The sequence below is a fragment of the Coptis chinensis genome, chromosome 5 (assembly GCF_015680905.1).
Source record: "Coptis chinensis isolate HL-2020 chromosome 5, ASM1568090v1, whole genome shotgun sequence".
NCBI classification, from domain to species: Eukaryota; Viridiplantae; Streptophyta; class Magnoliopsida; order Ranunculales; family Ranunculaceae; genus Coptis; species Coptis chinensis.
The window spans coordinates 88,538,416-88,653,435 of NC_141460.1; the positions used below are offsets into that span (position 1 = coordinate 88,538,416).

A 115,020-nucleotide genomic window follows, 5' to 3' on the forward strand; every position below is an offset into this window, starting at 1 on the left:
CGTTTGGGGGTGCTTTAAACCTATAGCAAAAATTAGGCATCTTGTAGCCTATATATAGTTTTTATTTTCATATTAATAATTGTACTTAGTGACAAAGTCTTGTTTCCTTTTCAATGATGAAAATTGTCTAGAAATCTCACATTAGTATCCGAATTAGGATTTGTTTTAAGAAACTTTAGATAATCGTCTGCTGATAGTTTATACATCTTTTCATGAATATTCATATCTTGAGTATCATTGATTGTACATAGCGGTAAGTTTAAAACAACGGTTAGTTACTTAAACTATAAACCACTGTGAGAAATCTAACCAAAAGCCTTGATATGAGTGATTTGTGTGTGATGACCGCGGAGGAGTAGTTTTTCGATTAGAGGAAATTATGCATCTACTTACTTGATCACCACCGAACCCTAGAAATTTAGGCCTTCTTTGGATCGACATAGCTAAAATTCTTACATTTACAAATTTTACCGCTAGTCACTCCATTGAACCTTTCATCAAACCTTTCACTTTCACCAAAAATTCCTTACCCATTTATTAAACCAAATAAAAGAACCTACCTAAGTGATGAGTATGAAATAGGATGAAATGTGGAAAGAATAAAGAGAAAGACTTGTCCCAAATATAAGTCGGGTTACTTGCTTGAGAAAAGGAAAATAGAATCATGTTCTTAAGCTTTATAAAAAAAAAAAAAAAAAAAAAAAATTAGTATCCGGAGGCTTAAGAACAAGGTTGGAAAAACTTCGGTTAGAAGAAGGAAAGGAAACAAGGATTTCTCTAGTGTAAATATATGAAGACCCTATTCTCTCATACTCGTAAATTTTGATTATCCATTTCCATTTTCTTGTACACTATCACCTAAGCCCCCATGATACCTAATAAAGACCTCTAGCTCGATTAGGAGTAGGGTGGTGTGATAATAAGTAGTAGGCGTGATTGATCGACATCGGCTCCTCATTTGTCATTGAGATGTAAAGAAGAAGCGTGTGCCTTTGCTGCCTTTGGAGTTAACAAAACCTGAGTGGAAAAATTTTGAGTGAATATGTGTTTGAACACATACACAGAGAACCCGTTTAGGTATGCTCTCCAAGGATCGAAACAACCACTGCTAGTATATTTCAATGAAAAGTTCACTGCATGAATAATCATATGTAGATGTTTTAATTATTGAATACATATTAACTTGAGTTTCAAAGAAATAAATCCTCGTTCCTGCTAAGGAGATGTATGGATATCCGAGATTAATTTAGGAAACAAGTTTACATCATTTGAGTCGTTGTAGTATAAATGAAGTTTGTGAGTATCTTTTCTGGAAAACTCTCCGCGAGGCTATAACTTCGTCCACTAGGGAATTCCTAGTGGTTTAAAGGCCTTGTTGCATATAATTGATGCAATCGCTCTGCTGAAAGCGAGAATTAGTTTAGGACTACACATTTTTGGCCACTTATCTATTTTAGTGTCTCTTCTTTGCTTGAGGACAAGCAAAGTCTTTGTTTAGGGGTAGTGTGATAAGCACCCAAAAGTGTATTATGAAACCCCATTGAGACATATAAATTTGGTTCATTATGTGTTTAATAATCATGAAATAAATATGTTTTCAAACTTTTGCGGTATTTGCGATAAACATGGAAATATTGGTTAAACCTATGATAAAGCCGCGAGGAGCAGTATATATGAATTCTCCCAAATCCACGTAGAAGCATCAAACTTCCAAAGCTCCTACCTCTCGAACCCGGGACTCGAATCGACAAGAGAGCTGCTTTCGGACAATCGGGCGAACTCTACGCATAAGCGGGAAGTTGTAAAAGCGCCCAAAATACGGGTTGCCAACTGGACTGCACATGGACCCACTATCTTGGGGCCACAAGATTGGATGAGTCATCAATCATGGAGCATGTCAAGACAAAGATAACAAATTATTGGTGCAAAGTTGACACCTTGCATGTAATAAATTAGATTAGGTGTTAATAGTGAAAAAAAAGCAAAGTGTCACTTTGTTTTAATGTGGTAGATAAAAATGAATCAATGTGGTTTGATAATTCACGTGGGGAGGAAATGAGATTTCTCTCAAATGGAGAAGAAATTAGACAAATGTGGGGACACTCCAATTACTCCCTTGACTTATTTTCCTCACATGACATTATTTTAGTTCCTTAGTGAAAATGAGTTTTTTAGTTTTGGATTTTATTGAAAAAACTTGTAATAGTTTTAATGGAGGAACACTTGTTCTTCTAAGAAATAATAGAAGTGAGTTTGGTTGTGGATTTTCTTCTCTCTCTCTCTCTCTCTTTCTCTTTTGAGTTTTTATTAGTTCATAAGTCCTTGTCCCAAGGATCATGAGCTAACTTCCCTTTTGGGGAGTTAGTCTAACTTCATGTGAGGGTAAACCAATTGTTGGTTTGGTAGGTTTAGGAAGAACAACTAACTCTACATCCTACCCCAAAATGGTAGTTGGTGTAGAGTTTAGTTAGAAATCAAGCAATGAGCTTAGAGATAAGTCATTGTTTGGTTTCACTTGCTAGCATGTATGAGCTCTTTAGTGAGCCATGCATGCTAGGGATCAAATCTATTTTTCCGTTAGGGACTTGTCTATGAGTTTAGGAAGAATCAAAACCTATTTCAAATCAACACTAATGGTAGTTCACATGAGGAGGATTAACTCTCCAACTTCTCTTTCAAATTTCTATTTTATTAAGTGCATGTTTTCATTTTAATGTTTTTTTATTAATGTTTGTGTAGGAAGGAAAAAATCTAGCATTAATAATTACTCCTTACTCTTTAGTTCCCTTTTGTAAATTCCAATTTGTAGTTGTTCTAAGCTTTAGTTTAGTTCGAATCTTTATTCCAACTCTACGAAACGAAGATCGTGAGTAAGGAACCTTGATTGCTTTTTTCACCAATTTAGAGAGTTCAAAACTCTAAGTAGTGTTCTCCAAGCATATATCAGATGCAAATCCTTGAAAAATATTTAATGGAAAATTGGAAACGATATGCAACTACATCAAAGAAACCTCAAATAATAATTAATGGGAAACCAGAAATTGGATGCAAATGCATTGAACTTAACTCAAAAAATAATTAACAGAAAATCAAAAACTGAATGCAGCAGCATTGAACTAACCTCATAAAATAATTGGTGGGAAATCGGAAACTAAATGCAAATGCATTGAAATAACCTCAAAGAATAGTTAACGGAAAATCAGAAACCGGATATAATTGTATCGAACTAACCTAAAAGCATAAATAATAAAAAAAACTAGATGCAGATGTATTGAACTAACCTTAAAGAGTTATTAATGGGAAATCGAAAACTGAATCCAAATACAATAAACTAATCTCAAAGACTAATTAACGAAACATTAAAAAATGGATGAAACTGCACTGAACTAACCTAAATGAATAATTAACGGGAAATTATAATTTGATGTAACTGTATTGAACTAACCTTAAAAAATAATTAACGGGAAATCGGAAACTTGATGCAAATGCATTGAACTAACCTCAAAGAACAATTAACATAAAATCGAAAATTGGATGCAACTACATTGAACTAACCTCAAAGAATAATTAACAGAAAACCAACAATTGGATACAACTGCATTAAACTAAGGTAAGAGATTAACTAACGGGAAATCCGAAATTGGATGCAAATGCATTGAAATAACCTCAAAAAATAGTTAACTAGAAATCGGAAGTCGGATATAACTGCATCACATTAACCTCAAAGCATAAATGTCCACTTTTTTAGCCTCCTCACATGTGTAATTACGAGTAATTATGAACTCAAAACAAAAGTGAGTTTATAAAAACAGACTCTTACATATATACAAACTGTATAGAAATTATAAACTATCGAACTAACCTAGAAAAACAATTAATGAGAAATTAGAAACTGGATACAGATGTATTGAACTAATATCAAATAGTAATTAACGAGAGATTGGAACCTAGATGCAAATGCAATGAACTAATCTCAAACACTAATTAACGAAACATCGAAAACTAGTTGCAACTATACTGAATTAACCTTTTAATGAATAACTAACGATAAATTATAAAGTGGATGTAATTGCACTGAATTAACCTCAAATAATAATTAATAGAAAATCAAAACTTGATGAAACTGCATTGAACTAACCTCAAAGAATAATTAATGAGAAATTGGAAATTGGATGTGACGAACTACATTAAACTAACCTCAAAGAATAATTAATGGAAAATCAAAAACTTGATGCAAATGCATTGAACTAATAACCCTAAAACATATTTTGTATTATATGTAAGGAGAATAAATGTCTCGACAAATATAGTTTTGCATTTTAAGTAGTGTTTATCATAATTCTTTTATTGTGATTGAAAATGTCTTGTTATTCAAGTAGTTTCAATATTATATTCGCCACATTGGGCATTATCACAAAACTTCAATCAAACTTCTATTGTTAAACCTAACAATAAAAATAAATCGATGAGTTTTATCAAAGTTTGATGCTTTATTTTTATAGAGAGTGGTGCAATAAATTTAAATAAGTAATTAATATAATTTTCATAGCTCATAGCTATGCATAATTGCTAATATTTTTTAGAATAATTTAATATAACGGCACCCGTTCGTAAGACACGTTCATGTGATAAATCTTTTCAAGTAAGAGTAGTGTATTATTTGAGGATATAGAAACAAGGGGTTTTTAGGTTTTAGTCCTACTTATAATAATGATATTAGGCTTTGATACATTTATACTTGAAAATTATACTTTAGTCCAACTTTTGCCTTGTATTTTGCTTAATACCTAGAATACCTTTACACGTGCGTCTCACATATTTGATGAATTTTAGGACCAAAGTCTAATATCGCTATTATAAATAGGATCAAAGCCTAAATACCTTTAATTTCAGACAAACAAAAGGGATTAATACAAAAGGAATTAATTCTGATTCTTCCCTTTCGATTGCCCTTTTCTTGCATGAGAATTTATCATTAGCGATATTAGGCTCTCAAGTGTAATATTTGTTGGAGTTCGTTTGGACCAAGAGTTTGGGTCATGTGAGTTGCTTATCATTTTCCGAAACAAAGGAATACTTGGCCAAAATTCTTATATGGCTGTGGTTGATGCTTACAGTTTCTTATTTCTTTACAAAATGTCTCACACAAATTTTTCAAATCAAAATATATTTTTATTGAAAATAAATCGAAATACGTTAATGAGCAGCAATTATAGTGCATAAGTACTTGGAAACTAATGGATCAAATTCAGATAGCCTTATTCACTTTGTGGTTTAAGATATTAATCCATAATTTTCAAATAGAATTATCTTAAACTCGATCTAGCTTGTATAATAGTTTTCTTAGATTTATAGTGATTTAGCGGCAAATTTTCAAATCAGAATATATTTTTATTGAAAATAAACCGAAATACATTAATATGCAGCGATTATGGTGCATAAGTACTTGAAAACTAAGGGATCAAATTAAAATAGCATCTTCACTTTGTAGTTTAGGATATTAATCCGTAATTTTCAAATTAAATTATCAAAAGTATGTTAGAAGTGAAGGAGAGGCTATTGGTGATACATGTGTTCGCTAATTTTCGATATACATTAAAATAAGTACTTTCATCTAGAAATTTTTACCAACTAAAATTTTAAATCCACACTGACACTTATTGAATTGTAGTAAAGGAAATTAAGATAGCAAAATCCGTGTAGGAATAAATCTTAACAATTTATATATAACATAACCAACAAACGACATAGTAAAGCGAAAATAAACGTACAAACATAGTAAAGCGAAAATAAACATGATCTTACCTTTGTTCCAAACTTCTCTAATTCTCGGTGGTTCGCTCTAATATACAAACAACAAAAGAAATTATTTATTGATTCTTAATGCATCTCACCCCAACCCGTTGAGGTATTATTTCGATCACCAAGAGAGATGGTCTTCACAAAGAACAAAGTAACCTAGATATTCTCTCAATGTCTTTTTGAGAGAGGGTGGTAAAAAAGTGTCAAAGGGTTTAATTGAGTTTTATTCGAGATTTGAGAAAGGGTACGTGAAGCCTTTTAATTGAGTTTATATTAAAATGCAACCTATCATTCATTGGACAATTAAAATCATTGCAAAAGGATACTTAAATGGTAACAGTCCATCCGTAAGCAATTCAACAATTAAACCCAACAACAAAATAAAAACTCCTTGCATGAACAAAGACCCTGCTAATTAATAGTTCACACAAAATAATACATAGTTTCTCGCATACAATTTGGCGCAACTTGACTTCTAAGAAGTACTTTACGACGAAAGTGTCAGAAGCCAATCTAAAGAGAAAAGTAAGCAGAATTGAGTTCCCAAATTAATTGAGTTCAACTGTGTATCTCAATGTCTTCTTAGAATAAATTGTTCAACAATCAAGTATAGCTATCAGAATTTAGTATGTAGATTAGAAGTTTGCGGTCACATCAGTATACATTATCAAGTGCTAATTAAAGGATGGTACTAAATGGTTTGAACACAAGAAAAATGCACAACACACATCATATTTATCTGTCAAAATATAACTCAATCCTGCAGGTTTGGATGTATCAGCCTCTTTAGCAATCTGATCCGATCAAGAGTTTTTTGCACTGACCGGGCCATGCCCAACAATCCAACCTAAGAAAAAAAAACAATTCCAAAGCCAGAAAAAAAAAATCACATTGCGCTCATTTAATTGCATTTGCAACAAAAGTCGTTTCAATAGTTTCAACAATCATATTGATTGATCAATATATAAAACTATAATAAAAATTCATCAAACATGTAGCTTGACAACACTTGTTTTATGTGAATCAAATTGACCAGTTGTGTCCATATACCACCCTCAATATAAAATAGGCCCGTTGAGGTATAGCTCATTAAAGTTGTTCTATTTCGTTGGGAAAGAGATCATTTTCATAATAAATAGAGTAACCCAGAGATTCTATCGGTGTTCCTGAGAAGTTAGTGCGAAGGGTTTAATTGAGTTTTATTTGAGAGAGGGCCACCGAAAGAAACAAAATGTCCCATCCATGTGGCTTCACTCTCTTTTGGGCCCAAAAGAAACAAAGTCATCTACATGGCTTTACTCTCTATTGGGAGAAGTGCCACCTAGGAGAGAGACTGTCCATGTAGGATATATTCTACTTTAATATACATTAGATTTTAAACCCAGGCATACGCCTGGGATCTATTAAATATTTTCGTGTGCTAAAAAGGCTTTACAGAATGTCTCACACAAATTTTCGAATCAGAATATATTTTGATTGAAAATAAACCAAAATACGTTAATGAGCAGCGAATATTATGGTGCATAAGTACTTGGGAACTAATAAGGGATCAAATTGATATAGCCTCTTCACTTTGTGGTTTAGGATATTAATCCATAATTTTCAAATAGAATTATCTTAAACTCGATCTAGCTTGTATAATAGTTTTCTTAGATTTATGGTGATTTAGCTGCAAATTTTTGAATCAGAATATATTTTTATTGAAAATAAATCGAAATACGTTAATGAGCAGCGATTATGGTGCATAAGTACTTGAAAACTAAGGAATCAAATTGAGATAGTCTATTATCTTTGTGGTTTAGGATATTAATCTATAATTTTCAAATAGAATTATCTTAAACTCGATCTAGCTTGTATAATAGTTTTCTTATATTTATGGTGATTTAGTGGCAAATTTTCGAATTAGAATATATTTTTATTGAAAATAAACCAAAATACATTAATGAACAGCAATTATAGTGCATAAGTACTTGGAAACTAAGAGATCAAATGGAAATAACATCTTCACTTTGTGGTTTAGGATATTAATCCGTAATTTTCAAATGGAATTATCTTAAACTCAATCTAGTTTGTATAATAGTTTTATTAGATTTAAGATGATTTAGCGGTAAATCATCATCGTTCGGGTTACGTACTAATGTGTACAAATCACTAAAATAGATTGATTGTTTCCATATCCTCAAATAATACACTACTCCCACTTGAAAAATTTATCACATGAACGTGTCCTACGAACGGGTGTCATTATATTAAATTATTCTAAAAAATTTTTTAGCAACTATGCATAGCTATGAGATATTAAAATTATATTAATTACTGATTTAAATTTCTTGCACCACTCTCTATAAAAATGAATCAACAAATCTTGATAAAACTTATCGACTTCTTTTTATTGTTAGGTTTAACAATAAAAGTTTGATTGAAGTTTTGTGAGAATGACCAATATGGCGAAGATAATATTGAAACTATTTGAATAGCAAGACATTCCCAATCACAATAAATGAATTATGACTAACACTAGTTAAAATGCAAAACTATATTTGTCGAGACATTTATTCCCTCCACATATAATACAAATATATTTTAGGGTTATTAGTTCAATACATTTACATCAAGTTTCTGATTTTCTATTAATTATTTTTTTAGGTTAGTTTAATGTAGTACGTTGCATCCAGTTTCCAATTTTTCATTAATTATTCTTTGAGGTTAGTTCAATGCAGTTGTATCAAGTTTTCGATTTCCTGTTAATTATTATTTGAGGTTAGTTCAGTGCAATAATTGCATCCACTTTATGATTTCCCGTTAGTTATTCATTAAGGTTAATTCAATACAATTGCATCCGGCTAGTTTTTGATGTTTTATTAATTAGTATTTGATATTAGTTCATTGCATTTGCAACTAGGTTCCAATCTCCTGTTAATTACTCTTTGAGGTTAGTTCAATACATCTGCATCTAGTTTATGATTTTCCTTTAATTATTTTTATATGTTAGTTCGATAGTTTATAATTTCTATACAGTTTGCATACATGTAAGAGTCTGTTTTTATAAACTCACTTTCATTTTGGGTTCCTAATTACTCGTAATTACTCATGTGAGAATGCTAAAAAAGCGGACACATTTATGCTTTGAGATCAGTACGATGCAGTTACATCCGACTTCCAATTTCCAGTTAACTATTTTTTGAAGTTATTTTAATCCATTTGCATCCAATTTCTGATTTCCCGTTAGTTAATCTCTGATTTTAGTTTAATGCAGTTGCATCCAGTTTTTGGGTTTCCGTTAATTATTCTTTAAGGTTAGTTCAATGCAGTTGCATCCAATTTCTGATTTTATGTTAATTGTTCTTTGAGGTTAGTTCAATGCAGTTGCATCCAATTTTTGATTTTATGTTAATTGTTCTTTGAGGTTAGTTCAATGTATTTGCATCAAGTTTTCAATTTTCCATTAATTATTTTTTTCGGTTAGTTCAATTCAGTTACATCAAATTTATAATTTTCTGTTAATTATTCATTTAGGTTAGTTCAGTGTAGTTTCATCCATTTTTCAATGTTTCGTTAATTAGTCTTTGAGATTAGTTCATTGCATTTGAATCCAGTTTCCGATTTCCTGTGAATAAGTCTTTAAGGATAGTTCAATGCATATGCATCTAGTTTCTGATTATTTATGTTTTGAAGTTACTTCGATACAATTATATCCGGTTTCTGATTTTTCGTTAATTATTCTTTGAGATTATTTCAATGCATTTGCATTTAGTTTCCGATTTCCCACCAATTATTCTATAAGGTTAGTTTAATGCAGTTGCATTTGGTTTTTGATTTTCTGTTAATTATTTTTTGAGTTTAGTTCAATGCATTTGCATCCAGTTTTCGGTTTCTCATTAATTATTATCTGAGGTTTGTTTGATGTATTTGCATACCGTTTCCGATTTCCCGTTAGATATTTTTCAAGAATTTGCATCCAATTTCTAATTTCTCGTTAATTATTATCTGGGGTTAGTTTAATGTAATCGCATCCAGTTTCCAATTTCTAGTTAATTACTTTTTAAGTTTAGTTTATTGCATTTGCATAAAGTTTCCTATTTCCCGTTAATTGCTCTTTGAGCTCAGTTATGTATTTGAATCCAGTTTCCGATTTCCTTTTAATTATCCAATGTGGTGTGTAATACTAACTTCTACTGATTCATCTGTAGTGTCATTGCAAATATGACATAAAAAGTAAATTATGCTCGATTTACTATGTGGGATCATCGAAGATTATCCACTTCCCGATTTCTTATTAATTATTCTTTAAATTATGGATGACTCACAATGTGAATTCTTCAAAGATTATCTACGAACGGGTGCTGTTATATTAATTATTTTGAAAAATATTTGCAAATATGCATAACTATTATATATTAATATTATATTGATCACTCAACCAAATTTCTTATAACGTAAAAACCTCACTTTCCATTAAAAAAAAAAAGTTCACCTTTGATAAAACCCTTCAACTTCATTTTGTTGTTTAATAAAATAAGTTTGATTGAAATTTTGTGAGATTGCCTAATAAGGTGAAGTTCATATATATTGAAACTACTTGAATAGTAAGGAGTTTCCAATCATACGGAAAAAGTATAAGATAAACACCATTTTAAATGTAAAAGTATACTTATCGAGACATTCCCACAACATATAACCCAACTATGTTTTGAGATTAGTTCAATGCATTTGCATCCAGTTTATGATTTTCCGTTATATTTTGAGGTTAGTTCAATGCAGTTGCATCAGATTTTCAATTCCCGTTATTTATTTTTTGAGATCAATTCAATACAGTTGCATCCAGTTTCTGATTTCTCGTTAATTATTATGTGAGATTAATTTAATGCATTTGCATCCAGTTTTCGATTTCTCGTTTATTATTTGATAAAGTTGTATTTGCATTTAGTTTTAGATTTTCCCGTTAATTATTGTTTGAGGATAGTTCAATGAATTCGCATCCAGTTTCCGATTTCCGTTAATTATTTCTTGAGGTTAGTTCAGTGCATTTGCATCCAGTTTATTTTTTGAGATTAGTTCAGTGCAGTTGCATCCGGTTTTCGATTTCCCATTAATTATTTTTTAAGATTAGTTCCACGCATTTGCATCATGTTTCCAATTTATAATTTTTTTTTTAGGTTAGTTCAATGCAGTTGCATCCAGTTTCTGATTTCCCGTTAATTTAATCTTTGAGGGTTAGCTCAATGCATTTGCATCCAGTTTCCGATTTTTCGATAACATTTTTTTTTTTTTTATGTTAGTTCAATGCATTTGCATCAAGTTTCCGGTTTTCCATTAATTATTATATGAGGTTTGTTTGATGTATTTGCATACCGTTTCCAATTTCCGTTAAATATTTTTCAAGGATTTGCATCTAATTTTTAATTTCCCGTTAGTTATTATCTGACATTAGTTTAATGCAATTGCACCCAGTTTCTGATTTATAGTTAATTACTTTTTGAGTTTAGTTTATTGCATTTGCATAAAGTTTCTGATTTTCCGTTAATTACTTTTTGAGCTCAGTTATGTATTTGAATCCAATTTCCGATTTCCTTATAATTATCTAATATGGTGTATAATACCAACTTCTACTGATCCATCTGTAGTGTCCTTGCAAACATGACATAAAAAGTAAATTATGCTTAATTTACTATGTGCATGGGATCATCGAAGATTATCCAGTTCCAGATTTCCGTTAATTATTATTTAAATTATGCATGACTCACTATGTGGAATCTTCAAAAATTATCTATGAATGGGTGTTGTTATATTAATTATTCTGAAAAATATTTACAAATATGCATAACTATTATATATTAATATTATATTTATCACTCAACCAAATTTCTTATAACGTGAAAACCTCACTCTCCATTAAAAAAAAAAAACTCACCTTTGATAAAACCCTTCAACTTCATTTTGTTGTTTAATAATAGAAGTTTGATTGAAGTTTTGTAAAATTGCTTAATAAGGTGAGGTTCATATATATTAAAGCAACTTGAATAGCAAGGAGTTCTCAATCATACGGAAAGAGATAAGATAAACAACATTTTAAATGCAAAATTATACTTATCGAGACATTCCCATAACATATAACCCAACAATATTTTGAGGTTAGTTCAATACATTTGCATCAAGTTTCTGATTTTCCGTTATTTATATTTTGGAGGTTAGTTCAATGCAGTTGCATCCAATTTCCAATTTCCGTTATTTATTTTTTGAGATCAGTTCAATGCAGTTGCATCCAGTTTCTGATTTCTTGTTAATTATTATTTTCGATTAGTTCAATACATTTGCATCCAATTTCCTGTTAATTGTTCTTTGAGGTCAGTTCAATGCATTTGCATCCAGTTTTTGATTTCCCGTTAATTATTATGTGAGATTAGTTTAATGCATTTGCATCCAGTTTCTGATTTCTCATTTATTATTTGATAAAGTTGCATTTGCATCTAGCTTCTGATTTTTCGTTAATTATTGTTTGAGGTTAGTTCAATGAATTTGCATCCAGTTTCCGATTTTCGCATTAATTATTTCTTGAGGTTAGTTCAATGTATTTGCATCCAGTTTATTTTTTGAGATTAGTTCAGTGCAGTTGCATCTATTTCCGATTTTCCGTTAATTATTTGTTAAGATTAGTTCCATGCATTTGCATCATGTTTCAAATTTATAATTAATTTTTCTTTGAAGTTAGTTTAATGCAGTTTCATCCAGTTTTCGATTTCTCGTTAATTAAATCTTTGAGGATTAGCTCAATGCATTTGCATCCAGTTTCGATTTTTCGACAGTGATTTTTTTTATGTTAGTTTGATGTATTTGCATCCAAGTTTTGATTTTCCATTAATTATTCTTTGAAGTTAGTTTAATACAATTGTGTCAATATTCCAATTTTCTATTAATTACTTTTTAATATTAGTTTAATGCTTATATTTGCATCAAGTTTATGATTTCCCGTTAAATATTTTTTTAGATTAGTTCGATGCATTTGAATCCAGTTTTCGGTTCCCCATTAATTGTTTTTTGACGTTAGTTTCATTCAGTATTATATATTTTTTAAAATATCTGTCATTATTGCTTTGCCGTTATTTTTTTTTTTTCATTTTTTATAATATATATTTTGTGATGTTATTTTTTGTATAATTGTTTTTAACTATGTTTTGAGGTTGTGTTAAGGATATATTCGAAATAAGTCGGTGTTTTATCATAGACACTAAAATTGTATGATTTGTAATAGGGAATTAGTTTTATACAAATCACCTATTTTTTAGTATTTTTATTTTTTATTTGATCAAATATATAAATTAGAAATGCACTCAAACTCTCCAAAGAGGTTTCCATGTATCTGGGATTGTAGGTTATTAGAAAATATTATCTTTCATATTAGAGTGCCACATATGAGAGTTAGTTTTTTTTTTTCTCATATGTGTCACTCTAATATGAAAGACAGTATTTTCTAATAGCCTACAATCCCACGTACATGGAACCTCTTTGGAGAGTTTGAATGTATTTCCAATTCTTATATATTTGATCAAATAAAAAAATTGTTAAAAAATAGGGGATTTGTAAAAGGTAATTTCCTATTACAAATCAAACACTTTTAGTTTTCCAATTATTATATATTTGATCAAATAAAAAAATTACTAAAAAATAGGTGATTTATAGAAACTAATTCTCTATTACAAATCATATAATTTTAGTGTTTATGATAAAGCACCGACTTATTTTGAATATATTCTTAACACGACCTCAAAATATAGTTAAAAATAATTATACAAAAAATAACATCACAAAATATATAATAGAAAATTAAAACAAAAATAACTACAAAACAATAATGACAAATATTACAAAAAGTGTATAATATTGAATGAAACTAACTTCAAAAAACAAATAATAGGGAACCGAAAACTGAATGCAAATGCATCGAACTAATCTCATATAATATTTAATGGGAAATCAGAAACTGGATGTAAATGCAAGCATTAAACTAATCTTAAAAAGTAATTAATATAAAATTGGAATATGGATACAACTGCAATAAATTACCCTCAAATAATAATTAACGGAAAATCAAAACTTGGATGCAAATACATCAAACTAACATAAAAAAAAATATTTTGTCATAAAATCGGAAACTGGATGCAAATACATTGAGCTAACTCTCAAAAATTAAATTAACATGAAATCAAAAACTGGATGCAACTGCATTGAACTAACCTCAAAGAAAAATTAATTATAAATTGAAAACATGATGCAAATGCGTGGAATTAATCTTAAAAAATAATTAACGTGAAATCGGAAATCGGATGCAACTGTACTGAACTAATCTAAAAAATAAACTGGATGCAAATGCATTGAACTAACCTCAAAAAATAATTAACGGGAATTGGAAATTGGATGCAAATTCATTAAACTAATCTCAAACAATAATTAATGGAAAATCAAAAACTAGATTCAAATGCAACTTTATCAAATAATAAACGAGAAATAGGAAACTTGATGCAAATGCATTAATCTAATCTCACATAATAATTAACAGAAAATCAGAAACTGTATACAAATGCATTGAACTGACCTCAAAGAACAGTTAACAGGAAATTGGATGCAAATGTATTGAACTAACTGAAAAGAATAATTAACGAGAAATCAGAAACTGGATGCAACTGCATTGAACTGATCTCAAAAAATAAATAACGGAAATTGAAAATTGGATGCAACTGTATTGAACTAACCTCAAAATATAACTAACGAAAAATCATAAACTGGATGCAAATGCAATGAACTAACCTAAAAAATAGTTGCATGGGTTATATACTATGGGAATGTCTCGATAACTATAGTTTTACACTTAAAATTGTGTTTATCTTATCTATTTCCTATGATTGGGAACTTTTTGCCATTCAAGTAGCTTCAATATAAATGAAGTTCACCTTATTAGGCAATCTCACAAACTTCAATCATACTTCTTTTATTAAACAACAAAATGAAGTTGAAGGGTTTTATCAAAGACGAGTTATTTTTTTATAATGGAGAGTGAGGTTTTTACGTTATAAGAAATTTGGTTGAGTGATCAATATAATATTAATATATAATAGTTATGCATATTTAAAGATAATATTTAAAGATAATATTAATATATAATAGTTATGCATATCAAAATAATTAATACAGCAACATCCGTTCGTAGATAATATTTAAAGATTCCACATAGTGAGTCATGCATAATATAAAGAATAATTAATGGGGAATCAGAAACTGGATAATCTTCCATGATCCCACATAGTAAATCAAGCATAACTTACTTTTTATGTCATGTTTGCAATGACACTACAGATGGATCAATAGAAGTTGGTATTACACACCACATTGGATAATTAAAATGAAATCGAAAACTGGATTCAAATACATAACTGAGCTCAAAGAGTAATTAACGGAAAATCGAAAACTTTATGCAAATGCAATAAACTAAACTCAAAAAGTAATTAACTAGAAATCGGAAACTGGATACAATTGCATTAAATTAACATCAGATAATAACTAACAGAAAATTATAAATTGGATACAAATACTTGAAAAATATTTAACGGGAAATCAGAAACAGTATGCAAATACATTAAACAAACATCATATAATAATTAATGAGAAACCGGAAACTGGATGCAAATGAATTTAACTAAACTCAACAAATAATTAATAGAAAATAAAAAATCGAATGCAACTGCATTGAACTAACCTCATAAAATAATTGGTAGGAAATCGAAACTAAATGTAAATGCATTGAAATAATCTCAAAGAATAATTAGCGGGAAATAAAAACTGGATATAATTGCGTCGAACTAACCTCAAAACATTAATAATCAGAAACTAGATGCAGATGTATTGAACTAACCTTAAAGAGTTATTAACGAGAAATCAGAAATTAGATCCAAATGCAATGAACTAATATGAAAGACTAATTAACGAAACATTGAAAAATGGATGAAACTGCACTGACCTAACCTAACTGAATAATTAACAAGAAATTATAAATTTGATGTAACTGCATTGAACTAACCTCAAAAAATAATTAACGGAAAATCATAAACTTGATGCAAATGCATTGAACTAACCTCAAAGAACAATTAACATAAAATTGAAAAATTGGATGAAATTGCATTAAACTAACTTCAAATAATAATTAAGGGAAAACCAAAAACTGGATGCAACTGCATTAAACTAAAATAAGAGATTAACTAACATGAAATTAGAAATTGGATGCAAATGCATTGAAATAACCTCAAAAAATAGTTAATTGGAAATCGGAAGTCGGATGTTACTGCATCACACTGACCTTAAAGCATAAATGTCCGCTTTTTTAGCCTTCTCACATGAGTAATTACGAGTAATTAGGATCCAAAATGAAAGCGAGTTTATTAAAACAAACTCTTACATGTATGCAAACTGTATAGAAATTGTAAACTATCAAACTAACTTAGAAAAACAATTAACGAAATCAAAACTAGATGTAGATGTATTGAACTAACCTCAAAGAGTAATTAACGAGAGATTGGAACCTAGATGCAAATGCAATGAACTAATCTCAAATACTAATTAACGAAACATCGGAAACTGGATGCAACTGTACTGAATTAACCTTAATGAATAACTAACGGTAAATCATAAAGTGGATGCAATTGTATTAAACTAACTTCAAATAATAATTAATAATAATTGGAAACTCGATACAACTGCATTGAAATAACCTCAAAAAATAATTAATGAGAAATTGAAAACTGGATACAACATATTGTACTACATTAAACTAACCTCAAAGAATAATTAATGGAAAATCAAAAACTTGATACAAATGTATTGAACTAATAACCCTAAAATATATTTGTATTATATGGAGGGGGAATAAATGTCTCGACAAATATAGTTTTGCATTTTAAGTAGTGTTTATCATAATTCTTTTATTGTGATTGTGAATGTTTTGTTATTCAAGTAGCTTCAATATTATCTTCGTCACATTAGGCATTCTCACAAAACTTCAATCAAACTTCTATTGTTAAACCTAATAATAAAAAGAAGTCGATAAGTTTTTATGATGGTTTGATGCTTCCTTTTTATAGAGAGTGGTTCAAGAAATTTAAATGAGTAATTAATATAATTTTCATATCTCATAGATATGCATAGTTGCTAATATTTTTTAGAATAATTTAATATAACGACACCCGTTCGTAGCACATGTTCTTGTGATAAATCTTTTCAAGTGGAAGTAGTATATTCTTTGAGGATATGGAAAATAATCAATCTATTTTAATGATTTGTACACATTAGTATGTAAGCCGAGCAGTAATAATTTACCGCTAAATCATCATAAATCTAATAAAACTACTATACAACCTAGATCGAGTTTAAGATAATTCCATTTGAAAATTACAGATTAATATCCTAAACCACAGAGTGAAGAGGCTATCTCAATTTGATCATTTAGTTTCCAAGTATTTATGCACCATAATCGCTGCTCATTAACGTATTTTGGTTTATTTTCAATAAAAATATATTCTGATTCAAAATTTGCCGCTAAATCACCATAAATCTAAAAAAAAAAAATTATACAAGCTAGATTGAGTTTAAGATAATTCTATTTGAAAATTATGGATTAATATCCTAAACCACAAAGTGAATAAGCTATCTCAATTTGATCATTTAGTTTCCAAGTATTTATGCACCATAATTGCTGCTCATTAACATATTTCGGTTTATTTTCAATAAAAATATATTCTGATTTGAAAATTTGCCGCTAAATCACCATAAATCTAAGAAAACTATTATACAAACTAGATCGGCTTTAAGATAATTATATTTGAAAATTATAGATTAATATCCTAAACCAGAAAGTTAAAAGGCTATCTCAATTTGATCCCTTAGTTCCCAAGTCCTTATGCACCATAATCGCTGCTCATTAATGTGTTTCGATTTATTTTCAATAAAATATATTCTAATTCAAAAATTTGTGTGAGACATTTTGTAAAGCCTTTTCAGCACACAAAATATTTAATAGATCCACAAATATTTTAATAAACACCATTTTAAATGCAAAACTATACTTATCGAGATATTGCCACAATATAACCCAACTATGTTTTGAGGTTAGTTCAATGCATTTGCATATAGTTTCTGATTTGTTATTATTTATATTTTCAGGTTAGTTCAATGCAGTTGCATCCAATTTCCAATTCCCGTTATTTTTTTTTTTTTGAGATCAGTTCAATGTAGTTGCATCCAGTTTCTGATTTCTCGTTAATTATTCTTTTCGGTTAGTTCAATACATTTGCATCCAATTTCCAATTTCCTGTTAATTGTTCTTTGAGGTCAGTTCAATGCATTTGCATCCAGTTTATGATTTCCCATTAATTATTTCGTGAGATTAGTTTAATGCATTTTCATCCAGTTTCTGATTTCTCGTTTATTATTTGATAAAATTGCATTTGTATCTAGTTTCTGATTTCCCGTTAATTATTGTTTGAGGTTAATTCAATGAATTTGCATCCAGTTTTCGATTTCTTGTTAATTATTTCTTGAGGTTAGTTCAATGCATTTGCAGCCAGTACGTTTATTTTTTTGAGATTAATTAGTTCAGTGCAGTTGCATCCGGTTTTCGATTTCCCGTTAATTAGTTTTTAAGATTAGTTCCACGCATTTGCATCATATTTCTAATTTATAATTAATTTTTCTTCGAGGTTAGTTCAATACAGTTACATCCAGTTTCCGATTTCCCGTTAATTTAATCTTTGAGGGTTAGCTTAATACATTTGCATCCAGTTTCCGATTTTCCGACAATTTTTTTTTATGTTAGTTTGATATATTTGTATCAAAGTTTTGATTTTCCGTTAATTATTATTTGATGTTAGTTTAATGCAGTTGTATCCATATTCCAATTTTCTATTAATTAATTTTTAAAATTAGTTTAATACTTGTCTTTGCATCCAGTTTCCGATTTTCTATTAAATATTATTTGAGGTTATACTTTGATGCATTTGCATTCAGTTTTCGGTTCCCCATTAATTGTTTTTTTACGTTAGTTTCATTCAGTATTATATAATTTTTAAAATATTTGTCATTATTGCTTTGCCGTTATTATTATTATTTTTATTTTTTATTATATATTTTGTGATGTTATTTTTTGTATAATTGTTTTTAACTATGTTTTGAGGCCGTGTTAAGGATATATTCGAAATAAGTCGGTACTTTATTAAAATTATATGATTTGCATCATAGTGTATTCTTTGAGGATATAGAAACAATCAATCTGTTTTAATGATTTGGTAGATATTTTAGTTATTTGTACACATTAGTACGTAAGCCGAGCGGTGATGATTTACCCATTAAATCACTATAAATCTAATAAAACTATTATATAAGCTACATCGAGTTTAAGATAATTCCATTTGAAAATTACGGATTAATATCCTAAACCACAAAGCGAATAGACTATCTCAATTTGATCCCTTAGTTTTCAAGTACTTATGCACCATAATCGCTGCTCATTAACGTATGTCGGTTTATTTTTAATAAAAATATATTCTGATTCAAAAATTTGTATGAGACTAGGGCAGGGATCGGGTCGAATATGGCTATATTCGAATCCAATCCTAATAGTTTCATAATATCTGAATCGAATCGAACCCGAACCCGATTATATTCGAAATTTAATATCCGAATCCGACCCGAACCCGACTAACCCGATCGGATAACACTAAAAATTAAAAAAAGCCCAAAAATCATATCCGAACTTGAACCCGAACCCGACATACCCGAACCCGAATTTGACTCGATTATATAAACGGATATAAAAATCACACTCAAACCTAAAAAATCTAATCGCCTAAATGCCCTATCCCCCAACACAACTCCTCAAATAGTTTACCAAACCCGATATATTTCGGTGTCGGGTTGGGTCAATTCGGTCTACCGACCGATTCCGCCCCTATATATGAGACATTTTGTAAAGTCTTTTCAGCACACAAAATATTTAATAGATCCCGGCGTATGCCCCGTCCAAAATCTAGTAACAACCTAAAACAAAATAAAGTCAAAAAACTACAAGCGTGAGTGGTGGAGTGGTAGTTGGCCTAAGAGTTTTCTTTGATGGTTTTTCACTTTTCACGGTTTTGATTATTTTTCCTCGGTGAAGTGAAATGTCTTTAATATATAGATTTGTGAGCTTTTCTTTTTTGTGCTTTTTTGTAGGCTTAAATTTTGTTTTTTTTAAAAAAAAAAACCTATAAACCTATTAATCGGCGTTTTTTTTTTATACCAATTTTCCGATTAATCGCCGATTAAGCGGAAGAAATTACCTGTTTTATGGCACCTGCTCAGACCTCTAAATTTTTTCTTGATCGGATCGGTCGAGGGGCGCATAGCTCTTATGCGCCGATTAAGCGACAATTAATAGGCACTTAAATTGTTCAGTACAAAAATATTGCGGTATGTGTAGACTGGAGAGACATATGAGACTGCAAATATCAGTAATATTTCATCAATTTTAACGATATTTATAATATTTTGTATAGATAATAAATTTATTTAATATTTACTATTATATTTCAAATAATTACAAAAGATATATCATAAAATATCTATGATATTTATTGATATTTTGAATATATTCACGATATTTGTATGTGAAACAATGTAAAATATCTCTGAAGAGATATATCCACGATAAATATCAAAAAAATTATTAGGACTGAAAGTACATATGGGTTGGCTTTTAAATCGACGTGGACTGATGGGCTTTTAAATCGACGTGGACTGATGGGCTTAGAGCAACAAACTTTCACTTAAATATTTGTACTCCCCTATAAAACACAGTTGAGCAAGCAAATTAAAGTTTTTCATTCTGCATCATCATCTCGCCATGTCTACCGAATCCTCGAGCGCAATTTACAGAAACCAAGTAAGTATATAGTAAACCCTAACTATATTTCAATTCACTCACTCAATATTAATGCTTAACTAACACAAAACAATTTATGTATTGTTTGACCAGGTTGACTTACTTGATTTTATTGACTGGACTGGAGTTGAATGTCTGAACCAAAAACCTAACCATTCAATTGTCAATGCTTTGAAACAGGTTAAAAAAAATTTATTATTATGGTAACTATTTGGATTTATAAAAAAAATTTATATATGAAGTTTTGTTTTTAGGGTTATAGAGAAGATGAAGGTTTGATTTTGGAGAGTGATGCTGATGAGCAGCTTTTGGTTTATATTCCTTTTACTCAAGTTATTAAGCTTCATTCTGTTAGTATTAAAGGACCTGAAGATGAAGGTCAGCTAATTATGATTTACTATTCAAACATGCAACTTGTGTTTTTCTATGAGGTTTTAATCGCAGCTCCTTAGAATAATTTTGTTTATCTAAGCACATTTATCTCTATGTGATTTTAGAATAATCTCGTTAGATATTGAGTGGTATGAAGAAATTCTAGGGCTTAATGGGTGCTGTATAAGCTGAAACGTTTGCTTCGAGTATTCTAATTGCTTGTGTTTGCGCAGGTGCTATGACTGTGAAACTTTTCGCAAACAAAGAGCACATGGGATTCAGGTATATTTGCATATGTTATTAGGAGCTTTACTGTCTATAAACAAACCTTCCCTGGAAAGCCTGCTTTGTTGCTCAGCAGTACTTACATTTATTGTGATGATCCTTTCTGCAGTAATGTCAACGACTTCCCACCCAGCGACACCGTTGTATTTTCGCCAGATAATCTGAAGGTAATTGTCTCGCTCTAGTATGGTTGTTCTTTTTTGCTAACATATTGTTTGATTTTCTGAATGATGATTAATTTTGTTGATCTGTAGGGTAAGCCAGTTCTACTGAAGTATGTTAAATTTCAGAATGTCCGAAGGTATGAATTTTCTTCTCTCTCCCTTCTAGGGCAGGGAATCGGGTCGGGTTTTACCCGACTCCGAATAGTCCGGGTTCGGGTCGATTTTCATATCCGTTTATTTATTCGGGTTCGAATTCGGATATAATTTTTGGGCTTTTTTTGAATTTTTAGTGTTATCCGTTCGAGTCGGTCGGGTTCGGATATTAAATTTCGGTTTTATTCGAATTTGGGTTCGGATATTGTCAAACTATTCGGATTCGGATTCGGATATAGCCATATCCAACCCGATCCCTGCCCTACTCCCTTCTCCTCTATGTGTGCCTGTTTTATTATTAAGGATTTGAGATATATCAAGGAATAACACCTTATTAATATGAATTTGTACCAGCCTTACCCTCTTTATTGAGGACAACCAAAGTGGTGCGGACATCACGAAAGTTCAAAAGATCGTCTTCTATGGAAGCACGTAAGTACATTTATTTAGTCCCATATAGTGTTTAATATTGCGTGGTATGCCTTTGTTCATTATTTCCTTTGCTTATATACAATACCTTGTTGTTTTCATCTATTCTTTTCAGTCATTATTTTTTATTTCCCTATATGTCCCACAAGCAATCTGGGGGTGAAAAGATCCCTATAAGAACTTATTTTTTCACTCCTCCAACATAATGTTTAAGAAGCATTCAGGACTAATTACACTATAAGTCATTTATTTGATTTTATATGATATGGTCTAGAGTACTACAGAATAGAGTAGAACACCATTATCGATGTTGATGCTCATTCTCGGGATGTTATCTGTAATGTTTTGAGCTAGTGTCTGGTTTAGAATCGAGTGGCCTCAAAGATCTAGGAAGATGGTAAGCTGAGAAAAGAAAATATCCTTTTGTTGTCTAATTGGAGACCTTGTTAAGTCTTCCTATTATCTATCGTTGTTTCAAACTCGAGGATCTAGTGCGACATACTGGCATAGATTTGTTCCATGAATTTAAAATGTAAGAAACTCACATCATGGTCTAACAGACTGCATCGAGTTGCTTCATATATGCAATTTTTATGAAACCCACTTTGTCTTGTTTTACTCGGTTGGTTTAATATATATATATATATATATATATTCTCTAAAAGTAGCTACTTAAGTTAACTTAAAATAAGTACGTAGATAAAATTTCACCTATAAAAGGAATTTAACCCCAATGTTTTGTGGATATGATATACTCACTGTAAAGATCATCTCCATAAAATTTCAGCTCATTTGGAAACTTCCAACATTAGCAAAATATTATTGTAAAAAGTCGACATTTCTAGATCGTTAGATTTCTTTTTAAAGATAACAATTTTTATCTATGTTAGAGGTTTTCAAATGAGTTGAAATTTTGTAGGGATGATCTTTATAGTGAGTGTTTCACAACCATAAAAAATTAGCTTTGAATTCATTTTATAGGTGAAGTTTTATTTACGTACTTATTTTATTTTAAGTTAACTTATGTAGCTATTTTTTAGAGAAAGACTATATATATATATATATATATATATATATATATATATATATATATATACTTTTTGAGGTTCAAGTGTTATCTCGATACCAATTAGGGGCTTTGTTGGAGATGGTTTTTTATTTTTAATTCGCAAACTTGTTTTAAATGAGATTAGTAACTTAGTAATGCTGGTGGGGTTCAAGCCCTAGACCTCTAGTATCATCATTTAAAAGTTTTACCAATTTTGCTAGTTGGTACCTACAGTTGGAGATGGTTTTTGGTAAAAGTGTTTGGGTTTTAGTGAAATACAGGTGGGTTGGACATTGCAACAAAAAAAATTGGAAAATATTTACCAAAAAAAACATCCAGGGAGGCGACAAAACAACATAATGGCATCCCAAAACCCCAAAGCACTATAATCTGCCGCATGTATCCAGCATGAATGGTGTACTAGTCGTTGCCAATAAGTAGTGTGGGATCATGTACTTGTTCTATCCTCCTCGATTGACCAAAATTAAGATGTGTTTAATAGTTTTTCATCTTTACCAATAAAACCTTAACAAAGATGGCATATTACATGTTATCTTAACAAAAACTACTTTGTGTAGACAAGGGTACAATAGCCTCAATATACAAGTGAAAAATGAGATGATATAAGTTAGGACCCTTAAACAATACAAAAGTTAAATAGAAATGGGAGTGTGGGACCTCTCATGAGAACCTATGCAAATTGTGAGGGTTTTAATGCTAAGCCTCAAAAGTGTGTCTACAATAATGGAGTTTTGAGGATTTGGCAACAAAACCGTTGGTCATGCTTAGGGGTGTCTCTTTTTTCCGAAAACCCAATTTTTCCGAATTTGGCAATGATATTTGTGTTCCAATATCCGAAATTTCGATATCCAATTTTTTCGAAAATTTATTGGATTGGAATTGGATATGTTTTCAAAATCCGATCCGATTTCCGATTAATTTTCGAATTTTTAATATATCTGGTTTATTTCATATAGTTACTAAATTAAAACTGCATATAGTTTACAAACCAAATAAAAACCCCCAGAGAAGTAGAACATTGTCTCTCTCACAACTTCAAGAAATTAATTTTTTCATTCTAGTATATGTCTTAATTTATCCCATATTCTTATTTGTTGAATTAATGCATTAATATGAAGAAAAAGTTTGTTGAATAAACGAGTTAAAAGGTCTAAGTTGTTTTTTAGAATTAATACATTTTAAAATGATTGCTAAATGAATGTATTAACTGGATAAAAAATGGTTATTCTAAGAGAATCTGATTATATAATTCAAATTTTCAATTTATTTCAATATTTTGTAGATTCTGAAATTTTCGAAAATTTTCCGTTTTTCCTAATTTTCCGAATTCGGAAAAAAAATTGTCATATGAAAAATAATTGGATCGGATTTAGAAAGGATATTGTCATCCGAAAAAAATTGGAATTTTTTCCGAAAGCCCTTTATCTTATCCAAAGTCACCCCTAGTCGTGCTCTTATATGGATTTCCTGTAGTCCGTTTCCTCAAGCATTTTCTAACTCAATTTGCTGCCTAGGAAAACGCGGTTTGAGGTTATAATTTATAACTTCCACACAAGTCCTAATTTGGATAAACTAGAGAATTCTCATTCTACCAATCTTCAATCTTCTAGTCGTTCACTTTCACTTATAGATTTATGCAGCTACTTCAAACTCCTTGGCATACCTCAGTAATTTGATACGTAAACCAAGTAGTATCTCAGCAAGACTATGTTTACATCAAGAAAATGCATCATTTTCTCTATGTATAGTTAATTTAGACAATGAATCTATTGGACTTAATTGCAAGTAGTTTCCAACATTAAAGAAAACATAAATCTGATTTGACCTAAACACCAAGGCTTCAGATGAAGTTGTCAGTCATAGTAGTGAAAAGTATTCTATGTTGTGTTAACAAACCCTTACTAGTGCTTTAGGAAAAACATTTGAGGCGTTTTAAGCTACTTTGAAGTTTTTGAAGAGTGGGTTTTTTGAATGAGCACCTAGACCGGTGCATAGGCTAATTTGGTTTTTGAGCTCCTTTTGACTTTTAGTTGTGTATGTGTATTCGTTGATGACATTGTTTGTTATCTCTTAGACTGGCCTTTACTTAGGCTATTTTGATTTTTTAGGTTTTTTTTTTTTAATTTTAGATGTGTATATTCTTTGATGGCATTGTTTCTTATCTTGGTATGTTGTTCTATTGGCAATAAACAAACATTTGACAAATTTGACAAACATTGTTTCTTATCTTGGGTGTTTGGTAACTATGTTTCATATGTGAAGTGATACTGTCACTGCCTCCAACGCCCTTGGGGAACAGTGTTTTTTTGAAGAAAACAAATTGTACTGAGGGATAGTATGCTTTTCTTCTTCCTTTTGTCTTTTTTCTTCTTTTTCGTTTTCCAACTTATTCTCCCTTCTTCCTTGGGTTTCTGTCTTTTACTTTCACAGTTTTCTTCTTTCGAATCAAATTAAAATTTTGATCTGACTATGCACATGGCACTCATACGCCAGCAACCGCCTATCCTTAGTGCACATTGCAGATGTGCACATATAAATGTGTTGTTGTGCCATGCATGTATCCGACATTGCCAGCAAAAAGAAGGGCACGGACAGTGAACTATTAATTAGTTTTTAGAATTGTTATTCTAGTTTTTTATTTATGGGATTTTATTCTATCTGAAGAGTGGATTTTACTTGTCGGTCTCCAAAACTGTTGTTTACAATAAAATATTATTATTAGGCTATAAAGCTATGCCAGCTCGCAATAAGCATTGGTCATGTCTTCTAGGATTGGAATTTTTACCCCAAATATCTAGAGCTAGATAGAAAGCAAGGGAATCTAGTGATGTAATGCAGTGTCTTCCAAAAGTAGAACAAGTTTTACTAATAAGAATAGAGAAATTGTGGGATTCATGATTCTGCAAATTATAGAAGCAAGACACGGGTTTTTGTATTAGTCACGCCGTAAAAATCTTAAAGTCAGCCTTTCAATGAAAAAATTAATTAAGACTGTCTCTTGTAAACACATTTCAAAATTTGTCTACATAAGTAAAGTTCGAGATTTTTAGCATGCACTATATATATAGAAGTAGGATGAGGTATCCTACATCAACAAGGGAAAAGAAGGAAATAACCATTCCTATTGTAATACAATTGTTCCAAAAATAGAAAAACACTTGAAAGTATTCATCCAGATCAATAGTTTAATTTATCCTAGCTTGAATTGATATAGGTGATTATTGTTTCAACTGACTGCCCTTGATGAAATAGGCACAGAGTGTGAGGGTATTTTAGTATTTTCATTGTTTTTATATTTCAAGCCAAGTCCAAATCCAATCCATTCGGCTTAGGTTGGAATGATGTAATAGGCATATAGAGTGAGAGTATTTTAGTATTTTCATTGTTTTTATGTTTCAGGTCGTGTTTGCCCAAGTCCATGTCCAGCTCATTCCTTTTAGGTTAGGTTTGAGGAGGTTTAGGTTTAGCATAAATAGAATAGGGTGCCTCAATTAGTTTTACTAGGTTGGTTTTTTGTTTTTTGTTTTTTTTATAAGTGATCTTTATTAAGAGGGTAGTGTATGGCACAAAAGTTACAAAAGAAAACAAAAGCATAAAAGGGTAGTATTTTCATTGTTTTTATGTTTCAGGTCGTGTTTGCCCAAGTCCATGTCCAGCTCATTCCTTCTAGGTTAGGTTTGAGGAGGTTTAGGTTTAACATAAATAGAATAGGGTGTCTCAATTAGTTTTACTAGGTTGGTTTTTTGTTTTTTGTTTTTTTTATAAGTGATCTTTATTAAGAGGGTAGTGTATGGCACAAAAGTTACAAAAGAAAACAAAAGCGTAAAAGGGTTGTATTTTCATTGTTTTTATGTTTCAGTCGTGTTTGCCCAAGTCCATGTCCAGCTCATTCCTTCTATGTTAGGTTTGAGGAGGTTTAGGTTTAGCATAAATAGAATAGGGTGCCTCAATTAGTTTTACTAGGTTGGTTTTTTGTTTTTTTATAATTTTTTACAAGTGATCTTTATTAAGAGGGTAGTGTATGGCACAAAAGTTACAAAAGAAAACAAAAGCGTAAAACAGTAAGGACGTCACTTGTTTACAAATAAAATAAAACAAAACAGACTAATTACCCACCAAAGACCCCGCCCCCCCCTGGTTCACTCTCCTGTTAAGACATGCGACTAGTTGAAAACAAGGTCTTTGAACCTATAATGCCACAATAGCTCTTTAACCCTTCTAGCACAGTACTTCGAATTGCTAACACTTTACCCCAGAATGTATGATTGTTTCTTGTTTTTGTTTTCCACAACACCCAAATAATAGCATACGGTAATAGACGCCATATCTTGTCACCAAAGCATCCGTATCTTATAGAAAATCTTGTAAAGACTCAGCTTGGCCAAGAAGTGGGAAAGCTATTACCCTTGGTTGTGTCAACTCTTCCCACACCTCTAAAGCAAAAGATTGGTTTTTGGTTAAGTTATGTGATTTATGAAAGAATGTTTCACGAGTGATTTTTAATGAAATTATATTATTTGAGTGAATTGTTAATTGATGAAAGTTTTCGTTGAATGGGTTTGGACTTGACTGGGACCAACATGGCCTGAAACATAAAAACAGTGAAATTACCAAACTATCCTAATACGACTATTACAGCAATGGGTCATGCTGCAGTTTGTTATTTCTTAATTGTATTTTGAGCTTCTTTCTAGATGCTTCCAATATCTAGGTCTCGCATGATTTAGCTCGCTCTATTAGATTTAAGAGATTTTATTTGTTGTAGACTTCTAACTGAAATCTAGTATGAATATAAGTGGCAAGGACGTGCTGCTGTTTGTATATGGTTTTTCCTTCAGTAAACGGATTGAATATGTAAGGGGTCAAACTTGGCTCTCATTGGACTATCTATTGGAACCCCCATTTTGGTACCTTGTGGTCAGCCAGAGATTGAATTCTGGCACAAACCAAAGGAGGGCAAGTCCAATTTGCATGCTGTGACATTTTTCATAATCTTTCGATTATTAATCATGTGAAGAGTTTGTGATATAAACAGTGAGCTTTGATCAGATATTGTGTACAAACTGTGGGTTTTGCGGGGTCTTTGAATATACTCATAATCTCAGGGATCCAATGGTATATTATTTCTCCCAGTTTCTGGCTCAATTAGGATATAAAATTTGTATTTTTATTTGCTAATTGAGCAGATTGTATTGATATGTTGAAATGCACATGAGTACATTACACATCAGGTTAGTTGAAGGGGAGGACTGCATCATTGTAAGTTTCTTGCTCAATTGGGATATAAAATTTCATATAAGTTGTTAAAAATGAGGCAGAGTCCACTGTCACCAGACACTCATAAGTCACGACTGTGTATAAGTTTGTCATTTTTCTATAACATCCCAACGATTGTACGTACCCATTTGTTATATTGAACAGTATGCATCAATGCAGGTATAAAATTGCGTACCCTGTAGTGACATTTTTATGGTTCTGAATGCAGAGTAGAGACAACCGACATGAAAGGGTTGAAGAAGATAGAGGACCACAACCACTAAAGAACTGACCCTACTACCAAATCCTTGAAGAAAAGAAGAGAAAGTAAAAGAGAGGGAAATGTTAGATCTTATTTGAATGAATTTGAGTACTTGGGATCATTTCTCCTTTCTACATTGACAGTGTGATTTAACTCAAACCAATCATCATTTATGAATGGAGATGTTGTAGCAGCTTTTTATTTCTTTTGCAGTCTTGTCTAGTTTCGTTGTAGATTTGTAGTATCTTAGCAATGCAGATAACCCTAATTATTAGTACGTCACCGGTTACCGACGGCGCACTGTTATTTACTGGAAAAAGATTCGGGTCGCTGTGGGCTATGTATGTGTGCATTATTGCCTACTTTGAAAATTTTGGGTGTATTTTCACTTTTGCATTTCTTGGTTTCTGTTTTAGCTTTCTCGATTTTTGGAACTGAGACTTCGCTAGATGGCTAGATAGGTCAGCTGACGACCTATAGGAGCCTGTCTCCTGCCTTTTTCTTGATTAAATTTATTTATTTCGCCCTTTGTCCTTTGAGTCTTTTCCTCTTTTTTAAGCCGCTACTTGTTTGAAACTTTGAATGGGACATTTTGCTGTAGTTTTGCATCACTATAACAACTTTTCTTATTATTTTTCTCTTTGGAACTTGAAATCTCTGATGAAGATAGAGATATCAGATAAGAGTGAGTGAAGAGGAGTTGATGTTAACAGTGATATTTCAAAGAGAATCCATTGCTATTCAATTCTAAGTGGGCGTCACTGCATCAGGTGATGAGCGGTGAGTTCTGTTAGAAATTGATATTACGGGTGCATTTATAACTAGACTAGATGAGAGGGTGTTATGTTGTTGGCTAGTTTCACACACTGTCTGATTATTGCTGATCGTCTCATCGGTAGCAACATCATCATCATGATTGAACCTTGGTCTTGGACCATTTTTTTATGTGGGTGCAGTGAACTGACTGTCTTATCACCAATTAATGAATGATGTCATGGTTAACCTTCTAGCCTATTTGAATCGTGAATGTCAAAATTTAGTTAAAGATCTAGTTTTAAACTTTGTGAGATAGCATTGGAACTCTGGAATTATTTAGTTGACCTCCACCTGTTTGATCAATGTAAAGTCATGTTGGCTACATGTACAATTTGGCGTACTTCAATCGTATTTACTGTCTGCTTAGAACCTTGAATTGGAGTAGCTGACAAAATAATTGAATTTGGATTGGGTCGTAAAAGCACTGGTCTTTGATGTATGATTCAGTACCAGTATAATTTTCTTGTCTGATAAGATTAAGCACTAGACATATCACATAAGCCAACTGGTGAACAATGTCATCATATATATGAACCAGAAGTGGTGTTGAACCACTAGTTAGTCCCTGTCACGAGTGGTTTGATGTTAGAATTGAACCGATATGGGTCGTAGATGTATGATTCAGTACCAGTATAATTTTCTTATCTTGAAAAGATTTAGGACTAGACAGATGAACAATTTCATCATAAATATGAACCAGAAGTGGTGTGTTCAGGTCATGAGTGGTTTGATGTTAGAACTGAACTGGTAAAAGAATATGGAGCGAATTGAAAACGTACTAGGCATATAGGCCGAATTTGTTCCAAGTCCAAACAATTTGACATAGAACATAGAAGTCTCCAGCGATGAATTTCAGTTGTGCTCTTTGGCAAGGATGATCTAGACGTAATAGCAGTTCGATTCAAATCTTTAACCTTTCCGGATCTTCCTCTCAATTTTCAGTGATTTTTTATTGTTTTTAGGTGTTGAATTTGCATAGAAAATCTTGTGTCTTTATACATTTTCAACTATATAAAGAAATTCATCCAAGTTAGTGTCATAGACTCATAGTGTGCTTTTTTGAGTAGAAAATAATATTGAAATACTGAACAGACTGCATGTTAAGAGAATACCGTTCAGTTGAGTACGATTTTTTTTTTTCGATATTATTTTGTTGAGTACGATTTAAGAAATATGGGGTTGCCTTATTGGTGGTAGTTGATCTTATTGTCACATGTTTTAGTGGTGACACTATTCTAGAAATTCCATTGCATATATTGCACCAGCTTTTACGTAGGTTTGCTGCTCTCAAATCAGATTAGCTTCCCTCTGAAAGGAACTACAGTGTAATTCATTAGTGAAGATTGACTGCTAATGTTACACTAAGTGCTCAGTGCTCAAAAGGATTAGTCCTGAGGATAATGAAAGATACTTTGAAAGTTGACACAAATGGAGATCTATCAGTGCACACAAAGATCATGTATTGCTTGCAGTTCCCCACAGCAGTGAATGTGGATATAACGTTTCAACTTCATTGTGAACTAGAATCTCTATCATCCATACATTATAGGAAGTCATGGAAGTACAACTCTTTCCCATTATATGAGGCTTATGAGCTGGTATATTTATTATCACAGTACAACTCTTTCCATTATCCAAGTATATGCATCACTTCCAGTCTTCCACTGCCCATCTCAATGTCTATCATTCTCAACTTTTCCCATTGCATGAGCTGTGTTCCTTGGCCCATGGCCCCATAACGAAAAGTTGAATGAAATTGTACAGAATCCATGTACCCTCCGTAATTCTGTATTAAAATAGATGATGAAATGGGGTGGGTCATCAGCTTGGAAATTGAAATTTAAGGCCCATCTGTGCACGCTCAGGAGCGTGATATTTACACGTGTGTATGAATCAACGTTATGTAAAAGAAAATATAAAATCAATTTAATTAAAAGTAAAATAAATAAAAGAGAATGGAAGGGAATATTACCTTAGGGCATGCTTGATAACTTGTTTTCTTGCTGGGCAAATGTATCCCACTTAAAATGGTATTTGCCATTGTTTGAATGCAATTTAGGACAATATTTTTTGACATTTGTCAAATTTTCTCACTTAGAGTGGAAAAAACTTATCCATCTCTCTTGGATAAATATTCCCATAGAAAAGGTCCCTTATTTTCTCATTTCCAAATTTGCCTGCCCAATTAAGTGGTAATTTTTATCAAGCACGCCCTTAGTAAGTGGGACTTCGAAGATGAATACGAATCGAAGGCGAGAAGTGGTGTTGAGTAGAGACAAGAGAGAGAGGGGAGAGAAGTGGTGTTGACTGTTGAGTTTATTTTGCCAGTGGAATGAACGGAGAGAAAATTGGAAATAAAAATCTTTAATATATAGAAAAATGAGGGGGTCGAGTGAATAGTGGATGTGTGTGGATGTAGAGGCATTTTGGTCATTTCACTTTTTTTTTAAAACTTTTGAAGGGTAAAATAGTAATTTAACGTTTATAAGCTTTAAAAATAAAGTCCATGGATCCCACGTGGGTACCATGTGCACAGTAGCTAGTAATAATAAATGAGAATGGTTTGGGGCATTATTGTAATTTTAAAGAGCAATATGAAATCTTGTTAGCAATTATCCGAAATAATTCACGAATAATACACAAATCGAATTTTTGAAGACCTAAACGTTTAATAGTTCCGCACTTTTCAATAACTCGGACTAATTCACATTTTTTTTCACTATAAACGTATAAAACACGAATTTCTGAATTATTCAAAAATTCATTTAAAAAATACTTCATGTGATAAAAAATAAAATATATGTATATATTGCAATGATGAGTAGCATGAAAATACATAAATAAGAACAAAAGAATAAGTTGTGAAGGACATTCTTAAAAGCTTTTATATATACCTATAAAGACATTCTTTTTTGCAAATCAAAACAATAAACTATTATAGAAATATAGATGTGTTGCTTCTAATTCTTATTTTCCCATACAATATAATCTGTAATTACATTCTCAAATAGATGTGAGTATATAAGAGAGAGAGAGAGAGAGAGAGAGAGAGAGAGAAAAGTGTTGGAGAAGAAAATGATTAATGTTTATGCGAGTCAAATATTATACTCTAGCTAACCCACCTAATTAAAAAGTTTAATTTATAATAAACCCACTAGACAACATGGTGAGATTTTTGAAAAACAGTTAAGACAAATGTTTGTGAATTGTGAGTGACAATTATGTAATTGTTGCATATTGATTATATGGATTATTAAAGTTTATGTAGAATAAAATTAGTAGAACATTTTAATTTTAGGGTTGCTAAATACACATTACAGATTCTCTTTAAATATATCAAATTTTTTATTTCAAAACATTTAATATTTGTATAAAACATAATACATATTATTAACCTATTGTAAATTTTTGACTGAATTGTAGGCCCGAATTTTTCTAACATATAAAAGGAATGAAACTCAAATTATTCTCATTTTCCGAATTTGCTAAGAATGGTAAATAGGTACTATTGATTCTTTCATCTTCTCAGTTTCAATTGATCGTCATAAAGGAGACATATCCTGTTTGATACTTTGATGTAAAGGGCATACAACTTCAAGAAGAAAAATATGCATGTACTGACTACTGACTTACTGAGTACTCCTATAACTGCATTGCAGTTATTACACTTTTCATATTGAAGTGTGTAATGCATTTGATTCCTTGTGGTGACTTCAAATCAATCTTGTTGAATCATCTTACTGGATGGGCTCCTTTAGTTGGAAAGGGCTTAGTTTTTGTGATGTTAATTGTAATTTACTATTTACTGGTGAACACTCTTAACGGATTTGACTGCATATCAATCAAGGAAGGAAAAGCTGAAATATATTTTCTAACTAACAAACAGTAGTACTTATATACATTAAAAAGTGTGATACTAAGCTTGTTAGTCACTCTTAAAAAAAAATAAAGGAAGTATGTGAACAACATCCATCGAAAAATGAAATGATATCCAAAAATAAAAGCAAAAAAAAAGAAAAGAAATAAGATAGAAGGTAAAGTTGTGATCAAAATGAAGGATCTTGAATGATACCAAACTTTTGATTCAAAAAAGATTCATTAGTCAAGGGTTACTTTTGTCATATTCGTAAATATATTAGTTTTAATGGTACTTTGGGACTTTGGGTTAGTAGGGAGGCAAAAGGAAGATAATAAATTGGAGAAAGGGTCTTGAGTAGGTCCGATATTCAGAAGAAACGAGCTGTGGATCTGTCATCTGTGTGTGCTGGGTGCTTTAACTCTTTAAGTCTGGTATTATTCCTGATCATATCAGAGATTAATGATGATTTTGATTTTTGAGATTCTTTGTCCCACCATCCCTTCCCCTCTCTTCTTTTTCCCTTCCCCTGTCTCCTTAATCTTACTTCATTTGTTGTTATTAAACAATGTATAATGGAGTTTTAAGTACTATAAAAAGTATAAAAGACATGGGTTTCAATCATGGAACTTATCATGTGTGGCTTGGGGCTCTAAAATTTAGAAAGAGAATGAGCAACCTTGTCGATCATTTATCTCTTTCTCTTTGAGGCGAAAAAAATAACTATTTTAGAGAATCTCTCTCATTTTGAGCGACCATCCAACGACGAAACGCTTATTATGTAGATCCAACTTGCTAAATGGATTCCATAATGTGAAATCATCAACATGCATCATCAACGCGCTGCTAAAATAAATTGTGACACGTTAGTTTTTTTCATTAATTAAAACTATTATAATCGTGTCAGATACCAATGCATTTTTTTAAAATGTTAGGTTTTTATTTTGGACATGAATACTTGTCCCGTTCCAATTTAATTTTGCTTTAAATGGCGTCTAGTCGTCCCTGTCGAAACAATTTCTTTTTAAAAAAACACTCACATTCAAACTTCCAGTAACCATTCCACATATGAACAGGCGAGAAAAACTCAAGCCCCCTCACTTCAATCACCTAATCAAATATTATTTTTCTACCAAATTTTATTCTGTTTTTTGCAATGGATCACCATCGTCAAGCTGGACGTAAAATGAGTCTTTTGCGTAGGTTGGGGAGTTCAAATCCTCGAGAAAACGATGGTGAACTTATACCAAAAAATAATTTCCAATTTTTCTACCGAGAATGAGTACAACCATGTCTCATGTTTATATAGTAATGAAAGAGTAAGTATAAATTTACAAACGTTGTTCGATTGATTTTTATTTAAAATCGTATTTAGAATATATCGTATACTAATTGTTTGATTAAATATCTTAATGTGTAGAAAATGAATAGTGTTGGGGTTTATATCAATACCAATCGATTCCCCCACTACATAGATAATTTGTATTTGAACACAATTCAACTCTAGACAAATTCTAAATATCAACTACAATCGATACTAACATGCCCAACTCACTAAACAACTATTAACAATATATAATAATATAAAGCAGAATTAAATGCATACCACAACACAAAGATATACCGTGGTTCGGCCAATGGTGCCTACTTCCACAAAAGCTAGTTCTTTATAAAGTGGAAAGAAATATTACAATATCTCCTTTCAGTCTCTCACCTTACTAGATCACTCCTCTCTCTTTACAGGGTTGTTTCTCTATAAAAGTTATATCTCAATCTTGATAGCTTTCAAGATTGGGTTTTCTTTGACTTTTGTGCTGCCTCTCATGTGTTTGGTTTTGCCAAAAACCCAAACATATAGTGCCAAACTCGCGGTTTCGGAAAAATAGAATCCTGCCAAAATAGGCATGGGCACGGGTCGCGCTAGCAGTAAGGCTAAGTTGAGTGCAGGGTGCGCTCACTCGTCAGTAGGTTCATCAAGGCATGAGCTCGGGTCGCGCTCCGAGCAAGACAAAATTGAGCGCGGGGTGCGCTCAAGCTTTCCCACGCAGGCTGAAATCATTTCCTCCTCATGTGAGTGATAAGTGCTCAAAAAGTGCAATTTAACTCTCGAGTATGCCTCTTGTTTAGCCATCTTAGTGGACTAATAGTGTTTGTAAGTTATGTTTTATGATTCTACAGATGAAAGAGAGAATTTTGTGAAATATTAGAGAAAAAGGGGTAAAACGGAGCAATTCGGAGCATTAAGGATCACATGGGAAGCCCATAGACAATCATGCAGAATGCCAAGGAATTGGAGCTATTAAAGATGCGACTTGGACCTATTTTAAAGCCTATTTAGAAGTCCAAGGCCAAAGGATTTGTTGCTTGGACCAAAGCCCGCAAAAGAGGATAGAAGGATATAGCAGAAGAGACAAAATCGGCTAACGCATCTGGGACGCATGGATCGAGTGTCCAGACGCATTGCTTGCGTCTGAGATGCATGAATAGTGCGTCCAGACGCATGAATCGACACTGTAGGCAATTCCTTCTCAGTTTTGGAGACGAAGTTGGACTTTGAAAGAAGTCTATTTGTATTAGGAAATAAATGACGATTTGGAATGCTTCTAGAGCTCATTGTAATCTTTATAAATAGAGGACCTAAGTGCTTCATGTAATTTTCTAATTCACTTACACTCTTGTCTCCAGAACTTGAGGCAGAGAGAGATTAATAATAAAAGATCGGTTTTAACTAGCTGAGTTTTAATAAATTAGTCTTTCTAGTCTTATGTTCTTCGACTCTTCTTCTTCTCGTTCTTCGTGTTCTTCATTCTTTATTGAAGGCTAATCTTCTCCTTCAAGGGAGAAGATGAAGTCGGTGCTTAAGGTTTAATGATTCTTCTGGTTTATGGTGTTCTTCAATCAGGTTAGTTTTTTATGTTTTTAGTTATTAGTTCCATTGCCTAGACTAGGGGATGGAAGTATAGATTAAATTTTTATTTATTGCAATTGAATATCATGTTAGTTTAGGGTTTTATTTATTGCAATTGAATATTTGCTAGTGACATGCTTTTATTTATTGCAATTGAATTTATTGCTAGAATAAGGTTTTATTTATTGTAATTGAATATTATACTATTATTCTCTACTTTTCTTCTACTTGTGTAGTGTTTTAGAGTAAAAGAAGTATTCTTTGTGTTTGCTTTAGATAGTGATTCATTGAATAGCTGCCCAATCTCACATAAAAGGAAATAAGATACTAGTAATATGAACATAGAAATAACCTGAAGTAGAGTTATTTGTTAACAATGTTTTGTCCAAGAGGGCATCGGCACTCGCTCGGTTGCCTAATTGTAGTCTACTTGTGAGAACAACAATGAAGCAAAAGGTCATTGAATCAAAAGTATTGGTAGATTCTAATATCTTGAATTCCCCTTCTTATAAATTCTCAATAGTTTAGTTTAGTTTAGTTTAGCATTAGAATCTATAATATCTATAATAATAGTTTTTAATCCCTCAAACCCCCTTTCCAGTCCTGTCCTCCATATAAACATACACTTAAAAGTGGAATGATACCCTACTTATCTTTTACTTATTAAGGGATAATTAGGTTTTGATACGTTTTTATTTTGTTCAACGACCATACACCATCTACACACACAAAAAGAAGCTTGTCAGTGAGGGATAACACCAACAAATACCACCAAATGGAGATGCGCAATGCCAAACATTAAAGACTTTTGAATACACCTAGAGGAAAGGCAAGACGATATTGCACACGTTAGATAACGAATATTGCAAACACATTTTGGTCATTTGATATCGTGTTTGAACATTCGGACTAATCGTCCAATCATATTTGCATTGGCGGAGCGATGGTGGCACACCATACACACTTTTCACCTTCCATGTGCTGAGTTTGGTATCACGCCACTTGATTTTTCAATGTTGATGGGTTTAAGTGTGGGTGAGAAGAAACCCATTTTGTTTAATTCAAGTATTGAAGAGGATATGGGAAGGTTGAAAACTCTACTGCCTTCGTGTTTGATTTTGATGGTGAGTTTGTACCAGGGAATATTGGTAGTAGATACATTTTGAACCCGCCCTTTAGAGAAATATATATGTACCGATTAGTTAAGAATTGCATCAAATTGACGCCATATATTTGGAGCCAAACTCAGAGGCGGAGGATGAGTTTGTCATGGTTTTTTTGTTATATTTTTTTAGCCAAGTGGGTTTCACGACTGAAAATTTTGGAGTTTGAGCTAGTTGGTTAGCGTCTTTGGTAGACTTTGACAACTTGGATGATTTTGACTGGGGCAGTGCTTTCATGACACGTCTGTATACTGGGCTTGATTTGTTTGTCCATACAAATGAAATGAAAAAGTAATGCAATGGGATTACGTGGATACTATAGATAAGAGGATTTAAGTTTTAAGATATAATATTTTATTTTGTTAGTTAAATATTATATAATTTAAGTTAAAATACACTTTTATTTGATTAATTAAGTACTGGTAGTACGAGTATTTCACTATTGTTTAAACCATATACTGAAAAGTGATTGGGATAAGGACTGAGAAGTGTGATGTTGATGATTGTCCCTCAAATATCATCATCTATCCTACAAAAATATACACTTAAACGATAAAAACGTATTACAAAATAAAACTTAAATAAATTGCAACGCTAAAACATCTACTAATACCACTCAACTACATCTCTTATAATTTTCAACAACGTTCATGAACAAATTTTATTCTTTTAGTTTTTAGAAACATACGTTTTGTCGCAGTTTTTCGCTCTTCATCGCTACTGAAAGCACCAACAATCTTATGTGCACACTTCAATTTAAAAGATTTATTACAATTCTTACAAATCCTTAAAAATCCGTCCAATAAGGCTTTACGCGTTCTATCTCCACAACTGTCGTTGTATCTGAATATTTCACAAATTCTATCCCAAAGAACTCGTCTTGGTCTATAATTTGACAATACAACATCACACTCAATTCCAGCAATTGTAAGCATATGTGCTCGACACAATAATTCATTTTCAGCATGGATGAAATGCAAACTATGTATCGGATGAGGATGACTCTCCATATTTTGTGAAGACATTTTGTTGAATAATGAAAGAAGAAATATGAGTGAATTGGATAGTAGTTTGCATTAAATATATCCGTTGGGCCCAAAAAAATCCAACCGTTTTTATTTTTTATTAAAAATAAATTGAAAAAGTTATTGACGGCAAAACTTGACCCATCCAACATCTTGGGCCCAATAGTACAAAATCCAACATTTTTTATTTTTTATTAAAACAAAATGAAAAACTTATGGACGGCAAAACTTGACCAACACCTGGACGGCTAAAGTTGTCCCATGCAAGTGGCTGCAAAATTTATGAGTATTTTGGTCGAGAATTTAACAATTATTGAGATAAAAATGGGTGTTTAGCAGCACGTTGGTGAATGAAATTGTCAAAAAAAATTCTATCTGTCACATTATAAATGGTTTTTAGCATTGCATTGATGATGCTCTAAAAGACAAATGTTCTTATAAATGTCGTAATTGTCTAGGCACTGTAAGTCTGTAACGCATAGTTCAAGATTCCAGAATTTCGACAAATCCAAAAACTAGAATTCCGGCTCTTATTATGTTATATTTCGAGTACATTCCAAAATTCATATTTTTCGACTCTTGATCTGGAATTTATAACCGAAATATTGGGTGGAATTCCAAAAATTCCATGGAAATCACGAACTATGCTGTAACGTCAATGCAAATATGAAATATCTAATTTTTTAAATTTTTTCTCGATAACCAAATATCTAAATATCTAATGCTTTCTGCAGGGTATGTAGTTTTGAGTTTTTGACCAAAGTTCAAATCAAATAAAACAGACAATATCAACATCCTAACATACAAACAAATAGGATATTGCTCAAAAAAGGCAACAAGAACATGTCCAGTGTTTCAGTGTTCAAAGTTCAAAGCCTTGGTCCAAATGTCGTCACGGACGTCAAACTCATGAAAAATGTGAGGCTAATTTGGTCAAGCTCATATACAATGGTAGTAGAAGGCTAGAAGCGTAGAACTATTATATGTATGTTTGCACTTCGCAGTAGTAATTAGAAAGAAACAAAAGATTAAAACAAGTGATCAAAAGTAAACTGAGTCCTCGTTAGAAAAAGCTGGTTTTGTCTAAAACTTTTGTTCAGAATGAGAGTGAGAGAGCTTTGGCATGGGAAAGAAGGTGAGATCAAAAGAGGGAGATGATGACGTCTATAGGGCACGCCTCCATGCGTATATTTTGTGCAACCATACCATTAATCTAAAGCTGTTACATCTACCAGACACAGTTCTGTCAAAAGAGAAGAAGTGCAACTAAACAACAGATCAAAAACAAATCAAAACAAAAAAATCTGGAAATTTGTCAGGATTAATTAGACCTCTATCTTCCACATGTGTCGGTCGGGCTATGAAGTTGCAAAGACCACAATGACGTAGAAACATAATCACTGTGGTCACTATCTCAAATACTGTGATGGGTCCACTAGCTGTACTGGGCTCAGATCAAGAGGATATGGGCTTGGACTTTTCAATCTTTGGATAGCTCTCTCTACTTTATTTTGTTTCCTTTTTTTTTTTTTAAAACTTAATAAATGTTTATTGCCAAGGAAATTTCATGTTGGTAACATCATTTACACGGAATTGGATGCTCCGGTAGTCCGGTCCAAGGTTGTAAATTTGTCATCGTATATTATTATACGCTCCATGTATAATATCGGTTAATCCATCTTGAAAATGTAAAGACATTCAAACTTTCTGTTTCACTTGTTTTACTCTAATCATACCAACATCTCGATCAAAATACAACTAGTATGACGGAATCTCAAAACTCCGTGGAATATTCCAGTTTTTAACAAAATCGAAAATAACAAAATAAAGTTAAAAAAAATGTTAAATTTGAAATTTAATATATTTTTTGTTTTTGGGACTATTGGAATTCTACAAATTCCGATAATTCCGATATTCTTAACTACGACAGTACCTTTTTTTATGCTATATATTTTTGTTACCTGCCAAATATTTTTTTTTTTGAAAAACTTAGGCTTATGCTTTTTTCAACTTCCACAAAGATGTTATAACAATCAATCCTATGCTCTTTGCTAAAATACAAAAATTGCATAAGAAAAAATAAATCTATATTTATATATTATACAAAAATACAAAATCACATTTTAAATATAGGAGGGGTTTTCGAGACATATATTATAAAATTAGTTTGTAGGTCCGCATACGATACATACCGCTATTTTGAAAACATATATATATATATATATATATATATATATATATATATATATATATATATATATATATATATATATGTTAAAAATTGGGACTACCGTTTTAATCGCTAACCCGTTTTAATTTTCTAACAAATTGTTTTAAACGAAGTTTTAATTCAATTTTAAAAAACCCGCTTTTTCAACCCGTTTTAATTTTCTAACAAATTGTTTTAAATGAAGTTTTAATTAAATTTTAAAAACATGTTTTTTCAATTGGGAGAGAGATTCTGTTTCAATAGGAAAATAATTTATATTTTAATTAGATATGCTATATTTTATTTTTTCAATAGAGGAGGAATTCCGAGAATGATTCCTACTTTAATTAGAAGTATTAGAATTTGTTTTAATAGGAGAGGAATTCCCGTTATAATGGGAGAGGAATTCCCGTTATACTAGGAGATGAATTTCCGTTGTAAAAAAAAAAAAATTTGTTTTCAAATAGGAGAGAAATTCCCATTTTAATAGGAAATGACGTGAAATTTTAATACAACTAAAAAAACACCCCTTATGGGGAGCTTTAATATTAAGACTAGCTTGTAGGCCCGTGCATACGCACAAGCTATTTTGAAAATATTTATATTTTTTTTAAAATTGGGACTACCGTTTTAGTCGTTAACCCATTTTAATTTTCTAACAAATTATTTTAAATTAAGTTTTAAAAACCTGTTTTTTCAATTGGGAGAAAATATTTTATTTTAATAGGAGAATGATTCCCATCGAGATGATGTGAAATTTTAATAGAGCTAAAAAAAAACCCCTTGTGGGAGCTTTAATATTAAGACTATCTTGTAGGCCACGGGCATACGCACCGGTACTTTTGAAAACATTTAGATATTTTTTAGAAAAATGGGATTATTGTTTTAGTCGCTAACCCGTTTTAATTTTATAACAAATTGTTTTTAATTAATTTTTAAAAACCCATTTTTTCAATTGAGAAAGAGATTCTGTTTTAATATAAAAATGATTTCCAGTTTAATTAGAAGTGCTATAATTTATTTTAATAGGAGAATAATTCCCGTTATAATATGAGATGAATTCCCGTTGTAAAAAAAGATTTTTGTTTTTCAAATAGGAGAGAAATTTATGTTTTAATAGGAAATGACATGGAATTTTAATAGAGTTCGAAAAATACCATTGTGTGAGCTTTATATATATATATATATATTATATATTAAGATATATATATATATATATATATATATATATATACAAACTTTTAAAATATTTATAATTTTTAGATTAAGTTAATTGTTTGTAGATACGATGATCTCCTAACTATTATAAACATTGTCACAAATAATTGAAAAAATTAAAAATTTCTAAACTTGCCAAACATAGTATAAAACTAGTGAAAATGAACGGTCCATAATTAGCCAAAATTTTAATTTGCTAACTACATTTGACAAATTTATAAAGTTTTGATTATTTATAACAATGTTTAGAATATATAGGATATCATATCTACGAAAAAAATAGTCCAATGTAAAACTTATAAATGTCATAACGATTTTGAATTTGTTTATGTGTGTGTTTATAAGATATGTCCCTAGAACCCATCTCTTTAAATATATGTAGCATTTTAGGCCTAATTAAAAAAAAAAAAACAACAACAACAACACGATGAGGATAGTCAAACCTAACCCATAAACTAGTTAAACCAAGTTTTGGTTGTAATGAGTAATAACTATAAACTTAATTCCAATGGAACTAAATTTGTAATTAGAAGATAAACTTGCATAGACTTTATTAAACAAACAGAAATTGGTGTGACAAAATCGAACCATGATTCAACCTAGTTAGACCATTTGAACAAAAAAACGGTTCAATTATTGGTTCAGTTTTAAAAACATTGTATCAAAACATACATAAGATTATAGATTATACAAAATCTAGATCAAGTCAAATTAAATTCATACATATTTTACGCTTAAAACTCAATACGTTTTGGTAGTTGTCGTACTTTTTGAAATGTGTAAATAATATAATTAGCAATTCTAACATGCGCTGGCTGTACCGGTAAGCAGGGCTAGGAGAGCCTCCATTCAATACCTTGTCATGCAATACACCCTCACCTGGTGGAGGGCCCAGATGACATGCGTACCTATAAACCGGCCTATTCTAGATTTTACAATAATATAATTTTCAAAGAAATTCGAGCTCTCCAACAAAATTTTGTAACATCTAGGTACCCTCTAAAATAAGGCTAAATCTATAATGCGTAGGTCGTATGGTATGCTATTAAATCTGGGCCACTCATACCAAGAAATACGTGTGTATTGCATGGCAAAAGTATTGATCCAAAGGTCCACCACATACATCTGGCGCCCTAAAGACATGCTCCTAAAATAAGTCCAATGGATTTTGTTGCAAAACAAATTACTGTAGTATATCTGTAGAAGTTGGTGCATTTAACATTTGAGTAGGAGACAATAGTACCTGGTCGTATCACTCATTTTTTTTATATGTAAACTCCTTACACTGACATTCCGGCTTCTTTGTCTCTCACTCTCTTCATTCTCTCTCTCACTCTATAAAACCAACACCCTTCTCTTCATTTACTTTCCCAACACACCCCCCATTTTTTTTTTCCTACTTACACCCACTATGGAAGCAGCAGCAGATATAGCCACTGCCGACTCATGGAGACCGGAATCCGTTCATATCACCGGATTCCGACCACCTGAAACACCAAGAGAACCAATGGAGTTCCTCTCACGTTCATGGAGTGCTTCAGCATTTGAAGTCTCAAAAGCTTTAACTACTACTAATAATCCTCATTTGATGAGAAGTAGTACTCCTCCATTAAGTGGTTGTGGAACTCCTGTTATTCTAGAAGATATTGCTGGTGAAGCTGAAGCTGCTAATGCTGCTTTGGTTTCTGGAAATCCTTTTTCTTTTGCTTCTTCTGCTACTTCTCAGCTTGTTATGGAACGCATTCTATCTCAATCTGTAAGTTTAAGTTTACTACATTTTCTTACCTCTATTGTTGAAGAAGGAAGTAAATGGTGTTTTTTAATTTTCAGCTCTGGGCTTTCTGGAAAAAAAAAACTCTGTTTTTGGGTTCTTTTGGATTTAAACTTCAGCTAGTTTTTTTACTTATCGTTTATTTTATATGAATTAAAACTGTTTTTATATCTTCTTTTCATTATATTTAGAAGAAGAAGAAGTGAAGAACAGAAACTGAAAATAAAAACAAAAGTGTATCTCAAGCAATCCAGATTCTGTCTAAACTCTCAAATCTGTTTTTTTTTCATAAAACAAAGCGTGAAAAACAAGAAATGGTATTGTTCTAAAAACTAGAGTTTCTCATTCCTTATCTTTGGTTTCTAGTCCAACACTCCAAGCTACATATTCGGATATTCCTTTAACATAGCTTCAAAATCAATTCAACATATCTAAGATGGTACTTCGGTTAACACATATTTCAATCTAAAATTTTGTAAATTTCGATATGGTTTTTTTCTCTATGCAGCAAGATGTATCACCAAGAACTTCAGGTAGACTTTCACATAGCAGTGGACCATTAACAGCTGGTGGTTCATTAACAGATAGTCCACCAATCTCTCCAAATGAAATGGATGACATGAAGGTCTGTTTGTTATATATTCCTTGTTTTAGCTTTGCTATTAAAATGTTAAGTAAAGCAGTATTTGGTTTTAGCTAGTTTTGTGTTGTGGTTTCTTGATAGTAAAGTAAACCCAAACAACTAAGCTTTACCTGCAACTAATCTCTCTGTGTTCTTTGCACTTACTGTTTCAGAAATTCACAGAGATTCTCTGTTTCCCAGAAAAAGCATCTATTCTCCAGGCTTTTGAAGTTATTTCAATAACTCCCATTTACCCCTGTAAATATTGTTAAATTTCCCACTTGTAAAACATGCAAGGTTCTTGTAAACAAGGCTTTTTTGGTAAATAACTTTTTTTTCGACTTTGTTCCCTGTTAAGTCTTTTTGAGTGGGGACGTGGGGTTGTTGATATTGTACGGTTTAAGTGAAATTTGTCTTGCATGTTCTGTACATTTACTTGTTTTTGGTATAACGAAGCGACTAGCTTTGATTCGTTTAGCTCTGAAATCTTTTACATTTACTTTTTTTCCAACTTCCAAGAACAACAACAACAACAACACGAAACCTTTCTTTTGATTCTGTCGAGTATGGACTGCATGCCCCCTTGTGACTTTGTCTGCTCTGTGTTGTTTCAGTTCGGTTTCCATAATTAACCTTAAGTTGACTAATAAATGCATCTTTTATTGATGGGTAGTTTTGTCTTTTTAGACCATGGTGATTGACCTTCTGGTACCATTAGTTGTGACTTGAGGATTGTGACTGTCTGGTTCATAACTTCATAGGCTGTGCAGTGCTTTTAATTTGTCACACTGATACTTTAATAATACCTTTGATTGATTTCTAGCTTTCTACAAATCTATTATACTCGAGTGAGAATCTGGAAATGTTAATTTTTGTTTCCAGAAATTATATTTTTGGTAGAAATTTTGTAACCATTTTTTTGCCTTGATAATGTAGTTCTGCCGTATGACCAATTCAGTAGCATCCCAATATAGAAGTGGGGGTGGTGGTGGAGGTGGTGCTGGTGGGGGTGGAAGTAAGACAGTTGGGAGGTGGTTAAAAGATAGAAGAGAGAAGAAAAAGGAAGAAACACGTGCACAAACTGCCCAACTCCACGCGGCCGTATCAGTTGCTGCAGTTGCTGCTGCAGTGGCGGCAATCGCAGCAGCCACAGCAGCATCATCTGGGTCAGGGAAAGATGAGCAAATGGCAAAGACAGATATGGCGGTTGCTTCTGCAGCTACATTAGTTGCAGCACAATGTGTAGAGGCGGCAGAAGCATTGGGTGCTGAGCGCGAGCACTTGGCATCTGTTGTTAGCTCTGCTGTTAATGTGCGCTCAGCTGGCGATATAACAACTTTAACTGCAGCAGCTGCGACTGGTAAGTAAATCAGGTAGTGCTATAGTGCTATTCGATTTTTGAAATTGAGACGTTGGGGAGAACAATTCATTTAGGGATGGAGTTTATTGATTTGTGGTTGTAGCTTTACGTGGGGCAGCAACATTGAAGGCAAGAGCTTTGAAAGAAGTATGGAACATTGCTGCAGTTATACCGGTTGAGAGGGGGATGGCTGGGACTAACAATGGTCATTCTAATGGTAGCTATAGTGGAGAGCTTGTACCTGAAGAAAATTTCCTGGGCATTTGCAGTCAAGAGCTTCTGGCCAGGGGTTGCGAGCTCCTCAAACGAACCCGTCAAGGTATACTATTTTTTTTTTCCGCTAGAAGTCGAGGTAAACTATATTAAATTATTAATACTAAGTTACGTACAAAGTATTTATAACTATCAGATTTCTATTGTGGTGGTACTTTTGATGCTTGTAAATGTGTTTTAGCATAAAATGAAGCTATTTAAAATTTGTACCTTAATTGGTGTATCAATGCATTGGTTTAGTTAAATTCTGATATATGTGTTTTTGTGAGATCTGCAGGAGAGCTTCATTGGAAGGTTGTCTCTGTTTATATCAATCGGTTGGGTCAGGTGAGCTATTGTCTAATTAAGATTAGGATGTATATATTTATGTTTTGTGAGTTGCGAGTACTTTACACTATGTGGTCTACTCTGACTACACATTTATGTCCTCCACCAAATTTAAAAAAAAACTCATCCTAGTGAACTACATTCCATGTTCTTGTTGACTGGTTCTTGCCTAATATCCTGTGCGAGTCCTAGTTGTTGGGAGACATGGCTTGTAATTTTCTGTAGGATGGCACCAAGTATCTAAATCTTGATTAATGTAGGGCCCTTTTTCATCCTTCCTACCAAAGTGCAAATAGAGGAGTTAGAGGAGTTTGGCAAGACAAATGCTGTATTAGCTTTTGTTTCGTCTGTTATCAGTTCATGAGTCAAATGCTTCCACTATTGATAGTTTTGACTTGCATTAGTAGACAGCCTTTTGATATCTATGATTTACTGGTGTAAACCACATAATTGTGCACTGTGCTTAGGCTGCCATTTTCACAAATACCAACACATGCCTCTGTTGGGAGTTACCTTATTCTGGTAGCAGTAGATGTGAGTGAATCATACTGTATATGGATAACTTGTAATTAGTTACTGAATGTGGTGGTTTTGCAACTTATTCTGCAGGTGATGCTAAAGATGAAAAGCAGACATGTTGCAGGGACAATCACCAAAAAGAAAAAGAGTAAGTTGTTATCCTATTTTCTTAGTCTCTCCAATGTGAATGGAATCAGGGAAGGCTCTTCTTGGGATTAGAGAAAGTACTAATTGCAGTAAAGCAAATAAAGATAAAAGATTTAAAAGTTAAAGTTTTATGATCTTGGATTCTCTCTTGAATTTGTGCAGATATTGTGTTAGAAGTATGCAAAGACATGCCTGCATGGCCAGGCAGGCACTTGCTTGACGGGGGTCACCACCGTCGTTACTTTGGGTTGAAGACTGAATTGCGTGGGTTGGTCGAGTTTGAGTGTAGGGACCAAAGGGAGTATGATATCTGGACTCAGGGTGTCTCTAGGCTCCTCTCGATAGCTGCTGATAAGAAGAATAGGCATCGACGATCCTGAGCTACTACTGTCAAACACCAAATCAACCCTGTCAAGAGAGGAAATGTTTACAGGCTAACCATTAGGGCCCATGAGGATTAACAGATCTTTTGAACTTTATTTCGGGTCCTCTGTCTGTCATGTAGTGTAAAAAGGGAGGGAAAGTATAAGATAAACTAAATGTAGGAGTATCTTTTACCGTTGGAATATTTTGGATTTTTGGGCTTTAGTTTGAACTTAGATAAAAGTGTTCCCAATCAGGCAAGGAAGGCCAGGCCATGTGATTAGCTACACACTTTCATTCCTTTGTACCTAAAGGGCGAATCTTGGACTACTCGACTATGGTCAAAAAGATGGAACAAGAAACCAGCTTCAGTTATAAAAACAACGTGTGTACTATCTATGTGATTTGTAAATTCCGTATGTGGAGTTAACTATTGTCTCTTTTGGGAATGTTGATTGGGTTAGTGGAACAATCTTTTTTTAATGTCATGAAAGTAGATATTACGTGGTGACCCTTTTCGATCGTATGTTTGATGCCTTAGGCCTCATGTTAGTTTGATAGAGCCTCTTCCGACAATTGTTGGTTTGGGCCTTTCATTGAGGACCGGGAAATGCAAAGAATGATTGGAAGTTGTTCGGGCGTCTCCAATCAGTTGCATTTGATGTAGACGGGTAAGCCTCTGCAAAGCCATGATAAGATTTGTAATAAGCTACCCAGAAATTGAATTAGAGAAGCTGAAGATGAAGCTCAAATTTACATGTAAAATTGAGTTGCCTGTTCCTCGCATCAGTCTCTTATTTCAATTTAATATGTCCACGGATGACATTCCCACGTTTGATACTCTGTTCCAAGTTACAACTAAGTTTTGCTGGTGTGCTGCATAATATTCAAGGCTCTCATATGTTTATGGAAAATTTAAAAGAGAACTGATTTCATGAATTAGTTAGTACCCCGGATGTTGCAAAAATTGACAGTGTTAAAAATAAAAATCAAGTACATGTTTATCTGAGATGAGGCTGTTCTTGAGTTGTAAATGAAATGGGCTTGCAATACCTTTCTATATTTTGAGCCGTATTATAAGCCGGTTGTGCCTTGATGACAAGACCACATTTCATAGTCTTTACTTTTAGTCTTTTACTACATAAATATGAAGCATAAACCGTCTTGTAACTGCAAGGGATCAGACTCCGGTAGTAATTCTAGTTCTCCATTCTTCTGTTGTATATGGAGTTAAATAGTCAAGATGCAACTGAAGAAAAACGATGCCAGTGTTACTAGAGTACAAAACCACAAGCGATCAAATTTCAAGAAATATGAGATCATAAATTCTAAGTTTTCACAGTTTTGCATCTGAACTTGTAAACATATCAGTTTATCAATATTATACCAACATATAAATCAAAATTATGCACCGAACGTTCAGGCATGAACCGTGATATAATCCCATAAAATCTAGCATGAACAACTTACTAATCAAAGACAGCCACTCAGGCCAAAAGCTACAGACATGAAACAGCAATTAGTTCTATTGTTTGTTTATATCAATGTAGGGACTGTTAGAATTCAGCTGTACATAATACTACGCTATATCTCCATCTACTATTTAGCTAGAAGCGAAAACAAAGTCCTCAATCAGAGCCACTGTAGCCAAGTATGGCAAGAAAGAGGTTAATGATGTCAAGATAGAGCGAAACTGCAGCCACAACATATTCATCATAGGAGAAGCGCTTGATTAGATTATATGTGTCAAAAATGATAAATCCTGAGAATACGATGGCGCCCAGAGCTCCCCAGATCATATGTGAGACTTTCCCTAGGGGGAACCAGATCTGCAAGGAACCAAACAGATAACAGTTAGAACACAGGAGTAAAACACGATCTGAATTCTCGTTATATCAGGGAAATTAGATAATAGAGAGGTCAACAAATTTGAATGTTCCGAAGTACCTGAATGATGCCAAAGACAATAAGCACCATGAGAGAACAGAACAAAATCGGACCAAGGAAACTAAAATCACGCTCCTTCTTTGCAGCCCAGAAAGTGTAAAGAGTTAGGCTTATGACTACCACCGTTGTCAGAATCACAGATTCCAAAACTATCCTCCCTGTATGTTATGAAGACATAAAAAGTTATTACAGCAGAAAAATTAACAATGAGAAGGAAAACACATAGAAAAGAGAAGAGGTAATCATTTGTGGATCCAAAATTCTCATAACAAAGAATCTTCAATACAGAAATGTGGTAGTATGCAACTCATTTACCAGTCTTCAGAAGAGAAGCACTCGTCTTTTTAGATGAAACTTAACCTAGACCTCTGCTTCACTAATCAATAGTCATTATAAAACTAAATGACAGCATAGTTATCACTGTAAAGGTAGAAAAATCATCCCAAGACAAGAACCATATGCAATTCCAATCAACCTAATACCTAACGCTGACTTGGATTGTACATTTGTACGCTATAATTGGAAGACAAAGTTGCTCTAAAAAGAAAACGCCTCACCACGAAAATTAGAGAAAAGGTTGGATATTTTCCTGGTAATGGTTTGTGAATGTTAAGGGATACAAAAGAAGGGGGGGAAATTTGCATTACAAATTGGTCATGTATGCACATATAAACAGTGCCTATACAAGAGTTCTTTTATACTCACCATTGTTGTTCTACAATCATTTGGTAACCAGGAAATACATTTGAAACGGCTAAAAGAGTCTACCATAAAGCTTGATATTGCAATTATCGATCCCTTCTTACAACATCATTACAGACATTCTTCATTCTTGAATAAGGGGGTAAACGGTCTAGTTTTTAATAATTAATTGCATCCAATGGATTCCTTTGGCTAAAGTTTTTACTAAAACATCTAATTCTTACTCTATACTGTGGCTCGTAGTATAAAAACTCAGAAGCATAAACAATAGAATATGTCGACATCCTAACTCTCAAGAGTCACGACACTGTGTTCTACTTCACTGTCCAAATTTAACATTGCCATTTTCTTTAAAATACACGTACAATCCCTATCATTCTCTTAAGAGGCAATCACACACTTTCGACTCCATTCTTAACCATACTTCAATTAGCTTCAATCTTTTTGTTAAAGAGAACACGTACGACCAAAATTCCTTCCATGTAAAAACAGAAATATAGGCAACATATAAAGAATTACAAATATATATATCTAACACAGTATATAAAGAATTCTATAAATTTAACCTTTGGAAAAGGCACAAGACACCCCAACAGAACAAGATATCGCAACAGTAAACAGTGCAAGAAGAATGAAGTTCCATGGATGCTTATTCTTAAAATGGTGCAATGGCCACAACACTGCAAAACAAATAAAATAATATTAAGAACAAGACATGAGTCTAATTGTCTAAACATACTATTAACATTAAAAATGTACTAGTACTACTTACGGATAAATGGGACAATAAGGATAGCAATGTAAACACCAAAACCAGCCCAACTAGACACCAAGAAATTTGGAATAGGACGAACAAACACAACAGCAGCAGCCACAGCAACAGTACAAAGTAATTGAACAGTCAATATTGTGTAAACCTTCCTAATAAATGCCCATCGTAGTTTTGGGTCTTCAATCATGTTTGGGTAAAGTTGTCCATTACTAGTCCCTGTTTCTATGTCATTTTTACCATACTTATGTGCTTTAGACATTGTTTCCATTGAAAAATAATAATTCCTAGGGTTTTTCTATGAGTTGGTGGAGAGTAAAAAAGTGGGTTGGTTTACCGTGACATGTTGTGTATATAGTTAGGGAGAGATGTGATGTGATGTGAAGATTTGAGAAAGAAAAGATATTTAACACGGTGAAATTTTGCTGGTTACGTGCCATGCCATTTCGTATCGTTTTGGCGTTTACTACGTTTTAGGAAAGTTTAGGTGAGCAAGCTTTATTGAGGGGGTTTCTATTTTCGGTTATGGAGGAAGCTTCATGGAAATTGACTAGGACTACGACGGTTGGTCAACATTAAGTCCAATTCATCATTTCTCTTACACGATGACCAGTCAACAATCCAGTCAAAGAGATTAGTGTTAGATACTTCATAGTTGAATGTGGCTCGCGTGTTAGCTCATGTTGGGAGTCTTAACTCTTAAGGAACTAAGGAAGGAAGTAGTTTGGAGAGGTACCCTGCCTTTCTAGGGAAGCATGGACCACTTGATAGGAAGTCGACCAGGGAGTTACTGTCACCTGCCTCCTAACCTGACCATAGTTGAAAATGCCTATACATAGTCCTAGTCAAGGTTACTTATACTGCAGCAGAGACTGAGCTGTACATACACCTTCCTCTTTCAGCTCTGTTTGGGATTCCGCGTTTCACCTTCCCAAACTCCCAAAGCTATAGCACTATTCTTAGTAATCACTTCAGCCTAATTACTATGAGTTTAATAGCATAAGTGCACGTGCTCATGGCAAAAGAAATTTATGCCACTATACACCCATAAAGCATGCATTCTAAAATGGGGTGCCTATTGACACCCTCATAAATAGGACTAGCACCCATTTGGTAAAAAATAAAACAATAATGGTTATTTCTTATATGTCTTTTTACACCCCACATACCCATAGTTCTATTGCAGGCCGTTGCCGCGAGATCTTATATCCCATGGCAGGCAGTTGCCGCGACATTTTTTTTTTCGTGTTTTTTGTTTTTTTTCACTTCAAATTTTGCGTATTGAACACATATGACATATATATGGTAATATGGATATCTCATTTTCTTCTTTAAAGTTTCTTTATACACTCCAAAAACAACACCAAAACCATGACAAAAAAAAATATACAATCGAGTCATAATTTTGCTATTTTGCGGCAAATATTTTCATATGCTATAAGAAAATTTTGTGATCAGATTAATGAAGAAGAGTTTTGATAATTAACACAAGCAAAAACCCATTTTAGTAAACAAAATCATCTCGTGGCAACTAATTTTTTTTACGATGACTATTAAAAAAAAAGGACCCACGACAACCACCTTCCGTGGGATATGGAATCTCGTGACAATCCGATGCCGTGGATTATGCGATCCCGCGACAGCTGCTTGCCGTTAGTATTTTTTGTGTATTTAATGGAGGGGTGCTAGTACATTTGAATTGGTCAAATGGGTGTTAGTCCCATTTATGGAGGTGTCAATACCGCGGCCCTACCCTTCTAAAATTAATTTGCTGCAATCTATCTTAAACGCATTTATGTTGCATTTAAATCAGTTAACAAAATTAGGAAATGTAGACAAAACAACTTAGTAAACCTGTAAAGAGGTTTTAGCTTCCTTGTTCCAAAAAAGTAAATATAAAACTTACAAACTTTATGTAAGACACAATTTAAAAGTTGAGCACAATACATTCAAATTACAACAAAACACAACAAAAAATCACCAATATAAAAGCATATAAAACTTACAAACTTTATGTAATACACAATTTAAAAGTTGAGCGCAATACATTCAAATTACAATGAAACATCACAAAAAATCACCAATATAAAAGCGATAGAATTTGGTATGTCTCCGTGTCTTAGTAACAATCCATGGCCTGCAACACAATTAATATGAATTAGCTAGAGTATGAAGTGAGATAAACACGGTAATAACTTTTGGTACAAATATAAAAAAAAAACGTGCATGTTAGTTTGGTTGTCATCAACTTCACTTTCAATCAGATGAGCACTATAATTCAACTAATTTTTAGTAGCATGTGTTTCATAAGTCTGTAAAAAATAATGCAATTACTATAAAATATATTGCACTCAAGAGAGGTGACTCATACTTGAAATAGCTATAAAATATATACTCTGGCTTCCGTTGTCTGCTTTGACTTTGTGATGAATGCATAAAATATGAGAAGTCCGACAACAACTAATGTTATACTGTCATACTGAACGGTTTAGAGATCATGAAGATGATGAACGATGATTGGTCGTTGCAAGAACATGGGTCAAAGAAAAAACCTATAGCAATTGTGGTGGGTTCAATATTGGGGGGATTGGCTAGGTTTGGTTTTTCTTGCTAGTAATATACAGGATGAAGAAATCAAAGAGATTAAGGTGTGGAATTTGTCTTGGTCACCCTTGCCTATGCAAGGAGGGAGCTCCCATAGGAAGGCGTCCTATCAGACCAACCTCCGCTGGACTGAATATATTGACTCTTGGCTTAAAGATTCCTTCTGCGGAACTGAAGTATGCAACAAATAACTTTAACTCAGAGAAAATACAAAAGTCGCTGTGAAGAGGGGTGCACTAGAGTCTAGGCAAGGCCTTCCAGAATTCTTATAAAAAATCAGTGTTGTTTAAGATTAGCCACCACATTGTGTCCCTACATGACAAAATATGTAAACAATGTCAGAAAAAGACATTCAAAACCATCTATTTCAAATGAAATATCTGTTTGGTCTAGTGCATGGCGTGATTCTCATAAACTCAGCCATATTCTAGTTTTATACTGAAAATCTTAAATAGCCTTGAATGACTACATATATTTCTCAAATTAGTATAACATACAAAATGCATACACAACTACACATCCAGCTCTACTCTTCAAATACCATATTCTTCATAGAATTGAAACCATGCAACAGCCTTGTCCACAAAAAAATAAAAAAAAAAAAAAAAAAAAAAAAAAAAAAATTAAATATTGAGTATTATACACTTACAAGTTACACTTATATCCACTTTTAATTTTGTTGTAAATGCACCTGTTCCTACCATTCTACATACATGAGGTTTCACTGTATTTCACAATGACATTTCATTAAACAAACATTTTGCTGAGCAATCTATTCATATGTGAGCAGAAATAACCTAAAAAGGAAAAATCTATCTATTTGAAAGTCATACAATATCTATACCATAGTGGTTATTGGTGGTGTTTACATGAGGGATGTCATTTCTAATCTGTGTGGCAATGTCCTTAACCACACCAGGACCATACAATATGAAGTATGAACACCCAAGTTGATGTCCCTGGGGCACTAAAAAAGAAATCAAGCACACTATCCCACAGTCCGTCCATGATAGCCATTCTCCATGGCGAGCAATACCAACCTTAGCCAGGTATTTGGACTTTGCCTCTCCCTCAACCCACTTGGATCAACATTTATATTACTATACCGCATGAAGTTATTGATTTAAATATTGGAAAAACCAATTCTAAGTAAAGAGAAAAAGAAAAAGTTCATCCAAGAATCATAGTTGCGAAACATTTGTCCGTAGCCTTTTTTGGTCCATCGGCTCATGACAGTGCCATGACTTCTATGTATTATTTAAATGCATGTAGAATAATTTTTACAATAAATAAAAAAGATGTAAAAATAGATAGGGAAAGGAGGGAGATGGTGGAAGAGGGGACAAAAGTTAAGTATTTCTTGTTGGAAATATGATGAGTACAATAATGCACTGAGATTTAAAAATAAATCATATTAAACAATGTGGACTAGTATACGTGTGACATTGATGATTGAAAATGTGATCTACCTTGTTAATTGGTACTACATCTAGATAAACATGATTATCTGCTTGGAAGAATTTACTATGTAGATCAAAAGTTGTACTGCAATTACCATTCGCGAGTGTGGATACATACTCACCCATTCAGAGTAGATTTTTTATCTTTATTTGTCTCCCCATTCAAAGTAAATACGATGGAGCCAAGATAAGGTGCAACACCTAGCTGATCAAACATATATCAAAGTTAGTGTCGACAATGTACTACAAAATGATCACCATTGTTGTGATTGTTGACTATATCAAAATGAGTGATATCAGAAAGGTTACCCAAGCTAGTTGGTATTTTCCCACTAAAGTTGTCAGAGTTCAAAGCCCTAAGAAGAGAATTGTCAAGTTGATAAACATGTTTCTGCGCACAACGTTGCGATGAAGGAAGAATTGTTTTCATACTTAAATAAATCAAAATTTGAAAATAATAGTAGAAATCCTTACAGAAATGATAGATTTGCAAGATTGCCAATCTCTCCTGGGATGCAACCGTTGAAGCTACAACAAGCTAAGGCATTGAGAAATATAAAGACAATATTATTGCAACACTTGCTTCAAATTTCTTTGCAAAAACGGATAGCCTGATCAATGTATATACGTTAAGTTAAGATTATTATACTGTTTTGATCTTACAGACTATCTAGCTTTTTCAGATCCCTTATTCGCAGAGGAAGAGGTCACATAAAACCTCGATTGAATGATAGATCCCTGCATGTAAACATGTCCAGAACAATCAAGAATTCTACAATCATATTGTATATTTACTTGAATTTCCCTCTAGTGATCAACACTTTTGAACTACTGTTATTTTCGTAATCTTGTATTAATTCCAAATGTTGAGAAACAACTATAACTACATATGAGTGCCAGGGAAGAACTCACAAGGATTTTAACTCAGATAGTTCTGTAATGTCATTACCTAATGTACCTTTGAGGTTCGTGGTGGATAATACCTTGCAAAATCACTGGTCTTGATGGAAAAATCAAAAGGTGTATGATGAAAAGGTTATTTAGTAATAACCCCATTATGCTGATGTAAAGTCCTAAAGATCATTCTCTGTTATAGCATTTTACATAAGCAACTCACAATTGTGTCACTCTGGAATTAATTTCACAGTTGACTCCATCCCAATGTGCCCCACAAGGATCTATGGAATTTCCCCAGCTTGGTGGCAGGTTCTGCCATTGATTCTTAAGAGACAGAGTCTTTGCGCACCACACCACCACCAAGAACAAACATGTTTAGTAATGAATTTCACAATATCAAATTTATGTTGCTTTTTTCTTTATCCACCAATTGTGTGTTGTGTAGTTTGCAAGTAATAGAATGTATTGCACATCATCTATGGTCATATAAGTCCTTAGTTGGTTTCAAGACAATTGTGATTCAGAATTAATGGTACATATGTTTCGGTTATATTCATAACACGACAAACTTTAAGCCAACACTGTTGCTACACAGAAGAACTCATTCAAGAATCATAAACTGATTTTTAGCAAGACATGCAACTTAAGAGGAGAAGAAAACTTAGCATATAAATATACATATTTATGTTATCATCCCCTTTGGCCCTTTCTACCAAATAGGTTTCTACGACTCACAGAAAACACTCCAAATATCTACAACCACACTTGTCACTACGTTCGATCAATTTTTGTGAACATGCTTAAAATCAATTTTGTCAATTCAAGACAAAGGCTTACCATTTTCAATTGATCAGCTGGTCTTATTTTGATTGTAAAATTCAAGATACACGCACCATTATGAATAACTTAAAGGAAAGTACAATGGTGCGATGGATCAAGAAAAATAGGCAACAACAATGGAAAAGCTTACAGGGATATCAAGTTAAAAGTGTATGGTGTAGTAACTTCTTAGCTAAAACAAACCTTGCATTTTATGAGGATAGCCTTGAGGTGCCTAGACTTTTAGTAAGGTAATCCCAATTCCTATACATGTTCCCATGCCTTAGCCCAACTCATGCTCCTAATTAAACACATTATAATAACAGAAGATTTTGAAGGAGAAAGTTTCCAAAATATAAGGTACTCATTTTTCTCAAATAATCGCTATCATAAGTTAAACACCAAGTATGAATGTATGACAAACAAACACACATGTAAGGAGAGAAACAAAATATGGGTTCTACAATCACCTAAAAATGATGGATACAAACTTACAAAGTGAGTATCCAAGAATATAACATGTGAATGTAACCTTTAGGCTTCAGACACCAATAGAATTTTAGAAGCATCAATGCTTTTATAATGCCACCGAGAAGTAAACCATGAGCAAAACAAAACAACCTACTAAAACAACAACTCAAGCCAGTTTAAAGAAGAGCTTACTAAAACAATATAGATCATAGATGGGTTTTGTCTTGAAAACCAAATCTCAACTTTTGAAAACAAACATATAATGGGCACACAGTCCATTAGATCACGACTCAAACACTATCATGAGTGTATGAATGATAAAAGACAAATTTCTACAAACTAATGAGAATAGTATTTATGTACCTTCTTTTTCCTGATAATTATATAAAAGTGAAACAATTAAATCAAAAATTAGTATTTGGTATATGATGTCATCTAGCTTCAAAACCTGAGTTATTTGGATGTTGATCGAAGTACACACTATACATTTCGACCTTATGTTGAGAGCCTTGTCCCTCACCTAAATCCATGAGGTCTTTACTATCTATATTCTACTCATGTTGTAGACTTGTAGTGTTGGAAATGCTTCAATAAGAGAATTGCTCAACTCAGCACCACCTATGCATTTGCTGGGTAGGGATGTCCCAGCAAGCTCCTTGCGTATAAACGACAACTAAGTAGTCTGGTATAAAAAGAAATTGACTACTCTTAGATTGATAAGTTTGACAATGCAAGATAATTAATATTGAGTCGCATTCCGCTAAAACCGCAATTTCACTAAAATTATGTTTAACGCCCTGAGAGCCGAAGCAAGTGACTAAGACTTTTTTAGATCAATTAGTCCCAAAAATCACCGCCAAATCATATAAAACCGATAGTTTAAATTTCATGGTATATGAAAGGAAAAATGATGAAACAATGATCAAAATCTTCGATAACAAATTAACCATATTGAGAAATTAGAGTTTGATAATCACAAAACTTAAAATTAATACTTTTGTCAAACCTTTAGAAAGATCAAAAGCATAATCAAAATGAAATAACTAAACAACATTTCATCTTAGAACAACCAAAAACTCACCTTAGATTGTTGAATACACCATACAACTTCCTCTTCACAAAAAAAAACTATTCCAAAGCCCGAAGATGGAAAACAATATATCGAAGATTGTTGAAGCTTCAAGCCATGCAAGAAAGAAAAATGAAAATAGAATAAATAAGTCAAACTGGTTACCTTTGATTTGCCTGAGGTAACTTACTTACTGATAGTCTTCAAAAGGTCTCTATTTAACAATTCCTAATTTGGTTGCATAATACAATTCAAAAAGTATATATTGGTTGAAATAAAGTTTGTATTTTATCTTGAGATTCCAATGGTGGAAAATAGTAATCAATAAATCAAACTACAAATAATACTAATTAACCTTGGTTTGAAATTAGCATAGTTGCATAATGATTCATGTGGTATTGTCTATGAAATTTTTGCCAACATTCGTTTATGCAATTAAACAACAGAAAGGAAGAACAATTCAATGATGCGAAGAACATATATTAACTAAATAAGATGTATATATACTTTTGTTTCTAATCAACGATAGTTAAAATTTGTGACAAAATTTTCTCACATCATTTGTGGCCATTTTTTTAGTGAGAGACGTGATGGGCTTATAGAATGTAATGCCGAGAGCACCAATGTCTTTGCATGGTGTACCGGCCAAACTTGCAAGTTTCCCAGATGAATTCTATGAGCCGATTGAGGTGTCAATTGTACTTTCTAGACATTTTATTGGTCCTTTCTCTTTTCTCATCTAGGAAGACCGGAGCAAATCACAAAGGCTTATGAGGAGAGAACTATCTTTGTAAGAGGTTTCTTATACATATACACCTCTAACATCTCGTAAGTCTTATCAATTTCTTTTCTTAGCATGTTTGAAGTAGACTCCTAAAATTGCTAAATGAACCTCAAACAAATACAAGCGTAACCACTTTCTGCGAGGACATAAGTGAATGAATACCTTCAAACGACATAGTCATGAATTTCAGTTCACCATATTTTATCAACATAGTCATACAATCTCATGGATAAATTACACTATGAAAGAAGGTCCACTTACCAAAAAAAATTACAACCCTGATTTTTCTTTAGGCTACGGATTAACCTTCATCCTTCCATCCCTCTGAGAAAGATCGTAGAAACTGATAAGGATTTGCAGACTATAAATATATATCAAATAAAAAAGAAAAATAGATTTCATACATACATTTAATCTAGCTGCAGAGCACTCTGATCTGAATATTTCCAACTTGATATGCGTATGGTCGCATCTTCATGACCTGATATAACCATTTTAATATATTTATGTAAAATAAGTTAGTTAATCAAATGAAAAAAGGTGCTCTCATTGCAAAGGCGAATGAGCAGTCTTTGAGTGTTTTAAGGTTCCCAAAGTAAGGTGCTGCTATCACTTATGAAATATTGAAAAAAGTAGGAAAGCAAGGGGATCTTACCTTTGTTGCCCAATAGTGACTTGGTTCTCACCAAAGTTAAATCAGGGAGTTATAGGCTTGCTTGAATTTCTACTTTTAGAGACTCTTGAGTCCATAGTCGAAACCAACAAATTCACTGTATAAATTCTACTTTGGAGGACACGGCATAGCAACGTCATGCCATGCCCATGACAAAGTCTTGACTTATACAACCATATACAGTCGAACCCAAATGAGTGTGTAGTTTTAGTTTTCAATCACATTTCATCAGTTGGAAATTCTATGTCCATGTGAGATGGAGTTAGATTGAATAAGAGTGAGTTCCAAAAGAAGTTTATTATTTTCCTTGTGTCGTATCCCGTATTTGTGCGACATCTCTTTCTTCCTTTATAAGGTTTAGATCCATTAACTTTGCAGTCTAGGCAAATACTTTTGCTATCTTCTCTTGTTCATCTGGGCCTTTCTACTAATGAGAGGACCTAAATGAAATTTGCTGGTAAGTGACATCGTGTATGTGCCAAATGTTCATCCATCAAACCTCAATGACATCAAACCCCTTAACTGTATTTCAGTGAGTGAGAAATTAACGATGAAAAGTCAAATGTAGAACGTGAAGAGCAAATGAAATCCCAGGACAGGACCTTCTTCCTGAGCCAAAAGGTATCAATTCAAAATGCTAACCTCTTACATCTACATCCATGTGACTCGTGATAAATCTCTCTGGTTGAAACTCTAAAGGATCTAACCACACTTGTGGGTCTCGCTATAGCTTCCAAAGGTTCACTATCATAGTTGTGCCTGACGAGATTCTGTAACCACCTATTGTGCAGTCTTCCATGGACTAATGAGGTACTGACAGTGGAAAAGGGAGGGGGGAGGGGGGGGGGGGGGAGGGAACCTTAAATTTTCCTTCACAATGGCACGAAGATAAAGTAGATTATGAATATCTGATTCGTTAACATGTCTTCCTTTGCCCAAGTCCCAAAATATCGCCGATATATCCGATATATCTCGGTAAATTGGTACACCGATATCAATATTTCTGATATATATCCACAGAATATTGAACCATTTTTTTTCGATATATATCGGAATTTTCGATATGAAACTTTATATCGCCGATATAATCGATATTTACGATATAATCGATATATATTGGTTGACTTTTTGACCATTTTTTAATATAAATCCGATATTTCTAATATATTTCCGATATGTTTTCGATATTTCCGATATATCCGATATTTCCAATATTTTAAATAGTTTGGACTGGTCACCAAAAAAATAGATATATCTGATATATATCTGTTTTTGGGTACACCAATATATTCATCGATATCGATATTTTGGGCCTTGCTTTTGCCAATGTGAGCATCCAACTCATCCCGAGCTTTTCTTAGCACATGGCGATTATTCACCAGCAAAGATAGGACCCAAGTTAGGGTGATCACGGTTGTGTCCGTACCACCTAGAACCATATCCTACATAAAATCTGAAACCCATCAAGTAAATTGAATATTCCATGTCGGAAAATATCCAGAGAACTTAATTTGTTGTCATACTAAGATAAGAAACCAAACAATAATGCTAATAAGAAACTTGTAAATGATTTTTGTTGTTTGCTCAGTTACCAAACTTAATTTCTACATAACAGGATTGTATCGAAATTGAATGATCATGATATTGACTTGACTGCAATCGTAATTCCATCTGCAAAACTTAAGTAAATTTGTCTAAAATTGTCTGGTTTAGCAATTCTTACCTGGCATGTAGCCTTGATGATGGTATCGTGGTCGTAGCCACGAAACTCCATACCTTCTAAATTGGAAATCATCACATCAATAAAATCTTCGTGATCTCCAACATATGCAGAAAGTTTTCTCTGTCGATGCTCCTGCACCCAACTTCTGAACACAGAGTCAAGATCTCTAGCAGTAGATTTCATGGCTCCCTTGTACCCTCCATAATTAATCCACTGAAGAAATGGAAATGCTTCCATGGCGTGAGACCACCCAAAAAGATAAAGACATTGACTCAGTGCTTTCTGGAACCACTGCATCTCATTCTTGTCCCCGACCCCTGCTGAGCCAACATATCGTTTCCCAATCATCATCATGACCACTACATTGAATGTAAGGTCTTCAAACCATTTCTTCATCTCTACTATAACTGGTCGTACTTCAACGACTTTGTTACTCTTACAAATAAGTTTGTATAAGTCTTTGATGCAAATGTCCACCTCAGTTGTTCGCACATGTTTCAGATATAGGTATCATTAGCAACCCCAGTTGCTTAATAAATGATTTTAGTTCTTGATTGGATTAGTTACAAACAATGCGAAACCACAATGGTGGTTATCTTTCAGTGTCTATTCTAGAGCTTGTGTTTCTCGACATAAAAAGATTCTCGGAGTCCTGACCAAACCTCTCTACAGAGACTAACCCTCGTTCAATCAATTTAGGAAAATCATTAATTCATTTACATTTCCTAAGTCCCAACAACTCTAGACAGGATAAATCGCTAAGAAAAGCACAACTCCAAAAAATAGTAAGGGTTCATTTCTATAATGTTGAGCACGCGCACAAATCCTTAAGTAAATAGAAAAACAGATGCACCCACTTTTCTTCATTCCAATACATATAATGCTTACCCAAATTAAAAGAAGATCTCAATCATCTGATGTTGATACCGACGTGATTGATAGCAATTTAATATATTAAGCTTGTGTCTTGTGAGGGCAAGAAAACTAATGGTGCCATTCAAAAACCAGGAGAAGAAAGAATTTTTTATATTTTCACATATCTAAGAATTGGTGGGTTTGGGAGATGGAGAGAGAAGGGTGAGAGATGATGGACCATTTTTTTTTTTGAGATGGAGAGAAACCCTTGGTCAATCGGTATTAATGGAAATTAAAGGGTAATTAAGTTGCTAATTAAATAGCTAATTAATTATATTTATTGTGCGTACAATTCAAAATAGAGGTGTGGATTTGAAATTTTAATCAACCACCACCTGGAATGACCAATTACTCCCATTCAAATGTGTTAAACAATATTTTAATTTAAGGACAAAATCGGTACATTAAATTTGCAAAGGGCGAAAAAGATGAAGCAGCCCTTCTAAATATTATATGAGTGTTTTTTTTATTAAAGTATTCATCCATGGGTATTATGTGTAAGAAAAATGCCCTGATAAATTTAAGGGTCCATGATAGTTATAGGTATTACTACTAGTAGAGATATTAATGGAAATTAAAAGGTAATTAAGTTGCTAATTAAATAGCTAATTAATTATATTTATTGTGCGTACAATTCAAAATAGAGGCGTGGATTTGAAATTTTAATCAACCACCACATGGAATGACCAATTACTCTCATTCAAAGGTGTTAAGCAATACTTTAATTTAAGAAACCACCACATGGAATGACCAATTACTCCCATTCAAAGGTGTTAAACAATACTTTAATTTAAGGACAAAATCAGTACATTAAATTTGCAAAGGGCAAAAAAGACGAAGCAGCCCTTCTAAATATTATATGAGTGTTTTTTATTAAAGTATTCATCCAGGGATATTATGTGTAAGAAAAATACCCGGATGAATTTAAGGTCCATGACAGTTATAGGTATTACTACTAGTAGAGATATTAATGGAAATTAAAAGGTAATTAAGTTGCTAATTAAATAGCTAATTAATTATATTTATTGTGTGTACAATTCAAAATAGAGGCGTGGATTTGAAATTTTAACCAACCACCACATGGAATGACCAATTACTCCCATTCAAAGGTGTTAAATAATATTTTAATTTAAGGACAAAATCGGTACATTAAATTTGCAAAGGGCGAAAAAGACGAACCAGCCCTTCTAAATATTATGAGTGTTTTTTATTAAAATATTCATCCAGGGGTATTATGCGTAAGAAAAATACCCGGATGAATTTAAGGGTCCATGATAGTTATAGGTACTAGCAAAATACACGTGCTCTGCACATGAACAATACACAAAACTTATTGAAGAGAATGTGAACATAGTTATCAAGAGGAAACAGAAATGAATCTAACAACAACATCTACTGAATTGAACCAGCTTTGTTAAGTAGTTGTAGCCTTTTCTATAACAAATTATATATTTATTTGACAGAATACTTGGTACAGTTGTTGGCCTTTTATCTACCTGGTACATTTCAAATTCATTATAATACATACAAAAAGTATGCCTTTGGCACTCAGGTTGTCAGGTTGATACATAATCTATGCTAATTCACGAGGGGTAGTCGGTGAGTGGAAGTGAAAATAGCGCTTATGCCTCGTGAGAAACTTCCCCGAGAAGATTCCCCGCAAGTTATTCATTTGTATGTAGCTACTCGGTCAGATTGTGAGACTTGAGATCCATCAATTTGTGCCTCTTAACCAACCTTGCAAGTGAAAGCAAGATGCATATACCAAAATCAAGCTACCCCAGTTTCTCTTGAGTCGCTTTTCCCCTTGTTGTTGATCATATCCTCAAGTTCCTTAGCTTCGGTTGGTGATACCATTGCTAGCATAAGCTTTGATCATGGTGTCTGTAGGTAATTACATGCGGCTTTACAACCTCTCTCTATCATCATTTTCGATGCCTCTTTCATCTCTGTGAGGCAACCCATTAAGCCCATATGCATCAAGCGGACAATTGAAAAATGTAGTATCTAACGTTACATCCGAAGTTCTCAATGAACCTTAATACGCTTCCAATCTTCAATTCTCTGCAGATCCCGCTCCCATATGCCTTTTACAAGCGAGCTCAACGTGATGCGGTTGGGTTTGATTTTCTCACCGCATCAACTGAACAGTACTCCATCCGCCCGGATCCCCAAATTCTCTCGAATGCATCACATTGTAGGTCACAATTGTCCATGAGAAGTAGTACTTCTGCATGTACTCCATCACAACACTCATTTTCTCATAGCTCCCAGCCTTCCCATAGGAATACAAAAGTATATTGAATGTCTTAATGTCAGGACAGATACCAGAGTTCTGGAACTTCTCGTAACAACTCTCCATTGTTTCGATCTGCCCACTGCCACCGAAGGCTCTTAGTGTTGTGTTCATGGTCCATACATCAGGCTCACATTCCCGCTCACGGAGCATCTCCATGAGTGTTGATTCCATCTCCCCATATATTTTAACAAAATAAACAACAAAATCAATACACCGAATCACTTGAACTTTAAGAAAGCAAAAAGCTCGAGACTACACAGACTAATACAAAAGATAAAAAAAAACAAAGAATCCTGCCAGGATACTTGCCTGCTCGTCCATAGGCATCAATGAGAGTGTTATATGTCACATTGCTAGGCTTAATTCCTTGATCTGCCATATCAGACAACAGAGTTTTCCCTCGATATTATGATAACCACATATCACTTTTACAACTTTCATTTGTATTCCAACCAATGGAAAAAAAATATAAATAAAATATAGCTTTGGCGAGTATTAGATTCAAAGAACTTAATTATACGAATAATAAACACAATAGTAAACATACTAAATTCATGAAAAAGCGAAAAGGGTTTATTTTTTTTTGCATACTGGAACTACATTTTTCTCATACTCGTATACTCATTCAGCAAAAACAAAAACAAAAACAAAAATCATAATTTGGAAATGAATAGTGGAGTGGAGGTGTGTCTTGTGAAATTTAAAGAGATTTCATGAGCAGTTGGTTCTTAACTGCTTCCACTTCTGACCCAGATTTAACACAAAGCCTATTGGTATTACAATGTTCACCATATTTTTTTGACTAACAAATTCATCTCACGATTTACATATCTGGAAAAGTGGAATTCATAACACAATCAATTTCGAACAATTAAGACTAATTCCAATTCACTAAGACCAAGGTTAAGAGCTAATAAAATTAATTATACATTCAAATCGTATAGCTTAGCCGCTTCCCACAACTGCGTTTCACGCCTCTCAAATATATAGCCAGATTTTATAACTTAAAAGCTTGCTTAATCAACAGCTTCCTCAGTTATAAAAGTAATTTCGACCAGTGTATTCCCATCCTCATCTAAAACATCACCTCCTTTGATACTAAAAGTAATATAAGGTCCGTTAAGGATATGCATATAAGCAAGCACACATAGGCTAATCTAGATTCCTCCGCGACAGGCCATACGTGCTAGGACAATTCTAGTGAACTGTACTTCTTCACCTTATACTTGACATAATACCAAAGTTGCAACTTAATTACAACAATCCTTTACCTTTTTTGCATACAAACAACATAAGTAAAATCTTAATTGTAAAAGCGCATATAACCGATAGATACTAGTAGCCTATGTTCAAGTAAGTACCCCGTTGGTACATGAATCCATGTAAAAGAATGTTGAAATCCAAACTAATCCCCTAGTAAAAAATAGAGAAATGAAGCTAATCTTGAAATGCAAGCCAATTCACCCATACTAATTAACAACTCTTAGTATGACAGGACTGATTGACTACCCATTCCAATTGATTAACCAAAAAAACTCTTATTGTGTTAGTAGGCCGGTCACATGCATGTTAGTATGGGAATGGAGAAAAAATGACCTTGCATGACTATTGTGGATCCAATCATGTGCAGAAAAGAATTCAGCAACCGGTGTACATGAAAAGCGACACCATTTGGTTCTGCTAGTATGCATACCACAAGTTGTTTTACAGGTGATGCTACAGACAATATTGTGTTCATTTGAAATGACATATAAGGAAGTCAGGATGACTGATAATGCTATTTACTCCTTCCATGTAGTGTGACACATGAAACCTTATTAAAATTTTGATAACGGTGTATAAAAATAGATAGAAAGACATATGAGTGCCAAATTCATAGGACAGTACATTATAATACAAAATTCATAGTACTATCCTCAAAATGTAAACTTAACACAACGATTATAGAACAAAAAATATTAAAGTAGAACAAACATAAACATCAAATAAGCATTTAATCAAATAGTTCGTGATTACCAACATAAATTCCAAAAAAACTATATACAAAAGGCTACGCAACAATTTGGTGTGTGGAAATTTATTTTTGCCTAAAGTGAACAGTAAAAGTTAAACTGGTGATTACAAAAAAAAAAAAAAAGCTAACACATTTAACTAACTGAAATGGTCAGTAGTATCTCAACAACATATGTTGAAAGACCAAAAATTCAATAAAAAAATAGAAATAATTTAGGCAGAAGACCGTACCTTTGCATTTGAAATGAGAAGTTGCAAATTGCACTTGATGAGACAGTAGTAACCTGAAATTGGAACAATCCTTGAAATGAATATTCGAAGTGTAAACCGTAAAAAAGGAAAAATCAAAACATAAATTATATGATTATTTATAACACAATTAAAGTTAACCAGAAAAGAGAATAACTTGCGTACCTTATGGATTTATCATACGGTAAGTAGGGTGATCTCGATCTTTCATTGTGTAGTGATCCCTACTCTTCCTTATCTTTATCTTTATTAAGTTTGAGTGATTGACTGACTATAAACTGTAATAGTACATCATCAAGCGCATGATTTATTTCAAGATTGAACCTTATTTTGTGTCTAGCGTTTGGCTCTCCCAAAAATCTGAAATCAACTCACCAAGGTGAATAATCAGTTGCATTCACGAAATAAAAACTAAATAATCATATGGAATATTGAAAAGAGGAGAGCAACCCTTCGTTGGTGAGAGCGAAGTTTAAGGTCTTTTCGTTTTTTTTAACGGCTAATAAATTAAATTGCTTAATTAAATGCCTAATTAAATGCATTTATGGTGGTGTACAATTGAAATAATGGCGTGGTTTTTGATTTTTTTTATTCACCAGCACATGAAATGACCAATTACTCCTAATTAAAGTACTAACCAATAGTTTCATTTAAGGACAATATGGGTACCATATATTAACAAAAGCAGAAAAAGACCAAGGCATACCACACATATTCTTAAAGAGAAAGAAGAAAGTATTTGCAATTTGACAGAAACCATAAACACACACCAATCAATGGTATGCAAAGCACTGGGCACAAATAAAAACACCATTCGATTCATTTGTTGAGCGCCTAGCTTCTACTAAAGCCCTTTTCCACCTTATACCATTTTGTTTCTAATTTGACTTAAACAAATAAAGTAGCGATTAAGCAAAAATATATTGAACTATCATTTACCATCAGTAACAACTATGCTATGGAAAAGGGAGTAGTAGATACTCTAAACCAAGCCCCAAAGAAAATGAAGACAATGATAGGCTATAAGTTTCTCAAAAACCAACTTCGTGTTAGGATCATTTTAAGTATATCGCAGCTGCAAGATTATTGTAAAGGAAAGTTCGTTCATAAATCAATACAAAATATAACTATATCTGGAAATTAACATTATTGCAACACACCATAAAATAGATTTATTGATTTGTAATTGAATAACCATAGTCTTTTCTAATTGATGCATCATTGAGCTGTGACCGTAGATGCCAAAAGCATAAACAAATTTCACATTACACATTACACATTGATATAACCAAGAGCATAGACAAATTTCACATTGCACATTGATATGATCAATAACATAGTAAAGGCCAAGTGTTATATATCCTATGTGGTAGGCCAAGAAATGGCTTTGAAAGGGCTTTTAGGTGAATCACTCCAAGTGAATTTATAACCTTCCTTGAACTCAAACCACCATCGTCAATCAATTTTTTTGATTACCAAGCATCAATACTTTATTATCTTAAATACCATGTTGCCATTGACACTCTCAGTATAATGAATGATAACTATATCGATGAAAATCAGATAGAAAAAAGAATAGAAATAGGCAACTACTGAAATACAACCCAAAGGTGGACCAATAAGACTACTGTGAACACCAACCGTGGAATTACATATTTACTCTTATCTGAAATTCAATTTACTGATTGTATTCCGTTTTGGGTATTGTAATATCAAGAAAATGATGAGGAAAAAATTGGGAAAAAAAATGTCAATGTAGTGTAAAAAACACAGTTGGTGGAGGAATTATTTAAATAGAAGTAAGATTATAATAAGTTATAATATGTCTTTACAATCAAGATAAAAAGCCCCTTAATATAGTACTTGCAATTTCTTTCGAAATAAATAAAAATTTATGTAATGAGTGATAAAGAAATTTATTGTAAGAACGAAAAAAAAATGCATAGAAAGACTTCGTTAAACACAATATGATTATATGACATCCTTTATCAATTGCCATTTCAGTCAATAGTCATACCAAGAAAAAAAAAACTACAGAAAAATGCCATGTTTTTAACCCATGTAATGAATAAACCTAGAACATGCACATCAGTTTTATCATTGAGTTACGAACTGCATTGGAACTAAAGAACCAAGAAATAAGAAACTTGATTAATAAGTTATAAAACAACAGCTTACCACAAGCGGGAATAGGAGAACCAACATGACCAGATAACGTATCAGCCTCGTCCATTGAGCTTATAACACAACTAGTTTCAGTCATTCCATATCCTTCAAGAATGCTACAACCAAAGCATCTGGGAAGCTATTCATAAAGTTAATTATGAAACAACAAATACTCCAAGTGATCAAAGGTGGAAAAAATATATTAGATGCATGTATGTATTCTGAGTAAATTTGCATTAACTTACACCCTCAAAAAGTCCATGACGTCAGGAGACAAAGGCGCAGAGCCCGAAATCATACATCGGAGTATCGGACCCTTCCACCTAACTTTGCCCTTATCTTATTGAATACCAATCTGTCCCACATAGGAGATGGTTTCTTACCTGAAATAAAATGTGTAATAACAACTTAATTAGTTTCAATTTCCAAACGAGATCTTGCCGCATTTAGAATACATGTCTAAAGCAATAATATCTTAACAATAAAAATGTGGGGATGAGTTATCGACAGAAAAGTTCAGAACCAAATAATTATAACATGTATAAGAGCACGGATGTCAAATTGACTGCATGTTTGAAATTTTATGCTGAATTAGTTTATTTTGCAAGGGAAGGAACAAAAAAGAAAATGATACGTCAACATGACCTTTTAAGTTTAAATCACAAACGAGAGAAACAAATAAAATCATACACAAAGCAAAATGACCTCATTAAACCGCAAGACCTCATTTTATGAAACGACTAGTCAAACAAATCAAAATTTATATAGGCTAATTGATGAGAATGAGAAGTATATCTCCACATTCACAGAATTGGCATTCAATTATAAACACATACACAAATCTGATGCGACTGAAATCTACAACTTAAAAAATGAATATTTGGTATTATCAGATAAATGTACTATCTTTGATTGCCGAAAGAAACCCAATCGAGGAACGAGTCTCAAGGATATCCGTTTAGATTTATGTAAGGTAATTTTAAAAGTTTTAGCAAGTAACTTACACACGGCTTGAGTGACTCTTCTTTTTTATCCGGTGAGACAAATTGACTTCGGTTTAACAAGCTTTGTTTTTTCATGTGTATCCGGGCCCGGGAACCTTCAAATGAAATTCTTTGGTGCCCTAACAGTCTTGTTTGTGGTTCCCGCAGAACCTACACGATTTGGAACGAGCTTACTACATTGTCACGATCCCGGATCCATGAAGTTATCACTCCCCTTTGCGAATTGGCAACCCGTTGGTTGTAAGGGGTTCCCGGCGATAAATCCATGACAAATGGTTTTGCGTAAACAAAGAATGGGGAACATTTCCTTTGAACCTTGAACAATCCCCCTTTCGTGGCTTGGGCTCCGTCATGCTCCGGATCACTTCCTTCTTTGACCATTCCCATCCCAGTGTCCATCCCGGGGCTTGAATGTGACGATATTTTTCGGAAGTTAAATATCATAACAACAACTTCGTCGATTACAATTCAATGTTATCGATCGATCTGCATAAATCGACTACTTCAAAATTCTAAATAATGATATATGGATAACTCTCAAAACTCCCAACTCCACAAGAAAGACTTCAAATAGAATTTGAAACAAAGGGAGAGGACATAAAACCAACAATTGAGATCTATTTACTCGGCTATATGCCTTTATCAAATTTCAATTTCTGCAAAGTTAGATGTAACTGGAAACTAAAGCAAAAACGAAGATAAGAATTAATAGGATGATAATAAGAAAGAAGAAAAGCAGACGGAAAGACTTGATAAATGTACTATCTTTGATTGCCAGAAGAAACCCAATCAGAGGAACAGAGTCTCAAGGATATCCGGATTTAGTGTTTGGAAACAAAAAGGCCTACCTGAATAGTCTTGACTGAAGGCTTGGTTGAGACGTTCGATTACTTGTGGGAGAACTCAATTGGAAGAGAGAGAACGATGGCTGATATTATTTCATTTTCTGTTTGCAAAAGAGGGGAAGTCGTAAAGTGGAAGAGAGACGAATTGGTTTTTCGATTTTAATTTCATAGAAGGTATTTATTTGGACAATGAATGTTGGGTAAGTCGCGAACAATTGAATAGGGGCGTATAGTTGATTTTTCACCTAAATTTACACATACGTCCTTAAGTTACTATATAATCTTAAGGATATAAATGATAGTAAAATTTGAAATGACTAAGTAGTCCTTCTTAAAGGCATTGAATAATTGATTTTAATATTTTATGAAGGGTATTTCATGGTAGAAAAAAGGTTGGTCTATTTTAAATGTCCATGTTAATTATGGTATACTCTACTAATTGAGATTACTACTAGTAGAGATTAGTTTAGTGAGAACAATCCCTTTTTAATGTCACAAATTCACAATTTGTAGATATTACAAGGTGGTCTTTTTCTTTTTTTCTGTATGATGCTTATCGTGGGCTGTGGGCCTTTTATTATGGTTCTTGCCAATATGGGAGACGTCTCCACTTGATTGTTGGTATAATTGGTAAGCCCTGTGCAGAGCCATGAGAAAATCTAGTCTGTGACTTTAAAAGCTAGTAATGAGCTTAGCTAAGAAGTTGAATTAAAGACGGGTGATCTTAGACATATCCATAAAAATACTCCCGTACCCCATAACTAACTCAGTTTTTGCCATACCCCAATAACCGTTTCAATCCAATAATATCTTCTAAATTAATTTGAGATATTTCCAATAGGGGTAAAGAAAGAGAAAAAACAAAAAGATCGAGAGACTCATTCCAAAAGGAAACAACAAATAAAAAAAATTGAAAATAATACTCTGGACCTTGAAGAATCTTTGTGTTACTACAGCACACTACACAATAAGAGAACTTCTAATAAAAGTAAAAGAATGCCCAAAAAACAAATTCTTTTTTTCCTCTTCTACAAGTTGCTTCAAATTTGATTTTTTTTTTCTTATTGCAATTACTTCTTCTTCATCATTGTAGAAGGGTTAAAGGAGTTTAGTAGAAATATATCAAATTGAAAATTTCTCAAGCGGAAAATGAGAAAGACAGCAAGGAGCTGCAATGAGAAAAAAAAATACATTAATGGCTGATGAGTGAGAAGAGGAGGAAGACTAAATTCTACAATTTTATCTCTTTCTAATTCCTTTCATAAAGGAGAAAAAAAATGATAAAAAAAATAAAATAAGTGCGACGTGTTTGTGTTTGTGTTTGCTGGAAGGATAAACACTTGTTTTGTTTTGTCGTGTTTTGTCTATATACTTAATAAAAGAAAGGGTAATTTAGAAACCTAAATGTGTCTTAAACAATTTTATTTATTTATTTCAAAGTTGGGGTACGGGAGTATTTTTATGGATATGTCCAAGATCACCCTTAAAGACTAAGAAATGATCTAAGGAGTTAAATTAGACTTCAGTTGCTTGTTCCTCACATCCATCCCTTATTTTAGTTTTAATTAGTGTGCAGTTGACATCCCCGAACGTTTAGATATACTCTGTTATACTAAGATTTGCTGGTGTGCTGCATAATGCCCAAGGATCTCGCATGTAGAGGGAACGAGAATCAAACTGGACGTCCGAATTGATGAATTAGTGTCTTATGTACCTCTGAGTGTGTTAAACCAAGTACACGTATGTCTAAGAAGAGGCTGCTCTTGAGGTATATATGTGAATGCATGCATTGCGATACTATATTTTGCACTGCATTGTAAGATGGTTGTGCCTTGATGACAAGAGTTTACTTTTATTGCATAACAATTTATCAAACATAGCGTCTTGTAAATCAAAAGATCAGACTCTGACAGTAATCCTAGTTCTCCATTCTTCTTCTGTATATGGAGTTGAAAAATCCAGATACAACTGAAGAAAAACGATGCTATTAGCCTATTACAGTACAAAATTATAAATGCGGCCAAATTTCAAGATATATGACCTCTATGGCTCTATCGAGTTTTCATAGTACGGAAACATCAAATTCTACAAGAAATAGGTATAGAAAGTATAGAAAGTAACCAGCTAATCTAAGATCAGCTTACCAATGTTTCAACAGAAACTGACATGTGAGTCAAATTATGCACTGGACATTGTGACATGATAAACTCCGATAAAGTTTTGTATCAACAACTTAAGTCAAAATATGCAGACTCGACACAGCGATTGGTTCTATAGTTTGTTTTTATATCAACGTAGAGGAATGTTAGAATTCGATCAGCTGCGACAACAAAACATATATGATACTATACTATACAATATCTCCGTCTATCTGGCTAAAAGCAAAAACAAGGTCTTTAATCAGCCGCTCTCAAGAGGGTAAGTAGAGCAAGAAAGAGATTGATGATGTCAAGATAGAGTGAAACTGCAGCTATAACATATTCATCATAGGAGAAGCGTTTGATTAGATTATCTGTGTCATAAATGATATATCCTGAGAATATTATTGCCCCCAGAGCTCCCCATATCATCGTTGAGACTTTCCCTAATGGGAACAAGATCTGCAAGAAATCAAACAAATTAAAAAATACATTAGTAAAACATACTATCCAAATTGTCGTTATATCAGGGGAAATTAGACAATGGAAAGGTCCTTTAGTAGAATGTTCCCAAGTACCTGAATGAAGCCAAAGACAATAAGCACTAGAAGAGAGCAGAACAGAATCGGGCCAAGGAAACTGAAATCACGCCCCTTCTTTGCAGCCCAGAAAGTGTAAAGAGTTAGGCTTATGGCAACCACTGTCGTCAGAATCGCAGCTTCCAAAATTATCTTCCCTGTGTTTGGTGGAGACATAAAAAGTTATTACTGTGCAGTAATTAACAACAAGAAGGGAAAGAAAAAAGAACACAGAAGAGGTAATCATTTGTGAATCCAACTTCCCATAACAAACATTCTGAAATGTGGTATATGCAAGTCTGCAACTCATTTGCCAGTCTTCATAAGAGAAGCACTCTTCCTTTAGGATGAAACTTATCCTAGACCTCTGCTTCACTAATCAACTAATCAATAGTCATTTTAAAACCAAATGTAATTGTTCTCTTACTTATATCGTAATTATCACTGTAAAGGTAGAAGAATTATCCGAAGACACAAGAAAGTGAGAAACAAAGACACACCACGCCTATTATGTTACCCTGCCTGACCACATCAGAAAAATAGGCAACATATACATTACAAATATCGATCTAAAGCATTCATTATTACTTCAATGCACTTCTATTTCTTCTAACATTACTTACCTAACAATATGAAAGCATGAAGACGAATAAATAATAACCATAAATTTTGTTATTCTTCAAAGCAACACCAAACTTTGTTACAAGTTTTCTTCTAAATTATAGTATTTATACTTAACAAATATAATAAATGAAACCCCACAAAATCTTTTTTCACCAAAAAAAACTAAAGAAAATTTAAAACTCACCTTTGGTAAATGCGCACGATAATCCAACAACAAAAGATATCGCCACCGTAAACAGAGCAAGGAGAACAAGATTCCATGGATGCTTCTTATGAAAATAGTGCAATGGCAACAACACTGCAAATTATTTCCAACAAACCAAATAAAAATAAAAATATGGATATGATTATATTATATTAAAACAATGTACTACTCCAACTTACGGATTAATGGGACGAGAATGATGACAATGTATACAGCCAAACCAAAGCGACTGGACACAAAGAAATGCGAAATGGGACGAACGTAAACAACGACAGAAGCCACGGCAACAGTAAGAAGGAGTTGAAGAGTCAATATGGCGTAAATCTTCCTAATGAATGCCCATCGAAGTTGTGGGTCCTCAATCATGTTCGGGTAAAGTTGTCCATTATTAAACCCTGTTTCAATGTCGTTTTTTCCGAATCTTACCATTTTTGCAGAACTTTGTAATATTTTCCTAGGATCTTCTGTTTTTTTTTTTTTTTTATGATTGGAATTTGGAAAGTTTGTTGGAAGGAAAAAAAAAGGGTTGGTTTGAGTGTTGTGAGGTTTCGAGAAAGAAAAGATACATACGCGGAGTTATTTTACGTGACGTTACGGCATCCGACATTTTAGGGAAGTTTTGTAGTAGGGGGTTTCTGTTTTCGGTTATGGGCGAAAGATTCGTGCGGAAATTTGGTTGTTGGGTTTTGGCAGTTTGAGTTTTGCGGGAATTTACTTGGGTTAGGCCTACATTTTCGACAACCCAAACCTTAAGCCTTATCAAGTTGGGCCTCCGAAGCAAGCCTTGTTGCTAACCTCATTAAAAGCAGGCATCAATGCCGGATGTTCTTATGCATCCGACATACTAGTAGATGTCGAAAGGACCGTATCATTTCTCTGAAATTTACCTGGTCTTTAGGTTGATCGATATGCAAGCAGGGGCGGCTCAAGGCTATTCGGGGCCCTAAGCAAAGTTCGAATAGGGGGCCTTCTACAATTAATACCAATAAAAATTGTTTATAACTTATTGCTTTATTTATGTTATTTCATCATATGAGTGCAAACCCTCATTCTTTATCCGGGCTTGGGACCGGCAATGCATTATCAAAATACTTTGGCGGATTTAAAAGTTGTTGTTTTTTTTTTTTTTTTATGCGAAGAAATTTTTACATGTCACAAACTTCAATTAAATTTCATTTTTCTTACTTTTTGAGCTGCAAAATCACTAATTAAATCTTTGTATTTAAGTTCTTCTAGAAAATCTCTTTCTATAGATAATGTAGCTAATCCACTCAATCTTTCTTGTGACATGGTTGATCTTAAGTAAGATTTAATTAACTTTAGTTTTGAAAAACTCCTTTATGCTGAAGCAACGGTTACAGGTACTGTCAACAATATTCTATAAGCTATATAAGCATTTGGAAAAGATTGTATTCTTTTTAGATAGTTCAATATTTTAATTGCAGATTCATTTTTGGTATATAAAATTTCTCTTAGTAGTCTTAATTCTAAAAACAAATCTGTACCATCAATATCACAACTCTCTCCATGTTTCAGAAAACTTTCAAGATTAAGACAATATTCTTTTAACCTATCATCATCTATTGATTTCAATTTTTTCACGTCAAATAAAAATCCGAACGTTTCTTCAAAACTTTTTAACTGTTCAAATCTATTATTAAAAGATGATATCGCTTGATCAATTATATATAAGAAAAAATTAGTTCTAAATGACTCTTCAGGTGTTTGAGTTACTTCATTGTCAACATTCTCATCAAATTGTCTCTTTCTCCGAATTACACGTTTTTCACGAAATACCGATTCTATATCCATTTGACGTGCAATATCCATGGATGCTATTTTAGCTTTTTCAAATCCTTCTTCTATGTACTTTTTAAAAAATGTGATTAGACCTTTTATTTGATTTATAGCCATGTCAATGGGCATATCTTTAGATTGTAAATCCTTACTAACCAAATTCACAGTAGCTAATATATCATACCAAATAACCATTCCAAACAAAAACTCATAATTTTCTAAATCATGCAATGCTAGACTTTCGGCTTCACTCTTTGTTTTTGGATCCTCGCTAATTTTTGCTAGCTCAAGTAGAGCATCCCTAATTTCTGGCGCTTGAGTAATCAATGCTTTAACACTCTCAACTCGACTTTCCCAACGTGTTGGTGACAAAGTCTTCATCGTATATTTAGTTAAATACTTACATAAAATATCCCATCGTTTTGTAGAGGAAGAAAACAAACAATAAATACGTTGCAAAATTCCAAAAAATGATATTGCCTTTGAACAAGAATTCGCCATATCACATAATACTAAGTTAAGACTATGACATCCACATGGAGAGTAAAATGCTCTAGGATTTATATCTAACAATCTTTTTTGGACGCCTTGATTTTTACCTTTCATATTTGATCCATTATCATACCCTTGACCTCTTATGTCGTTAAAATCTAATTTATATTCTTCTAAAATACATAATAGCTCATTAAAAAGTCCTTTACCCGACGTGTCTTCTACTATTATAAAGTCTAGAAAATAATCTTCGATTCTTATGAGACTTGAGGAAACATCTACACAACGTAATATGACAGTCATTTGTTCTTGGTGACTAATATCAGGAGTGCAATCAAGTATAACAGAATAATATTTTGCTTCCTTAATTTTTAGAATAATTTTATTTTTTATTTCAGATGCCAACAATTGTATCAATTCATTTTGTATATTGTGACTAAGATAGTGAACCTTTAATTTATCATGTTTGATACGCCGGAGATGTTATTGCATAATTGGGTCAAACTCTGCAATCATTTCAATTAAGCTCAAAAACATACCATTATTAGCTTCATAAATTTTCTCATTCTTTCCACGAAATGCCATATTGTTTTTAGAAATTGTCTTAACAACAGCAATAATTCTTAGTAGTACATTACTCCAATGTTCTTTTTCCCTATCAATTTGCTCTTGGATATGCTTATCAATTGTTGTTTTGCTATTTAATCTTTAAACTTAACTCATCCCAAAGTGTCAAATTATCAATATGACCCGATTAGAAAGTTCATGTTTTTTAAGTTTGGTACCAATATTTTGCCAATCATCAGTCCCTTCACCGTTTAATTGAAATTGGGTGCAATTTGAGTTAAATAACTTGCAACAGAAACAAAAGACCTTATTACAATATTTTGAATATACTAACCAATTTCTATCAAACTTCTCTCCATTTGGTGCTACTTGGGTATAAAATTTAGCTGAAAATTTTCTTTTTGTCTTCATATCAATAGGAAATTCTATGTCACTAACTCTAATTGGACCCTTCTTAACTAACAAATCTCTTAGTTTTGTATCAATTTTACCCCATTGTCCAGGGTCATAAATATCTTGAACTAAAGAGTTGGATTGTTCATTGAGGTTCTCATCAATACTAACAAGCAAATCTTCTGTTGAGTTATCATTTCTTTCATTTGATTGATTTTCTTCAATGTTATCTTGAACAGAAACACTAGGAGCAAAATTTACATTAGGATCAGTATCAATGTGTTCTATATTTTCATTATTATCCACTTCTATTGGTTGGTCAGGTTGTTCATTTACTAAATTATCACTTGAACTAACCGATTCACTTTGTTTATAGTTTTTTATAAATTTAAAAATAGCTCCTCTTTGAGATTCAATCGCCTCATCTACTTTTCTCTTTTCTTGACGTTTTTGATTACCGGATTTATACTTTCGGTTCATGTCAAAACAGTAAAATAATATGCAAGCAGCAAGCAATAAGCAATAAGTCCTCACATAGTCACATAACATACCAAAAAATAAAATAAAATGGAAACAATCACCGTGAGACGAAGCTTAATTGATAGGCGAAGTCGCGTTTGAAGTATAGAGTAAAAAAGTAGACAATCCACGAGACTGCGACAATCACTTTGGCTAAGCAAGTAAGCAACTAGTCCAATTATACCTGTTAAAACCACTATCCACTATCCAAAAAAAAAAAAAAAAATGGGTTTGAGTGGAATTAAATTAGAATTTAGAATATAACAATTTAACAATTAAAGTAAAAAAAGACACCAACCTTTTATTTTCTTTTATCTTTCTTGAAAATAGAGAGAAGAAGAAGGATATAGAGAGTCAGAAAGAATGAGGGATTATAAAACCAAAGAAAGCAAAAAGAAGATGATAGAGGTAAGAGTGTATTGTTGGTTTTATAAAGAGATGAATAAGAACGTTGATTAGCGATGGAGGCGTGCATTATTTTTGCTTGAGAATTGAAGGCGTGGGAAACGGTGAAGAAGCTGAAGGCGAGAGAAACGAAGGGTCTGTTCTTTATATACCGTTTTTTTTTTCTTTTCCAATGTAAAAACGTTTTTTTTTTTTTTTTTTTTTTTTTACCGATAGTGGACTGGACTGGAATATATTGGGGGCCCCTTGAGCTGCGGGGCCCTAAGTCGTTGCTTATTTTGCTACATAGATGAGCCGGCCCTGTATGCAAGCTTCTTGTAAAATGATTAATTTCTTCATAAACTTTTGACCTTATGCAAATGGGCAAATTCTACGAATCTGAATGGAGGCTCGGAGAGAGAATATGTGTGCGACACACTTAAAAATTGAGTGGAATAATCTCAACACATAAAAGTGATTTAAAATGGTGACAAAAAAAATGTTGACAAAATTTCAACACGTAAACATCAACACAAGTTATATTTGATGCCAGTTTTTAAAAGTCAATATATATAGGAAGGGTTCTAGAGACATATTTTATCTTAACACATAAACAAACTCAAAATCGTTAGAATATTTGTAAGTTTTTGATTATGCTAATTTTTTGTAGATATGATCTCCTAATTATTATAAATATTGTCACAAATAATAAAAAAAATCAAAAAATTTCAAACTTGCCAAATGTAGTTAATAATTTACAAAATTTGGCTAATTGTAGACCATTCATTTTCACCATTTTTGATACTATATTTGACAAGTTTAGAAATTTTATATTTTTCTGATTATTTGTGACAATGTTTAAAATAGTTAGGAAATCACATCTACAAAAAATTAGTCTAATCCAAAATTTATAAATACCCTAACAATTTTGAGTTTGTTTACGTGTTAAGATAAAATATATCTCTAGAACCCGTCCCATATATATCGTTCAGGATTTTGCTTTTGTTGGAATTCCGAAAACTTCCAAAAACAGGAATTCCGGCCAAAATATTTCGAGCAAAATTAAAAAATATTTTGCAGCATTTTGTTGTATGGGGTGTGGACCATAAGTTTTTGGACGTGCCAAAATGCAAAACGTGGATTATGGTACCTCACTCAACTTGGAGTTGAAAAAAAAAGCACCCCAAATAAGTCACTCAGTAGTCAATAGGGCGAGCTACAATTCCTACAGATATATACTGAACTTATCCTGTTATAAGACTTGAAAGATTGAAGCAAGAAAATTTGGTAACTTATCCTGTTATAGCATGTCTTCTTCTAGCTCTAAAAATGTTTTTGAGGCGGGAAATTACAATGTGTTACTTGTCCAAGTCGAGTCCTCCACATCCTCTTCGGTTCCTCCTCCTAAACCTCTTTTAATCGCTACACCATCTGAAAAAGGAGAATTTCCAGTACTTGTTTTTCTTCATGGTTACCTTCTCTTCAATTATTTCTACTCTCAACTTATTCAACGTATCGCTTCACATGGATTCATTGTTATTGCTCCACAGGTTAGTTCACCAATTTCATTTGACTTGGTTTGATTTAAAGTAAAGGAGTAATTAGCATAAATAATTGGGCCTTAAATGTTATTATCTATCTTATCCTGAAACCTTCTGTTATAAGTCAAATCAAATTTGGACTGTTTGATGTCAAATAAATAGACAAAGTGCAAGACATACAAAATGGTTTCGTGGTGTAGTTGGTTATCACGTCAGTCTAACACACTGAAGGTCTCCGGTTCGAGCCCGGGCGAAGCCAGTCAGATTCACGTAGTTCAAATGTGCTTTTCTTTTTTTGCAATCAGCATTTACTTCATTTAACAGGATCTCTTCTGAGGGGGAACCTAAGATTTTATGTGTTTCGTCTAATTGATCTATGTTAGTCGTCCTGTCGATACTTCATGTGGATGAATTTACAGTTAGTAATTGACAAATTTAAGAACATTGTCCTGTGCTAAATGCACAAAGGTTTTAGACAGTTTATCACAAGCTAGACATTTCTCTTTCAAGCAAACTCGATGAAAGCAAAACATAGTGCAAAACGAGGTGTAATCCCATGGGAACAAGAACTCGAGCTAAAATTTGCTTAAAAATCATAATGCGTAGTTTACCAAGTGAATAAATGCGTAATAACATCCAATATGCAGTGCTAGTTTTAAGCCTCCCTAATGATCACCTCTTTTGTGGTTTTCAGCTGTACAAAGTTGCTGGACCAGACTCAAACGATGAAATAAAATCAGTAGCCTTAATAACTGATTGGTTATCCAATGGATTGCAAAATGTGCTTCCTTCAAAAGTGCAACCAAATCTAAGCAAACTAGCAATTGCAGGACATAGCAGGGGAGGCAAGGTTGCATTTGCATTAGCTCTTGGACACACCAACACTTCACTGAAATATTCAGTCGTGATGGGCATAGATCCAGTTGACGGTATGGGCAAAGGTAACCAGACTCCCCCCGCAGTTCTAACGTATATCCCTCAATCTTTTGATCTCAATATGGCGGCATTAGTCATTGGCTCAGGTTTGGGAGAAACAAGGAAGAACCCCCTCTTCCCTCCTTGTGCACCTAAGGGCGTGAACCATGAAGATTTCTTTAATGAATGCCGCTCACCAGCGTGTTATTTTGTTGTTAAGGATTACGGTCATATGGACATGCTTGACGATGATACTAGAGGCGTCAGGGGAAAAGCTTCATACTGCACGTGTAAGAATGGGAAAACAAGAGAACCTATGAGAACATTTGTTGGAGGACTTATTGTGGCATTCTTGAAAGCCTATTTGAAAGATGATTATAGTAACCTAATGGCTATTAGAAATCGGCGAGAAATGGCACCTGTCGAGCTTAAGTGTGTTGACTTTCGAACATGAAAGTGTCATGGAAATCTTCGAAATGAATTAGATGAGCGATGAGTCACAAGACCTTAGACCATCCAAAGAATTCGTACAGCTTTGAGGATCAGATTTGTAACAATGTCAAACGAAAAAATTAATCTGAAATGCTTTAAGAACTAGCCATTTGGCCCGGCCTATGGCCGGACTTGCTACATAGATAGCTAATGACTCAAAAACCTAAAATCCACTTAAATAAATAATATATGTATATTGATAGCATTCACTGCTTATAAATATATATATACTTTGTTTGATGGCTTTATGTTTTTCTAATTTTTTTTGAAGTATTATTGTCCTAAATAGCACAATGAAATGAAGAAAATAAGGGCCACATTTTAACATATACTTTATAGGGAATTGAAGAGATGAAGAAAACCTGGGAATTTGATTCCATAATAAGAACAAATTAAACCAAATAACAGGAGCTCTACTAATTGGAAATTGACCTCGTGAGTCATGACAGAGATGTAAACCTTGGGTAACAAATCTTTAACAATTCTGATATATTTGGAAAACGTTATATAACCACCCAACAAAGTGATTATCTTTAAAGCACAGATCTTAAGAGTTGTAAAAACGTATAATAATATATCTCTGAAGCAAAGTGATTATCTTACCGTGAGGAAGAACTTACCATGGGGAAGAACTTTATTTGGTGGGTGGTGAGGTTGAAGATCGAATGACACTGATCGAATAGGCATTGAGAGAGTGGGTAAGGCTAAGTTCAAATTAAACAGGTGGCACATCCACGTGACATGAAACAATAATCATACTGTTGGAATAGTTGTATTTTCCAGAAATTATAAGCTGCTCGAAAATTTTCATGGAAATTCATTTGGAAATAGAATATTACATTTTGTCGTACAGGAGTTGCATACATCACTAAATGAAATGAAAAACACAATCTAAGGAGGAACCTTGAATCCTGCTAGACATGAAAATATCCAAGTTCAAACTTAGTCGGGGTGCCATCCACATGACCTGAAACAGTAATTTATGTTAGAATAGCTATATTTGCCTTGGAAATGAGAAGTCGTCTAAAAATTTTACTTCAACTTCACTTGAAAATAGAAAATTAAATAATGTTGGACAGGGGTTCCATACATTTCTAAATGAGATGAAAAGCGTAATCTAAGGAGGAACCTTGAACCCCTTTATATCCTGAAATTATTTTTTAAACAAATGGAGTAACATAGAATTATGTCTCTTTTGTTCTACCAATCCACAATTCAAAATTAAAAAAAAAAAATGTAATTCCTCAAATTCACGCAAATTCTCCATTTATCTTCATCAAGACCACTGATAAATTTATAGCTATCATATTTTATGATCTCAGGCAATACCGTATACTATTGATATAGGGAGTTGTAGTCTATCCTTTTAAGATGCTAATAAATCAGTTTCACTTAAAGGATAAAAATGCCATTCTTACATCAATATGTTAATACCTTATGAGGCTGGAGAATCATATGGTAATGGGAATACTAATTAGGAACATCCAGTAGATGGCACTCTAATTTATAATTACAAAGAACCCGATTATCGACAATGTTCAATACTCCCTCAATCCAATTAAACTAACCATCACCGAGTATATCTCATCGTGGTTCCAAAATACACGGCTACCATAATTGTTTCCAGCTCTCTTTCTAAGAATTTAGGCATGGTTGAGAAGAGTAGCACTTGGTAGCGATCCATTATAAAAAAAAAACTGAATAAAACAATCAATCTAAATGCACCGTTATATACCCCATTTGAAGCCTCATAATATATTACAACACTAATTGCTTATTATGTAATTTTTTTACTTTTTGAAAGCCATGCTAATAATGTGGCCTATGAGTGTCAAAGAAATTAAACAATCTACTAAAACTTGAGTCCAAATACCAAAGTTTAACTATAAAAAAAAAATCGCTAGAATTACATCTCTAGCATGGTCAAGTGCACCAACTTTTTTAATATCATCCCACCATGTCATAAGCGCACGTGGAGTGCACCGAACCCGATACATAACACATCTCTAATGTACGCAAAATGAAACTAAAATTTAAAAAATAAAAATAAAAATAAATGTATTTAACTACTAAAATTAACTACAACTACTGCTAATATATAAAATTAAAATACATACATTTTTAAATTGCATAGAAATAAAATTCTAAAAAGCTTCTAAGCAATAAGAACAATATGCTAAAACGTACAATACCTTCTATCAAATCAACTAATCCAACCAGAAGATTAACAATTATCTTTATCTAACACCCACATAGACGAAGAACCAAATAAAGTGTGGTGTCTTCCTTAATATTGTAGTCGTCCAAAGCGGTATGAAGGCTCAAGCTACATCGCGACTGTGTAGATGAGCCTTTACGACCTTATATGTATTCCCTCCTGCTCTTCAATCATTTCTTGCACATTTTGAACGGTATAAGATCCATCCACTCTGCAATTAATCAATTTACCTAAAGGCACCCTAATGAATATTTGCATGCTATCACTCCTCAAATTCAATGTCTGTCCTTCTGAAAAATGTAAGTCTGCTAAAGTCATATCATTCTCCAGCTCCACCTTGTCAAGCCAGAGTTTCTGTTTGCCAATTGGGATCTCCAACATGCTTACAATCAGGAACTTGACATTCAAAACCGTAAACCATCTTTTCACTTTAAGACTAAAAGTTCTATTTTTTTCAGTAGTAACCGATATTAGCATTGTATCTCCCAAACGAAAGACTGCATAAATTGTTGACCCTCCCTCAATGTTATAACTTGCAATCGTTCGACCATCATCCACTTCTTCTCCTAAGTAGAAAAGCTCTTGTTGGCCAACAGAGATACCCTCCTTGTTCTGTATCCTGCACTTGATAGTAAGGACTGTGTCCCTCATATCCACATCAAGTGTTATTGGCTTCCCAATCTGCAACATCTTTATATGTATTTTTGTTCGGAATCCTGAATCCAGAAAGACACTAATGATTGAGCCATTCTTTATGTCATAATCAACAACCATTTGCTCATTCTGAAGCCAATCTCCCGCAACAGACTCTTCAGATTTACCATAGATATACCTTCCAGTTTTGAAAATTCAGTTCTCACGTTTTGGATTGTGTTAGACTTCTTCACCTCTCTCTATGCAGTTTTAACCACAATACCTTTAATAACCATGCCAGAAATCAAAATACAATAAAATCAGTACTTTGCTTAAAAAGTCGTCCACACAAAATTTATAGAGTTGATCAAAGTTGAGGCTTGCAGTACAGAACCCCCCTGAAAGAGTAGTAGTTACTGAGCTACTCCTGTGCGGTATCTTAAAGATTCTGGTGTATCTTGTGATTCCTACTCCCAGCCTCATTAACGCCCTCTTTTATTTAATTTTACCCTGATCAACAACATTTATACGTTTTGCTAATAAATTCAAGAAGGACAACCCATAAACCAAAGAGAGATCCTCCATTCAAAAAACGGAAAGTTGAGCCAACTCAAGGTATGGGCATATGTCAGATTTTAATCTCTTGTAGAAAGTTGATATTATTGTCATGAAAGTAGATCTTATATATATAGCTTAAATAGTTGATAATGATGTTGTTACTTACTTGATGTCTTTGCTTTTTCCTTCTCCACCCATTGCCACCCCATCATCTTGGCTTAACAGACTCTTGAAGTCTACCTAAGTCGTGTTTAAGTCGTGATGTCTTCAACACATCTTGGCAAGGGCAGATTCTCGATCTCACCGGTACCATCTCCGCCCGGAGAAGTCAAGGCCTTGAGAATCTCCCTTTCGCAATTCTTCAAAGGGTCGGATAAAGCGTGGAATAGGAATAGGAATAGGGTTTACATGAAAGGTTATTCTTTGGTTCTTGAGTTTACGAATTGCATCAACGCATGCGGATCTTTTAGGAGGAGGATCCGGAACATATTTGGGATAACGAACACGATTTTCAATTTCAATGTATTAGAATATTTGTATGACTTGTCCAAGTACGGGGCAAAAGACTACCGGAGGGAGCAGTCCCTTATACCCGGAGTGCTTGGAAATAACCACTTTGAAGCGGCAAGGTGGAGGGGGTCCCCAACTTGTTTCTCTAGCTCACATTGGCTCCATCGTTTGAATGCGAAAATGAAATCCTACGATTATCATTAAGCAAACGCCACAATCTTAACAAGATAAGAAAAATATGTGTCCCTCATGCAGAGATTTTTAACTATGAACTGCTATTCCGATAGCAATGCACTTGAGACATAAAATTCACCAAACCTGGGAATCTTAGTATTGGAGCAGTGCTTGAGGTAGCAATGCAGGCGGAGTTTCCTTCTCTGTCTGTTTCATTTACATCAATGTTGGTACCGAGAAGAAGCTTTACAACTTCTTCATCGCACACCTTAAACAATAGTTCAAATTGTTACTATCTCATCCAGACATTCACATTGCTCCTCATAATTTTGCCACCAAAATGCCATGTTTGATTTGTCTTCTCATTCTTAGTACCATTATTTTATGCTCCTTTGCTTAATTATTAAAATTCAGATAATACCTTAGGCCATTTTTCACTTCAAATGAATAAGTTAGGTGTCCCTCATCTCATGTCATTTACCACTTCTAAATTCCCAGATTAATTGTTAAATGAATAGGATAATCTTTGTTTCTGACAATCTAACATTAAGGTAATTGTCAAAATGACTTTTAATAATTACAACCTTCCTATGTATATTTATATTTTACCTGAACAGCAAGAATAAAAGGTGAGGTGACTCGGCGGTCAGGCCTTTGCAAGAATGAAGCATCGAATAACTGCAGCAACTCAATCTCAATGAGCAGTAAATTTCTTTTCTGAGTTCTACTCATCAATCTAGTTCAGACATTTTATCTGCTGTCGATCAAGCAGTACTTGATATCATGGCGCCACCTCTTACAGCCATGATAGCTTAGCAGTGGCGACTTTTGGAGCAATGGAAAATGGTGTATTCGTTTCCTGTTCAGCTGGAAATGGAGGGCCAGATCCGATTACTCTCATGAATGTGTCTCCATGGATCACCACAGTCGGAGCCAGCACAATGGATAGAGATTTCCCATCTGTTGTGAAGCTAGGGAGTAGAAGAACATTGTCGGGTGTTTCACTCTACAGAGGCCGGATCAATCTATCAACACAGAGGTAATACCCGTTAGTGTATTCGTTAGTGTATTTGGGTACCAACTCGAGCAGCCCTGACCCAACCTCCATGTGTCTTGAGGGAGCCATGGATCCAGCTGTTGTGACTGGGAAGATTGTGATATGTGACAGAGGCATCAGTCCGAGAGTACATAAAGGGCAGGTAGTGAAGGATGCAGGGGGAGTGGGCATGATATTGGCCAACACTGCTGAAAATGGAGAGGAGCTGGTTGCAGATAGCCATCTTGTACCAGCAATAGCAGTTGGAGCAACGGCAGGAAAAATGATTAAGCAGTACGCCCTGACCAACCCACGACCAACAGCAACTCTAGCTTTCTTGGGGACGAAGTTGGGCATTCGGCCTTCGCCTATAGTAGCAGCATTCTCATCGAGAGGACCCAACTTCCTGACGTTAGAAATTCTGAAGCCCGATCTTGTTGCACCTGGTGTGATGTGTGAACATCCTTGCTGCTTAGACGGAGAAAATAGGGCCATCCGTTCTGCTAACAGATCACAGGAAAGTGAAGTTTAACATCTTGTCAGGAACGTCTATGTCATGTCCTCATGTTAGTGGTGTTGCAGCTTTGCTCAAGGCAAGACACCCAGAATGGAGTCCTGCTACAATCAAATCAGCATTGATGACTACAGCTTATATCCATGATAATACCTTTGACCCATTGAAAGATGCTTCAACAAACGCGCCTTCAAATCCATTCGACCATGGAGCTGGCCATATAAACCCGTCAAGAGCTCTTCACCCTGGCCTAATTTATGATATTGGGTCAGACGATTACTTGAACTTCCTGTGCACACAAAAGCTAACCCCGACGCAACTGAGAGCCTTTACCAAATCATCCAATCGATCTTGCCGACGTTCATTCGCTAACCCAGGAGATCTAAATTATCCATCCATTTCTGCTGTATTCCCAGAGCCGTGAGGCGGTTTTATTCCCCTACTTGACTTGACAAACTTGAACAGAGTTTTGAACGGAGCGGAGAATTCAATGAGCTCTGTAGACAACCAAATCGACAAACAGTAAATTTGACACTATTATCTTAGAACGTGTTCTAATTTAATAGTTGTAATAATCATAAAACAGTAATGAAAGATTTTCACCAAGGGGGGTTTGGAGTTGATAGTTATACCTTGTTCAGAAGCGTCGGTCTCAAATCAAGTGCCAAGCTATAAAGTACGGCTCCACTCCAAATCGTGTGCCGTTATTTTGGGCCTCTAAAGCGTTTTGCCTCCACCAATGACGTTGCCGAGAAACTTGATCTCCTTTTGAGTGAGCAAAAGAGCACTTTTCCCTGTTGACATATAGCTGATTTTCCCTAAGGATCACAAAAAGTAACTTACCGGGGCTCTCACTTTTCAGGTTTTCTTTTGTTTAAGAATGGAGATAAGATTTAAGAACGGAGTAAGAATGGAGATAAAATTTAAGAATGGAGATAAGATTTAAGAAAGAGGTTTTTATCTACTTGTCTATTTTGGGTTTTTATGTATTTTGGGCTACGAACAATTGAAATCGCAAAAAAAATGGCGTAAAAAAGGGCGTAGAATTCATTTTTTTAGGTAAAATCTGATGTGTCAGTCTAAGAGAAAAAAAGGGGGCTGACGTGGGTCACTGGGAGCATTCTCAACTACTCAGTATTAATGGTCTTTGATTAAGTATTTTATTACACGTGTAAAACTTCCCATTGAAGCCCAATTTTTAGTTGAAATCTAGCCATTTGGCCCGGCCCAGCCCGGCCGGACTTGCTACATATACAGTTAATGACTCAAAAACCTAAAGTCCACTTGAATAAATAATATATGTATATTGATAGCTAATGATTCATTGGTTATAATATATGTATACTTTGTTTGAAGGGTTTATATTTTTCTAATCTTTTTGAAGGGTTTTGACGAAAGTTTTTATTTTTAGTTTTGGGTTATTATTATTCCTGTTGTAATAAGTTGTCAGGTTGACGATGAAGGAGTATGGGACCTAGCAGCACTTTCTGGCGAATGCTTGCGTCGCGGATTTTCTCTAGACCTAAAGATTGGGAGTTGCACTGATCCCATCAATTACTGTTCAAATGTTGTTGGTTCTAGCAACATGACATTCTGGCCATACAAAAAATTGCAGGCATACAAAAAAATGCTCAAATTTAATACCCTTTTAGCAGTCCCATTGAAATGACATTTTTGTGGTTGAGATGCTATATTTGCCTTTAGCAGCTCATATAGCTTCCATTAGACTTGCTCTGATAGATACATATATTAATATAAAAGAATAATACTACAACCTTAACACAACAATATCAAGGTTCAATGATGGTACATTGTATAATATATGGTGATCTAAGCCTAGCCAACTCACTCAAATTTGCTAGAAATTCAATCATGAGACGCACCAAATCGAAACTACAATTAACATATTCAAATGCTACAACCACATACACGAATATAAAAAGGAAACAATATTTTCTATAATGCACACCATTGAGTAATATCACATTTTTAAAACCCACAACACATATATTTGCCCTTCCAAGACTTTTGAGCAAATTTGGGAATATATAAGATATATACATGAGTTGCCATCCTCCATTGATGTACAGAAAATTAAAAAGTTATTTTTCTCAGCCCATGTGTATAATATGATGCCTTGTATCTGTCAGTTATAGCCAGCTTCTAGTTCCTTCCGTTTCAATTCTAATGCCATACACTCATTTTCAAGTTTCATCCGCTCATTTTCAATCCTCAGTTTATCCAGTTCTCGATATTTTTTCCTGCTAAACCGTTGCCACTTGAACCGCTGCTTCTCTAGCTCCAACATTTATGCCTGAATCTGCAACTTCTGTTCTTCCAACTGAAGTGAGCGGACTTTATCCATTATACGTAACCAAGCCGTTTTACTACCTTCCGAGAGCATTTGATTCATGTCGACGGGGGTGTTACGTGGGTGAGGATAAGATCTTTTGTCACAATCGAAGTTAAGGGGTTTCCAAACTCACATCTTCATGGTCATGCCCCTACTTCATCCTCTTTGCAAAACCGCCTTGAAACCCAAACATGGCCCCATTATCATGATTCTCCTCGGGCTCGTCATCATGGTCGCGTCCTTTGTCGGCGTCTTGATCGCCGTCGCCAACATCATCTTGTTGGTTCTTTCTTGTATCAAGCATTTCATCATCCTCTCTCTCGCTTCGAGGGGGCGGTTGCAGGACCGCTGCAATGATGGATCAGGAAGGAGATGCAGTCTGTTTCCATTGTGGTATGAGCACATCTCTTCCTAACAGTCTCCTTAGCTTTCTCCGAAAGGTGGCCCATCATATCTAAAAGTGCAGGATTTTCAACAACCTTACATGAAGTGCCCCTTCCAAGGATGTCTGTGAGTCTCTTGTATCTCTTGTTGAGGTCATTGAACTTGTCTTCACACTGTTGAGGTGATACATAATATCCCCTTTCGGCCATGACTTTCGAGACTGACTTCCACTTCCCCTTCTTTTGCATAATTGCATATTTTCTTCCCCCATTGCTACATTTAGCAGCAGCAGCATCCTCACCCATGTAAGAAACTACAGTGATCAGAAGTATCACCATTGTATCATTCCACTTCATCCTCTACCATGGTGGCCCCCCTTTCTTCCCTCTACCTGATTCACCATGCCCATCTACACCACCTTCAGTAAAACTGGGTTCATCCTCATCACTTGTTGTTGTCTTTGCCCTCTCCCCTTTATTATATTCTACTATGGCCATCGTCTGTTTACACTTGTGCATCGAGGGGAAAAACGTCGTGCATTGGTGGGTGAACCATTGATCCCTGCTGAGAATGCGGGTGCTGTTGTTGTTGATGCAAAACATGTGGGTGTTGTTGATGATGAACATGCATCAAACACTTGGATAGTAAAATCTCTAAAATTTCAACTCAACAATAAAAAAGGGCATGCCAAGTCAGTTAATACACCTCACATACAAAAAAATAACTAAAAAGATTCAACACGTATGAAAATGACATAAAAAAGAACTCACCATAGTGAAATTGACAAAGAGTTTTCCTCTTAGTAAAGTAACCTCCCATGATACACTGCACAATGAAGTGATGTCCTTCCGTGTCCATCTCTAAAATTGGGACTTACGCCTACAACAATTATTTGATCCATACCCATTCAAAACCAAGAGCCTTCATCCTTCAGAATACATGGTCCTTCAGTAATGAATGCAAGCCATTCATACAACCTATCCTTCAGCAATCCCCACTATGATTCGCCAACCCATGCGTTATCCCCCCTGGAATATATTAACAACACTCATTTGTACGTACTTGTATAGAGCTCAAACGTGACAATGGTATGAATTTCCCCTAGAATATATTAACAACCCTCATTACAACATTCTTAAGAAATGTCCAACACCTTGTAAAGAAAACCAATCAGCCAATAAAAAAAAATGAAAACCAATAATTCCCTGAGCTGTCTCCAATCAGATATGAATTTGTTTCTTTTGACCACCAACTCCATGTCTTCCAAATTAATCATCTTAATAGTGGATGATCTTATGATTAAGTACATTGCATAATATATGGTATCACTTTAAGCCTTCAAAAACAACAAAACGACCAAATTTCAAAGCTAACAAAGCAACTACTTCAGCACTTAAAGCTTTAGGTTGCTTCTTCTTGAAATCTCATAAATGTTGCTTCTAATATAATTCCATCAGTTGTACGACATATTGCTCCTGTTGCAGCTTTACTACCAAACCTGTCAATTCCAGCATCAATAATTACTTTAGCCCATGGTGAGATAGGAGGTGACCAAGTATCTAAAAGAATGCATAGCTGGCTAGGTTTATAAATCTGAGCTTCCAACGATCCTTATTAAAAACATCCGAACATCTTGCACTATTAAAACCAATGATCTACAAAATGGGTTTTGGTGATATATCATTGTTCTCCATTCTAGGCTAGCTTGCTCCTGCAATCCCAGAGCTCATAGAGAAGAGAAATGGAGAAATAGACTCTTCTTTTCAGATCTTTATCTTTATGCAACTTTGTTTAACTCGATGTTAAGGCCTGGACTGAATCCCCATGCATATACCTGTTGATCTTGCAAATGGCATAAACAACAGTCAAAAGGTTAATCGGTTCACATTACCAACCTACTGCAACTTCCACTGGCAGGGTGTGTCAGCTCTGCATTATGGTTAGAACATGGTATTGATTAGTTGCTTTCCTCCAAATTCTTCAAAGTAATCATGATAGGTCCAACAAATGGTGAACCGAATCAATGTAATCCTTGTATTTGCTTCTTATAACTACATCGTTAGCTCCACTAATATAATTTAGGAATGAATGTGCTAGGTTTATCTGTTGTGGCACAGTTAAAGAATATCCAATTTGTGTTGTACTTACTACATAAATAGACAATGTATTGTGCATGCAACTCGGTATCACACCATCTACACTACTTCTAAATCCTATTTTTCGATAGCACCTACATTTTAGGGTCTGCATAGAAAAGAGAAGCATTGTCGATCCACTTTAGCTTCAACTCGATCTCTCCAGACTCAACACCACAAAGCCTCAACCAAACATCTTGCAAAACTTCACCATCTACACAACATACTACATAATTAGGGTCCTTCATAAGTGCCAATCTATATCAAACATTTCTTGGTTTAATAATAACCAAGATGACTTTGTATAAAAATATTTGAGACTACTGTGCTACCGTAGCAATACAATCGATGTATCCTTATTGCCTTTTCCTAAGAATTTGACTGAGAGCTATAAGAATCATAAATACCAAAACATCAGGAAAGCCAAGACGGTGCCTGGTGTTCATAATACTACTCACAGGAAGCAGTTCGTTAGAGGGAGGGTTATGGCGTTCTGCACTGAGACTTTATGCTCCGTCTCTGTGTCTGAAATTTTTATTTCAGGGGGTATATTCAACAAAACTAAGAAGATATATTCACCATAAATGCATCTTTGACGTGATTGGTCATACACTTCACTAAACATCTAGCTCAAATAATCAAAGGAAACAAAAAAAAAAACCTTTGGAGTTACCTATGATTTGAAATTGTTCTACAGAAGCAATAGCAAGGCGGGGATCATTGATTCCATAATTAATTGGCTCTACATTGTAGAAAATCAAATGCTCTTAAACATTAAGATATTGGACAAAAAATGTGATGACTGTGAACTCACATTGATTAAATCTAGAAATGCGAGTTTCATATAATGAGTAGAGATGTTTTTCCAAATCTAAAGAGCACCAACCAGCTAAATTTTGGGTTTGGGTATGTTTAATCAATTCAATCTGCAAACAACCAAGAAACATGGTAATGTATGTATAAGGCTATAAGCATTTGAAGTATCAAAATTGTTCAAACTTCAAACTTCAACTGCAAACCATTTAGCAAAGCAATCCAATGGAGAAAACACATGAGAAAACCCTGATAGAAACAATATAAGATTCCAAAGCAAAATATATAAAATAAATGATAAGTACAATATATTAAGCAATATAATTTAAGGTCCCTTTCCTTTTTATACCTTTCGTTGCAGGTTCAAATTGTTCTCTTCCAAGTCCCTAATAACTATTTTTTCTTTGCAACTTATTCTCAAAAAACTTGCTAGGCGCAATAAGAATAAATGGCTTTCTCACACATGGACCAAAAACCCATATCACACAATTTTAAGTGAGAATAGTACCTTGCCACAACACCCGAATCCTGCAACCAATCAACTGGAATTCCAAAACTTGGTTAGTACCAATAAGATAAGCAAACCTTGAGGATGCAATGCTATTGATTGCGTTTGACTTTTTTATGAAAAATATCAATTGTAAGAAATCTCAATATTATCTTGTGTAGCTAATTTGCCCGCAGCTATCCTGGTTACAAATGAGTGTTCAGGAACCATATCCTTGTGCTGCACCACACCACACCACTCCTGTACAGTCAGTTTTTTAGTTCCAAGTTTAAGTTTTAATATGATGGTTGATTATAAGGAAAAAATAACTGTCAACTTAACAAAAAAATTATAGGTCAGGCCCAAAAAACATAGCCCTGAAAGCCCTGGTGAAACCCGTGAAGGTTGTTCTGAAAACACCATACAAAATTTGACTGATAAAAAAGACTAATCTATCGATAGACACTTTTGTTATTTATTTCTAATCAAAATATCACTTTTTCTCTTCCTGAAAAATAAGTTATAAGTGAGCGGATAGCCGAATACTACACAGTAAATGAGAGAACTTAAGAAAAAGAGGAAGCATAAGATTTATGATCTCATCGTCATTGCTTATCATTCTTATGTTCATACATCTATTTATATGGAAAGCTGTGACTAACTTTCTGTTAGATCTGTTTATAGTTGTCACGTCAGAGTTTGCAATGACTGAAGCTGATCTGGAGTGCTGAGTTGGATGCTGAATCATCATAGCTGAGTATAATACACCCCCTTGGATGCAATCCAGCAAAAGCTTGCATAGCTGAATCATCATAAGAAACTTGCATTGCAGACAAACATCTCACAACCTGTTTCATTTTGGTGGAAATCATGCATTACTAAGCATTTGTAAAATAATCCATAAACCACCACATTGGCAGAAAGATCATATCAACAGTTCTCCATTCCCTGGACCAGAATAACTATACAGAAGAAAAGCATCTGCCCTCCCTTTAGATATTCCCTCCCTATATGGTCCCAAACTACCCATGCCAACTTATTACCTCCACTGTTACTTGTTCTGACCAGCTTTCATGACAGCCATCAATCACCATACAACCAAAGAAATTTCATTTACACATCAGAACATGGGTACTCTACCAAATTATATGAAATAATGAAGCACCCATTAGAGAAACATAGAACAGATAATAGCAAGAGAAAATCTGTGAAGGAGTTTTTGTAATGCTTATAACACAGGCTCGTCATCATCAAACTTGGAGTAGAGAAAAAGTTCAGAAAACAAATGATGAAGTAGTTGATGGAAGCGAACTTGTGTGTAAATGCTAGTATATATAGATGAAGTTGGACTTCTTGACATTAACTGGAACTAAATTTCTTGAGCTTGGAAAAGAAAGCTTGAGAACACAATTAAGCTTGAAAGAGAACAAAGGAGTAGAAGTAAATTAGGTAGAAGTAAAGACTATCAAGTATCAACTACTAAAATGGGAAAATCTTCTTGCAGAAGCAAATTCAATAGTAAGTAAAAACTTTTAGAGAAAATCTCCTTGCAGAAGCAAATTAAATAATTAATAGGAAAGGCACTGGAAAGTGGAAACATCTTATGCATAACCAAAATTTGCATGCTACTCTATAAGAATGTGCTCCATTGATTTCAAAATTTACCTTTTTCAGTTGATGTACCAAGTTTGACATGGACAGATGGACGAATAAACTCCAATTCAAATAGAGTTAGCAGTTTGACTAAAGATTTTTTTTTCCATAAAACAATTTTAATGCATCACTTAACAACAAAATCACCCCCACAAATGACACCCCTAGTTCACTTTTAAATCTAATAACTCCCCTGAAATTTCAAAACTCAAAACAAAACATTACTTTTCCCTTCACTTACAGAAACACACATGGTCAAAGCCATTTATTTATAACACCAGAACAACCCTTTTCTCCTTTCCTTTGACTAATAGGGCCTTCATGACAGGACTTACATAGTGGTATGCACCAATATATGTTGCTTTCTGATCTTGAAGTACACCAAATAGGGCCGTCGTCACAGGACTTCAAGAAATGACAGAGGATCCACCCCAGACCCTCAACATTCGCACTGAATTTGATTTATGTCCCCTCATGCACGATGAGCTCAAACCATTTCTTGAAGTCATCTCCCACATCGGCACCTTTAGAGCTCACATAAGTTACTTATATAACGTCAATTTATGTTTTGGTTAAGTTGTGTATGAAGCTTAAGTTGACTCCAGAGATGCAGATGATGAATCCAAATGGATGAAGTGGTTTGGAAAAATCAGAGTCTTGTGCCATGACTCGAGGGTCATAAGAAAAAAAACAGTATATACATAAAATACTGGAAAAGGGTCAACTCCATAGAAGAATAGATTTGAGGTACGAAGTTTTCAAGATAAAACTCTACGTATAAAGTGTACTCACCACAACAAATGGGACAAAAATTGTCAAATGCTATGAATTCACAGCTACTTGGCTGCTTGAGGACTCTGTCCAGTTCTTTCCTCAAAAGTCAACTTTTTAAAGTCATATATATATATGGTTGTGGTATCGATTGTAGCATATTGAAGCTTAGATGGGTCTTCGGTGGTCTGGGTTCTAATCGGAAATTGCAGATGCTATCGTAGATATAAAATCTCTTTGACCCTGTCATCAGTCTTATATCAAGCCTTTGGTGTTGTTCTAAATCAGTTCATAAAAACAACTATAAGGCCGTATTTGGCATTGCTGAAATCATGACCTATTTTTGTCTTCAATGTCATAAATTTAACAAAGCTATGCAATCTCCACTACGTAATTGACTGTGACATGTAGAATGCAATCCAAAAAAGTGATTATAAGAAGGATGAGACTTGCCACATCTTCTTATCACTCATTAGACACCAAATTACACATCTTGAGATTAGATCGAAAAAGGCATGATCATAGGGATCTAATCAAGGGAAAAACAAATTCAAACTTACAAATCAATTCTGGCTTCCTTTTCCTCCCGTTCTTCCTGATTATTATCATTATGCAAACAAAAAAACGATCTGAAAGACATACCTGGTTGAAAGGGGAGGAAGTTTGGTAGTGAAATCAAAATTTTAGTTGCACTTTGCAATCGTCTTGAGAGATTTGAGAGATGTTGGCAGAATGGCAACCATCAATTTTTTGGGAGAGAGAGAGAGTTTGGGGAGGATAGACTTTATTTTTTCTTTCTTGAGTTTTGTGGTTTTCTGTTTGTTCGTTTTTTATGAGTATAAAATGCGTGTATTTCATTTTTTCCACCAGAATCAAAGACCATTAATACAATACCGAGTAGTTGAGAATGCTCCCAGTGACCCACGTAAGTCCCTTTTTTTCCTCTCACACTGACACATCAGATTTTACTTAAAAAAAATGAATTCTACGCTTTTTTTGTCGCGATTTCAATTGTTCATAGCCCAAAATATATAAAAACCCAAAATAGATAAGTAGATAAAAACTTCTTTCTTAAATCTTATCTCCATTCTTAAACTGAGGTCATCCCTTCAAGCCCTCTATTTATCAATCAAACTATTGCAATAACCTTATCAACATTATTGTAGTTTCATAACCTTTTGCCAATGGCATTGCAAATGTCATCGACCCCAATGATCATATTCAGGTGAATATTGAGTTTGCGCTCTCTCTTTTTCTTTTTTTATTTGTTTCTGAAGGAAATATGGTGATGGTGGCGATGGGCGTGATTTGGGTCTTAAACGGCAACGCATAATTGATCAGCCTCCACCCTTTTATGGGGCGCCACCCGGTTCCAGTTTCATTTAATTCTCTATACTATTTTATGTCGTTGAATTAAGATCGGATTACCGGATATCAAAATTTTTGTAGACAACTTCAAGGCGTCTTGCAGATAGGAAGGTGGAGAAGTTTGAGAAGAACAGCATTGCCCGAAACAACTGCAAAGAAAGGGGCTGACTATCCAGTTACACCCATCGTGCTTGGCTTCTTTGTCTTCGTTGTCATTGGTTCATGTGAGCTTTTTCCTCTTTTTAACTTTAACATAACTGTTAATCTATCATTTATCGTTGAGTTCTTTAGAGCTGATCTAGAACACAGACCCAGCTTGGGCATACTGAAGCTCTACAGGCTTGAATTCCGAAGTAGATGACCCACCAATAGTTAACCTGCCATGTGAAGTACTTATCTTGAAGGAACCATGTTCCACAAGTTTGTCAAAGGACCGAGTGAGAGACATTTAAAGTTCCTTATTAGTCAGACTTCACAATTTGTATACGAAAATTGCAACCTGAAACTAGAAATTCAACAATGGGCTTTCGTGAAATCTTCTAAATGGTTCAAAAAGGGTGTCACAGAATCTATATTACGAGCACTGGCATGCCCACTGTAGATATTTAGGGTAATCAATCAATATAACCAAACTGGTCCAGCACAGGCTCCAATAATAAAAGACGGGGAAGATTAATATTTTTTATTTCTTTCTTCTACGTATAATGGTGAAGAGACTATATTCCTTTTTAGCGGAGAGATATATTGCACTGCTTGAAATGCATCTGATGACAATAAATTTCTAGATTTGAATGTGTTGCACATTGGCGGTTCTACTACTTAATCCAGTGTCTGCAGTGGTGGTAATCCTACAGAAACCACAGATTTCTTACTAGGTAATAATGGCTCTTGCATATCTTCTGGACAGTGCATTGCGAATTTTCATTTCGGGTTTTTCCTGACTTTGTTCATATTCGATAATACGGTATTATTAGTACCAGGTTACTAGGTTAGCTATATTAGACTTTATAGTTTCGTCCCACTTCCTTAAGTTGTGACATAGAACAAACTACCGTTCCTGGATGTAAATTATCAGATGCCTCCAAAACTGATATTTTAGAAATTTTCATTATATACCAGTCATTGAGTGGAGGTTTGGCATCTTTGTTATTAGTGAAGATATTGATACATGTAGAAAAATTTTAACTAGAAGACGAGGTTTCAAATAAGGAATAGAGTGGGACCAAGTGAAATCGTCATGTTTGTCTGTATCTTCTATAATTTGTTGTATCTTATGATCAGAACTGAGTTCATTAAAGAATCAATCGATTTCTCTTTAGGTCTCCTTATTTCCACAAACACACTTGAATTAAAACTCTGTGCCTCTGAAGAAGCAAGAAAACGTCTTCAAGACCCGTATTTTCTTTTACATTCCAGATTAAAAGAAAAAGACCAAAGAATCGACCATGCTAGGGTTAGTAGTACCTTTTTATTTTTATTTTGTCTATATAATTAAACTTAATTCTTTTTATATATAATTTTATTTTGTTTGACTTTTTATTTAGTCTAAAAGCGAGTCAAAGTGCACTAGCATTGAAGAAATTTGTGGAGGAGAGTCGGTTGGCTCTTGAGTGTACTAATCTTTTGAACTAGTGTACAAGATGGGAGAAAGAGTGTTTGCTTTATGATCGTGATCGAGAAGCGTTGATGGAATTTGCTAATGAAGCGATGATGAAAGGGCTAAAGAGGTTTGAGGTTTGTGTTCTTGATATCGAAGATGAGTTGAAGAATGCTTTAGAAGAGTTGGAAGAGTATAAAAAAAAATGCGAGAAGCACATGGTATATTTATATTTATATATCCTCCCTAATGTTATTTTATGATTTTAAAAGGTTTAAATTTTTGTTGATTTCTTAGTTGGGTTTCTTTGGTGGTAGGTTAGCGAAACGCAGTTGATTGAGGAGTTGCATTTGATGAGAGAGAAGATTACTATGCTTGAGCAATCAAGGTATATAATGGGTACTGGCCAAATTTTATAGTGGGGATAAATGTTTATGCGCGTATTAGTATGCTAAGTTTGTTATTCATTTTGCATTAATCAGGTTGCAAGAATGTAGTGATAATCCTATTCACTATAGCAAATGTTCTTCGCTAAAAGCAGACGACCAAATTCCACACCCACATGTACTATCCGCCATGCCTGTGAGTGAATAACTCTTAATTTTTTTCTAAAACTTAATTCGGCACTAGATGTTTGATTATTGTTTTAAACAACTAATAGTGATCTTATTAGTGAGATGACCAATACCATTGGGTTGGATTTCAAGCTATTTACCTCTTGGATACGATGAATGAGGAATCAAATTTCGGGGTTGATGTTTTGATATAGGTGTCAATGTTCCACTAGCATTAACAAATAGGTTATGGGTCCGAACATGATTTGCTTATTGTTATAAGTATATTGGTCAAGATGAGGAACAAGTCTTTCGACTTTTAATAGTCCCGGGCGTAGTTGCATAACTCTTGGTGTTGGCATGATGGGATAGATTCATAACGGAAATGTATTTATAGAATTAGAAATGTTTTCTTTGGTATGACACTTAGTCTTAGCACCACTCTTCTTTTCTCGCACCCACATTTTGGATATAATATATATTTTTGTTTCAATATCGGCATGAGTTTCTCACTTTAGTATGTCTAGAAATACTTTTCCAAGCAAACTCTTGATATAATAATTCTCAAATGTTGGTCCGATTTACTTTGCGACTTCATAAGCTATTAGAAAAGCATAATCTGGAGTATGGTTGAAACTATGTATTAAGTATTAGCTATCATTCAAAGTAGTTTCTCCATATTGGTATACTGCCAAGTATTACATATGGAATTGCTGAATTTTATCAAAAAAATTATAATTCTTGGTTCTTCATTTGAATTGAGTTGGAAATATGCAAAGTTACATACTTATATTAGATGTACATTATAACACCCCGTGTTTTTATTCTTTGTTTTCCTAATAATAATAATAATAAAGATAATAATGAAAATAGATAATAGATAAAACAGATATAGAATATCCAAAGATTCTGGACGGATAAAAGCCCGTAGGTAAATGGATAAGTGTTGTCCTTGTTTTTCGGGGAGTTTTCTCACGTAGAGTTTTTGGAAAAAAAACACAGCGAGGGTTTTAGAAAAAAATGGGAGTTTTACTGAAGGAAGGAAAGGAAGGTTTTTCCTGGTAGCTGGTTGATGATCGGAGAGCTTCTGACAAAGAGTAGATTAGTTTTTCTATTCACGCCTAACTTTACCGTTCAAAGATTCCACTCATGGTTTTACGCTCTTTCTGTCATTATTATTAAAATCTTGTTGATGTGAAAACTTGTTAAAGCTACCGCCGTTATTAAAACCGATTAAACTCGGTTAAACTCGGAAAGTGGAATTTAAGCTGTCGAATCGGATCTTGTGTCTATATAATTTGTCGACATTGATATTGGTGTCAATACTCTTTGTTGAACTGTCTGCGGCTTAGGCGTCGAAGCTCTGCTCAAGCTTTGAACAGCGCCAATGGCGTCGCCGAGAAAGAAACAAAAGGGAACGAAATCCTTTAATTTGTTTAAACTATGGTTTTATCTTGTGATGTTAAACCTGTTGTATTGTGGTTTGATGTTGGGGACGTCGAGATGGAAATTTGGAGTGTCTTTGTTGGAGCTTGAGAAAGCGTTAATGGCGCCCGAACGCCATTAAGTGGCTTGATGAGTTGTGTTTTGGATTTTTTGTTGGTTTGAGGTTGGGTAGTGATGTCGGATTAAATGTTAGACTTGGGTGGGGCGTAAGAGCTTGAGCTTGGAAAAGCCATTAATGGCAATCCAAATTGTAGATCTAGTTTGAGGAAGAGGTTGATTCTACTGATATTAGAGTTTGTGGTTTTTGTTAAAGTTGTATGGGTTTGTAAGGGGTTCAAAACCGTGGGCTTGAAAGGGGTGGTCGTGTGGAGGAGTGTGGTGGTCGGTTTTGGGTGCTTGGAGGAAGAGAATTGGTGGAAAAGAAGAACTGTGGTCGGTTTGGGCTTGGGCCGGTTTAGATTGTTGGGCTTTGGGTTGGTTAGTTGGGCCGAAATGTTTTAGTTTTGGTTGGGGCCTAACTTGTTTTGTTGGTTTGGTCCATTTTCTTTTAAGTCTTTGGGCCAGAACTTAGATTGTTTTGTTGGGCCGGTTTCAGTTTAAATTTTGGGCGAACTTCGGTTGTGTTTTAGGCGGTTTAAATATTGCTTGGGCCAGTCCATAGGACTTAAAATAGATCTATTTGGGTTTTTCAACATTGAGACTTTTGGGTTCTAAGGTTTGGGTTTGGGCGCGGCCAGTTGGGTCCGAACCATTACTTTAGTCATGAGCCCATGAGCCATGCACCTGACCTTTAGCCATGAACCATGGCTATGACCCAACTTTGTTGAACATGGAAACCGACAGTTTGACTTCGACCATGATGGTTGACTTTGACTTTGACCAGGATTGACTTTGACCGAGTTGAATGTTGACCCGGGTTGACTTTGACCAGTTGACCCAATTTGACCTTTTAACTCGGATTATGATTTGGGTTATTAAGATAGGTCTAGGGCTATTAGCATACTTGACTTTAGGGTAAGACCTCTATATATACGTGTGTATGTGTATTAACTACTATGTGATTTTGCAGTATTTTATGATATGCAACGTTATGACACTAAGACATCCCTAAAATTAATAACGCGTAAATCGAAAATACAGGAATCAAGATACTCATTCGTTCTCTGAAATGATATATAAAATAAAGTTCAATAATGCGTAAATAAATTTATCGCACTTTTTTAGAACTCTCCACGCCTAAAGTTTTGGATTTGAGTTTTATGACTGATGATGTCATATGTTAGGTGGGCATTTATTGAATGTGCCATAAATGGCTCGTTAGCGTTATATAGGGGTATTCATTGAATGTGTCATGAATGACCGTGATTGTTTTGGGCCCTGTAGAGGAACTAAGGTATTAAGCCTTGCGGGTTAGTGGTATTAATTTGATTATGTGAGTGTTTGGGTTTTCTTTTGAATGCCTAATATAATATTTACAAAGGTTATATAGAAGTTCTAACTTTCTTTTGGGGGGTAGGACTTAATAACATTTTGTCTTGAGGGGGACGCATTCCCTACCCTTATATAGCAATGGATATCGGTAAGTTTTAATTAAATGATTTAGATATTAAAAGCGAGTTATTTGAATGAGTTAATATAATGGAAGTCTTGCTTGGGAAGAATTATTATGCGGTTAAAATGACGGAACTACCTATCTTCCAAGCCGCTAATGATTAAGTTATGGGATAATATAAAGTGATTGTTTGAATAATTAAAGTATGATAATGTTTATATGTGGTTAGTCTACTCATACCAGCAAATTCAATTTTGCTGACCCATGTTTGCTTTGTTTTGGCAACGTGGGTATGTTCTTGGGAACATAGGTGGAAGGCAGTGGAACCGCGGCGTGTGATTTGGATTCTCGCCTGGAGCAGTCTGGGAGTTTAGTTTATTAGGTCTGATCTTTTGGAATTATGTAATAACGTAGTTTTCTTTTCATATGACATGAGAATCCGATGTTGAAGATATGTTGTTCTTAGAGTGGTTTGATATTTTATTGGGATGGAAGAAAGTCTTTTAATAAAGTGATGGTTGAGGAATTTTGGAGACTTTTGTTGTTAAGATTCTTTATGATGTGGGTTTTAGGTTTTGACACTTGTTGTATCCACCCCGTCATAGCCTCGGTTTTTAGACAATTAAACCAAGTGATGTTTTAGATATTTATATTTCAAATATTCATTTATTTTAATTGTTTAGAAAATCGGGCTGTGACATACATGAAATGAGTACTTGGAAAATTTGGTAACTCAAAGATTTTATCCCCTTTGCATATACCATGGGTTGATCTTATGTATTGCTGTAATAATAAAAATGGGAAATTATAAAAACACGATCAGCGATCCTGCACATGACTCTCATGATATTATTACATTATTAGTTTGATTAAACTAAATTGGTGAACTAAGACCATTTTGATTGGTAGCTGGCATGCAATTTATATAATATGCTTAGTATATTAAGTTTGTGATGCAAGATTTCATTGATTACTTGGTATGCTATTTAGAAGTAATATGGAAGTGCTTGAGAGAGATGCGTATGTACCCTAATAAATAAATCCTCAGAATTCCTAAAGTAGTCTGTAGTTTGTAACAGAGTAACAAGAAATATATAGCAAGCCCGAACGTGTTGATTTGGAAATGGGATTTGTGTCGAACTATGGACGGTTATTTAGTTTCAAATGGTTATATTGAATAATAGATTTAGGTGTTTTTTTCTCGTCAGCGTGTTGATAAAGGTTGAAGGTTGAGCATTAGTTAACTGCCATCTTTGTTTTTTGGACGAGTTTCATGAGGAGGCCAACACATTTTTAACATGTTAAATAGGTATTATAGTCTATGGAGGTTGGTCACTTGACTTGAGGGAAGAGGCATTCTCTTTTGCTTACATTTTTCGAATGCAAGTGACATTTACTTTCTTTCACATTGATTAATCTGAACCATTTAGTACTCATGTACTATTTTTTTGAAATGCATAGCACAATCATGCATGGCATGTTGGAGCTGAATATGACATAATGACTATTGAAAGACATGGTAAGGTTTAGACTTTCATTAGTTACATAACTATGGGATGGCCTAGGTTGGGTAGTGGTGAGAAGGTTAGACTTTCAAGATTTGCTTTGTATGGCTATATTATTATTGAATTCATTATTATTTATTGAATTGGTGACATACTTGAGTTTTATTGGCTATGGACATGGACATCGTTGTAGTTTAACATAGTTCACTTGAAATGATCATATTTGTTGTAAGCTTGCATAGATAAGAGAGGATGGATATTTAGTCCAAGTCATGGCATTACCAGAAACTGACTTAAATGTCTTAATACCATCTATTCTTACTGAGTAGTCATTTTTGGGGGGTGTGTTCCTTCACAATATATCATCAAAAAAGAAGATTCTCAGCCTTATATCATGGGGCCCTCACAGTGGGAGGTTTGAGCATGAGTGGTGGTTGAATTAAATAATCATTTGCAAAAGTATAAACTTTTGTCATGTTTTGTGTGAGAATATTACATCTTGCATCAATTTAAATTATTATCTTACATAATCACAGTCATTCATACAGTACACGCAGTTTGAGGTTAGGATTGTTGAGGGTCTTGGGGCTGTTTTGACTGCGTATCTATAGTCACTTGGTAATGGTGTTTATTTCACGGGTAATTCTAGGTTAGATATTGGATCTATTGTGAACCTGTACTTAAGTCATTTTGACTGCTATATCTAAAGCCATATTTCAGTTTTGACCCATTAATGTGTAGATAACAATGTGATAATGTTGATTTATCCCATTAAATATCCAAGCCCTTCACCAAAAATGACACATGACAGCAAGAAAATATATAAACACTTGACACGAGAGAAAGTTTGTGCATTAGTTGTTGAGCAAGAGGTAGTATGTTTGAGTATTTCCTGAACTTTATTGAAATTTTGAAATATAGTGGCAACCCGAATATATATATAGTACAAATTTTATCTCGGGATCTTTGGTTCTTTTTCATGAACTGCAACTTTTGAATCTTTTGTTTCTATGTTTTGATTTTTGGTAATATAAAAATTAGAAGCTTATTGGTGTAACTTTACTTTCTTGCATTATGGTTATCTTGAGAGTGTTATTTGCTTTCCCGCATAGCAAGCACTCACAGGCCTCAAGAAACTTCAATCAGTAAAATTGATTTGCTTTTCCATATCCCCGATGCTTTGGACCTCAAATGTGTGGTCTACATTCAAAACTAAAACAGAAGATTCTTCTCATTTTATGTTGTGCGCCTTCCGCTAATAAAATAATTGCTTATTGTGGTTATCTCAGAGAAAAAGAAGATTTGGATGCGTGATGAGTTCTGGGACACTGCACCTCACTATGGTGGCCGAAAAGGAACTTCCCTGGCAATGCAAGTTATCCATTCTCTGTGATGGGCACACATGGTATGTACTATTAAAAGAAATTCAATGGAAAAATGTCCTTAAGGTTGTCCATTAAGTGAACAAGACTGTTTAGCCTAAAAATTTGTTTATGCTTGGATCAGACCGGTAGGCAAATGGGAAGACAAAGAGAAATTGTTATGCTAATTATGAAAAGGGAAAGTATATCCTAAAGGAGAAATAGTTAATAATTGTTTTACTTTAAGCATTAAGTTATTTCCGTTACGTAGTTCCAGTAATTTTCATATATATGGTATTGTAATGTTTATACATGTATTTAGCGGTGTTTGCTTTTTATAAACATAGATTTTCTTTGTCCGCGAGAATGATATTTTTTTTTTCAATATAGAATTGTTTTGACCTCACTATAGTTTCAAGTTCTTTTTTGTCACTACTGACATTTTGCAAAAATGCTTCACGAAGAAGCCGACCCTCAACTTTTGGGACTATAGGTTTACCTTGATCTTACAACTCAAAATATCCCCAACACCTAATCTATTTGTGTGATAAACTGGGAACCGAATGGGCTGAATTTATATGGTTGGATTAGTATAGTTTCGTTGTTGTATCTGTTTCCGTGGATGTGGTTGTTAAGGGTCTCAATGGGTTGAAGGATATCACGAGAACAATCCAAGCTTCCGGAAATTCGTTGACATTGTATATGTGGGTGATTTTGTGCAGGGTGTTTTACCTCCTCTACAATCACCGTCTTACCGGGAGTTGCTAATGCTTAATGTCTTTATTTTGTTATTGTTAAGATCCAAGGTCACACATGGCTATCGGTAGATCTTTTGCTATTATATATATGATTCGGTAATTTATATGATATTAATGGATGAATCAGAAATTTGGTGGATGAGGTATTAGTGTATTGTCCATTTTATTTATCCGGGAATAAATATTTGGTGCAAGGAGATTTAAAGTTTTTAGCTCTAATTAAATGAGAATACCTTACTATAATATCAACAAGTTACCTTTGCTGTTGTTTTATTTTTATTGATTGAATGTAGTTGTTAACTTTTTCTAATTATTAGGGTTTGATGAAAAAAATGGAAAAAGAAGATTTCCTTTTATGCTTAGTTGGAAAATTTTGCCCTAATATGATGATGTTGGTGTTGTTTGGCCCTAATTATATGATTTTTGTGAGTGGTTCATCACATCATCACGTACGTAGAACTTCCCCCAAGTGATTATGTTTTAAGATTAGAAGATTGATATTATACTGATTGGTTGTTGGAATGTTGGTAATTTTGATGAACAATTGAAATGTGTCCGACAACCGATTACACCTGGAGAAACAACTTTAGCTGTTATTTCTAAATTTCTACCTTGCCCAAGCGGCTAAAGATATGTGTATGATTGACTAGGGCAATAAATTTGCATGAACTCTTCTTCTTCACTTAGGGCAATAAGAATGTTCTAACATTCTTACATATCACCAGGATTTAACATTTAATTTTTATGTTTCTAACTTTGAAAGATCATGTAAAAATTATGTACTTGGCAGAATATGCTCCCTATCTCTCAACCATTAGCCTCAATTCACCAGTTGGTAATTCTGGACTCTAGACAACAAAGAGGCGCATTGCAGGACACATGGCATATGAACAAGTTTCTTAATGCGTGAAATTGGATACCATTTTCGCTACAAGCTGAACTGCTGAACTGCCAAAGGAAATGAGTCCCAAAGATTTTTTTTAAAAAAAAAAAAAAAAAAAAAAAGCTAGAGTGGCTGAACCAGTATTAACCCAATCATCTGAACAGAGTAGCAAATATAATATCGTACCTAAAATCAAGGCAGAGCGAGTATAAGAGATGTCTCAGGGTATGGTAATATCATAAACATGTATCAAATGACTAATGTTCTTATCGATGTCATCATTTTCCTGGATCATTAGGACATTGAGCTGTTTATGTGCCAAAAATCATAAATGCCAAAGATCCGAGCATCATGGCGTGGAGGTATTCATACAACCATTAATACTTGAATAAACAATTTTTGTTGTTACTTTTTCTACATTAGCAAACAAATAAATATAATAGTCGGACTATCTTCATGGCATATCATTCCACTAAACCCTTTTGTGTGGCTGTAGAGACTAGCTAGAAATAATACTTAAAAAAAATTAGAAAAACATAAACCCATCAAACAAAAAAAAAAAAAAATAATAATAATTATATATATATATATATATATATAAAGCAATGAATCATTAGCTATCAATATACATATATTATTTATTCAAGTAGACTTTAGGTTTTCGAGTCATTAGCTATCTATGTAGCAAGTCCGGCCATAGGCCGGGCCAAATTGCTAGTTATGGTAAAAGCTGAGGTGTCCACTCTAGAGAAAAAAGAAGTGCTGACGTGTTTCACTGGGAGCATTCTCCATTACTCAGTATTAATGGTCTTTGATTTCATGAAAAAGGAGGCTGAATGGGAATTATCCTCCACCCGACCTCAATAAAATTTTTAGTTTAAAACTTAACAAAGTGTAGGAGAATACATGGCGTTCTCATATTTCTTAGCGTTTACATTAGGGGTGGCAATGGATCGTGTCGTGTCATATCCGGGTCACGTGTTAGGAGAGCAAACCCAAATCCAACCCAATTAGTAATCGTATTGAGTTTGTCAAACCCAAACCTAACCCACCTATATAACGGGTTATCCAACAGGTGACCTCCCCCTAAGCCAGCGGGTCAATTTCAAATCAGTTTCGGATCGGATTCACAGACAACCTGTATGCAAAATATTTAGTATTTCACGATTTTATTTATCAAAAAAACATATGTAAAAAAAAATATATATGTATCAATTATCAAAAACCATTTATAATTCAATTATATATCAATGAAAATTGAATAACGAAACATATATTTATCGAATGAATATTACGGTTAATCTTTCTCCTTTTAGTCATTTATTTTAGGTTGTTGGGATAATGAGATTTTAAAAAATAATGAAACTTATCTTAAAATAGGTTATACTAACGGGTCTACTAACGGGTTACTCGGCTTAACATATGTGACCCGACCCATTAGACCTGAGAAATAATCGAGTCTACTAACGGGTTACTCGGCTTAACATATGTGACCCTAACCCAACCCATTTATTTGACAGGTTTGGTGGGTCAACCCTTAAATGACCAAAAAGAATTCGTGTTGGGTTAGCGGGTCGTGTACAAAACTGTCGCTCCTAGTTTACCTAGAGAGTGGAGCTCCCCATCGAATATTAAAAAAAAAAAAAAAAAACAGAAAGGAAAATGTAAAGAGGAAGAAAAGAGGAGTTATATTAGGAAAGAGCAAGCATGGTGGCTTAAGAGTCCAATTTTATTTGGGTTATTTAGGTTTTGGTCCTCCTAAATAATAGGTATTTAGGGTTTGGTCCGCACTAATCGGTTTATTAGCTTTTGGTCCTCCTAAATCGTCTTGACTAACAGTCAACCAAGTTGACGTACTACAAGCTGTTAGTCAAAATAATTTAGAAGGACCAAAGCCTAATAAATCGACTAGTGAGGACCAAACCCCAAATACCAATTATTTAGGAGGACCAAAACTTAAATAATGATGAATTATACTTGAAAGTTGTTTCTTTCTTCACTTATTTTTGGCTAGATTACAAGATGAGGGGTGCATATAAGAAAGCGTCCCTTACTCAGTGCAACAATGAGTTCTTACATTGCTTACCTTAGTGAGCAAGGTTAATGCGGAACACCTATTACTTTTAAGAGGGCATGCAACTGAAAGCCTCGTCCCGATTCCATTTTGTGAGTAACTTCATATTTGTTTCATAATTTATCTGTCACATTTATGTCGTTCAACTAAAAGCGTATCATGCAGTAGGAAAGACGTGTTTTGATAGTTGGTACTATAAATAAGTTAATAACCATGATTCACGGTGAAGTTGTTAATCATTTATAAGAACTAAACGTGTGCTATATTTTCTACCTAGTACAAACTCTGATCTTATTAGTAAAGTTGTTTCAATTATGGAAAAATCCTTTTATCATTAATATTTTTAGATTGAATCATTAACTCCAAACAATCATACCAATGCAAGTAGACATGTAATGTCTTCGATAAATATTTAAGTAGGTAGATTAGCCAATCAATGAACTCTCCCTAATACAACTTTAGACATATATAACTGCTACAACTGAAGAGATCAATTGAGGGACATAAATATGACATATAAGTTATGGAATAGATATGAAGTTACTCACAATGTGGAATCAGTACAAGGTTTTCAGTTGCATGTCCTCTTAAAAGTAATAGGTGTTCAGCATTAACTATGATCACTAAGGTAAGCAATGTAAGAACTTACTGCTGCACTGAGTAAGGGCATCTCCAATGGGGGGGGGGGGGGTAAAATTACACCTCCACCTAGGTGCCATTAGGATTTTACAACTCTAATTGCAAATTATTGTATAGCCCATAGATATCCACTCACTATTGTTCCCAACGGAGAAGTGTAAAAAAAATTGATTTTAAACTTGGACGACACTTGAAGAGGGACGTCACTTCAAGTGTTATCCGAGTTTAAAATTTTCAAATTGTGACTTTAGAAATAGATAGGGATGTCACTTCATTTCTTTTGTTCAGACGTGTGTTCAAGTGTCGCCCGGGCTATTTATCAACTGATAGTGAGATGTGGAATTCCCCACCCCCTCTATCAACTAATAGTCTATATTACCTACGGTTTAGCACCCCCATTGGATAGAGTTTTTTGACACTTGGAGTGTAAACTTTCCACTCTATACGGTTTACACCCCCCATTGGAGATGCTCTAAGGGACACCACCTTCCCTTGTAATCTAGCAAACAATAAGTGAAGAAAGAAAAAACTTTCAAGTATAATTCATCATTTTTTAGGTTTTGGTCCTCCTAAATAATTGGTATTTGAGGTTTGGTCCGCACGTATCAATTTATTAGGCTTTGATCCTCCTAAATCATTTTGACTAACGACATGTGACAGTCAACTTGGTTGACTGTTAGTCAAGACGATTTAGGAGGACCAAAAGCTAATAAACCGATCGATTAGTACGGACCAAACCCCAAATACCTATTATTTAGGAGGACCAAAACCTAAATAACCCATTTTATTTGGACACTCTGGAGGTGAGAATCCTATAAAAGTGGACATCCTTAGGTTAGAAAATTTATCATTGCCAAGAGGAAAAGATGCATAGGAAGTATCTTCTTCCTCCCTAGTGAGATCATTGAGGAGATACTGCTAAGTCTTCCTGTCAACTCCCTTTTGAAATTTCAGTGCATATCCAAATCATGGAACAAGTTAATCAAAAGTTCTGTTTGTATCCATAATCACTTACTCCAATCCAAGGGAAACACAAGCAACCATAAAGTCTTGGTTACCCCTCCATCATTGGATCTTAAGTTTTTTTCACTGTTGCATAGTCCACTTGAAGTTCAGATATGTAATCTCAAAGTTTTGGGTTCTTGCAATGGATTGCTTTGTGTTATATGCAAAGATTTTGGTTCCACCAAATTAAGGTTATTGAATCTGGCTACAAGAGAATACAAACAACTACTTGAATTTACTAGTTTAGCAAAATCTACTTTTTCTGAACTTGATGACTTCAATTTTAGTTGATATGGCTTTGGTTGTGTAAATGTGTGTTTTAGCTTTCCTTTACATATAAGGGAGGAAGGAGAATGGGATTGGATTTAGGAAAGACCGAGTTCGCTGATGAGCGAATTGCCTACGTATCTTCTCTTGATTCTGAGGGGAGAGAAGAATCAGGTCTCACGTATTTCATATAGGTGGTATTTATAGACATTGGGAGGTGTAGATCCACGAGACACGTGTACTGACATGTACATATGTAGGGTGGAGATTGAGAATGAGTGTTAGGTTAGTTTTGGTAGGAATTGTGTGATGATTGGGAGTGGGTGTAGTAGTTCATATATCACGGGGATTCAAAGTATAGGTATGGCTCTGGTAATGATTACATCTGGATAAGGGATGGTGTAATCATTCGAAGCGTTTTGCTTGAGGTCGTCTATTCGACTTGAGGTACTCTGGAGCGAGCTGAAGTGTACCACCTATATGAAGCAAGTTGCTTATGAATCGATCTTGGAGGTCAATGATATGAGTTTGTTACAATCTCTGCTTATGCTTAATGCGTGCTTAATATTCCTCAATGAGAATATTACTCCCTTACACGACCCCCTCTCAGTAGATTGTGTTGTACATTGAAGCGATTTGCTGAGAGAAAACGGTAATACGTGTTGAGCATGAGTGGAAGAGCGGGCTGGTGTGAACAGACCTGACTATCGCACCGTAATGGTTGATTCGTGTTGTATAACGACTTGATGTGAGGTGGAAGTTGGCACGTGATAGAATTATAGCAGCTGGCTAGGAAACGTGTTGCCGCATTTTCTGGAATCTTGAAAAGACAGGTCCTTGAGACACGTGTGCAGGCTAGGGCGTAGGTTGTAATCATAACGCCTTAGGAACTGAATGGGCGGTGGCACAAAATCAAATTTGGGAGAACTGAAAAGCTATTTTCTGTTTTCTTCTTCAGCAAAACCGCAGGCTAGGGTTTCTCAGGTGAGTGCTTTCACTACCGCTGCTTTTCCATTTTCAGTTTTCTTTCTGCTTGTGCAAGTGTTGTGTGTCTAATAAGTAGGTCGGTGTCAGGTTTTGTTGCTTGGGTTTGGGTATTTGATAAGAAGAAAATGCAAAAATGTCTGACTTTGACGATGCGCGATCGGAAGAGGTTCAGGAAGTATATTTAAGTTGTGGTGAATATGAGGAGGATAACGAAGAGTCGGTGAGTCTTGAAAGTCGTTCTGAGTATGGTGAGGTTGAAGTTAGGGAAGATGAGGGTAGTATACGATCTGGCTATGTGGGTGCTGTGGCTAGCACGTCAGGTTGTGATGAGGGGTCGTCCTCAAGTGGGTTGCCCCCTAGGACGGTGGATCGACTCACAGCAAGTGGGTTCCCCAAACTAAGGGCAGCTTATGGGATGGATGTACTTGACCTGGAGATATACGAACCAGGGCCAAGTGAAAATGTGCGGAGTGAGGAATACAACCCGCCGAACGGTGGGGTAATAATCTGTGAGGGTCAGCTGAGAGCGCATATGCAAATACCATTCTCAAAGCTAGTTTGTGACTTTTTAGCTCACTGTTGGAAATCCCCTTGTCAGTTTGTTGGTAACACTTGGCGTCTGTTCAAGGTGTTCGATCTACTGAATGCTAGTGGTGAATACCACATAGGGGTATCTGATATTACTGAGCACTTCGTTGTAAAGCGATCTCATAATTTCAATTTTAGCTTGCAAATTATGACGAAGCGTTCTAGTGTGATGGATGGTGTTGTAGGAACCGTTATTTCAGAATGACTATTTCTACAAACCGCGAACACCACGCGCAGCGGAATTAATGGGTGTCCACGATTTGTGATTGGAAAACATACCTTTTAGATCTGGTTTAGATAACTTTAAGAATCCAAGCTTTATGAAATCCGAAATCAACCTCTTGATCTTCTGTTGTATTCCTTTAGAATAGATTGGACGTTGTGTGGACAACGATCTACCAACCCCCTTCTTTCTCTCAAGATCAGAAACGAATTCAGATCTACTTTTCTTGCCTTTTTTTTCAGATCTAGTGAATAGTGAATTTCGGCCAGAGAGAAAGAGTATTCTATTTATAGGCTACAACAGGGACCATGAGGAGAAATTAGGGTTGGGCCTCCTGACGGGCTTGGGCTTCCCATGTTCTCCCCGAACACACGGCCCAAGTTCGTCAACAAATGGCTTATTCCACTAAAGGCCATTGTTGCACTACCGCCCTAATCCCAAATTACGTGTTAACGTTTATGGGCTCCATATTATATGCTCGTTGATCTCCCCGTGTTTAAGATATCGAATGTCCATTGATTAAGTCAAGTTACTGACAACTACATTAATCAACTTCTTATGTCCTTGAGTAGTATCACTCAACCTCATTGTCATGTCGAAATAAATCCACCTGCAGGGTTTACATGACAATCTTTTTAAGCTCCTTAAGGGGACATCATCAACCTGACTTCTTGCGGGACACGGATTCCTTCTATAATCAACAACACACCTTACATACAATGTCATTACCCAATCCATCGAGTTTGTTGATTCACATATAAATCTCACTCATTAATGATTTAAAGAAATATACAATGCATGTAAGTGCCTGTTATTATATCCGAATTAGGAGGACAAACATCCATAATAACAGAGGCGTTTGTTTTCTTATATAGTCAGTATAAAGAGAAACAACCTCACTTGGTCCTGTTCAATACACACAAAGTGTACTAGTGTAATCCTATAGTCAAGATAGACTAATACTAGATTATACTACAACCGTACCAATGGTTTGTCCAAATCTATCTAGGTTGTGAACGATTACTTATACTTTATAAGGTACTGATGATATGATCTTCTGTGTGTTCACACCATATCATCTACAACATAAAGTATTCACTACACCAAAACAGAAAATCAGTAACGCACACTTTTTTTGTTTACTAACGCTTTTTAGGCGTAACTAAGTTCCTAACGTTTATTTAGCGTTAAAATTGCAAATAATGTGTTAGTTAATTTTCCCGGATTTGAGAATTAATTTGTAACGTTTTTATAAATTTTTGTTTTGACAGGAAACCGTGGGTTAAGGTTAAGATAATAGAAACTAGATTAGCGAAAAAAAAAAAAAAAAGATAATAGAAACTAAATAAAGTCCCAAAATTAGAATTCTGGGTGAGAGGGAAAAAATACAAAATCGCGCTCTTCTCTCTTCTCTCTTCTCTCTCTTATATTTTTCATCCCCTCTTATTGTTTTTTTCCAAGCTCTCTCTCGCTCAACCAAATAAACACTTCTCCGCCACCCACATCCAATGGTTTTTCTCTTCCTTTGCCTTCTTCTTATCACGGTCTCTTAATTTTCATTATCTAATTTCTACTTATCTGATTTGTGGTCTGCTTTTGGCGGTTGATCTCCCACGAAGCTTTAATAGATCTCGACTACTACAAAGATGCCGTGGAAGAGTTAATGGAAGTGGGGCCCGGAAAGTTAAAAAGAGGTAACTATTTTTTACTTACACGCCAAGATTTTAGATATGCCCTTTTCGAATGGTTATTCCTCACCCCGTTTGTCTAAGACTCTATTTGAATCTATGGAGTCGGCATGCAATGGTGCTCTAGATGTGTGGATTTTATTTTCATTTTATAAACTTGTGTTTGACCTGTTGGCTAATTCTTTACGTGTTTTTCTATTGGGGTTGTACCATTAGTGCAACCAAAGAGTTCGGTTTTGAGGGTCTTTGTTTAGTGGTTGTTGTTGTGCATCTCCGGGATGAACCATGGATGGGAATGGATGGTCCATGAAATTGGTTGCTGAGGACTCATTAATCGGGAGGACCAACTCCTTCCCTTACCCCACCTTTCATATAGTAATATCATGATAATTATAACAGGAAAAAACTTCTTATCACGTTCCTTTGAAATTTCAGTCACACAGTTCAACACCCTAATATACATTAGAAGTGTTATAGAAATTAGGAAGCATGCAAAGTTTGTTGTTTTGTGCCTTAGCAATAACATACATGACAAGTGTTAAACCTATTCCTTCTAATATTGCCATAGCAATAACTTTTGAATGGGGAAATAACTTTGGACAAGGCTATATGGCTTCTATGGTCCATTATTATCTTGCTACCTGAACTTTGTTTAACCTTAAATTTTGATTTTATATTTTATTTGGGTTACTTAACTTTTGCATGCCTGTAACAAATTATTTGGATCTTTTGTTTTTATTGGCGTGCATTATCACTTTTAGGGCTTAAGAGCGGGGTACGCTTAAGGAGCGGCAGAGAGGTTTTTTCTTACAAAGGTAATTGATTAACTAGTTCCTTTTCTAATTTATGCACTAGTTCCCTCACCGGTTGGAGGGTGGAACATACTTTGAAAGAGTTAGATTTA

At 34.0% G+C, this 115,020-nt stretch overlaps 6 protein-coding genes, 1 long non-coding RNA gene, 1 other non-coding gene and 3 pseudogenes across 14 annotated transcripts; 6 read left to right on the plus strand and 5 right to left on the minus strand.

Moving 5' to 3' along the window:
* The first annotated feature begins 20,612 nt into the window (after positions 1-20,612).
* LOC147499816 (PITH domain protein (DUF1000)) lies at positions 20,613-28,956 on the plus strand. 2 transcript variants are annotated; one of them, XM_086561585.1, is made up of 8 exons: positions 20,613-20,761; positions 20,855-20,941; positions 21,016-21,139; positions 21,367-21,415; positions 21,528-21,585; positions 21,673-21,719; positions 22,090-22,167; positions 28,719-28,956. In XM_086561585.1, exons 1-8 carry the CDS (start codon positions 20,723-20,725, stop codon positions 28,771-28,773), a joined length of 537 nt encoding a protein of 178 aa, XP_086417711.1. In that variant the 5' UTR covers positions 20,613-20,722; the 3' UTR covers positions 28,774-28,956. The 2 variants fall into 2 exon arrangements, with proteins under 2 accessions (XP_086417711.1, XP_086417712.1); XM_086561586.1 differs by lacking the exon at positions 28,719-28,956 and adding an exon at positions 28,420-28,487.
* Positions 28,957-43,197: 14,241 nt separating this feature from the next.
* LOC147499817 (VAN3-binding protein-like) lies at positions 43,198-47,839 on the plus strand. The gene is made up of 7 exons (XM_086561587.1): positions 43,198-43,702; positions 44,226-44,342; positions 45,276-45,699; positions 45,803-46,018; positions 46,250-46,299; positions 46,909-46,966; positions 47,128-47,839. The coding sequence occupies exons 1-7, from the start codon at positions 43,358-43,360 to the stop codon at positions 47,343-47,345; spliced, it is 1,428 nt and encodes a 475-aa protein (XP_086417713.1). The 5' UTR covers positions 43,198-43,357; the 3' UTR covers positions 47,346-47,839.
* Positions 47,840-48,679: 840 nt separating this feature from the next.
* Positions 48,680-51,123, minus strand: LOC147499818 (protein LIFEGUARD 4-like). The gene is made up of 4 exons (XM_086561588.1): positions 50,750-51,123; positions 50,544-50,657; positions 49,276-49,433; positions 48,680-49,157 (listed from the first exon to the last, which is right to left on the minus strand). The coding sequence occupies exons 1-4, from the start codon at positions 51,015-51,017 to the stop codon at positions 48,957-48,959; spliced, it is 741 nt and encodes a 246-aa protein (XP_086417714.1). The 5' UTR covers positions 51,018-51,123; the 3' UTR covers positions 48,680-48,956.
* A 10,036-nt stretch (positions 51,124-61,159) lies between these two features.
* Positions 61,160-61,642, minus strand: LOC147499819 (strychnine-10-hydroxylase pseudogene; annotated as a pseudogene).
* A 5,036-nt stretch (positions 61,643-66,678) lies between these two features.
* Positions 66,679-69,270, minus strand: LOC147499820 (uncharacterized). Its single transcript, XR_015195022.1, has 3 exons — positions 69,134-69,270; positions 68,901-69,019; positions 66,679-67,082 (listed from the first exon to the last, which is right to left on the minus strand). It is a non-coding gene; the product is annotated as an uncharacterized LOC147499820 (long non-coding RNA).
* A 3,675-nt stretch (positions 69,271-72,945) lies between these two features.
* On the minus strand, positions 72,946-74,823 carry LOC147499821 (protein LIFEGUARD 4-like). Its single transcript, XM_086559210.1, has 4 exons — positions 74,462-74,823; positions 74,262-74,375; positions 73,454-73,611; positions 72,946-73,337 (listed from the first exon to the last, which is right to left on the minus strand). The coding sequence occupies exons 1-4, from the start codon at positions 74,709-74,711 to the stop codon at positions 73,134-73,136; spliced, it is 726 nt and encodes a 241-aa protein (XP_086415336.1). The 5' UTR covers positions 74,712-74,823; the 3' UTR covers positions 72,946-73,133.
* A 4,810-nt stretch (positions 74,824-79,633) lies between these two features.
* CLH2 (chlorophyllase 2) lies at positions 79,634-81,494 on the plus strand. Its single transcript, XM_086561589.1, has 2 exons — positions 79,634-79,984; positions 80,670-81,494. Exons 1-2 carry the CDS (start codon positions 79,742-79,744, stop codon positions 81,342-81,344), a joined length of 918 nt encoding a protein of 305 aa, XP_086417715.1. The 5' UTR covers positions 79,634-79,741; the 3' UTR covers positions 81,345-81,494.
* TRNAV-AAC (transfer RNA valine (anticodon AAC)) lies at positions 80,161-80,234 on the plus strand. Its single transcript has one exon. It is a non-coding gene; the product is annotated as a tRNA-Val (tRNA).
* A 4,165-nt stretch (positions 81,495-85,659) lies between the features above and the next one.
* Positions 85,660-87,599, plus strand: LOC147499824 (subtilisin-like protease SBT1.3 pseudogene; annotated as a pseudogene).
* Positions 87,600-88,961: 1,362 nt separating this feature from the next.
* Positions 88,962-90,702, minus strand: LOC147499825 (uncharacterized; annotated as a pseudogene). The gene is made up of 2 exons (XR_015196096.1): positions 90,533-90,702; positions 88,962-90,415 (listed from the first exon to the last, which is right to left on the minus strand). The product of XR_015196096.1 is annotated as an uncharacterized LOC147499825 (transcript).
* Positions 90,703-96,515: 5,813 nt separating this feature from the next.
* LOC147499826 (uncharacterized) lies at positions 96,516-105,363 on the plus strand. Of its 5 annotated transcripts, none has more exons than XM_086561592.1 (7): positions 96,516-96,546; positions 96,899-97,213; positions 97,775-97,864; positions 98,622-98,807; positions 98,904-98,974; positions 99,069-99,168; positions 104,933-105,363. In XM_086561592.1, exons 4-7 carry the CDS (start codon positions 98,676-98,678, stop codon positions 105,101-105,103), a joined length of 474 nt encoding a protein of 157 aa, XP_086417718.1. In that variant the 5' UTR covers positions 96,516-96,546; positions 96,899-97,213; positions 97,775-97,864; positions 98,622-98,675; the 3' UTR covers positions 105,104-105,363. The 5 variants fall into 5 exon arrangements, with proteins under 5 accessions (XP_086417718.1, XP_086417720.1, XP_086417719.1 ...); XM_086561593.1 differs by lacking the exon at positions 96,516-96,546 and adding an exon at positions 96,583-96,846 and having other exon boundaries at positions 97,071-97,213; XM_086561594.1 differs by lacking the exons at positions 96,516-96,546; positions 104,933-105,363 and adding an exon at positions 102,449-102,686 and having other exon boundaries at positions 96,575-97,213.
* Positions 105,364-115,020: the final 9,657 nt, after the last annotated feature.

What these genes read in the sequence shown, in the direction of transcription:
- LOC147499826 (XM_086561592.1), top strand. Translation starts at nt 98,676, where the DNA reads ATGGAATTTGCTAATGAAGCGATGATGAAAGGGCTAAAGAGGTTTGAG. An exon ending in AAAAATGCGAGAAGCACATG is followed by an intron (nt 98,808 to 98,903) that starts GTATATTTATAT and finishes CTTTGGTGGTAG; the next exon opens with GTTAGCGAAACGCAGTTGAT. An exon ending in ACTATGCTTGAGCAATCAAG is followed by an intron (nt 98,975 to 99,068) that starts GTATATAATGGG and finishes TGCATTAATCAG; the next exon opens with GTTGCAAGAATGTAGTGATA.
- LOC147499821 (XM_086559210.1), bottom strand. Translation starts at nt 74,711, where the DNA reads ATGGTAAGATTCGGAAAAAACGACATTGAAACAGGGTTTAATAATGGA. An exon ending in ATCGTGCGCATTTACCAAAG is followed by an intron (nt 73,612 to 74,261) that starts GTGAGTTTTAAA and finishes CACCAAACACAG; the next exon opens with GGAAGATAATTTTGGAAGCT. An exon ending in TTGTCTTTGGCTTCATTCAG is followed by an intron (nt 73,338 to 73,453) that starts GTACTTGGGAAC and finishes GATTTCTTGCAG; the next exon opens with ATCTTGTTCCCATTAGGGAA.
- LOC147499818 (XM_086561588.1), bottom strand. Translation starts at nt 51,017, where the DNA reads ATGGAAACAATGTCTAAAGCACATAAGTATGGTAAAAATGACATAGAA. An exon ending in CCTTATTGTCCCATTTATCC is followed by an intron (nt 50,658 to 50,749) that starts GTAAGTAGTACT and finishes TTTGTTTTGCAG; the next exon opens with TGTTGTGGCCATTGCACCAT. An exon ending in GTCTTGTGCCTTTTCCAAAG is followed by an intron (nt 49,434 to 50,543) that starts GTTAAATTTATA and finishes CATAACATACAG; the next exon opens with GGAGGATAGTTTTGGAATCT.
- LOC147499817 (XM_086561587.1), top strand. Translation starts at nt 43,358, where the DNA reads ATGGAAGCAGCAGCAGATATAGCCACTGCCGACTCATGGAGACCGGAA. An exon ending in ATATCAATCGGTTGGGTCAG is followed by an intron (nt 46,300 to 46,908) that starts GTGAGCTATTGT and finishes CTTATTCTGCAG; the next exon opens with GTGATGCTAAAGATGAAAAG. An exon ending in AATCACCAAAAAGAAAAAGA is followed by an intron (nt 46,967 to 47,127) that starts GTAAGTTGTTAT and finishes GAATTTGTGCAG; the next exon opens with ATATTGTGTTAGAAGTATGC.
- CLH2 (XM_086561589.1), top strand. Translation starts at nt 79,742, where the DNA reads ATGTCTTCTTCTAGCTCTAAAAATGTTTTTGAGGCGGGAAATTACAAT. An exon ending in TCATTGTTATTGCTCCACAG is followed by an intron (nt 79,985 to 80,669) that starts GTTAGTTCACCA and finishes TGTGGTTTTCAG; the next exon opens with CTGTACAAAGTTGCTGGACC.
- LOC147499816 (XM_086561585.1), top strand. Translation starts at nt 20,723, where the DNA reads ATGTCTACCGAATCCTCGAGCGCAATTTACAGAAACCAA. An exon ending in GCGCAATTTACAGAAACCAA is followed by an intron (nt 20,762 to 20,854) that starts GTAAGTATATAG and finishes TTGTTTGACCAG; the next exon opens with GTTGACTTACTTGATTTTAT. An exon ending in AAATTTCAGAATGTCCGAAG is followed by an intron (nt 21,720 to 22,089) that starts GTATGAATTTTC and finishes AATTTGTACCAG; the next exon opens with CCTTACCCTCTTTATTGAGG.